Source organism: Podarcis pityusensis, assembly GCF_964106645.2.
Source record: "Podarcis pityusensis genome assembly, chromosome: 12".
NCBI lineage: Eukaryota > Metazoa > Chordata > Lepidosauria > Squamata > Lacertidae > Podarcis > Podarcis pityusensis.
In genome coordinates, this window is record NC_138037.1 from 19481314 (window position 1) to 19625492 (window position 144179).

The 144179-nt window shown below is 42.2% G+C and overlaps 1 protein-coding gene and 1 long non-coding RNA gene across 5 annotated transcripts; both read right to left on the reverse strand.

The window, feature by feature from the left end:
• Positions 1–201: 201 nt before the first annotated feature.
• On the reverse strand, positions 202–80182 carry ZEB1 (zinc finger E-box binding homeobox 1). Of its 2 annotated transcripts, none has more exons than XM_080975274.1 (9): positions 80062–80182; positions 25620–25820; positions 20605–20667; positions 18307–18468; positions 14877–15079; positions 8847–8952; positions 5693–7503; positions 3547–3727; positions 202–2746 (listed from the first exon to the last, which is right to left on the reverse strand). In XM_080975274.1, exons 1-9 carry the CDS (start codon positions 80117–80119, stop codon positions 2163–2165), a joined length of 3369 nt encoding a protein of 1122 aa, XP_080831400.1. In that variant the 5' UTR covers positions 80120–80182; the 3' UTR covers positions 202–2162. The 2 variants fall into 2 exon arrangements, with proteins under 2 accessions (XP_080831400.1, XP_080831401.1); XM_080975275.1 differs by lacking the exon at positions 80062–80182 and adding an exon at positions 77479–77699.
• A 30993-nt stretch (positions 80183–111175) lies between these two features.
• On the reverse strand, positions 111176–130207 carry LOC308459712. 3 transcript variants are annotated; one of them, XR_013978284.1, is made up of 4 exons: positions 127840–130207; positions 119852–119945; positions 118783–118919; positions 111176–113119 (listed from the first exon to the last, which is right to left on the reverse strand). It is a non-coding gene; the product is annotated as an uncharacterized lncRNA (long non-coding RNA). The 3 variants fall into 3 exon arrangements; XR_013978285.1 differs by lacking the exon at positions 111176–113119 and adding an exon at positions 117719–117947 and having other exon boundaries at positions 128347–130207; XR_013978286.1 differs by lacking the exon at positions 111176–113119 and adding an exon at positions 117719–117947.
• Positions 130208–144179: the final 13972 nt, after the last annotated feature.

Genomic DNA, 144179 nt, shown 5'->3' on the forward strand with positions numbered 1-144179 from the left:
TTTTTCACAATAAAAGTTCTTGCTTCCCTGTTTCTCCCATTACATTTGCACCTAACTATCAGTTCTACAACTGAGGGGGAAGTCATTTCAGTTGCTCTTGTGAAAGAAACAGGGCACATGCAGCCTCAGTGATGTCCCACGGGAATGTGCCAAACAACCCTCTCCTTGCTTTTATTTCTGCAATAATGACAGTAAATCAGGCTTGTTGACGCTTTTTATTGTGAGATGGGGAGTCTGGTAGAAAACTAGAAAATGACCATGATGTAACAAGGAACTTAAAAAAAAAAAGTTTCAGATTTGTAACTCACATACATGAATACAGGAACAAATTGGCACAGAAATGTTAAACATTGTTCCCAACACTGTTTAGAAGATTATTCTATCTTGGCTTAGCTAAGGAAATGAGTGTTTTATGGTTAGGCTAAACTCTTAATAAAACGGCAGAGCATCATGCTATTAGTCATACAGTGAATTTCAAAATTTAAGAGCTTTATATTAAAAACTGGGAAAAGGTAAAATGAATTGATTGCGATTGTAAAATTGATACATTCCCGTTTTAATTCTTCTCTTCTACAGTCCAAGGCAAGTATAAATGTTAACATAACACTGTTAAATCAAATCTCAATGCAAGAGAACCAATTGCATCTCTACTTTAAATCTTATCAACTTTCCAAATTTTCATACTAAAATATATTATTGTATTAATACAAACTACAGTATTATACACTACACTGTGTAATAAATAAAGAAATATAAAAATAAGACACATAAATATAAAAGTTTTCTAAAACTAAAAAGGTACATATGTCAGTAAGAAGGGTATTAATACTGCCAGGTTTGAAAACATACAGTACAAAATGTTGCACAGATCTAAAAACTAAAAGAAATAAAATAATACTGATAGGTTAAAATCAGCTAACATTGTCAATAAATGGGGTCCAGAATAACTAACATTTGGAAACATTTATGAGCCCAATAACATATGATGTATGCGTCTGAAATTAAGTGAACCAATAAAACAAATTAAAAATTTCCCTTCGTAATTACTATAGAGAAATTCTCCAAGTAGGTAATTAAAGAAAAAATGATACTGAAGAATTGCATTATGAAATGTACCAGTGCTTTTACTTTTCTGATGGCTAAGTGTTCTTCCCCCATGATTTTGTTTTATAGAAGTTCAATATAAACAAATGCTAGTTATTGTAGGCCACACATTGGAGAAAGGCCGGTCAGAGCCTTTAAAATACTGAGAAATGGCACTTACAGCACACAAGGTCTTGCATAAGGCCAAAGGAGATACAAAGCTTCATGTCATATCCTTCATATTTTAAACTACATACTCCAGACACAATTACAAACACTGATTTTGACAACTTGGCTGTCCTCACCAGTATTAACACTGTTAGTCCCTGCAATCAGAACCCCACCACAATCTTTTCAAACTACATTTTCAACCACATGAGTAAGAAACTTCAATTCTTCTATCAGCTGCTTCCTTAAGGCTAACAATACACTTTAAATGAGAACATGTTCTACTAACAACATCTAAATGTTTTAAACTGCTACCTTCTAAGCTGAATTTACAAAGGTAGTCAAGCACTGTTTGGAACTGCATCATACCTTTCTGCTTAAGGGAATCTTGTAGTGCAGAAGTTCTCACATTTAAAAAATATAATAAAATACTGAAGCGGAATTAGCAGAATTGTTTCACTGATAAAATCAAAACAACGACAACAACATAAATCTCTCCCAATTGTACAGTTGAAAAATTGAACCAACAAAAAGAAAAAAAAGGAAAAAAAATGATTTTTGTTTTAATACTGATAAAAACAAACTGATGTCCAACACATATCAAATAAAACATGTTTCCTACAACATGTTAAATATCTGCTTCCAAAGTCACCATGTTCTTCTAATCTGTTTCAGGTCACAAACTTGTTCCTAACTTTGAAAAGTGTGAAAAATTACTAGGTTTGAGGTTCAGGCACACCTGGATATATATATTTTTTATATTTTCTGTTTTTTTTTCTTTTTTGTTACACAGTAGTGAACAGGAATCACAGTGCACAAGCTACTGTGCTTCCATGAAAAGCATGTAGAGTACAGAACAACCTTCATTGCCAGCCGAGATTTCTCTGCCTTGTACAAAACCACACCATCAGTTAAGCTTTATTTGCTGCTGATTCTGACATTGGCTCCTCTTTCTGTATATCTTCTTGTTTAGCACTGCTTTCTTCATTTACAGCTTCCTTATCCTTCCTGCTACCTTCACTTATTTCTTCCTCCTCTTCGTCTTCCTCCTCCTCGTCGTCTTCTTCCTCCTCCTCCTCTTCTTCCTCCTCTTGTAATTTCCCACATTCTTTTCCTTTTGGCGGTTCCTCCTCCATCTCTTTGTCTTCCTCTTCCTCCTCCTCCTTTTCGCTGTCTTCCTCTTCCTCCCTCGTCAAGCTCTCTCTCTCATCGGAGTCGAGCTGCGAGGGGGAAGCCCCGGGCCCTGCGTGCTCATTACTTAGCCGCTCCTGTGCCGCCTCTTCCTGTTCTGTGCTGTCGCGTTCCTCAGCTTCCCTTTTGCAGTAGGAGTAGCGATGATTCATGTGCTGGGAGTAGGACCCCGAGTGTGAAAAACGTTTGCCACATTTGTCACATTGGTAGGGCTTTTCTCCAGAGTGCAGTCGCATGTGTTCGATCAAATGATGCTTGTGTTTAAATGCCTTTTTGCAGATCCCACACTCATGAGGCCGCTTACCTGAAAAAGGAAAAACAATATAACTTCCAGGCGTGTGTGCTGGGACTCAATCACTGCACACACAATCAGAGGTCCCATGATTTGTTTGGTCTTTTTGAACAATTTTGTTCACCGTTTCACTCAAAGACAAAACTAAACATGGCTAACACTTTGACCACTGATAAACCTCTTAAAGAGTGGAGGATGGGAGAGGCCTTTGGCATCTAGTGTTACCTATATCTAACTGATCACTTTCTTTCTTGTTTTATCACTACAGTGGTACCTCTGGTTACGTACTTAATTCGTTCTGGAGGTCCGTTCTTAACCTGAAACTGTTCTTAACCTGAAGCACCACTTTAGCCAATGGGCCTCCTGCTGCCGCTGCTGCACGATTTCTGTTCTCATCCTGAAGCAAAATTCTTAACCTGAGGTAATATTTCTGGGTTAGCGGAGTCTGTAACCTGAAGCATATGTAACCTGAAGCGTATGTAACCCGAGGTACCACTGTAGTCATATTCACTTTTTAAAAATTCGCCTGTATCTAAATGAATTAGATACAACTTGTTATGTTCTTGTCTTGATCCATCAAGGCAGCTATATTGTCAGCCTTCTGTATCTGCAGTCAATGGAAATGGACATCTGGATGGGCAACCTTATCTGCACAATCTTGCTCCTCTGAACCCAATTTGGACAGGCTGGAGATGCCATTTTACATGAATGGTGAGGCATATTCTCACCTGTGCCTGACTAGTTGCCAATGACCACATTTGGCTCTGGATGGATGTAATAAACTCAACCCGTGTACCTTCTTGTTCACATACCTGTGTGTTCATATTTATGTCTCAAGAGTGAGCTACTCTTCTGGAATATTTTGTCACACAAATCACAAGCATACATTCCATTTTCTGTCTTTCTCATCTTCTTCTTCGGTGGTGTGGAATCCGAATCATTCTGATCCTCTACATTTGATACACCTTCTGAGCTAGTGTCTTGTCTTTCATCCTGAGAAATCAAGGAACAACATTCTTACACCTGCTCAAATGCAGTGAACACAACAGGCAGTATCAAGTTATTTTTTTACATTTTGGTAAAATCATTTAAATATCAACCACATTTATGTAGCAACATCTCTCTCTTTTTATGAACCTACCATTCCAGTTTTGCTAATAATTGGGGGCCATGAAGATTTAGGTTAAATAATTGCCTGATGTTCAGGCTTTCAAGTAGAACAGAGAAAGCTATTCTATAGTTAAGAAGGGAGATATCAAAGGCAAGAATGTTATAGACTAAAAAATTGTAAGAAGGCACTTTGGCAATGTGCTCATTTAGCTTTCTCAAATGGTTTTAGCAGTAGTGTATAGGTGCTCCAGATTTCACTACTTTGATACCAGTTATGAAGAAGTAAAATGATTTTCCAATGTACTATATGCGTTTAAGTGTTGTTTAATTTCACTCTCAATTATCTGTATATATTTCTAATGCATTGCCAATGAACCTGTGCTAAAAGTTCATCCTCGACTGTTAAGGGGAAACCCCCCAAAAGTCATTTCAATTCCAGCATTAATGGTATCAACAAGCTAAAAAAAGGAGACTTTCTAGCAATGCATCTTAATAATAATGTGATCACTACATAATCAGTCACTTAGAAACTGATTTCCCTCAGTAATTTAATAGTTAGACCAGTGACACACATTAGTTGCATCCTACAACATATGGAGAACAAGGTACAAACAGCTGCTTGTGCATAAAAAGGAATATGGGGACTGGGTGTCTGGCCTGCCAGCATTTGCATCTAGCTCCCAGGATGTTAGGTGCATTACTGCATAGCAGACACTCATGTAGCAGTAGAAGCCTCCCACCTGTTGCCTCATAACTAGACATTTACGCCTAGGTTGGCTTTTCCTGCCTGGACTGTGTGAAGACTCCATGTTAGCAGCAGTCAGACAGTTTCCTGTAACCAAACTACAGCTGGGATGAGTCCTTGCTAGGGAGAGCAGCACTTGTTGAGGTGTCTGTAGCACACCTGACTAATCACCAGGCTAGAGTTTATATAACCCAGGCATAGGCAAACTCGGCCCTCCAGATGTTTTGGGACTATAACTCCCATCATCCCTAGCTAACAGGACCAGTGGTCAGGGATGATGGGAGTTGTACTTCCAAAACATCTGGAGGGCCGAGTTTGCCTATGCCTGATATAACCCAGTCACACTCTCTGCCTTTGACTTCATCTGCCCTTATTGCCATTTAATCTGACTGGCTCTGGCAACATCATCATGGAATAACATCTTAGACACCCGCAAACAGAATCATATGGCTTATTTGGCTGATTAAAAGGCTAAAAGGCATTGGGCTAAATGAGGATGATGGAGATGGAATATGGCACTATAATCAAGCAGTAACCAGAAAATTGTAACAATATAAAAAAGCCACGAAACAATGCAATTATTGGGCAGATCAGTATTTTGCAGTAGCATGCACATTTCTTTAGGAATGATCAAAATTAGAGAATATTCAGTAAAGGGCTAAGAATTTGGTTACATAATTAGAAAATGCAGGAATTGATTGTTAAAATACCCCCCAAAATATTTTGGAACGTGCCTCAGAATATAATGGACACAGGTCAAAGGTGTGTAACATTACCATTGTAGAGGCTATGATAAGTCACGTTGTGTAGGCATGGCCACATGGAAAAGGAAATTGCAATACCAGACTCAAATTCTTGTCGTCATCTGCATCTAGTCCACAGTAAAGCTAAATGGTGTCTGGCGTATGGAATGAAAGGCCTTGCTTACATTAAGTGTGAGGTATTTGCACAGAAAATTCATTCTAACTCGTATTAGCTAGATGCAGCTAGTCAGAATAATTTAATATTAGCAAAATGAACACTTCATTCCCCCAACCTTATTTTGTGACTTTATATGTTTGCCTCATTAATTAAAATACATAATCATATATTGGTTCAGGTACCTGACTTCCATTGGCCTGCATCTGTTTTGGTGTTTCTTGAACTGTAGGGTTAACGGTGGTTGAATACGTATAAGCTACCTGTGGGATAAGAATGGTTTGCTTATTGGCAGCAAGAGCTCGTAAGCATGGAACACTGTTCTGGTCAGCAATGGCAACAATTGTAGGTAACTGGGCAGTGACTGTAGGTATAGCAATATTAATGGGATTGGCACTTGGTGGGATTACATTTACAACTGGTTCAGAGTCTGTAATACTGCTGTCCTTTTGCGGTTCTTTTTTTGCACAAGTCAAGTTCAATGGTTCTTCTTGGACAGAATAAGCACTGTTCTGGTAAACACTAGTTATAGTAGATCGCTCTAATGTTTCTCCATGTTGCTTTGGTAGTGAAAGGTCAAGAGGTTCTATTTGTGGCTCTTCCTGGACACCTTCATTAAGGTACACGTAACCCTGTGAATTTCTAGATGAAGAGAGGTTAAGGGGTGATGGGGAAGCTGTGTTACTCCGCGAACCATTCTGAGCTGATCCTGTTGATACAGTCTGTGGTTTATCTACCTTGAGGGAGCTTTCAGAATTAGACGTGCCGTCCTGGTGTTCATTTGCCGTTTCCAGTCCTGCGCAGTCATCATTATCCACAGAATTTTTTAATTTGTCAGGTTCAGGGGAAGATGGTCCTGATGATGGTACAGAAATTTGGCCAGCTTGCATTTTTTCAAACCACTTTTTTACTACATCCAATGGCAAATTTACCGAGTCGGCAATTTTTGAGAGCTCTTCTGAGCTTGGTTGTGCATTTAATGCATAATAGGCTTTTAGAATGGATAAAAGATTTTTTAGAGGGGGTTGGCCAGGAGATAGATTAGCCTCCCCTGTTTCTGGTGAAACAGAGGGTTCGGACTTCTCAGCATCTGCACTGCTGAGCTGAGATGGCTGAGTGGGATTTCTGATATCATAGTGCTTTGATTCTTGAAGTGCATTGGATTCTCCTGGGCAGTCGTCACGAAGAAGGCAAGTGCTATCATTGGTCTCTCCATCAAAGCTTTTTTCTTTCTCCGATTTCACCCTAAGATCTTCTGGCAACTTTTCGATTTTGCAGCTGTTTGTTGGGGTGGGGTTTTCTTTTTTCAGATTCTGTGGCACAACCTGAAGTTGACTAGGTTGTTCCAAACTGTAGTTGATGATAATTTTGGTTGTCCCATCTTGATCAACCAAAGGAAGACTGATAGCTGAAATGAGGGAATGTCCAGCTTGCTGTATGGATGCAGTGTTGATTGTTTCTTGTTCTTTGGATGTAAGAAGATTGGCGTGACTGTTCTCCAACACTTGTTTTATTACATTGCCATCAACGGCAACTTTAAGTACATTTTGAATGTCACTTAAGTTGATACTTATTGGAGACACCAGACCAACGGTTGGCAAAACAACAGCTTGCACCACACCCTGAGGAGAACTGGTTGCCTGTAACGGGCCACCACCACTAAAAACCCCGTTTTGCAAAGGGGCTGAACAGTTGATTCCTGAAGCAACCACTATGGGCTTGAATTCATAATCCACAGGTTCAGTTTTAATTTGGTTAATGGGGAGCTGTTCTTGTAACGGCTTATTCTCTATCTTTTGTCGTACTTGTGGTCTTGCTGGGCTACCCGGCGATGCAGAAAGGGAAGGGGAAGAGCACTGAGATGTCTTGAGCCCTGATCGTGCCCGGCCATTCACAGGCACCAAACCAATACATTTCTTACTGCTTATGTGAGAGCTGTAGGAACCAGAATGGGAAAAACGTTTCTTGCAGTTTGGGCACTCATATGGCTTCTCTCCTATAGAGGTATAAAAAAAAGAAAGAAAAAAGCCATTATAATCTAGGAATCTGAACTAATAAATTATAGCGAGGATTGAAAGAGTCTGGAAGGATAATAGCTGCAAGCACAAGAGCTCAGACACTGCTACAAAAAAGTAGGCTCTACAGCAATCATGCTTCCATATGATATGGGACACTTTGTATGTAGCTTCACTTTATTTGCACAACACTCTAACTTGTATCAGCAGAAAGTGCTTTCCACATGTGGAAGGACACCTTGGATCCGGCGCAATTATCTGCTCAGCAGCTCCTCAAAATCTACAGATGCAAAACTAATGATAAGCCAGTTCATATGCACACATATACTACCCTTTCAAGTAACTTTGCACCAAAGCCTTCAAAAAACAATGCAAAAGGCACAATCCAGCGAATGTTAGCTATCGCTAAATCCCCTCGATGGTACTTAAACATTTAACTATGCATTTTCTCTCCAAAGGTAGGGATTTAATCACCACTATTTTTTTCTGGACTGTACTACATTTTCTATGGGGGAAAAAAATCAAGATTTCACACATTTATAAAATCTGCATATCATCTAAGTGTCCAACAGCTCATCTGTTCAGCTGAACCAATAAATGGCATTGTACACCCTGCCCCCGCTCCAGAAAAGGGCAAAAGAAGTTTTTTTAAAAGGCAAAATCCAAGAAATGGATGGCACATGACAGCTATAGCTGCATGAACCAAACATTTAACCAGCCAAAAGAAAATAGCTGCGCTTGCTGTTCCATAAATGCTTGCTCCAGAGGTAATACAGTACTTTATCTCAGGTAGGATCTGTAACAGTTTTTGTGGTTTTGCTTGCAGAAGCTGATGCACAGATTGAACATCATATTTGGATGTTATTTGTATTTTCTCGTGCAAGGTATAAAACAGAGTGGCTGGGGAAACCCAGCCAGGTGGGCGGGGTATAAATAATAAAATTATTATTATTATTATAACCCATGAATGGAAAATACCTTTGGATACAACCCAACAGCAATAAGTATAAACTTTAAAATCACCACTTCTCAGTACCAACACTGGATATCCAATGGCTGAAACAACTTAGTGCCACCTTACAATTTAGCCAGAACAAGGGTCATACAGTCGAAGAACAGCTTTGATAATGTACAGTAAACCTTCTTTATTGAGCCTCCTTAACATATTTTATGTGCTTTCACTATATCTTACCTAATTGCTGACAAATTATGTTCAACACACCAAAACACATAATTTATGCTGCAGGCTATAATTTGGTATAGTTTTGACATAGCAAGTGGTATGCAACACTTTATACTGACAAGCAGGACTTCAGATATTTACCACTGTGGATTCGTAGGTGTTCCTTTAAGTGATGTTTATATTTGAAAGCTTTTCCACATTCAGTGCACTTGAATTTTCGGTTACCACTAGATTGAGTTACATGTCTCTGTAAGACAGAATGTGGATATCAATCAGAAGATAAAGAGAAAACAGGTATAACGAAACACACAAGTGAGGAATCTCTCATTTGCAATAGAAAAAAAAAGATAAAATTTTAATAGAGTTAAAAAAAATCATCAGGTGATTGAAGATATTGCTTGTGAAATACAAACTAGCAAGAAAACGGGTGAGCAAAGTTAGAAAAATAAGCCACAAAATAATTTTGCCCTCTATCAAAATTTCAGGTAGAGACTGTATTGGCATTTTACATGTCTAGGAAATTCAACAAGGCATTCCCTTATTCTATTTGTAAAAGACATCCAAAGAATCTGGGTTATGAGACAAAGAAACATTAAAGCCTGTTTAAATTTTAATTATTTGACTTGATTTTTCCATTTACATGCTTCCGGCTCTTACTGTTGGCCTCGAATTCCTTTATGTAACGACATCACAGGGCTGCTCTAGGGAAGATGGTCCAGTAACAAATGCACTCAGTCACAAATCATTCTCCAAATAAATACACAGAAATCATATTTCAAAAGTTAGTAGAGCTCACATATAACTAATAATCAGCATTAATAAGTTATGTTGAAGCCATATAACTATCTTGTAAATAAAGAACCAGTCAACACATCCTAAAATATTTGCAATATGATTTAGCCCTTCAGGTTTACTTATTTTTTAGGACTCAACAGATAAGACATGGAATTGAGATATTAATGAAGAGTTGTCTTTGTAGTAGGTAATGTTTTTACTATTCAGGGGGAAATTTGTTCTTTCTTGCATTTAAAATGTTTTTATTAAGCACACACTAATTGGATTCAGCTAAGTTCAAAGTTACATAAGAGTTAAGATTCCAGAAATCCTTGTCTACCTTGATACTCGAGAAACTTTCTGGAAATAAAAAAAGATGTAGCAAGCAGCTTTCAACCTTTACACTGTATAATTCACTTTGATCTGAGCTGCTCAAGTCAAGGGTGCCCAGGGCTCCAGTCTGCATTTGGTAGAAGCTGCATATGCTCATTCATGACTACTCAAAATAGTATCCCACAAGGCTGGTAGGTATGAGAAAATACATGCAATTCTGCCAATGAAGTGGATACATTTTTGCCCCCCCATCTACTATAATTTGTTGCACCAACAAGGGATGCAGGGAAAACACTTCTATGGAATGGAACAAAACAATGGAGTCCCACACAAGAAAGGGCTGCCCAGCTCACTGCAATATTAGGAAAAACAGCCCATACCTGGCATTGAAGTGAATGTACAGGGCAATATGCAGAATTGTCTTGTTATTGGGGTGAATTTGCTTTAACAAAAAGAAATTCAGTTCACAGCAAACATGGTATCAGGAAACAAAACAAAACAAAAAATGTGCAAAGGTACTATTTTACTAGGTTATATACTAGTCCTAATTTATTGAATCACAAGCCAGTCTTTTAAAGCCCCATTAAAGTCTTTTAAAGTTGGGGACATAGATTTAAAGCTTGTGATTAATTTCCCCATTGAACTTAACAGTGCTTATTTATGGATTTTTGTATCCCTATAAATGTTCATCTGAATTAGGCATTTTGCTAAAGTTTTGCAGTGAAATCTCCCCCATTATCTTTAATGGAACAGGACTGGACCGGCAGTTTGCATGGCAGACTCTCCAGTGCAGCTTCCCAACAGAGAAGAAACAAGTGAAGGTTCCTGATTTGAAATCGTGACCCACAGCTATGGATCCCCTAACAGATACCAGGAGGCAGAGAAAATCCATGAAATATTGCAGGCAGTTATAAATACAGTGGTACCTCGGGTTAAGTACTTAATTCCTTCTGGAGGTCCGTTCTTAACCTGAAAGTGTTCTTAACCTGAAGCACCACTTTAGCTAATGGGGCCTCCTGCTGCCATCGCGCCACCGGAGCACGATTTCTGTTCTCATCCTGAAGCAAAGTTCTTAACCTGAGGTATTATTTCTGGGTTAGCAGTGTATGTAACCTGAAGCGTATGTAATCCGAGGTACCACTGTAATTAAAATAAATGACTGGCTGTTTGCTAAGTATGCACAACAGAGGGATCAACTTTGTGTTAAAGGCAGTAAGACATCAAAAGCATGAGTTACTATTCAGCCCTTTAATAAGTTAAGGTGCTGCTCTCATCACCATAATCGCAATAGCAAAGTGAAGTGAATCGTTATATATACGGCCTCGGCCCAGTATACCTGAAGGAGCGTCTCCAGCCCCATCATTCAGCCGGGACACTGAGGTCCAGCTCTGAGGGCCTTCTGGCGGTTCCCTCCTGCGAGAAGTGAGGTTACAGGGAACCAGGCAGAGGGCCTTCTTGGTAGTAGTGCCCGCCCTGTGGAACACCCTCCCATCCCATCAGATGTCAAGGAAATAAACAAATATCCGACTTTTAGAAGACATCTGAAGGCAGCCCTGTTTAGGGAAGTTTTTAATGTTTGATGATTTATTTTTAATATTTTGTCGGAAGCCGCCCAGAGTGGCTGGGGAAACCCAGCCAGATGGGCAGGGTATAAATAGTATATTATTATTATTTCCCCAGTTGTATAAATAACTGAGACTGGGATCTGAACTTGGCAAGGGCCATTGAACAAATTAATGGTTCAAATAGATAGTGCTCATCAATCAATCAATCAATCAATCAATCAATCAATCAGGCCTACAAATGTTCTATATGCTCTATAGGGCATTATGTGTATCTTACAAAGAGGCCTCTGCTGAGTCCAAAAGTTGTTTTAAAAGAAACCTTTCAGCCCAAAAGTGGGGGTTTGGGGTATGTGTGCAAGAAAACAACTCCATTGCCCCCCCCCTCAATTCACCACTCAATTCATGGTCCTGCCCATGATGACAATCACATTTTCAGCTGTTGCTGGGTGGCATTTTTCTGTATAAACTCATAAGACTGCAGAGTGAGGACAGGAAGTATAACTCTCACTCTGACATCATGTGGCTTCAGATGTCTTCCTTCTGGAGTACTGTGGGATGCCCAAGAGAACCAGGAATCACCAGCAGCAGTAAATCTGCCCCACCTCAACACATTGCCACTCCCAAATCCAGCCCAAGAACAAAATAGTGAAGTGTGTGTGTGAAAGGCATTTTGCCCAACACTAAATCAAACACTGCCGTGACTATGAAACTTAAATTCTTAAGGGCATGGAAGAGACATTCTGTCCTTATACTTTTTTTAAAACCACTCTTATACTTTTTAGACAGGGAAAACATGCACAATAAGAACTTGGAGCTAATGAGAAGCAGTGTTTCTGGTCTCTAGGTAGCTGTTCCATCTATGCACATTTCTTCCATGCTGAGGGCCACTTTATACATAGTGGTCCCCAGGTGATCACACCTGGAGCACATTGAAGCTGCCACTGAGTTAACAATATATAAGGCAGAGCACCCAGGGAGGCCTCTGCACCACGTGAACAACGTAGACATGGAAGACTTGTTTTCATGTCACAAGTCATTGTGACTCACACAAGTCACAATGGCTGCATATATATATCTGGTACTCAGTCCCCAAACAGGAGCACTTGGCAGGCCATGCAATGTAAATAAGCAATACAGTAATTCTGCAAATTGCAGATAAAATGCAAGCTGGCTTCTAGGCGATAAAGGCTCATAACTCACCATATTTTTCGCCCCATAGGACGCACCGCCCCATAGGACGCACCTAGTTTTTTTTGGGGGGGGGAATAAAGGAAAAAAAAATTATTTCCCTCCCAGGCATGGGGGAAGCTCGAGCTTCCCCCGACCCCAGCCCCCAGAAAAGGCTGCTGCCTGCAAGCCTTGCGCGCCCGGCGGGACCTCCTGCAGGGCGCACGAAGCTTGCCGACATCTGCCCGAAGCATGGGGCGGGCTCCGCAGCTCGCCCCGTGCTTCAGGCTGCCGGCCCAAGCCTTGTGCGCCCGGAGGGACCTCCTGCAGGGTGCGCGAAGCTTGCCGACATCTGCCCGAAGCACAGGGCGGGCTCCGGAGCTCACCCCGTGCTTCAGGCTGCCGCCCCAAGCCTTGCGCGCCCGGCGGGACCAGGCTTGCGGATAGCTTCCTGAAGCCTGGAGAGCGAGAGGGGTCGGTGCACACCGACGCCTCTCGCTCTCCAGGCTTCAGCGAAAGCCTGCATTCGCCCTATAGGACGCACACACATTTCCCCTTCATTTTTGGAGGGGAAAAAGTGCGTCCTATAGGGCGAAAAATACGGTATAAGTGATTTAGCAACTCAGTTGTATTTCATATATACATTCCAACTCTTACTGGGAATTGCTATAAATAAATGAGAAGGAATCATAATAAATAGCAAAGTCATTCTTGGCAAGTCACCCTTGTTAGAATGCCACGTTCTTGAAAAGGTTTCTTGGGATCCCTTTGTCAGAGATTCATGACAAGAAAGCATTTTGTCAGGTTTCCAACGTCAAGGATAATGGACTTGGAAGAAATTTTGGAACACCTACTTTATGAATCAGGAAAATGCAAGTGAAGCTATGTTACAAATGTGCAACCAATAAGAATCTATCTATCTATCTATCTATCTATCTATCTATCTATCTATCTATCTCTTTAGGAATATATAGAAATATTTATAGGAATATATGTATATTCTTGTTTATGTAAATATGATATTTGAAGCAGAAGTTACTAGCCACAAACTTGTCTAAGAAATATGCAAAGTTCACATATTTTGGTTGCTTCCAAACGTAGAACAAACCACACTGAACCAATAAAAATGAGTAGTTTATTTATTTATCTATTTAATTTACTAAATATTTACTGCCATTCATCTGAGGATCACAGGGCAGCTGACAGGTTTGAATTTTCTTGCCCACAAGTTACTGTTTTTCTCAAACATATTATGCGGTTGCCCTAAACCATTAGTCTTAAGAGGGGAAATGTCCAGTAGAAATGTTAGAATGCAGCATAGTAGCCTTGGGAGGGGGTGGGAGTTGCTCTGAAAACCAGATATTCATCTTTTAATAAATAAAAAATATTATCTGTTTTATGTTGACCAGTTGTTGGCGGCTGACCACATTATTTGCAAGACACTGTGTATTGTTTGTATATTGGCTGCCTGCCAGAACATCTCTGAGGTGTGATATCTATACAACAATCTGCAATCACTCGTGCAATTGCTGTAGCGGCATCTGCATGGTGTCAGGAGCAGCGATGGCCCCAGGTTACTCATCTCTCATGATTTTAGGTTTACAACGTGCTTCACTGCTCTACATCATGGGTGGTATCATTTCACAGCTTTATTAGTGGAGATATTTCTGTAAGTCTTTCCCTTCTGTAACTATCAACACCTTTCCCCTACAGAACTTGGTTTAACAAAAGTTATCACATCACCTGCCCTCTCTTGTTATCTGTGACTAGTATACCGATAATTCTCTATACGAAGCCCTGAGGCTTTTGTTCAGCAACAGAATCCAGAAATGAGCAAGAGAAAATAAACATAAGATATTAGTGTTATTTTCACCTAAGGATTCTAACAAAATCATCTTAGCCCAGTCATGCAGCCAATACAAAATGCCCTGGTAAAAATGCTTTGCTAAAAGCTGTTAGCGTCTGGATTCAGCTAAGTAGGTGTGTTAATGGGAGCCAGTGCAATGGGTCCTGCTATAGGGCAACAGGACTCCCTGCTTTCCTTCCTTTGCGTTGCTCCCCAGTTGGCTCTGGGGATATGGAGAAACACCACAACAGTGCATAAGGGCAGAAGAGGAGACCGTCCCATTGGGCAAGCTGAAATTTTTACATTGATAGAACTATCAGAAGAGCACATCACATTGCTCCTGTTATTCTAATAGCACATTGTTGAACATATATCAAGGCAAGTGTACTCTAAACACACTTATATATGCAAGTATACTCAAATGAACACAATACCAAAATCGTTTAAGTTTCAAACAGTGCATTGGATGTGAACTTTATCACTTACTTGATCTCTTCCTGATTTATGTGATGTCATATGGCGTTCAAGTTGTGTTCTATATGCAAACGTGTAACTGCATAAGGAGCAACTAAAGTTATCTTCATTTTTTTCATGGCGATATTTAATGTGTTCTTTCAGAGAGGTAAAGCGTTTGTACCCTCTGTCACAGTAAGGGCATGTAAGCAGCTGGGAAAATGCATCTGGCGTGCCTGAAGAAGAATAAGGAAACATTTTAGGGGACTAATTGTTGCAGCATAGTGAATCAGTACATTTAGGGCAACATCCAAAACCATCCACATGAAAATCCACTTGCACAATGGGACTCTTGGTTTTTCTCCCCTCCCTCCAGTTCAACATACACCTCAACCTGAAGAGCAGATTTGGGACTGCACGGGGGAAGGAAAAGCCCTGTTGTGTAGGTGGATGCCTGCTTGCACTGCCCTGACTCTTTCTTTAAGGATATAAATTGTAAATGGATATCTAACAAGTTCTGAATTTCTTAGGATAGCCTTGATGAATGGTGAAATGACCCAATAGCAATGGGAAAGGAAATTCTACACCCACACTGACGCATACCCTACTATACCACAAATGCTATTTTGTACATATCCAGTCAGAAGTCCTAATTACTTTAATGATGCTTACTCCCAGGTACATGGGTACAGGATCACTCTGAGTTCCTTTAAAAACTGACTAAAAGCTTCCAAGTCACTCACCATAGCTCTTCAACTGTTCATTTTCATATTTTGATCAGGGCTAACTCACTGGCTACTTTTCCCAGTAGTGATGTATGGAAGTGAGAGCTGGACCATAAAGAAGGCTGATCGCCGAAGAATTGATGCTTTTGAATTATGGTGCTGGAGGAGACCCTTGAGAGTCCCATGGACCGCAAGAAGATCAAACGCATCCATTCTTAAGGAAATTAGCCCTGAGTGCTCACTGGAAGGAAAGATCGTGAAGCTGAGGTTCCAATACTTTGGCCACCTCATGAGAAGAAAAGACTCCCTGGAAAAGACCCTAATGTTGGGAAAGATTGAGGGCACAAGGAGAAGGGGATGACAGAGGATGAGATGGTTGGACAGTGTTCTCGAAGCTACAAACATGAGTCTGACCAAACTGCGGGAGGTAGTGGAAGACAGAAGTGCCTGGCGTGCTCTGGTCCATGGGGTCACGAAGAGTCGGAGACGACTAAACAACAAGAACAACAACTCACAATAACTTTGTGGGGGTTTTACCGAACACTTATAATTTCTTTATAAAAGAATACAAACTGGCTACTAATACTAGTAAAGCTAGCCAACCCTTTAAAAAGTAGTTTTATTTTGAAGATATTTCACAGTGGTTAATACTAAGGTTTTTTTATGGAGTGCCATAAAAAGGCACTTCCTTTTAATTTGGAATTTACTGCTGTAAATTAACATCACATAAAATTTCAAAAGCATTTAATATATGGTTCATTCCATATCAAGTGATCCAACTTTTTTACCTCATGTCATCCAATTTTCTTAATATTGTGTACTTGTTGAATGATCAAAACCAAATTTAAATCTAAATTTTTAATTTTTCATCTCATCCCATTTTTGACTTATGAGGGTTTGAAATTTCAAAAAATTGAACTCAAAAACAGGATGAGATGAAAAATTAAAATTTTCCATTTAAACTTAGTTTTGATCATTCAACAAGTGTACAAAATATTGAGAAAATTGGATGACATGAGGTAAAAAAGTTGGATCACTTGATATGGAATGACCCATACAATAGACACCGTAAAGTATAGTTTGGCAGGGACCTTATCCAAAGGATTACAATGAGACATAGTGGAAATCTGAGATCAGATTACTTGACTTCCCCAGTCCCCAGCCCTTAAAAGAAGCCATGGGGACAGGGAGCTCTGATTTTGATCAGAACCGTGGCATTTGAGGAAGTATTTAGCCCTGGAGTACCCAGTACAGTAGCCTTGGGCATCACAATGCCTCCAGACATCATTCATGGTGGCTGAGCCCCTCCGCACCTTCCAATGTGCTAGACAGAGAAGAGCAGGCCTCCACCTGCCCAACGCTCTTCCCTTCCTTTCCCTCAAAATGCCCCAGAGCCCTAGGTAGGGCCAGACACATTTTCATAGAAAAGGAAGAGCCCATGCTGCAGCTTGCAGACACCAGCAAAAACGCTTTCAGGAAAGAAAAAGAAGGGGGACCCTACCGCTGACTTGTAAGTTTGGAAGATTCGATGTGTGTTTTGCTTTTTCCTTGGTGGATGTTTGGGATGGGTGGATTTGTGTGTGTGCGTGTTCAGTGGGGTGATTAGGGCTTGTCTTCTGCCTGCCCTTTTTAAATACAGGGGGTTACCTGCCCTCAGCCAGTGTGGTGTAGTGGTTAAGAGCAATAGACTCGTAATCTGGTGAACGGGGTTTGCGTCTCCGCTCCTCCACATGCAGTTGCTGCGTGACCTTGGGCCAGTCACACTTCTCTGAAGTCTCTCAGCCCCACTCACCTCACAGAGTGTTTGTTGTGGGGGAGGAAGGGAAAGGAGAATGTTAGCCGCTTTGAGACTCCTGAAGGGGAGTGATAAAGTGGGATATCAAATCCAAAACTCCTCTTCTTCTTCTTCTTCTCCTCCTCATTCTCCTCATAACTTTAACTCCCTGAAGCTGCTGCACTGTGTGAGTGTGTGTGTGTGTTTCCTTTCTTAAAAAATGAGCTCCACAGGAGCTAGTTCAGTCAAGAAAATGGTGTGGGGAAACACTCCCTTCCCAGTGCCACACTCCAATTAACTTTGGATGCCTTCCTGTGGCTGCGTTAAAAGAAAAAATTAAAGGTTCTCCGGTATTGCATATGATTTGGTCTTAAGGAGGACATGAAAAAGGGGGAAAGAGGAAGTGCAGATGGGAGAGGCTGTTCTATTTTCCACATTGGGCATTGCTCTTTGAATTCCTACTTTTCAGCAAAGATCCTTCTCACCAGCATCGGCTTGTAGGGCCACTTCCACCTTATTCTGCCCTATGCAACCGTTACTCTTTCCACCACTGCTTTTAAGTCCATGCTCCCTATTGAAACCCTGCAGTTTCTTACACCCTGCACAATCCTGGCACTAAACATTTCAACAATAATGCCTGAGAGGACCAGTCCTGCCCCTGTAAATATATGTCAGTTACAGTGGCATTTAGCTTAACCCTAATGACTAGTAAGTAAATCAGATTTGAATTATAACAGTATTAATATATGGAGAATATGAGAAACACACAGGATATCCTAATGATAAATAAAATTTTAACACAAAGGTTATATTTTGGATTTTGACTGCATTTTAAAGCCTATGGTTTTTTTCTGTAGAAATGCCATCATTCATACTTTTTATTTCAAAATGGAAGCCAACGTATACAGTGCTTGCTTCCAATAACACCATTTTACAAATTACAGAAAACAGAAGTAATATTAACCATTTTCATCCTGGCCACTGGCTTCTGGTGTTCCTTGTCTTTGATCCTCCTCAGGTGCTTCAGGGTAGATAACTGCTGTATCGTCTTGTTGCAGAAATTCTTCAACATTAGGGTCATGATTTTGTTCATTTTCTGCATCAGAATCACATTCATCTTCTTTTACTAGAAGTAAAAGACAATTTGTGAAGAATGAGAGAATTTCAATAACAGATATTAGAATTCAGCTTTCATTTTTAAAGGAGAGACATGTCACAGTCTTCATAACTATGGAGAGAAGCTTGAAAACATGCGGACAATGATATAAAAGTCTGGGCCAAAGTCTGCATGCTGGAACAAATAACTCTTTATTTCTCCCTTTTTGGTCACTCCATTTAAAATACTGCCAAGGCTTGAAGCAGCATCATGGTAGCTGCAGCAGCTCTTGAAGAGAACTACAATGCCATATAGGAGTTCTTGAAGGGAACTAGCCATGTTCCTAGCCATAGAATGCCTTAAGTCTGTGCGGCTGAAAATGATGGAGGGAGTCTGGGGGAAAAGGGCTCCCTTTTGCTTCCTGTGATGCCACTGCTTCCAAACCACTGCCAACGGCAAGGTAAGGGGAGAAAGCATGTTGCCGGGATGGCGGCAATAGCTTTGAAACTTGCAGGAACGTAGTAACTGGTGGTGGTTTGGTGACATCTTTCTGAACTCTTGGGATTTTTCATGAGAACACAGAAAAATCCTGACATGCCAGAGGAAAGCCCCTGGTCTTTCGCTCACCACTACATCCTTGGTATCTCATTCCCTGCTTACCTTCCCTTTAACGCAGGCCTCCAGCTCCTATACAAATCTTTGTAACTCAGTTATAGGAGAGAAGGCCTTAGCAGTGTAGAAATAGTTCATGCAACTCGCAAACTGGAGTTCATGATATTATTATGTTATTTGCATATAAAGCTCCACACTCTCTGCAACCTGAGCTAATTTGGCAAGTCTTACTCCATATGCCTCCTGATCTAAAAGAGGACTACCTCCTTCTCCATGGGCCCTCTCCACCCGAGATTAGGCCCATGGTTTTTTTTCTGTCCTGGCACACTGCTTATAAAACTCCCTTCTGAAAGAAAGCCTGCAAGATACAATCCATAAGGAATGTTAGAACAAAGGTAAATAGTTTTTTGTTCTGCCAGGCCTGTAGAATGTTGATTTTAATTCTGACTGCTGGGTGTATTGTTAATTTTAAATATTGCTGCTACTGGCTGGTTTATTTTTAAACTCTTCTTTGAAAAAGCAGGAAGAGAAACAAAACTGTAAAAAACAAACACACCCATGAAAGATGCTAAAAAGACATGTTGCATACACACCCCCCCCTTGCCTTTTCAAAAATGGCCAACCTCACTTTTTCAATGTTTGAAATCCTCAGTTTAGAGCACTGGAAGAAGAAACAGCAACAATCTAGCAGCTCCAATTACCTGTATAGAGTCTATTTAAAAGGCACTCTTTGGCATCACAGTACAAAATGTATATTCATGCATGCAGCACTTCCTTTTCATAGCTAAGTATGGGAAGTACAGCATGTGTAGGAGTTTGTACTGTGGTAGAGAAATTTCTGTTTCTTTTTGCTTACTTCCTTATTTTTTTTATCCTTTTAACACTTCAGTAATTGCATTTTCAAATACATCTCTATATCCCCAGAATATTAACAAGAGCTTGCAGTATGAATAATAATTATGGGAGACAACACGCCCTACAGAGGTGTACGTCGCTCACCCAGAGTTAGGATATAGTGCCAATTTAAAACTCCATGCGAAGAATCATTATTTTCCATACAATTAAAATAAGGCAACTACAGTAAATAAAACATCCTTGGCATATTGTGGCTCATTATATATAAGCTAATTTTACATACATTGTTAAGCATAAAATGTAATATTAAGGTTTTATGGCTAATAGTATTACCTCAGCTGGGACCCATCATAATGCTCTGTTGTGATCTTGCAACAGACCAGAAGTAAATTGTTCATCCATTGCTCTTGTTCCCTGAACCAAAAAGCAGCTAAGAGGCTGCAGAGGCACTGCAGTCAGTGGAAGGGATTGCTTTGCATAATTTACTAGCAACACCTCAAAACGGCTCTAATGGGAGTCTAAGCCAGTCATCTTCACTAGTCATACTTCAGGCTTCATGTGCAGACAGAAAGACCAAAAGGGTGAGGGGTGGCAGAGAAAGATGAATAATAGCCTTCCTCAAGAACACGCACTGTTATGTAAACCTCAATGATATGCTAAGTACCACAAACACAAATGAAGGAATTTGGTGACAAATACCTGTACATCCAGATTCATCTGCTTGAGCTTCAGGCCCCAGGATTTCCTTTGCTTCTTTACTAGCTAAAATAGGACAAGAAGAGAAGTGAAGTTTAGACTTTTACATAATCCAGAAACCCTCATTTGCTTAAAACAGCTTTTCGTCTCTTGCCATCAGAGAAATGCACACCCTTAGACACCAGCACCACGGTAAGCAGAAATTTTCAGTTACACAACAGAAAGCAAACAGACTACAGCAACGAGCTAGAATTCATAAGTCTTGGTTCACTTTCTAGCCACTCTCTCTCACCAGGCTATTGCAAAAGGTACCATTTCTGGTGCTTCCTGCAAAAGTCCAATTGGAAGGGACCCTTGCTCTGCAGATTTGGGAAGCCCAGACAATTATGTTATTTGAACATGGATAAGACATTCTGCTGCATATTTAATCATGGTTGCCTCTTTTGCATAAATAAGATGTATGTTGTGTAAAAATGCTCTGAGCATATTATTAACAACAGTACATGTTAGAAACTCTCTCCAATGTCCAAATTCAAGGAACAATATGTTTATTTACTATAGTAGTAAAAAAAACAATTAAAGGCAAATGTGGCATAATAGTATAAAATTAGAACATGTAATCAGAACGTTTATCAATAGATTTACTAGCCCTGATTAACGTTCTTGTAAGAGTTAAGTACAGTACAGAAATGAAAATACTATGCAATGTTGCTACTAAGCAAGAGCAGCAAACAGATGATGCATTTTCCAATCACTTATTCTGCTATATACCAGTCCTGTACTGACTGCTAAGCTGCATCCAACCAAGGCATACTCAGACATACAAGACTATTGGTTCAGTGGGTCTACTCTAAATATCACTTAGCTGGGTACAAACTGTATTTATTTATATCTCACTTTTCAAAGGTAATTTCTGGTGGAGTTCCCAATATAAATAAAACTGTATAGAGACAGATATATATATATATATATATATATATATATATATATATATATATATATAAATATAGATATAGATAAAAATCCAACAATCCAATATCAGCAAGCAAACTATCAGGTAAAAATCCGAACAAATTTTAGAAGAATTGTGGATCATTTTAAAAAACAGTTTCATATCTATTTTAAAAATATAAGCAGAAAATTTGAACCAGGGATATTAAACCCCATTAAAAGCCTGCACAAACCGCATTATGCTTTCCTGGCATCCAACTACAGTGCTGTTTCTGCCTACTGTTGATTAGGTTTAATTTATGGACTTGTAATGTTTATGTCTTACAAGGTTAGCTTGTTGTACTGAGCCATACGTAACTTGCCCTGGGACCACATGGTGTAGGGTGGGCTGCAAATGCAAAATCAATAAATATAGTGATATATTAATTCTCTTCTGTCAGTACTAATTAACAGGCTTGCTGCTATATTTTGAATAATCTTGAAAGGCAACCTTGGTGCACTGAAGTTATCCATCTAGATCAGGGGTCTGCAACCCGCGGCTCCAGAGCCGCATGTAGCTCTTTTACACCTTTGCCGCGGCTCTGGGGCGGATACTAGCGAGGGGAGGAGGCGCATTGTGCGCCCCGACACTCCCCACTGTGGCGGGCGCTGTACTGGCTGTGACGCCGCATGGGGGCGGTGCGTGCATTAGTCACGCACTGTCCCGACGTCACCTTCCCGCCCGCCCGCCCGCCCGCTACATTGTAAGGGGCATGTACGCTGGTCACTGCATTGAAAGGGGGCATGTATGCTGGTCACTGTTTTGAAGGGGAGTGAAGAACACACACACACAAAAAGGTAACTTGTTAATTTAACGTTTATTTCTATGAGGAGGAGTAATTCTGAGGGGTCAAACAAAGAAATAATAAAAAAGTGACAAAAAATTTATTTTTATAATGACGAGTTTTGCGGCTCCCAGTTTTTTTTCCCTTCGGAAACGGATCCAAGTGGCTCTTTTTGTCTTAAAGGGTGCAGATCCCTGATCTAGATGTTATCAGGGCCTTGATAACTTTGGCCAGCTTTCATTTCTGTAATTTTTCTTTCTTAAAATATTGATAGTGGATTTGGAAGTTGATGGCCAAAACAGAATCTACATACACAGGAGATTCCATGTGTGCTCTCAAAGCATGGCCTTCAATTACGTGAGACACTGCCCCACTATTTATACTTTGTGTATGAGTTTAGAAAGTATCTAGAAAACTGTGCTAGGATCTGTAGGAAAGACCTTGGGCTTGCAGCTGATGCCATTTAGAAGATTCCTCCTAAAGAATTCACAACATGCCTCTGTAAATAGCTCTAACTTAGCCCTGGAAATAAAATTAGGTTTAAATTCAAATGTGAACATGACCCTGGAGAATGTGAATTATTCCTGGGTATACTCTACTTCATTTAAGAAGTTCTACCTTCTTCATGGGAGGATGACCTAACAAGCACACACAACCTTTCAAGCAGCAGACTTTAGTTAAGTACTGCTTTATTCACACAAGTACAAATACAGAGATGTGCAGATAGGTCATCAGACTATTCCCAAGGGATAGATTTAAGCTAATTTATTATGTACAAACCAAATGTTTGCCTCCGATATCTATCTATCTATCTATCTATCTATCTATCTATCTATCTATCATCTATCTCATGCTTCCTCCTGTTACCCCTCCTGCCAATAAACCAGATTTCAAAAATTAAAACTAGAAATATGTAGTAGCAAAAGAAAAATTGCAATCCTTCAATCTAGCTGTCCATTTCTTAAAACTGAGAAACGTCATATAACAAGAGACTGGGTTGTTGCTTTATTCCACAGAAGGTGGTTCAAGGAACTTCAAAGCCTTGACCTATGGTACTCAGATCTAATGCATTTCCTGTTTCTTCAGAAGAGAGGTGAAACGTCTGTAACACCAAATATTTTAAGTATTTCAGATGATACAAAATTTATTCAACTGGGTTGATGATGTGAGAAGCTGAGAGAGTAAAGGCATGGGCTCAGAGAAGTGTATCACAAGAATAGAATTCTAGGAGTGTATTACTTTTTCTGATTGGCATTCTCTGGTAGTAAAGTTGGGAGATTGCAGTGAGATCTAACAGAAGTAACAGACTAGTTGAAACTAACAACATGTACTCTAGCTATCTTTTTGTAGTATCATCACAAAAAAGGTTACTTCATAGAGGCACGTGAGTGTCTTCCTGTTGCAAAGTAATTAAAAATTGCTCATTTCCTCTGCTGGAACAGAAAAAAGCATTTAGGAAAGGAATCTTAAGGAGTTTGTGGAAGTCAGAATTCAATACTGCTGAAGCAAACAAACAGAATGGTCAGCAGGCTTGCAGAGATTGATATCTAACTTTGCAAAAGTTAAATTGTTATAATAGGGATAAAAGATCTTGAACATAGTTGGCCTTCATGTTTCTTTAAGTACCAAAGAAGACCTCATTGTGCTGGGAGAAAAAATCAACAAGGTAGTCAAGATCTGAACAACATGAGCACGACTTAAATGCAGAAGAAAATGCATTTAGACCACCCCCCAACACTCCCAGCTTTGACAATCATTTGAGATTTCATAAACCAGAAAAGACACAGCATGCTACATGGCCATGGCAACTTGGCATCCCATTGAAAAAGAACTCCATGGCTGGTTGGGTGGGGAATAAAGGCAAAGAGCCTAGGAGCATAATAAGTTCTTATGTTTGATCATTACTGGTAGGTGTCAGAGTAAGAAGCTGAGGAAACAGAAAAAGTTGAGTCTCAAGATCTAGCAAAGCCCTATTGCAACATCCCAGTGAACTGGTAAGGACCAAGAAGCTTTTGAGCCCAAGTAAATAGTGATTAAGGCTACACACGTTTTCATGTGAGCAAAATTCCATGCAACCTGACAAATTAAACTCATGATAAGGGGCATATGAAAGCAAAAAATGTCTACAGAAAGACACATAGGGCTTTTAATGAAAGAAACTACAGAATGAAGTATGGTAATACTTAATTGAAAGCAACCAAAATTTGAACAGTGGACAGATTTTGCTCAGACACCTGTTTTCAAAACCAAGGAGGAAAGTGTTGGTGCAAGTAAAAAATAGGTATATAGAAAGGAGAATTCCCTAGATGCCAAAATCCAGATTTGGGGGCAAATACTCTTTGGTGAGATAAGCCCTGCAGAGATTTAAATTCACAAAACATGCAGCAAAGTAAAGTGTGGAGATAGACCTTTAAAATACGCTGTTGTGAGTTCCAAAACTTCCCTCTTCTCCCAGCAAAGCAAAAGACCAAAAGTCTAGTAAGTTAAACATTTGTTTACTTACAAACTCTTCAACATGTGCTTTTCCATACAGCATTCAAAAAAAGTTGCACAGGAAGTCAAACCTGACTTAATTACAATCGTGAAAATTCTTAAATTATTGGAACTGAAGGAGGAACTGAAGAGCGGCTTGTGAAAGCCATGTGGCTAAGCCAGAACAACCAGCTTAGACATCTTCACATGGTGAGTTCATCAGGTACACTGAGAGAACGATAAGCTTAATTGCCCATTTCCTCCTAAGGTAAGCAGCCGTGATGCTGCTAAGCCTGACAGGACAGCTTATTCTATGGTATTAAACCCTTTATGCATTAATTAGACCTAAAGCATGTTGGTCATATAAGGCTGGTTGTCCCACAGAAAAAAACCTGAAAACTTTACTAGTCCTGCTACTTCTGAACACAACTGGTACTATTAACCCAACCCCAGCTCACAAGTCAATGGGTGTGGGCACTTCATTTACATGGTAGAATGAGTGGCACAAGTCTCTTCTCTCTGCCATACAGGTAACTTCTTGTATGAAGCAGGAACTCTATCAGCACTAGGTCAAATAGGGTGGGGGAGATGATCTACCTGAAACAGGGCCAAAAATAACTGTTATTTGAGCTAGCAGTCAACAACTGTTCCCTTTTGTTTCATTTTTATGCAGAATACAGTCATTTCAGTACTGTGCAATTTTGTAAAAAGTTAATATATTGCTATGTTTGCAAGGTCTTTTTAGGTAGAGACACTGATGATGACACATACCTTCATCTTCCCAGCAACTGTTTGCACTTCCTTCTCTTTCACTGCGTTCTGGTAATACTGTATGGTCTTTTGGCAAGTCATCATCTGGCACGCTGTTATCACAATCTGCTGCATCTGGTATACTTTCCTCTTCAACAATGTGCAATTTGTCTTCGTCATCTGAATCAGAATTTGTTTCTACGACGTTATTGTAATTGGTAACTGCAGAGAAACAAAACGAAAGATCAGTGTAACTATGCTGTTTAGTAACTTTTGGTTTCCAATGTGTACTGACAATCTGCTCTATTTGCTGACTTAAGAGGGCAGGTCTCAATTCCAGACAGGCAGCAGAATACTATAGTAATCCATGGTAAAACACATTCTGCCCATGTTCAGAGGCAGCTCCCCCTTTGAGGTGACTCAGATCAAGACCTGTAACTATGGCAGTTCTATTAAAAAAATATGCAACGGCAAGGAATCTACAGCAGCTCCTACAGTATAATTCAGTATCATTCTAAGTGTATATTACTACAAAGCTAGTAATGTATAATACTATGGTTTGTTGTTGATGACCTGTGACCAGTCTCCATTGCTCTTAAACCTTGTTCCAGGATGGCAACAGCCATGAGTGGCACTGCCCAAGAGGCTTGGGGACGATGCAGGCAGCTCTCAGTGTGACTTCAGTTAGAATATTGTTGTTCCATGTCAGCTACATATTTGCACTAACAATCAGATTATGTTAATAATGGCTAAGAGCTTTTTAGAAATCAAGTAGCAGAGAGCTAGATATCTCAACACAAACTGCTGCATAGCAGTTGCATCGTATGCCTCCTCTAAATGTATGCTATTTTGGCTTCCATGATGGAAGAAAGAATTTAAAATTAGTGAATAAAGTTCTAAAAAGAATCAACCCGTTGGTCCCATTTCAAATTATTTTCAGCAAATTTCTTGTTGGCTTTTATTTTTCATATGCATATGACACGGCTACTTGCATTAACTAGGTAATTTTAATTTGATTATACCACCCATGGGCAATAGGGATGTATCTGAATGCTTGAGGGAACAAAAAACAAATTAGATAAACTTAGAACCCAGATCCCCCTAAGCGAACCCCCCCCCCCATAGTGAGCATGCTCAGAGGGTACGCAATGCTGACCAGGAAGGAAAGGAAAGAGAAGTGCTAAAAACCAGAGGGGATGGAGTATTGTGTAAAGACACTGCTGACTGGCCGGGACACTGAACAGGAGCACCCCACACGGCAATGTTTCCTTCAAAGTCAACTTGTAAAGGGTATTAGTCTAGTTTTGAACCATCAAGCTAATACTGTTACAGTTCTACCACACATTAACCTTTACAAGTATTTATTAAGGATTTCTGCTTCAATAACCAGAAGTAAAGCTGTTTACCATACCAATCTACAAAGCTAGAGGCTACCGCTTCCTTAAACATAGTACTGCATGTCCCCCCTCCATCCCTTTGGTAACACACGAGCACAAACAGCACTTTTGATCCATCAGACATAGCTCCTCCTTCAGCATATGAAACCATGTCTATGGTTTCACCTATAGCTAAGATTTTTTGATGGTTGCCTGCTTCTCAGAATGAAAGATTAATTATGTAGGAGATCCAGTTATATCTTCCGTCTTTTACCAACCAACCAACCAACCAACCAACCACACACACACACACACACACCCCTTTAGGGAAGCTGAACTGAATTGGCACACATTGGTACTGTATTTGATTTGAATAACGGTGCCAGAGGAAGGGTGCATAGTACTTTTTAGGGACGCAGGTGGCACTGTGGTCTAAACCTCTTGGGCTTGTATTGCTCTGTCCCTGCTCCTGCCAACCTCGCAGTTCGAAAGCACACCAGTGCAAGTAGATAAATAGGTACCGCTGTGGCAGGAAGGTAGACATTTCAGTGCGCTCTGGCTTCCATCACAGTGTTTCGTTGCGCCAGAAGCAGTTTAGTCATGCTGGGCACATAACCCTGAAAGCTGTCTGTGGACAAACACCAGTTTCCTCGGCCTAAAAGGTGAGATGAGTGCTGCAAACCCATAGTCGCCTTTGACTGGACTTAACTGTCCAGGGGTCCTTTATCTTTTTTTAAAAAAAACACACCTTTGCATTGTATTTTTCTTACAGTACCCATTTGTTCTTATCTAAAAGCATCTCTGAAACTGCTGTTAGCCGCGTAGAAATGATTTTGATTGGGAATGGTATACCGTACAGCATTAGAAGAAAGTGTGAGACACCCCCCCCCCCAAGTGCTACAGCTCTGAGCAAATTCAGAGCCCCCGTCCATGCTTTCTGAAGTGAAAATAAAAACATTGGGAGATCCAATCATGGTTCTCATGCAAAACATGCCTAGAGAGACCAGTCAAATCTCATCAGTTGGTTGGTGAGCAAATAAAAATTGTAAGTTATTTTTAGTCATTATTGAAGACTGTCAACGTACTGTCAGCAGATGGAATATTACATGTAGCATCACTGGATGTAGCTGGTTATAATAAAATATATGTTTATGATCATGTCTTTGTGGTGGTATAACTCCTACCACTCCTTCTCCCACCTCCCCTCCAAAAAATCCCTAAATTATATTTATCAAGCATAAGGGTGCCTTATTCATAGTCTTTCCCATATATAAATATGGGCACACCTTTTGAAAAAACAGGGGCTAAGAGACAATTGTGAGCCTGGCACATGAAGTCTGCCCTCTTAATCCTATCAATTTCCAAGAGTAAAGAAATATACAAGGGAGAGAAAATTGTACGGCTGAAAACGAGCAGCTCATCAACGCTCAAAAAATTATCTCACAGGCCCAGTGAGTCATCAGCAGAGACTAGGAGTTAAAGCAGGATGCAGAGCAAATGAATGCTGTCAGTTCTAACATGCAATGATACAAGTAAATACAAGGACCATAGGGGAAGCAAACATTCACCTTTGCCCCCAGAACACCAGTTATTTGACCTGGGTGGAAGTTATATCCTTCCCCCAAAATCGGACAAATACTCACAACCTGAGCATGTGGAGCTACAGTGAGGGGGAGGGAAGTATTTGATCCCATGCTAAATTTGCCTGTTTGCCCTCTGACGAAGAAATGACCAGTCCATAATTTTAATGGTAGGTTTACTGTAGCTGTGAAAGACAGAATAACAACAGGAAAACCCCCAGAAACCCAGAAGACAAAAGTCAGAGATTGATGTGCATTATAATGAGTAAAATAAGTATTTGATCCCTTTGCAAAAGATGACTTAGTACTTGCTGGCAAACCCCTTGTTGGCAATTACAGGGGTCAGACATTTCTTGTAGGTGGCCACCAGGTTTGCACACATCTCAGGAGGTATTTTGTCCCACTCCTCTTTGCAGATCCTTTCCAAGCCAGTAAGATTTCGAGGCTGACGTGTAGCTAATCGAACCTTCAGCTCCCTCCACAGATTTTTGATGGGATTAAGGTCTGGAGACTGGCTAGACCACTCCAGGACCTTAATGTGCTTCTTCTTGAGCCACTCCTTTGTTGCCTTGGCCGTGTGTTCTGGGTCATTGTCATGCTGTAATACCCATCCTCAACCCATTTACAATGCCCTGGCTGAGGGAAGGAGGTGCTCACTCAAGATTTGACAATACATGGTTCCGTCCATCATCCCTTCGATGTGGTGAAGGTGTCCTGTCCCCTTAGCAGAAAAACACCCCCAAAGCATACTATGCCCCCCTCCATGTTTGATGGTGGGGATGGTGTTCTTGGGGTTGTAGGCAGCATTCCTCCTCCTCCAAACATGGCGAGTTGAGTTGATGCCAAAGAGCTCGATTTTGGTCTCATCTGACCACAGCACTTTCACCCAGTTCTCCTCTGGGTCATTCAGATGTGCACTGGCAAACTGCAGATGAGCCTGTACATGTGCTAGCTTGAGCAAGGGGACCTTGCGGGCTCTGCAAGATCTCAGTCCTTCACAGCGTAGTGTGTTACCAACTGTTTTCATGGTGACTATGGTCCCAGCTTCCCTGAGATCACTGACGATTTCCCCCCTTGTAGTTCTCCTGATCATTGCAACTCCACGAGATGAGATCTTGCATGGAGCCCCAGACCGAGGGAGGTTGACAGTTATTTTGTGTTTCTTCCATTTGCGAATTATTGCACCAGCTGTTGTCACCTTCTCACCAAGCTGCTTGGCAATAGTCTTGTAGCCCAGTCCAGCCTTGTGCAGGTCTACAATCTTGCCCCTGACATCCTTGGACAGCTCTTTGGTCTTGGTCATGGTGGCTGCTTTGGAATCTGCTGGACTGATTGCTTCTGTCGACAGGGGTCTTTTGTACAGGTACTGTAACGAGCTAGGATTACAGGTAAGACCTCTCCCTTACAGCAGCTGCTTCTAATCTCATCTCGTTACATACAGTGAAGATACCAGGTAGCCTGGCATCTGGCTGGTTGATAGGGGATCAAATACTTATTTCACTCCTTATAATGCATATCAATCTCTGACTTTTGTCTTCCGGGTTTCTGGGGTTTTTCCTGTTGTTATTCTGTCTCTCACAGCTACAATAAACCTACCATTAAAATTATGGACTGGTCATTTCTTCGTCATGGGATCAAATACTTTCCCCCCCTCATTGTATCTGCTGTGTCTTCCATAGTAAATACTGAATTGGGACACATCTTCATACTATTTATCATCCAAATTCAAGTTAAGACAATCCTAATGCCCCTTTACAAGAAAGAAGATTCCACCTAAACATTAGGAAGAACTTCCTGACAGTAAGAGCTGTTCGACAGTGGAATTTGCTGCCAAGGAGTGTGGTGGAGTCTCCTTCTTTGGAGGTCTTTAAGCAGAGGCTTGACAACCATATGTCAGGAATGCTCTGATGGTGTTTCCTGCTTGGCAGGGGGTTGGACTCGATGGCCCTTGTGGTCTCTTCCAACTCTATGATTCTAAGTATCCACACCACTCATTCAATGATAACAGTGACAATAAACCCAGTGGGATTTAAAAAAATGCACCAAGAGATGGAGAAACAGCATATCCCTTTAATATATGTGCAGCTTTTGAGAAACTGGTGTTAGCAGAAAAACAGGCAAAAGCAGTAAACTGGGAAGAAACATAAAGCAGGGGAAACTGAAATCCAACAGCTATAAGGGGAGAAATAATCAACACTGGGAGTGAAAGGCGAGACATGTACTACATACAGTCCCTTGATGTGCTATCCAGAGAAAATGCACCAGCCTTAATTATAACTGGAATTGTTATAATTTCAGTTAAGTGAATAGTTAATTCAATTTGATTCAATTATTTGATTCAGACTACTGTAAGGGCAACTGAAATGTTGGAAATAGAAGATCAAATACTTCAGCGAAAACTTTATGTACCAACTACAGTCAAAGCATTGCAGGAGATTCTTAATCTCTCTGAATTAAGTTATCCCTGGAAAAAGAGCTCTCAAGAATGCGAAATGTGTTTGGCTTTAAGTAAATGCATATTTTTACCCTTATTGAATCAATTCCTTTTTGAGCTTTGGCTGGATAATTTGCACCTGAACTGCAGTGTGGGTAGAAAGAGTTAATGCCCTCCTGCACCTACGCCAATTTCTTCTCCTGGCTGACCCCCCATGGCACTTATTTAAAAACACAGGCAAATGTGAGGATTTATTTAAGATACAGTTCAGCCCTAATAAGCAAATCCAGTCACAAACTGACCATAAGAGCGCATGCTATAGAGAATGGTATCTCTAATCATGGCTGAATTATCTAACATACATCATTTTGTTTCTTTAGGTACAACACTAGGGTTTGGTATCACAGAGTTCAATAATGTCCAAGAAGTCAATCATGGAGAAGGAACTTTGGCACTGAATCAGCTGGTTTTCAAAACAGGGGTTAAATATTTTATCACAGCTCAGTGCTGTTTCCCCAGCTGAAAATACAGTACTGTACAATGCTATCTGAGGTCCTTCCTGTGCCCATTAAAGCTAGGAGATAACACATGTGTAGCATTTACGCATTGCACTGCAATGTCCCTGTTTGTAAAGATCAGACCAAGGCTGCCTGCCTTTGCTGCTGAATTCTCATTTTATGGACTTCATGGCTTGACTCAATGCAGATTAGCCCACTCATGGATATTTTCTATGGCAATGACACACACTATTAGAAGCAACTGCCACAAAAAAACCCCCTCTGCATACAACTGGACCAATCCATCCAGTAATAGATTTTCAATCATCAGCCATGACACAACCTTTTGAGAAATGTTCTCTGTTGCAGCTCTAAGAGAAGGGGCCCTGAATTTCCCAGCTCTCAACGTTAACTTTCAGCTGTTTAGAACCACATGGTTATTCATGTGATCACTGATTTGCTCTGTTGATTGCTGTATGCATTATGAAAAAATAACATTAATCACTGAGTACTTTCTGTTGACAGTGGAATAGTGGCTTGTTTCTCTTCACATCTTTCTTGTGCATTGTCTGTTTTAGGAATACACATGGCTTCTGGAGTCTATTTAGAAATCCAAGTAACTGTTTTCACACACATCCCCAAAACAAAATGGGGAGGGGAGAGGTGAGTTTCCTCATACATGAGCAGCTCAGTCATGTTTGTGTATAAAGTTGGTGTAAACTGGGCCATATACTTAGCTGCAGCTAGGAGTCATTTTTCTAATGGATGCCAATACCTTTCCTAGTCGTCACAATTACTGGCTGGATCACTTTACACCTCCTTATTATGAAGACCATATAGATAGCTTTAGGGCCACAGCAGTCCAGCACCCAAGGAGTGAATGCAGAGGTCCGGGCAGAAGACATACACAACATTTTCCAAACACTACAGCTGCACTGGAAATATTCTCAACATGTTCAACAGTATTTATTAATATCCAGGATTTAGCTTGGTGTGTGTGGGTCTTCAAGCAGGAGTTGAATGAGCATGGCAGTATCTGGCTGGTTTCCCTGTTGTTGTTTTTTAACTGTACTCCCAAACCAGTTTTACAAATACACCACATTGATGGACAAATGTGTGAATGTTAACACAGCACTTTTAAACATAAAGCAAGGGGGAAAGAACGAAAATAATGGCACATATTCACTTGAAATATCGATCATTCTACATGCAAAGCCGGAGAAGGCAAAGCACACCTTGTTTGAGAATTTGCTAGGTGTTTTGTTGTCAGATGTGTACAAAATATACTGAGAAACACTTTCTGAATGGTACTTCTTTCTTAACGGTGCAGTAACTGAAATGGAGCAATATCTGAAATATTCTCTTTTTTTAAATCTGTTTGAATAATTATGATCCATACTTTCATAATATATCAAGGTGGCTTACAAAAAAAGGACATTTGTTAATGCACAGATGCAACACAAATTATTCAGTCCTAAGATAACAAAACACTGCAGGTACATTTTTACCACTTTATTATCTGATAGTATAGTACAGTGGTGCCCCACAAGACGAATGCCTCGCAAGACGAAAAACTCGCTAGACGAAAGAGTTTTCCGTTTTTTGAGTCGTTCCGCAAGATGAATTTCCCTATGGGCTTGCTTCGCAAGACAAAACGTCTTGCGAGTTCTTGCGAGGTTGTTTCCTTTTTCTTAAAGCCGCTAAGCCGTTAATAGCCGCTAAGCCGTTAATAGCTACTAAGCCGCTAATAGCCGTGCTTCGCAAGACGAAAAAACCGCAAGACGAAGAGACTCGCAGAACGGATTAATTTCGTCTTGCGAGGCACCACTGTACAGGGTAAAGGGCCACATGCCTTAGTGGGCGGGACCAGAGGGAAATGTGGGCAGGCCTTTTTTTGCAATGGGCTAGTTTATACACACACCTCTTTCTCTCCCCCATCTAGGCAAGCAACAGGGATTATTAGAGTTCAAAGACACATTCCAGCCAGCCAAAAACACTGGAGGGCTAAAAGTAGGACTCGTGAGGGGTAGGGCCTGGGAAAGTCTTAAGGGCCAGATCATGGAGGGCCACATTCAACCTCTGTGCCTGAAACTCCCACCTCTGGTACAGACACACCAAGTATGAATTTACAATGTTCAGGTATAGTCAGGGGTGCCAACTTTAATAAAACACTGGGGGGGGGGCAGGTAAGCCTCACCCTGCAGCACACACACTATTTGAATGGCAATGCACATCAACTTGGGGGAGAATGCCCTCAAATATTTTATTAGGGGTGGACAAAGTTGGCTCCTATGGGTGTAGTCAAAGAACACATGTACGAAACAGCTAAGAACACTGGTTATACAGTGGTGCCTCGCAAGACGAAATTAATTCGTTCCGCGAATTTTTTCGTCTAGCAAATTTTTTGTCTTGCGAAACACGAAATCCCATAGGAATGCATTGAAAATCAATTAATGCGTTCCTATGGTCAAAAAAAGTCCAAACAAAGCCAAATTTGGTACAACAAGAGTTTATTAAGTGCTCTTTAAAGTCACACATACTGTAAAGAGCATTTCAAAATTCAAACCCAGAATTTTTTTTAAAAAACAGCAGAGTTGCCCAATGGTCACAGAAAATCATAAAAATGCATAAAAAAACAAGCTTCCAGATTCTTGCAAACCCCTCCCCAACTGTTCCCCCAGCCACCCAGCACACAGAAATTCAAATCCAGAATTTTTTTAAAAAAACAGCAGAGTGGCCCAATGGTCACAGAAAATCATAAAAATGCAGAAAAAAACCCCACAAGCTTCCAGATTCTTGCAAACCCCTCCCCAACACCAAGTCCTTGAATTCCAAACACCCCAACCCAAAATCCAAACCCCCCCAAAAAAGTTTTAAAAGCTTAACTTACCAAATGGCTGCAAAAGAAGTTTTGGAAAAGCTTCAAAAATCACCAAAGTCTTTAAAAACCTCAAAAAAGGCTACTATGTACACTGCGTTCTATGAGTTGCTCCTCGAAGTCAAGTCGCAACTGTATTAACAGTGTTAAGAAAAAGGAAACAAACTTGCAAGACGTTTTCGTCTTGCGAAGCAAGCCCATAGGGAAAATCGTCTTGCGAAGCAGCTCAAAAAACGGAAAACCCTTTCGTCTAGTGAGTTTTCCGTCTTGCGAGGCATTCGTCTTGCGGGGCACCACTGTATATAAAACCAATCTGTATTTATTTATGTTTTGTTGATGTTACATTGCATGTTGTACTCTGCCTTGCTATATTTTTATGTCACTGTGGATTATAAATTTGTAAAGAAAATAATCCTCGCTTCCCAGGACCTTCACATGGCACAAACAGTAATGCCACACAGATATTTTATTGCATGTTACACATTGGGGGTATAATGTTCTCTTCTTTCTCACACACCTTTCAGATTTTATAGGTGAGTTGCAACCTGCCAGTTTCCATCAGAATTTTATGAGTTGCTGTTTCATCCTTTTTTATGACATTTCATTCCTTAAAAAAAAGGGAATAATGCATCTGGCTTGGTATTGTGGTGTGAATATTAATAGCTGTTCAGACACTAGCATAAAAATTTACACTTACAATTGGAAGATGAGAAAAGGAAGATGAACTAATTTCAAGACTTTTGGCTAGAAACTTTTTTAAAAAAATAAACCACCCATTATTCAAAAATGTTGCGGTGGTGTACAAAAAACAAAAACAAACCAGGGCATTTATGACATCTTGTCTCATGCTTGTCTGTCTTTCCACAAAAGGTATAGTTTCACATACTATTATATGCCAGCACTAAACCATGCATTTCCCTCAGATTGCATTATGGACTTCTGAGGGGGGTTGAATGAGTCTAGCTGCCTATCTAATAATCCATTTTAAAAGACCACATATTAAGGGACCCCACCCCTTAAAAATGCATTTAAATAAACAAATAATGAGCAATTGAGCAGAAATGCAGTGTTCAACATGTCTTCTTTAAAGACACCACTGATGGGGGAAAAATCCAGTTTAAGAGTTCTTTCACTTTTGAGATTCTAGCACAAGAGAAGTATTGCCTAGAATTCTCATATTTCTTTCAAAGCTTCCTCCCTTCATGACTAGATCTGCAATGAAAATTGCATTTTACGCTTTGTTTGTTTGTTCTAAAAAACCTCCCTCTTCATTGTTTTGGAAACTGGATAAAGATTTTCATTTTGATCAGAGTTAAAGAGAACCAAAGAAACAGATTCATATAAAACTATTTAGATACCAAAATACCGACTACACATTTAGAGATTGTCAGGGAACTGCCATCAGTGCCGGAGGGAGAGAGCAAGATCCAGAGGGATTCCAGAGAGCGTCCTGGGATTGGGAGAGGCAGCCCATCTTCTGGGGAAGAGAATCAGCGTAGCACCAGTGGAGAAGGGGGGCAGATGGGGGAAGCGGCGAGGCGGTCCCATGACTCCTTGCCGGGGACCAGCGGGGAGAGTAGGGGTCCTCTGCTGCCTACGCCCTCCTTGCGCAGAAGGCTTTCGCGCAGAGAGAGTAGGAGGAGACTAGGCGTCAAAGAGCTTCTTTGCTGGAAGAAGTTTAAGAAACGCCCATTGACGGATTCTGCCAGCGATTGAGACAGCCACGAGTGAGTGGCTGTCCGGACAGAAAAGGTTCACTCAGGCAACCCAGCCAGGTGTTTGCACCGGTTTACGCACGAGCAACCCCTAGAACCATTACGGAGATCCTGATCAAGTACAATTGGAGGGCAACTTCAAATTTACACTCAACTAACTAAATAGCTGATAAGGGCATAATTATAATAAATATGTACAACACAGCATCATTAGACACATAAATGTAAACCGACACTGAAATGCCCATGTTAATTTAAAAAGATATATTAGTAATTCACTAACCCAAAACTCACCCCCTCCCAAGAATACATAAACTTACTATGCACATGTCAAAATGCAGATATCAGCTTAGAATAAATGAGGTAAGACTGAGCAGCATAAATGTTCTAACAGCAGTCTAGCAAACAAGGAGCTGTCAACGTCCAATAACCTATTATTCACACCTCTTTAATCACTGCCATGGAGTCAATTATAAATAGCCTCATACATTTTTAAATAAGGTCATTCTGAAATGAAACAAAGGCAGTAAATATTCCAGAACATAAAGCAATTCAAGTTCTAAAATGTGTCAAAACTGAACCTTTTTAAAGTGTTCAGTCTGAAGACAGAACCAAATGTTGTTATTAAATGACATGAGTTAAAGTTTCACAAATACTGTACAACAGAATAGTCAAATCATCATCAAACAATGTGAATAACAGGAAATAGCAATTTATTTATTTCACAAAATTTATAAACTGCTTGATTGTTAAAACAACAACAAACCCTCATAGTGGTTTACAAAAATATAATACAATAAAATCAAGATATAATTAGAATTTGCCTTTTTCACAGCAGCTATACACTGGGTCAACATCTTTACTGGACTATTCATTATGACCCCAAGGTCTCATTTCTGGTCATTTGCTGCCAGTTCAGACCCCATGTCTGTATAACTAAAATTATTTTTTTGCCTCTACATGCATTACTTCATACTTGTTTACAATGAAGGGCATTTGCTGTTTTACTACCCATTCACTAGTTTGGAGAGGTCCTTTTGGAGCTCTTCACAATCTTTTTTTTGTTAGCGACCGTTAACACTTTACTGTCATCAGCAAACTTGGGACATTTCTTGGGACAGGTGATAAGCTAACTCTTGATCGCTTTTTAAAAATTGGCCATTTTTCAGCCCTCTTGTATGAAGGCTGATCTTAGGGACAAGTTACATCTTTTTCTTAGGTGATCAGCAATTCCACATTTGAGTTCTTCAAGAACTTTTGGGTGGATGCTATCTGGCTGTGGCAATTTGTCAGTTTTGATTTTGCCTAGTTAACTCTTGTCATCGCTATTTGCCCCAATTTCTCAGACTCCCTTCCTGAAAGTTAGTTCAAGCACAGGGATCTGCCCGATATCTTCTGCTATGAAGACAGGTGCAAAATGTTCATTCAGCTTCTTTGCAATCTCCTTCTCCTCCTTTAGCACACCTTCGGATGCCTTGTCACCCAAATTGCCTACCTAGCCAGTCATGTACTACTAATGGGTTTAAATATTTTGTTGGCCTTTATATTTTTAGCAATATGCTCCTCAATTTCTTCTTTAGCACCCCTTACTCTGCCTGCACTTTTTTTTTTGCCAGAGTTTAGGTCCTTTTTGTTCTCCTCATTTGGACAAGACTTCCATTTTCTAAAGGAAGTCTTCTTGCGTCTAATAGCTTCTTTGACTCTGCTCATTAACCATGCTGGCATCCTCTTGGCCTTGGTGGTACCTTTCCTATATAAAAGGAACTGAAAAGGAGAAGAACAGTTACTCAAGTTTTTTCCTCTGATACATCCCAGTATTTTCATGTTTACTTTAGTTTCTTCCTTGAAAATGTTACAAGCATTTTTAGCTGTTTATTAAAAAATGTTGTTAACCTGACCTTACCCTGAATATAAACTCAAATGGCCAATTTCTGGACCTGACTTCATAGTACATGTAACAAGGTGTTTCTATTAAAGTACAGATTCAGAACCTATAGCTTGATCCTGTTATTAGTCACAAACAACTTTCCAAGTTCAATGGAACTTGTTCCCCATTAAATGTGGATAGGATTATGGTTTGAGACACTGCAAGATATACACCTCTAGAACCACTTCCAGACCTTTGCTTTGTAAACAGAAAACCCTGCTAAGAGCTATTTGGAATAAATATATTGAGCTGGTATAGTCAACAACCAGTTGAGACCCTTGACAAAACAGAAACATTTCTTTAAAATACTACCCAGAAGTTGTGCCTTGCACAACAAATTCATTTACAAGGAAAGTGAGAGAGTACACATTCGGCCAAAATCTTTTCAAAACACGACAGTTAGACAAAGGTTTTCAAGTTGAAAGAACGGTTGGGGGCAGTATAGATATTTCTATGATCACTGAGAGCATATGGAAATCTTAAAAATATTTTTAGAAGCTACTTCCTGCTGTGCAAAAGTAGTGAGGATTAAAATCACCCAGCAGTATTAGAGAGGAACTATGACAACTTCTACAAGCAGAAAATGGCTAAGCCAAGCTAAGCAAGTGCTTGCTTTGTAGATTCAAACTATCAACCTTAATAGTCTGTTTCCTGTCTATTATGTCTAATCCTGAAACCCCAGTGGTGGAATAGGAATAAAGGATAGCATAACAGCAGTGGGATATATATATGTTTTGTACCTTTTGGTATGCATACCTAATTTTTGCAACAAGCATCACTTGCTGGGCAGAAACAGTAAGCAGGCCAGAAATGTGGGCTGGAGCAATGGGTGTGTGCAGGGGCACACTAAGCAGGCCCAGTTAAGAGAGCAGGGACAGCTAGTATCAAAACAGTGGCCTGTCAACATGCCCTGCCCCCAGGACTTTAAAAATACTTTGTAAATTAGAAGCAAGAATGCTTTTCCAACAACACTATACTGTATAAGTAACCGAACAATCAGCAAGAATCCAAACCTAGAGGAGGGGATTAGACACACCATTCATAAAGCTTAAAACAGGCTGGGATGTTACTACAGATCCAAAAGTCTAAAAATAAATCCTAAAAATGCACTATGAAAGCTAAAGAGGAAGCCATCTGCACTCCACGAGCCATTTACTAGTAGTGGAACCAACTCGTTTTCTCCTGCTCTGGAGGGTAGGACCCATACCAATGGATTCAAGTTACAAGAAAGGAGATTCCGAATAAACATCAGTAAGAACTTTCAACAGTGGAACGGACTCCCTTGGAAGGTGGTGGACTCTCCTTCCTTGGAGGTTTTTAAGCAGAGGTTGGATGGCCATCTGTCATGGATGCTTTAGTTGAGATTTCTGCATTTTGGGGGGTTGGACTAAATGGCCCTCAGGGTCCCTTCCAATTCTACAATTCTATCAATAAATGTAAGGCCCAGGCCTACTGTCCTCAGTTAATGTCAGGGACAGCCTCTCTACAGACTATAATGGAGGTAGGAGGAGGAGGGGAAAAGCTGGAGCAGCACTTCTATCCAGTTCGTGCATCTTCCAAGTGTAATGGCTGCAAGGATAACTTGTGATTCCCCTCCCCCAAATGCACCCACCCACTCCCCTTTTAACAAGAAATCCTTGCTCAGGTTTTTATTCCATCCCAATATATCTCTGTCAACATCAACAACCAGTTTTGCAAGTAGAGCACAGAACACATCTGATTTGTGTTACTGACTACAGTGGTACCTTGGGTTAAGAACTTAATTAGTTCTGGAGGTCCGTTCTTAATCTGAAACTGTTCTTAACCTGAAGCACCACTTTAGCTAATGGGGCCTCTGACTGCCGCGTGATTTCTGTTCTCATCCTGAAGCAAAGTTCTTAACCCAAGGTACTATTTCTGGGTTAGCGGAGTGTGTAACCTGAAGCGCCTGTAACCCAAGGTACCACTGTACAGTCTAAGCCAGGGGTAGTCAACCTTTTTATAGCTACCACCCACTAATGCATCTTTCTTGATGGTAAAATTTCCCTACCGCCCACCAGTGCTTGATGGAAGGAGGATTCAGCTTGTGCCGTAGAACCCCCTACCGCCCACCTAGAATCCTGAAACACCCACTAGTGGGCGGTAGGGACCAGGTTGACAAGCCCTGGTCTAAGCAATGAGATGTCGTATGGGGTGCCATGGGACACAGTAATATGTGAAGCAGCAACTAGCAGATGTTTCAGATGTCCTGTAAAGACTTCTGTTTCTGGCTCAGGCCTTCCATGACCCATAAGACTGGACCCTGTTTTATGTGTTTGAATCCTTTGAATTTATGTACTATTTGGTTTTATGTGTTTTTATAGGGATGTCTTATTGGTTTTAGCTTGTGCTTTGGGTCGACGTCTATACAGCACATGGACAACTGGTGACATGCAGCCCTGAACTACTTTCCCTGCATCCCAGCCTCTTCCTCCCTGCTGCCCAATTCAATAAAGCCAAAAATCACTGAGGAGCAAGCTGGTCAGTGCACTCCTCAGCTGTTCCTATTGCCAATCAGACGGGCAGCAGGGCAGGCCAGATGGGGCCTCAGTTTGCGGGGACAGGGAAGTAAATACCTCCATATCCCCATGCACCTATCCCTATAAATCATACCACTGAGATCTGGGGATGGGAAATAAGGATGTGCACACATGCATGCATTATAGTTGTTTAAATTCTGGATTTAAGAGAGTAGAAATTGCAGGTGCAGTCAGAACCATACCCTGGTGGGGGTTTTTTTGTTTGTTATTATCCAGACATGGTACACTAGGGGGGACGGATGTTTGGGCTAGCCTACGGGAAGAAGCCTATCTAAGTTACAGGAGCAGATTCCCTTATGACAGATCTGTCTCTTTCGTATTTGTCATGGTTTAGTAGGAAATATGCCTATTCAGGCACACAGTTTTGAACACAACCACACACAGTAAGATATACCTGCAGAGATTCTGTATCAGTATGCATTAAAATATACTATATGAGCATATCACAAACATCTAGGGTGGACAAGAATGAATACAGATTGTGAAAATTAGTAGGTAAAACCTTAATCACATTTATTACAAGCATTTAAAAAAATCTTCCTGCATCAATTAAATATTGCTCCAATGTGTAGTGTCAGAAGGACAAATAGTTTATCTTAAAATTTAATTAATTTAAAAGTTTTATACTCCGCTTTTTGAAGCTATCCACCACAAGGTGGCTTACAATATTTTAATACACAGTATTTTTACTTGAAATGAGAACCAAATCTACTTAGAAGAGCAGTTTCAACTCTCATCCCACCCCTCTCAATTAGGATAGCTTCACTATCTGAAACAGTCACTGCACTAAGGCACGGCAAGTCTGGGTTAGTTATCTGTCAGATGCATAACTGATCTGCACATGACCAGACATGTCCTGCTGATGCTTGCATTGTGGCAAGAATAGTTCCTAATTGTTGTGGGACTGTTCATCCCAGAATGGGATCAAACACGAAGCAAACCTATTATTGTTCCAAAAAAACAGTCTGAGGGTTTAAATTAAAAGAAGTGCAACTGGGTATTGGAATATTTTGTTTGTTTGTTAATTCTGATAACTGAGGTTTGGATGTCAGCAGGTTCTATCAGATAATAAATTGTTTTCATGGGCCTCTTTAGAAGTTTGAGATTATGACTTGAAAAAGCTTTGAAGATACAATCTAAAAGAATAAATAGTACTTTTGGGTGCAACAGAGAGGAGAATACCAATAGTACCCAGAATGTGTGACTTGCTTTGAGCCCTGCCAACAAGCGACTTGCTTTCAGCCCTGCAGGTGCTTACTTAAGGGCCTATTCCTAGTATAATAATAATAATAATAATAATAATATTCTTGTATCCTGCCCATCTGACTGGGTTGCCCCAGCCACTCTTAGCGGCTTCCAACAGAATATAAAAGAACATGACAAAACACCAGACATTAAAAAGTACATTATAGATCCCTGTGTATGTTCCATTTTCTTTCTGAAAACTAGCCTGCAGCATTTCAAAGATGAACAAATTCATTAAGTGGCCTTTGGGGCCGCAATTTCAGGTGGAACAGAAGCAGACTGCCTATGCAAGCATCTTGGAATAGCTATTCCAGGTTGTCCCAGGGAAAGTGTTAGGTGGACACCTGCTTGTTCAAAAGCTTTCAAGACCCTGTCCAGAGACATATCACTTTAAATGGGACTGACAAGCATCAACCTTGCCAAGATCACACTGCTGCCATTCCACCCATTTCTTGCCTGGAATGCTTGCTACCTTCATTTTCACCAGCCTTGCCAACACCGGTAGCTATTTTATTGAAAATTAACAGGATTTGGGAGATATCCCCCCCCCCCCCCCGCAACAGGAAATCTGACAGAAGAGGTGCAAAACCTATTTCTCTGCCCTTGGTCGCACTGGTCTATATGAAAGTAAAGAAAATGTTAAACAGCTACAAAATGACTGCAAAGGGAGATTACTAAAATTCTGGTGTTACTCTTCACCTAAGGAAGCACACCAGTTTTTTGGGGGGGGGTGAGGGGAAGAGGATTAGAGGAAATAGAGATGGTATCAGAGAGACTCACATACTCCCGTTTTCACAGAGGATGATATTTTTGCACTTGAGAGCCTGTGTGGAACAGAGACAAAGCTGGAAAAGGGAGGCCAATGAGAGTGGATGAGCATCTGCAGCAAATTATGTTTTGCAATGTCTTCCTTTCAGCAATTTATATACCACTTAACCTGTAGTTTCTAAGATAAAATCAGTTAAAATCAATCAGAAAACTTACTTAAAATGCCTGCTGAAACAGAAGTTCAACAGCAACGGGGCCTGTCTGATGTCATCCTGAAAGAGTTCCACCAAACTGAGCCTACCATGCTGAACACACAGTCTCCACCAGGTTGAGGAAGACTGCTACGGGGCCTAGCTGATAAGGGTGGCAATCATGTCCTTAGGTTCACATTGCTCCAAGAGACATCACAGGTTCATAAAACTGTGGCCTGCGAGTTCCTTTCGGTGGTCTGCAGAAAGGCTGTGGATCTGCTAAAGCTGACAAATGTTACACTCTACTTAACAGAGCTTGGCCACAAAAACAGGCACACCCACCACTTCAGAAATACGAGTTGTGTGCTTTGATGTGCAAATCTAAACTTTTTTTATTAACAAGTCCGTCAAGACCCCGGAAACTTTCAAGTGATCCATTTTTAAAAGTTTGGGTATGTAAAACCCCGAAAGCAAGGGTGCTTAGGGATTATAAACCTTCTCAGAAGTTATGAAAGAAGCAGGCTGGGATCAGAGTGAGAAAGACTAGATGACCCTTCCAGCTCTACAATTCTATGATTCTATGAAGAATTGAAGAATCTCATCCTGTCTTCATATTTCAGACTTCTCTATACTACCACGTCCTGCCAAAATTATGAGAGAGAGGAGATACTCCATTACCATTCTGAAGGATATACTGCTTCACCTACTGTTATTGCTTTCCATGCACTGTGAAAAGAACTTTATCTGGTCAAAGCATGGCTGAAGAGAAATTGGGAAGATGTGCATTGTTTCATATTGACATAAACAATGGCAGTCCATGAACAGGGGCCAGCAAACGTATCTGAGCATTATTATGCTGCTCAGACTGTTTAATTCATCTAGCCTGGTATTGCCTACTTCAGGCGATTCTTTCCAACCTTTCTATAAGGCGTCTTTTAAACTGGAAGTGCCACAGATCGTATCTCAGACTTTGTGCATGTGAAGCAGGTACTAAAGCCAAGCTACAACTGTTGGCCACATCACTGTTGTCCAGGTAACTGGAATATCCCTAGGCGGAGTCAGAGTGTACGTAACTTGCCCTGAGCAATCCACCAAGGTCCGTGCCAAAATTTGAAGGCAGGAGAACTGAGATACAGCTAAGAAGTATCCGGCACTCAACTATGGCTCAACAACATTTTTCAGCCAGTTAAGCATCCTTAGCTTGAATTTCATTAAACTGTTTCACGAGTGTTCACAATTAACCTCTTGGCATGTCTACAAAAAGGACATCAGATAAAGGCATCCAAGTTCTAAAAATAGTTGAGCTACAAAGTAGTTGTACATTTTAATCAACTGGTCCCTTAAGACCAATTAGGAAAACGTTCTCTTTCTGCTCTGTACTAATCTGTTCAAATATTTCAGAGATGGTACAATTAGAATCCAGACAATTCTATTTGGGAATAGTTTTACATTGCAAAGGAAAAATTAGACGTGGCTCATGTTAGAGGAGCAACCTATTTGTATCAATTCAATTAATAAAAGCCTTAGGTTAATCCAATGCGCAGCCAACACTTTGATATGTTGAATCATCACATCTGTTTAAAGTCTCACATTTTTGTGTCACTTTGTTATATTCCACGCTAACCAATAAGTGATTTTGTATAAAATCCTAACAATATTTTTTTTTACTATTAGCTTGCTAGTAGACCAAAATAATACTCTTTAATTTTCCTGCTTTATTTAACAGCAATTTTGTGTATTCTGATTAGGCATATTCTGAGATTGTCAGCCTTAAGGTAACAGAAAGGACTATTAATGTTTACAAAAATCACTGCTAGCTGCTCTAACCCTATGGCATAGGATAGGATAGGATAAGACAAATAAATTTATGTAGATTTATAGAATTTTTGATGAACTAAGGGAAGAGAAGAAGTATTAACTGCTTAAAAAGGCATCCCCTTTAGCAATTTTTAGCACACCTCTGCAAAATGGAACAAGAATATCTGCCTACTTAGAAGCTTTGTTTGCCCTCGATGATGTCATCTTATTCCCAAGGACCAACTCAAGAAGCATTGCCTTACTGTGAATGAAATTTATTTACTTTCAGCTACATCAGTACATAGCCAGATCTAACTGACTGGAATAACTTATGAAGATGGTAGTCCTAACTTTGGACAGTGAGTGACTCTGGTTAACACAGGATGCTAAACTTCGGTTTGTTTTGCTTAATCATGGCTTGTTTGATTGTATGAAGCAGTCCAACAGCTTAACTATGATTTGTCTGTTTCTAGCAGACACATCTAATGATGGTTTGTCATTATTTGGAAACATAGTATGTTTTATTAATCATGGTTTGTTTGCCCATTCCAGATGCATGCAAACTATAGAGCTATGCAGCAACAGCAGCATAAAAATACTGACCTCATGGTTAAACACCCTTCATTGGTGCTTTTTTCTAAGGAATTCCCACTCCTCCACGACAACCCCCCTCAAAAGGCAGCCCACCTCACGGCTGCTGCCCTACAGAGGGAAATTTAGGGTGACCACAATACAGTACTACCTACTAACATCTAATCTGAGATATATAGGAAAGCATATGTAATGATACACAAATCTACCTTATTAAATTGCAAGTCACTTATATGTGAAATCTTTTTGAAAAACTACAGGGATAAAACAGTAGATGCTAAAGAAGATAAAAAGTGAATGTGCATATAGGTAAAACTGAAAAGGCTAAGAAGTTCAAACTCCTTACCGTACAGAACTATAACCCTTGGAGGGAGGAAACACTCAGCAAACTTTCAATCAACTCACTATTGCCCACATGCCCAGCAAGAGTCCAGTGCACATTCTGGCTTTTCTTCAGTGGTGCCAAGTGGAGAGAAGCAGCTTGGAATAACTGCACATAGGTATCACAAGATTCCAAAATCCATCACCACCGAGGTGCAAGAAGCAGTAACAGAAAACAGTGCATGTGCATTCCAAATGCCACCATCAAGGCAATAGCAGTCTCAAGGTTCATTTCTTCTAACCAAGAGGAAGACTAAGCTGAGGAGGTGACTCAAGAAAAACACCAGCATTTCCTGCTGGACCCAGACGATCACACTACATAGTGTGAGAAAGAGATCCTTTCAAAGTTGAACATCAGTCCTACAATGAGTTGGTGGGCAACTGAACAGTGTTCAGTACCTATCCAGCAGGACTTTGAGGATAGCTTTGAGTGCTATATAAATTTGATGCAATACATAAAATAAAATAATCCTACTTTCACAGCTTCAAGAGACATCCCTGTCCCAAAATGTACCTGGTACATTCCTATCCCACAACAAAACTTTCTATTTCCTCCCCTGAGAGAACTTTAGACATATACATAGAAATTAGTTCTAACATGTCCTGTCTCACCTTTCTTCCACATGCTTTAAGGCAGTGAACAGCAACTTGAGGAAGCTGAATTCTGGGCTTCCCCTCAACTGTAGAGAGATGTGGCACTAACAAAGGTGCAAAGGGTAGCAAGACTAAGGAACAAGGACTGCATATAGCTCACAAAGGACCTGGTGGGGGAGACTTGAGGGAGGAAGTAAGGGAGGTGGATGTAGATGCTGTAGTAAGACTTACATGTATCATGTAACCCATTGGCTGTTATATCTGCTGTGGTGAGAGGAATGGGTTGGACTAGATGACCCTGGGGTCCCTTCCCAATTCTCAAATTTTATGATTCTACGAGCATTACTGGTGAGTAATATGTGTCAGCAGTTGCTTAAAGGTAGCACCTGACTCCTTCATAGCTGGCAGGGCCATGCGTTCACTACTCTTTATAATGCTCGTTTTGACATTTCTTGCGCACCAAGTGGAAACTTTTCTATCCCAAGATCTGCTTTCTGCTCATCCAACTCATAAATAACGGCATCCTTCCATTTCCCAAAGATCCACGTGGCCATAAGGGGAACCAAGGGAAGGTGCAAAAGGGAGGCGAAAATTCCTAGTAAGCTTTGCAACAAGAAACTTTTATTTGGACGTTGAATATCTTAAAGAGTTTTACGTTTACATGCCTCAAAGCTGCTTCTTTTAAGTTAAGAAAAGGTGAAGTACTCAAAGTATGCACAGAAATGGCTACAGTGTTTATTAATTAAAATGTTTACTTATTAAAATGAGCACTTTTTGCATGAAAAAGTTAAAAAATATTTTTAAAATGTCAACGTGTCTAGAAGACTGTTGTGTGCAGTGATCTTAACATTATTGTTAGAATGTTAAGATGCTGGTGATATGCAGGTAGTACATTCACCTATTAAAAATCTGCAAATAACTAGGTAAACAAACAAACATAAATAATTTTGTTCAAAACCCACAAAGTTACCTGGGTCTTTGTATTAGCATTAGGTTTCCTATGGAGATAGAAGCCAAATAGCTAAAGGTTTACTCACTACTCTGAAGTCTGCCCAGTCACGATCAGGCCTTACTTTGACATAAGTCACAGAGATTTCAGTTTTGTTTGCTGCTCTTTGTTGTTGTGAGAAGCAACACAGGAAAGAAAACAGTACAAAATTTGTTCAGGACTCAGTTTCCTATATTCCCACACTTAATGTCACGAACTATTATGGCAACTTTGGTCTTTATTAATAAGCTCATATGAAAGGATATTTTTAAGACATTTCTTCTAAAGGTAAACAAGGAAAGTAGGCAGGATGTATAAAGGGCAACAAGATTGAAATGCAAGACCTTGCTGTAAAAAGGAAACAATATAAATAATACTCTTTTTAGTTCTGAATTAACATGTTTAATGAACTAATTTGCAGAGTTTAGGAAATATTATTTAAAGCAATGGGAACCTTGATTTAAATCAATCCACTCTTTGCACAGAAAGTTTAGATTTGAAGTTCTGTATGTGGTATATAGAAGCTGTGCTGCAGCAATCTGTTCATTCAGGATTCAATGCTCAAAAAGGGGAAAAAAATATGAGAGCCCTCCAGTGGCCAAAGTATCATCCATGTTTGTACATAGTTCTAGTTTATGAACACACAGACATTTCCAGCCATTTAAAAAGACAATTCATATGGAGTACAGATGACTCTCTCTGTTGCCCTACACATATGTTTCAAAAGTTATTATTGAGCGTTAGTAAGAAAAATGCATGGGAGTTTATAGAATAGATGGAAGAGTATAAATTTTAAACTAAGCCTCCAGGAATTATAATAACTGTCCTCCTGAATGATGTGCTTTACTGCCAACGTTTAGTTTGGTCTTATGAAATGCAATGCAGTGAATACAACACAGGGCAAAATATATTCTGCTATGAAGGTTTATATTTACCTACAAACTGCCACCGTCCTAGAAGTTGCAAATGCACTATCATTAGAATTTAATTTGATCCATTCCCTCAAATCTGAAAATCAGCAATCCTGATTTTTTTTGTCCAATCTCTATTGTTTATTGAACACTTACTAATTTCTGCAGCTTGAATCTCACTTTTTATTCATTTACCTGGTATCCTAAGCGAGTTTCCTTTATGCCAATTCAGGGAGACGTGGCAGAACGTGTTTTGCATATGCTACAGTGAAAAAAGTTTATTAAACATCATCTGTTCCGTTGTCCTAAACAACTCAATGCTGCTTCTATTTATTTATAGCTCCATCAACGCCAAAAAGCTCTTCGTTACTTGCACAGTAATGATTGCTACTTAATTCTTCAGCTGTTCCAAGTTTTCTTCCCATTCCACCCTCTCTAAAAACACCAGAAAAACCTGCTCTTGTTAATATCAACATTCAAAACAATCCAATGCATTTCCAACTGTTACACAAATGGAATAATCCAGACTCCAAAAGTCTAAGCCCTCACCTGACAGTGAGTCTGTGGGGATTAGGTTCAAAGCTTTAGATGAAATATTGCAGGGTATGCTTACTTTTTTAAAGTATCACTCATCTTGGAGAAGCTGGGCCTGAGCTGTCTATCTGGATAAATACCTCAAAATAGCAAGGAAAGCAAAAATGTTACATCACTTCAGCTTCCATGAGAAACAGCTGATGCCAAAGTCGTATGATACACATTTATAAGGCTTGTAAATAGCCAGCTGACTAGTCACCTGTGGCAAGTAAGAATCCCACTGAGACAAGTGGACAGTCGAGGGTAAAGCAGTTTTTAAGGCCACATATAATATGCTTAAGTGTGGGCTAGTTAAATTGTAAAAAGGTAAAGGTACCCCTGCCCGTACGGGCCAGTCTTGACAGACTCTAGGGTTGTGCGCTCATCTCACTCTATAGGCCGGGAGCCAGCGCTGTCCACAGACACTTCCGGGTCACGTGGCCAGCGTGACAAGCTGCATCTGGCGAGCCAGCGCAGCACACGGAACGCCGTTTACCTTCCCGCTAGTAAGCGGTCCCTATTTATCTACTTGCACCCGGGGGTGCTTTCGAACTGCTAGGTTGGCAGGCGCTGGGACCGAACGACGGGAGCGCACCCCGCCGCGGGGATTCGAACTGCCGACCATGCAATCAGCAAGTCCTAAGCACTGAGGTTTTACCCACAGCACCACCCGCGTCCTATAGTTAAATTGTATATGCTAGTAAATATTGCAGACTTATTTGCAAGGCAGCATTAAACATTCAATTGGGAAAAATAGCTACATGTGTATTTTACAGTAAACTTTCAAATTTGCTTTCAACTGCGCAGCTACCACTGAGAGGCTCCCTCAATATTCACAAGTTAGCTCCAGTAAAGCATAACAGGTTAATTAGTTTTTAAAAGGTCTTTCAAGTCATGGTTCACACATAAAGCAATCAAAAGTACTCATTCAAGCTCTATTCAACAGGAAATGAAGCAGAAAGTCTAGCAGACATCTACCAGAGACAAATGGCAGATTCTTCATGTGCTCACGTTATCTGCTGACCTTCATTATGAAGACAGAGGATCAATTTAGACCCCCAAATTAGCATTCACCTATCATTTCCCAACTTGACCCTGGATTAGAAAAAATGTGTTCACCCACTTTTGCATATTGAGACACACTTGAAAAAAAGATCTAGATTCACAGTGCTACTAATTTAATATGCCCTTTTCAGTGTACATAAATAGCAGCTATCATTTAAGACAGGTGTTTTGCTTTCCAGAGCAATTATAATTTCCCTCAAATCAGTGAACTACTACTGCTTTTTGAGAATATTTTGGTCACACAGGTGTACACTTCATCATTTTCCTGCCCTAGTCCTGCAACACTTGTGCCTGATTTTCCACTGTTTGCAATATCGTTTGCTATAAGGAACCTCGCTTGCATAAACTTCCACCTTGGCCCTTTTGCACATATGAGTTCCCATTTATGAACATACAAGCAGCCCTGCTGGGTCACACCAAAGGCCTATCAAGCACAGCATCCTGTTTCACACAGTGGAAACACAGATGCCTATGAGATGCCCATAAGCGCAGCAACAATCTCCTGCTATAGCAATTTATCCATTGGCCAGTGTAAAAAATGCATGCTTGACTCTTACGGTTAAGAACCAGAAAGGTGTTTATTCTAGGCTGCCCTAGCACATTATGCTGCAAACTCTTCTATATCTGGAAAGCTTATGTAATTTTACTGTTTTTTATGCTTTTGGTTGTATCTGTACTTATATTTTTCTCTCATTTGCAAGCTGCCCCACAAACTAATTTTGAAGGGCAGTAGAGAAATTTAATAAAATAAAAGATGCTTAGAACAAGCTGCATTCCCATTGCTGGGCTCTTGTTAGGTCTCCACCCAGCTTGGAATAGGATCATTGTAGTACTGTCCATGCTTATCAGAGGAAATGAAAAGGTATTACCGTATTTTTTGCTCTATAAGACTCACCTTTTCCCTCCTAAAAAGGGGAAATGTGTGTGCGTCTTATGGAGTGAATGCAGGCTGCGCAGCTATTACAGAAGCCAGAACAGCAAGAGGGATTGCTGCTTTCACCGCGCAGCGATCCCTCTTGCTGTTTTGGCTTCTGAGATTCAGAATATTTTTTTTCTTGTTTTCCTCCTCCAAAAACTAGGTGCGTCTTATAGAGCGAAAAATACGGTATTTTTGGTATCGTTTCCTTTCCCTCCCACCAAGTCTTGCCTTGCTGTGCGAAATAGTGCCAAGGGGAGTTGCCACTCAAGAATGGAAGTGGCAAAGGAAGATACTTTCCCCTCTCCTTTCTCCTGAAACATTCCTGAATAATACATGAAGGGGAATTGCATTTCATGGCACATATGCCTCCCCTAACCCCAACTCCTCCTTCCAAGATCCTGTAAGCTGTTTGAGAAGGTCAAGTCTCTTCCTATCCCTTTCCACTATCCTCCAGGTAACATCCAACTGCCTGTATCTAAGCTGACTGCATGAATTTCTATCAAAAGTAAGAGCAACTAAATTCTGCATAAATAATTTATGCATATTAAATATATAGGCAAGTGGAATCAAACATTCTGCTTGCACATTTTGAAGCATTTCTGCCTGAAAAGAGGGGGTGGCTCTCTCATCTGCAGCTTGTTTTCACCTCGAAAGAACACTCAGTCTAAGAGGACATTCTGGAGCAGTAGGAAACACGGCAAAGAGCAATGCTATATATTGAAATTAGCGTGGGGAAGAAATGATCTCCTTGTGCATGAGCAAAAGAGCTTATTTTTCCACTGGTGGATCTCTAGATTCAAGCCAAAAGTAACGCTAGCCAGGTCCCCTATGGTAATAGTTAAAAAGTATCAACCCGGCAAAGCCACAAAAATCATTTATCCTTGGGTTGACAAAGTCACATTATTCCAGTTTAGAATCATACAATCGGACTCATAGAATTGTAGAGTCCCAAGGTATCTAGTCCAACCCCCTAAAGTGCAGGAATCTCAACTAGAGCATTCATGCTAGATGACCATCTGTCCTCTGCTTAAATACCTCCAATGTGGTTTAGTTTATTAAATAGTTTTATATAGCACTTTTAACTGCACAAAATCCCATTTACAGAAAAGAAAACTGGGAGAATGCATAAAAACATAAAGTCCTGCTGGATCAGAACAAATGGGTATCTAGTTCAGCATCCTGTTCTTACTCCGGCCAAGCAAGTCCTTCAGAACAAGGACCTGATTGCAACAAGATACAGACACTACTTAATGACCTTACTAAATGGCTGCCTTTATCACACACACTATTAGTGAAATCATTAAGTTTTAATACCCTGATACAGTACAGTATCAGGTACAGTACTGATGTACAGGTACATACAACAGTATAGTGGTTGCATGATACCATAAGTTAATAATTTCCAGTCAAACATAATTTGTTAATATAAGCAACTGCTACTGTGAATCACTATTAAGATGGTTACCTTCTGAGCACTAGAAGGCTATGAAGCAGGCATCCCCAAACTCGGCCCTCCAGCTGTTTTGGGACTACAATTCCCATCATCCCTGACCACTGGTCCTGTTAGCTAGGGATGATGGGAGCTGTAGTCCCAAAACATCTGGAGGGCCGAGTTTGGGGGTGCCTGCTATATAGCAACATGCAAGTAGCCAAGTCAAAGGGGAATACCTGCTCAGAGCAGTTTTACATTATGGGCATTAAAAAAAATTAACAATTCTTATCCAGGTGCCTGGTGAGATTCTTTTACTTTTTTAATACAACACAGCTCTGGGACATTGGGTGGATGGGAGGGCAGCAGATTAGTTAAGAATTGTAAGACCGCATTGAAGAATGCTGGAGGCCATAAAAAGTCACTTTATAGAAAGGTCTAACTGGCTGTTATCTGTCAAGTGAGTTCCAGGCAATGTTCCATGTTTTCACTCACTTGCCAAGACTCCTGGTGAGCATGATTAGCCCAAGCATTCCTCCCAACCTTGGTGCTGCAGAGGTGGGTGAAATCATCTCAATAAATGCACAGCGATAGCTGCCCTCCCCCTCAGCTCCATGTTTTGGAGGAAGGGTTGGAGTTGTTTAGCCACAACACTGTGGCAGTGACCTGAGAAACTCTACCAAGCAGGGACACAGCAAACACCTCCCATAATTTGCTGTTCTTGATTGCTCTACATTTGAAGCTCCCAGAGCAGCCCAACAACTGCGCCAGGAAGAGGAGCGGCGGCCAATCAAGGCCAGCAAAAAACCCTGAACCTCTACTTCCATGCCATCCATGAAATGGCCTTGAATCCAGTGCTGATCCAAGCATGTTTGCTGCTTAAAAAAGAAAAGGGGGTGGATGGGTGGGAGAAACAATGCCAGGCACCAGAAGAAACATTCGTGTTTTTCTTTATTTAAAAAGACAAACCATGTTTTCTTCCTATTTGAAAAACAGGACAGGGGAACAAGAAGTTGCTTTGTGATTTGCACGAAGGCCAGCCAATTATCACCGAAGCCAGCTCTTGCTGGAAACTGGTTGCCCACCATCTTCAACCCCAAGAAGGAGGCAACCAAGGAGCCAGAAAAGGCTTAAAGCTGTGTTCTTATTTACGCACCCTTAGACACCTTGGCACACTAGTACTACTGCTTATTTGTGGGATTTTAACACTCTCAATCCAGTGGTTCAATGTGGTCGTAAATAACTCATCACAGTAAAAGTCATAAAACCAATATAAACAGTGTAAAAAGGTGGAGGCAGGTAGTCTACATTCCACCATCACTGGCCAACAAAAGCAGAAACCTAACAAGCTCTCTTAGTCTTAAACATACAAAACATGGTGTGATGGGACGATGAGCTGCTTGTGTGTAAAATCCTAGTCCCTCAGAGTTTGGTCAAGTTTGCAAACCTCTGTCTGTAACGGAGCCCCTTAAACATGGCTCCGTCAGTCGCTGGCAGATTCCGACAGTGGTTGCTTTCGGAATCGCTTCCAACATAAAAGCTCCTTAACGGAAACACGTCTTCTGGACTCTCTGCGTGACAGTTTCCGGCGAGGAGTGGGTGTCCCTACAGGAGGTCCTGAAACCTCCCCACTGTTTTCGCTGGAAGTGTCTCTGAGCCATCCCTCCAGCTCCCTTTCCCTCAGCCCAGCTCCTCTCCCCCTACTGGTTCCCTCTTCAGCTGCTGAGTCTCTCCCAACCTGTGTGAGCCCTTTCACTTCCCTTCCTTCCGATGGCAGTTCCCTGACATCCACCTCCCCTCCAGGGCCCCCTTCATCCCCTCTCGCCCCCTCCTCTACGGGCGGTGAGGAGGCAAAACCCCGGAATGAACTTCCTTCATCTTCCGATGTCCCGAACACTTCTCTCCACCTGTTGCGGTTCCTGGTCTCGAAGTACTCCTCCTCCTCAGAGTCCATCTCCCCTTCCCCTTCCGATTCCGAGAATCCTTCCAACTCCTCCTCCTCATCGGTGGTCCCAAAGTATTCCCTCCGGAACCTCTCCACAGGCTGAGGTTTCCTTGGGAACCTTTGATGGAACGTTTCTATCAATACCTCGTCATTGATATCTTCTGCCATTACCCAAGTGTTTTCTGACTCCGGTTCTCCTTCCCACGCTACCAAATACTCCACCTGATCCCCCTTCCATCTGGCGTCGAGGATTTCTGCCACATGGCTGCTGCATTCCCTTTCTTCTATGACCGGTCCCCGAGTGGCCATCCCTTCTCGTCCCCCCTCATACGGTGACAGTAACGACCTGTGAAATACTGGGTGCAGTTTCATGTGGTTGGGTAACCGGAGCCTGAAAGCCACTGGGTTGACCTGTTGAATGACCTCAAAGGGACCCAATCTCCTGGGTCTTAATTTCTTACAACCTCCTTTGAACGGCAACCCTTGGGTTGACAGCCACACCCTATCTCCCACCCTTATGGTTTCACCTTCCCTTCGGTTCTTGTCTGCCTGCCTCTTGTATTCTTCCTTCGCCCTTTCTAAGTTGAGTTGGAGCTGACGATGGATTGCTTCCATTTCTTCTACAAAATGCTCGGCTGCCGGGACACCCCATCTCTCCCCTTCTCCCCCTGGGAAAGCCCTGGGATGACACCCATAATTAGCCAAGAAGGGGCTCATCCCTGTGGACACATTCTCGGCATTGTTGTAGGCAAATTCCGCCAGCGCCAACTTTTCTACCCAGTCATTCTCTCTGTCATTGACATAACACCTCAGGTATTGCTGGAGGACCCCGTTTGCTCTTTCCGCCTGCCCGTTGGTTTCAGGGTGCCGGGCAGTCGAAAAGTTGACCTCCACCTGCAGTAAGCTCATGAGCTTCCTCCAGAACCTGGACGTAAATTGTTTTCCTCGGTCTGAGACCACCCTCAATGGCACTCCGTGCAACCTAAAAATGTGTTCTACAAATAACTTCGCTGTCTCTTCCGCCGTGACTGCATGCGAGCAGGCTACAAAGTGGCACATCTTTGTTAGTAGGTCTACCACCACCATGATGGCTGTTTTCCCCTTGGACTTCGGCAGATCAGTCATAAAATCTATCGACACTGCCTCCCAAGGTCGTTCTGGGGTTGGTAAGGGTTCTAATAGCCCCGCCGGTGCCCGCCTCTCCCCTTTGGCTCGCTGGCATTGCTCACACCCTCTTACATACTCCCGTACATCTTCCCTCACCTTAGGCCACCAAAATTCCCTGGTGACCAACCACATGGTTTTGTGTTGTCCAAAATGCCCCGCCGTGGGGCTGTCGTGCAACTGCTTGAGTACCCTCCCCCTTAAGTCTCCTTCAGGGATATACAGTGCCCCTTTGTAATACAAAGCTCCATTTCTTTCCTCGAAACCCCCTGGTTCCTCTCCCTCACCCCTAAGACCTCTGAGCTTATTCTGGGCGTATTCATCATTCTCTGTTTCCTCTACCAGTTCTCTTTGTCCCACCAATGCCGCCCCACACACCCAGCGGTCCTCTGGAATGACATGTCTCTCTTCGGGTGCTCCCTCCTCCTCCAAATATTCAGGTTTGCGTGAGAGAGCGTCCGCCCTAATGTTCTCTGGGCCTGGCACGTAACAAATCTCAAAGTTAAATTTGGAGAACTCCTGGGCCCATCTCACTTGCCGTTGGTTGAGCACTCGTGCCGTCCTCCAATACTCTAGGTTCTTGTGGTCAGTGCACACTTGCACCTTATGTTGTGCGCCAATTAGCAGGTGCCTCCATCTCCGGAACGCCTCATGAATGGCTAGTAGTTCTCGGTCATACACCGTGTAGTTCCTCTCGGATTTGTTCAGCTTTCGCGAAAAAAAGGCACACGGTCTCCACTCTGACTCCTCCTTCCCTGGCTGCAGAAGCACCGCCCCAATCGCTCTGTCTGATGCGTCAGTTTCCACTCTCATCGGTTTTTGTAAATCCACATGCAGGAGTTGTTGTTCCGAGGCGAAGGCCCTTTTTAGTTCCTCAAATGCTCGCTCCGCCTCCTCAGTCCAAACGAACTTCTTCTTACTGCTGAGACAGTCCGTAATGGGCGCCGTCAGGTGGGCAAAGTTTCGGATGAACTTACGATAGAAGTTCCCAAATCCTAGGAACCTCTGCACATCCTTCCTTGTTTTGGGTGTTTTCCATTCCAGCACCGCCTGGACCTTGCCGGGATCCATGGCCAATCCCTTGTCTGACAGGCGATACCCCAGGAATTCCACCTCCTTGGTATGAAACTGACACTTCTCCAGTTTCACCCACAGCTGGTTGGCTTGCAGCCTGCTCAACACTTCTCTGACGTCTCTCACATGCTGCTCCTCATTCTCAGAATACACCAACACGTCGTCTAAGAAGGCCACACAATTCTTGTAAAGCAAAGGCCCCAGGACGTGGTTCATAAACGATTGAAAGCACGCGGAGCCTCCTTGTAGGCCGAAGGGCATAACTAAATATTCAAATGCCCCCAAAGGGGTGAACATGGTGGTTTTCCATTCATCCCCCTTCCTTATTCGTATCAGGTTGTACGCCCCCCTTAGGTCCAGTTTAGTAAAAATCTTTCCCTTCCTGACCCTTGTCAAAATGTCGTCAATCCTGGGCATAGGGAAAGCCACTGGTTCTGACACTGCATTTAAGGCCCTGAAGTCACACACAAGCCTCGGCTTGTTCGTGTTTTTTTTATCCACAAAAAACACTGGGCTGCCCCCCACCGCCCTGGACTCTCTGATGAACCCTCTCTTCAGGTTCTTGTCAATGAACTCTCTTAGCTCCTGCATCTCTCTGTCTGACATGGCGTACAGCTTGCCTACAGGGAGCTGTGCCCCAGGGAGTAAATTGATTTGACAGTCAAAGGGTCTATGCGGGGGTAATTGGTCAGCTTCCCTTTCGCTGAAGACGTCGCGGAGATCTGCGTATTGTCGTGGTACCTTCACGTTCTCCGTTACTTCAGTCCCTGCTAGGGTGGCTTGGGCCCCTGCCAAACCCTTTCCCTCTTTGCAGTGTTCTAAGCAATGTGCTGAACCAAAAGAAACCACTCTCTGATGCCAGCCCACCAGCGGATCATGTAACGCTAGCCAGCTCATCCCCAATATAATGGGAGCTCCTCCCAAGGTGGCCACATTAAACGCTATCAGTTCGGTGTGCCTTGCCACCTTCATTATCATTGGGACGGTCTGCAAGCTGACTTCTCCTCCCAACAGCTCCCTGCCATCGATCGTGGTCACCTGCAGGGGGTTGCTTAAAGGGATCGTCTGTATCTGGTGTTCAGCTGCAAACTCTTTGCTCATGAAATTGCAGGAGCTGCCTGAGTCCAACAGCGCCTTTATCTTTAGAGGGTGTCCGTTTGGCAGCTCTAGCGCCACTTCTATCACTAGGGCGGGTTTAGGAGGTTCTGGCGTGGGCACTTTCACTGCTCTTTGGCCTGACTGCTGTGCCCCGACGGTGGCAGCCAGGCGTTGGCTTTTACTTGCTTCGGTATTTCTTCCTCTCTTCCCTCCACAGCTCCTACCATCCCTTGCCATTCCTTCCTCTGGGGGCAGACTCTGGCAAAGTGACCTGGCTGTTGGCAGAGATAGCATTTCCGGGCGCCTTTTCCCTCCTTCTTTCCCCCCTCACTGGGCTTTGAAACTGCGCGCGCGCGCGCTGTTCCGATTTCCATCGGCTCTGCCGGCGGGAAAGTTGGCTCTGGAATGTCTGGAATGCGGAACTCCTTCCAACGTTCCCCCTTCCCTTCCCGCCTCTCCAATGCTCTCGCCTCCTGGCGCGCTCCTATGGTCAGCGCTGATTTGGTCAGCTGGTCCATAGACTCCGCCCTGGGCGCCCGGGAAAGTTCGTCTTTCACAGCCGAAGAAAGCCCTTCTTCAAAAAGCATTTGAATGGGTTCCGCCGATAGATCCCACCCCAATTTATGGATCAACATGGTGAATTCAGTCCAGTACTCACGGACAGATCGGCTCCCCTGTTTGCAAGCCATTAACTGTCTGCGGACCACTCCCTGTTCAATATCGCTGGAAAACATCAGATCCATGGCGCGAAAGAACTTCATCGTGTCCTTTAGGACGTCACTATTCGCTGCCATCAGGGGTCTAACCCAGTCTCTCGCCCCCTTTTCAAGATGCCCAATCACGAAAGCCACTCTTGATTCCTCGTCAGGGAATTCATCAAACTGCAGATTGAGGGCATATTGCATCTCTGTCCGAAAGCCATGATAGTCTTTGGGCTCCCCCCCAAACTTCTGCACCAATCCTGGTACCTTTCTGACGAGCTGGGTGTCTTTCCCCTTTTTGTCTGCATCCTGAGCCCTCCTCTCCTCAAGCCTCGCCGTCTGCAGCGCTAGCTGGACCTCCAACACCCGGTACCTTTCTTCCAGGCTTGGACCCGCTCCAGCTCCTGCTTCTCCGGTTCCGGCTGGGTTGCTCATGATGCCTTCTCCTGCACAAGCTGCTCACGAAGACTGTCGGAATGCTGTGATGGGACGATGAGCTGCTTGTGTGTAAAATCCTAGTCCCTCAGAGTTTGGTCAAGTTTGCAAACCTCTGTCTGTAACGGAGCCCCTTAAACATGGCTCCGTCAGTCGCTGGCAGATTCCGACAGTGGTTGCTTTCGGAATCGCTTCCAACATAAAAGCTCCTTAACGGAAACACGTCTTCTGGACTCTCTGCGTGACAGTTTCCGGCGAGGAGTGGGTGTCCCTACAGGAGGTCCTGAAACCTCCCCACTGTTTTCGCTGGAAGTGTCTCTGAGCCATCCCTCCAGCTCCCTTTCCCTCAGCCCAGCTCCTCTCCCCCTACTGGTTCCCTCTTCAGCTGCTGAGTCTCTCCCAACCTGTGTGAGCCCTTTCACTTCCCTTCCTTCCGATGGCAGTTCCCTGACACATGGGTTCAAATATATTTCTATGGGAAGGCATGTTTTTATACTACTCTGTTTAAAAAGATCCTTTGACGTTCAAATGAGCAAAATTAAAGAAATAGAGTAATACCTCTGGTTACGAACCGTCCTCCTTGAGAACGCTTCGGGTTACGAGCTCCGCAAACCCGGAAGCAGGTGCTCCTGGTTGCGAACTTTGCCCCAAGATGCGAACAGAAATCGCACATCAGAGGCGCACACGCAGCGCGAGTCCCCATTAGCGAAAGTGCGCCTCAGGTTAAGAATGGTTTCGAGTTGAGAACGGACCTCCAGAACGAATTAAGTTCGTAACCAGAGGTACCACTGTAAGGCACAACAGGATCATGTGTGGAATACACATGGATATATAGCCATATCCAAAGAGCAATGATGTCAAGGCACTCAACACTCTTCTGATGAAGCAGTGGCCATGGGATGTTTGAGAAGGTAACAAACAGTTTTGTTGAAATCTGCCTGGTTGCCTCTGTTAGACACCTGGACAAAAGAGAAATCTAATATACTCAAGTTTGCAAAAGAAACAAAAGAGGGAGTATTGGAAAAGTCAATGCATTCATGCAGGAAGTAGCTTTTGACTGTTTTAAGCCACAAGCTGGTTTAAAAGACACACACAACAAAACTGGCACAAAGTTTGAGATATGAAAACAGATACTCAAAATCCTTCCAAATCATCCTTAATACATTGCATACCAGCTCTAGAAAGCAACATGATATGCAGTTTCAGCAGTTATAAAGCAAAGTGTGCTACCCAGGTGCTAAAACATCATTCCAACCCCAAACCAAGCCTTAAGAATTACAATTGTCAATGAATTTGAAACAAACTATGCGTTAAAACCAGTTGAATATTATATTGTAATGTCTATTCCAAGGCATTTATTTTACGTTGTCTTAACACTCCTAGGGCAGACCTGTACTGCTATTAAACACCTTCACAGGTGGTAAGGCAATTTTTAAAAAACAAATGAACAGAAGAGCAACTTCCAGCAGAAACTCACTGTGAAATATGAGGTACCGAACAACAAAAAGTCAGAAAGGCAGTTCCAGGGCATGGTGGAATTAGCTGGATGCTATTAAGTATTCACATTACCCAGGGGCGGAGAAAGGAGAGTGCGGTGGGTGCGGACCGCCCCAGGCGTCACCACTGAGGGGATGACAAAATGCTGGGCGGCACTCGCCCCGGGGCCTGCAGCACGCCTGAGCCACGCGTCTCTCCTGGGAGAGACGTGGTGGCTTGGGCGGGTGCAGGCTCCACGCTGCCCAAACGGTCCGCCTGCTGCCTCCCCCCCCCCCCAGCTATAGGAAGGCTGAGTGGGAGGAGGCTGGCAGACTCCGGAGGCCCTGCGGTGCCCCCCACCCCTATGAGCGGCTCGCCCCGCCCCTGGGTACGTCGCCCCAGGCGCCCAAGCAGTGTCCTCCTCCGCTGACATTACCTCACGATACTGTGAAACAGGTAGTCAAATAAACCCCTGTATTTGTTTTCTTGCAACCCAGTTCCAGCAGAAATTGAGCGTAAGACTGAAGCGGCAGACTATGTTCTTGCAAACAGCAACAATCTAGCCAGGCTCAGAAATAAGGATTAAGTGGTCAATTAAGCAATGTAAAATGCTACTTGAATATACCATACACCAAGAATGTACCTGTGCACTGACTGATATTTAGCTGCCTATATTTAATTGCACTGTGGCATTATTCAATAGCTAAGGCTTGAATGTGAGCTCTTTGCTTCCCAATGTTGTTGTCAGCATCTGTTTGTTTCAAGAGACAATGTAGTGTGCCTCTGGGGACGAGGTCAAACCACTGCTTTAGCAGCACCAAAGTGACCTCCCTGGGGTTCAAGCCTGGGCAGTGTGTACGGACGTCATGGTCTGCCCTGACGAGATCCCTCTCTCAGTCTCACTGATTTGGTCCAAAGGAAAATGGATGGTGCAAATCCCCCCAATTTAGCCTGCTATCAGAAACGATGCAACTATCAAAGGAATGCATTTAGGGGGTGTGATTGCTAGGGAAAACATCACTTGCCCTACTTGGCTACCTGTGGAACATTAGCAATACTATACTGTTGTTATGCATGGAAAGTTTTTCACTCCATGTAAAGTAGTTGGACAGTCAACGCACAGACATTTTGGAATCATTTAAGAATAAGAACTGCATATTTTTTTCATTAAAAAAATCACACACACCCTTATTTGGCAGCATTCACCAAAGTTTGCATATGTAAAGCTAATGAAACCCAAAATTAATATGTCTAACTGTCTTGACAGGTATCAAACCTTTCCCCATGGGAACAAATTACCCAGAAAAATACTAGCCTTGCAATGTTTATAATTGTTTACATTTTAAGTTTCAGCTTATGTTTTAATACATATTTTCCAAGAGAAAAATCTATTTTAAATTTATGTTTCCAAATCACAACACCTATTCAAAGTCACTATCGTCAGAAACACCTTCAATCCAAACTGCTGGATTAGGAAACTTTTATTCATTGGTACAATTCTGACACATCTATCAATCAGTGCAAGGTAGCTGAAGACATGAGAGGAGCATCTTCTTCCTTGGAATGTCATGCGGTTGAAACTATACTGCACTGCCTGCAGAATATTACCTGTCACCCAGATGATGGCAAGCACCTTGTCTTCTAAATACAGTGGTTCCTCGGTTTAAGAACAGTCCTGTTTACGAACGATTTGGTTTATGAACTCCACAAAACTGGAAGTATGTCCCGGTTTGAGAACTTTACCTCGGTCTAAGAACGGAAGCCGAACAGTGGAAGGGCACCGGCGGTGGGAGGCCTCTTTAGGGAAAGCGCACCTTGTTTTAAGAATGGTTTTGATTTAAGAACGGACTTCCGGAACGGATTAAGTTCATAAACCAAGGTACCACTATAGTTTAGCTGTTGAAGAATAATTTAATTGATCTTCAGTTGGCAGGTTGGTCAAAGTCTAAGGTGTGTTACAGTAACCACCATACACATATATGGTAAAAATTAAGAGTTGTGCCCCTAAATGCATGTTTGGGTTAAATATGGTTCCTGAGTTTGAAAAGGTTGAGGACTATATTCTGAGTGCTATAGCCAACTGTAGGGAAGCAGTCATCATGTGAAATGGAAGGAAATTAGCCACAACTTGGAATAATACAGCAAATGGAATCTCCGTTCCATACACAAGTTACCAGAGCCAGCCAGCCAGCCAGCACACTCCTCCCTATATTTGTATGAAAATTGCGCTACCAATGATGGATGGGCATTAGTGCCACAGAAATGCTAAATAGCAAAATTGTTCCTGTTGTACTAAATATTATCTGTTCACAATCCTTGGGGAAAATGCTATCCAATAATGTCATTTCCAGCTGTATTACCTCGTTCACATGAAAAGTACTCATTAGCAATCCTAGCAGAAAAGGAGGAATTTTTTTTTTAAGCCTTCATACTATTCTGTTAGGACACATTTGCTTGAGTATACTGGATCTGATATTATTGGACAGTCTATAATGCACCTTGACAGTCTTCCTCTTGCCCCTCCCTTGTGTGAACAATTGTACATGAATGCTATGAGATGCATTAGCTTAAATAAAATGAGAGGGAGCACTGCATACCTATGCATATTCATGAAAGAAAATAGACAGGATTCTGTTCTCAAAGCTTCTTTATATATGGGAGACCATGAGCTTGTTTGCATGGTCCATTCTGTGTAGAACTTATCTAGCAGGACCTAGTGTGAATTAGTCATCTTTGCTGTACACAAAAAAAAGTGTTCTGTTTTCTATGGCATGTTTAATGTAGCACATTAAACACACTTATGTAGGCATGAAAATAAATGTCACTGTTTACAGTCAGATCTCAGATTCTGTATGACAATTCCTAGGCAACAACTATTCCCCGAAGCAAAATTGCATATAATCAGGATATTTAATTTAAAGGGTTTAAAAAAGAGTAATTGACCATTATTTTTTGTAAATGAAACTAATAACCATATCACTGTTTCCTACATATGCTTAGAATCCAATCTGTTTTACACAGAACCATCAGGTTTGAACTGCTGAGCCTATGGAGAATCATCCATAGCGATCATCCTCCTGAAATTTTCCCCAACTGATGTTGCTATAGTGCAGTGAGAACATAGATCAAAACAGCTAAACATATCAACTAGCTCAATACATAGTGTTTAAAACTAGCTGTGAACAGAGTTTAGCAGAAGACCAGTAGCTGGTGTGTTTGACTTGTATTTTCAAACTGCTAGAGAACAGTTAACCCATCCCCCATAAGCCACTACAATAGTGTTATGATAAATGTGGGATTACTACAAGTTGACCCTGTGTGCTTTGTTCTTCCTCTCCTGGGCACACCAAGTGAAAAGATTTAAATACACATCTGATTTCACAAGCATTCAGGCTCAAAGAATGTGGTGAAAGTGAAGTCATACACAGGGCATTTGCAAGCTCTCCTGTGTCAAAGGTTGTTAGTTTTTCAGCTGCCAAGTAAAGTTTGATATGGGTCTGTCAAGTCTCTGTACGCTACATATTTTGGCAAAATCTTGATTTGGCAACCAAAACTTGCTGTATTTTTCTCTGTAACAAAATTAAGATGCCACCAGCTTGTGCAAGTACTAGCAATTAGCCTTCAAACTAGTTTTAGATCATTTATAAAATGTGAAATATTATTTAGTAAACAGACCTTTCTGAATTTGGGCTTTCAAAAAATTAATATATTATTGGAATTCCAAGAAACAAAAGTTTGTTTCAGGATCAAGTGGGTAAATGTTTAAAATTCTAATAACCAATTAGAAATGGTCTTTCTTATGCAATGGCAGCCAAAGATTTTATGTGATACTGCAGCAAGAGGGGAAAAAAACTTCCATAAAATGTTAAATGCATGGTATCTCACTCCTTGTAGGCTACTATTTTTAAAAATAAACTTTCTACTGCATTATGCTGGCAATGTGTCAGACCAGGCAGATTTTAAGTATATTCGGTGTGACTTCAAAGAAGTGAATATTTCAGACTGAAGTTATAAAGATGAATGAAATTACAGCACACAAATGAAAACTAAACTGTGTGGTTACATTGTTGGAGAAACTGAAATGATAAATTGAAAAAAATAAAATAAAGATGGTGGGAAATATTAGCTGCAGCTGGAATATTGATTGCTAATTAATAGAAAACCCAACAGTTACCATCAATCAATATGTGGGAACAAGCAACTTGGCACAGAAGATTAGCGTATAAAACATACAAGAAATCCCCCCCCCCTGCCAAAATAGTAGCAGAGCATTTTGAAAGATCTTTAGAGAGTCAGAACTATGCATCTTTAAATTTACTGAATGTCCAACACAGAAATATCAGAAAGGCCATATTGGAAATATGTTATATATGCATGATAAATATTAAATAGCAGCAAAACAAAAAGTTATTAAACAAAAGATTATGACTTCTGGTGAGGATTTTATTTTTTGCAATTAGTCCCTTCTATTTTTGTTATGACTGTAAAAGTCTCTTTGGCAGTACTGTATGTTAAATATTATGATGGAATCTGAAATATAAAAATTGCAGTAGCTGTCAAAAAACTGCACTGGTCTCATGCCAGAATAAAATGTCCAATTGCCTCCGTTGATGAGTTCTGTAAAATAGTGCAATATACAAAATGAAGATACCTTTCAAGTGCTTAAAATTGTTTTTCATAAGAAATCTGTTATGATCCAGTCGAGCGGCATCACTCAGCTCAGTCCTGTTATTACTAAGTTTACAAAAATGCCAGAGATTCTTCCTTTTAATGATATAACTACTAATGCTTTAGAGTCTAAAAAGAGGAAGTGGATACATCTTAGTAGGTAATGCTAGAAATAATGATCTCGAACTATGCACAGAAACCAAAGCTGACTCTCAAGAATGATTGAAGCAAACCCCTGAGGTGTTGAACTGGAAATAAGTTTTTTTTGCTCTTCAAATAAGTCCAGAAATGAAAGAAAATATAGAATTTGTTCAGTTCACACAACAGACTGTAGTTCAATCCAGAGTTCCAAGAGGATGCCCTGCGACCAGAGGTTTTCATATTCACTTCAGAGGGGATGTGCGCATGGAGGGGTGCTCAAAGTGAATGTAAAATAAAAGGAGGATTCCACTAATGCAGGAACTTCACATATTAATCACAGCTTTCAGATCAGGGAGTTGCTGTACTGCAGCCTGACTGCAATTGGAATTGTTCCCAAATGCTGCAATTGATCATTCCTGACAGTCTAAAGACAAAACAAAACAAAAACCCTCTTTTGGGTTGGCACTTTACAAATGCAGATCTTAACTATTCATATTGGCATAGATGCAAACATGTGTAATAACTAATTGTTTTAACATAAGCTGTTTTTAAAGAGTCTTCAGTGGCCTCTCATTTGTAATTCCTCTCCTCCCTTTCATTACCTTGGTAATTAATAAGTCAGAGTGTTTCAAATTCTCAACTAGTTAATCTAAGGCCACTAAAGGTCATGGACACTAGTTGTGCTAGAAATGCCAGATTTTTTAAAAAGGTGTTTTAAGTAAACCAACATTGACAAGCAATTTGTTCTGATAAAGTAGTTTTTTGAGAGATCTTAGTGTATACAGGCAGTGCAGAGTTTATTATGTGCTCAATGACTTAATATTCATCCTTTTCTGGCAGAACAGTACGAGTTTTATTGAGCAAACATTCCTGAAGCCACCCAATTCCAGCTGCTACCTTTTGTATAGCTTCCTATTAATGACTTTCAGGAATCTGACTCCACCATCCATCAGTCTAAATGGATACATTTGGAATAAATAATTCTAACCTTGATGCTTGCCTGTTTCAAATATGTTCTGGTCATCTAGCAAGGAATACCAGATTCAAAATTTTATTCCCATAGCATCCTTAGAGTACATCTGATGACTAGGTTAGGTCATCTACTTAATATATGATTATGATTGATTGGATTACCCATATGGTCTCAGGACGGGTCGCAACAATTTAAAACACAACATTAAAAACAGTTTAAAACAAATTACAATCACAATAATATGATAGATTCTAAATACACACACACACAAACATACAGTGTCAAAAAGAGACTTAATTCAGCATATGACAATATAACTGTCAGATCCAATTCAAGGTGCTTGTACTATTACACCCAGCTCAATAGCTTAGGATACAAGTAGCTGAAAGAGCATCTTCCCAGTACCAGCCAAGCCATGGTTTGTGATCTGTAGGGAAGGCCCTGCCTGTGAAATTTTGTTCACAAGCGACAGCAATTCCTCAGTTGGGTGCACCCTGTTCTGTAGAGATCAGATTGTCCCTTGCACAGTGGCACCTTAAGACTAATTTGTTCTAGTAGGTCTCTGGAGCAAAATGAAGTGACACCATTTGTATAAGGTAACATTATTATTAATGTTAAGTTTTGCACTGTGCTTCTACTTTTCTTGAATGCTGGACTATTATAGTTAGCCACACTGGGCTCCCGGGAAAAGGTGGGGTGCATGAATTGAATAATATACACAAAATAATTTACACTAAAATATTCTTCTGCCCCAAAGATGGTTCAGAGGCTGACCATCAGTAATTCACAATTCCACTTTCCACAGAGCATTTTAATTGCTTTTGGGGGAGAGCGATTAGGGGTCCCAAGCTTCCAGTTTGAAACCAGGCAGGGGAGGGACACTGTCCTCTCAGTTGTGCAGTGCTCAAAAGCACAGTTCAGCTACAGGGAAGACTAGGGCTGCCATATTTCAAAAAAGTAAAAACCAGGGCACACTGAAAGTTGTTGGCACCGCCTTTCCGAAATCCCTCCTGTATTTGAAATCCTGGTAATGTCCAGAAAAATCCAGACAAATGGCAGCCCTAGGGAAGAGCCCTAGGGCTGGAGGTCAAGTTGGAGAATCCTGTGCCAAAATCACAATTCCAAGACACTGCCAAATGCCACTGCAGAAAAATGCAAAACCATGGCCACCTCAGCTCCATGTTTGGAGCTGGCAAGTGGATGGAGACTATACCAGCAGCTGCACTAGGCTTCTGTAACTGCAGGGACACCCAATCTATTTATCCAGTTGTGAAAGCTTATCATGGAATGTAGGCTTTCAAGAGGTGCAAACAGGCCTGGGAGGAAAATCCTAACAGTGATCTCTTTACACCACTTCACATACCTGATACGCTGTGGTGGCACCATATATTTATAGTTTCCAGTTACATTATTATTTGTTATATATGTACACCCTTCCATCATATAGCCGGATTTGGCTATGTGGTGAATTTCTGATGGAAAGTGAGCTTCTCCCATTGCTCTTACTCTGAATTGGGATGAGGGGAAAATAAGAGGGGATGCGATTCCACTGCACAGCCAACAGGGCAAGGAATCCTGTCTAGGGAGCTATTTTATTTCATTGCCTGCCAGGGCTCAGTGCAATACTTTCACCCTAGTTTGATTCTCATTATGTAAAACTCCATGTGGATAGCTGGGACAGAAAGGAGATGAGCAACTGAAAGCATATCACATTGGAAGTACAGTGGTACCTCGGGTTACATACGCTTCAGGTTACAGACGCTTCAGGTTACAGACTCCGCTAACCCAGAAATAGTACCTTGGGTTAAGAACTTTGCTTCAGGATGAGAACAGAAATCGTGCTCCAGTGGCGCGGCGGCAGCAGGAGGTCCCATTAGCTAAAGTGGTGCTTCAGGTTAAGAACAGTTTCAGGTTAAGAACGGACCTCCGGAACGAATTAAATACTTAACCCGAGGTACCACTGTAATGCAGTGCGCTTCTCTGTCAACATTCAATCCCCCCTAACTAGTAGGGAGTAGATCATGGGGGGAAATGTCAATCTGGGGCTTGCTTGGCAACACGGATCTCTTCTCTTTTCTCTCCAACTACCGCCTTACAAATATATTTCACGCCTTTCCACAAAGGAGCAATGAAATGTACCGTAACTTGGAGAGGGGTGTTTTGCTAGATACAAAACTGTTTAGCACCACCACCATTTTGTTTTCCAGCAAGTTTACACATATTTTAAAGTAACAGTATTAAGAGTCACCAACATGGCACCTGTGGCAATAGATGAACCCACCCGCGAAAGGCCTCAGAAAATAATAATACATAAGAAATGGTTAGTTCTTCTTCCTGCTCAGTTTGCGTTTGCACTTGGCTCAGCTTCTTGTACACTGAACATGTCCCATCAAACATGTCCACATTTCACTGGATGCTAGGACTGGACCAATCCTTCCATTCAAAACAGAAGTGTTATACCCACTGCAGCTATTTTGTAATTGGCGCCAACAGCACTTTCTCAAAATTCAAAATGTGCCAGCTGGCTCAGAAAGGTTGATGAACCCTGGTATTGACTATATTTCTGATAGTCTATGATACTTAACATCCTATTTTCATGCAAGATAGAATGTATGTAGGATATTTAAATAACTTCCCCACCTGTTGCAACTGGTCATAGATCTTGAAGTTATGGAAACAGGAAGTTATGAGTAGTGGTTTAATAATACAGCAGCCCAGCCATACTCCAAACACTGGAATATGTTTTAAGGAGCTATCTATTCACTCCTCCACTCCGTTTCATGTTCAAATTTCAGTGGATGTAAACAGTCATCCCATGTGACATTGCTTTTCCATTTGAGAAGAGAAGATTCTGTATAGCAGAACAATCTTCTATTAAACCCAAAGACAACAGAGCAGCACACACTGCACAATATTTCTGTTGGTCTGCTGGATCCAGCTGCCACTCAGACATGGTCCACTTGCAGCCAGCCAACACGCAGCTACCAAGAGAGAAAGACAGCTAGGCCCTTGCACTGGCAAGTTGACCTATTGTATTTTACAGTGCTTTTATTAAACACCTGAGATTTTTTTTTGGAAATTTTAAACTGAATTGTAAGTATGAATAAATCTTTGGCCATTTTCAAAGAGCAGAAATAAAGTGACTCAGCATAACTGAAATTTCTGCAAGAAAAGTTTCTCCCCATAGAAGCAAGATTTTTTTTTTTAATGTTAACTTTACTCCTTATCATTCTTCATTTTGTGTAGTCTTAAGCCCAGGCAACCAGACCAGAAGCACATTTCCTTAGTTACCATCCTTAGCTAAGCATGGGCCCAATAAGCAGTAGCTGTTCTGCAGAGAGCATAGTAGTTAGTCCAAATAGGCCTGTTTCAAACCTCTTCATAGAATGGTTAGTACTGGTGCAAAGTGTATAAAAATCCCCATTCATTTTTTGCTGATTAGTGTGTGTGTTCAGCAGTGCTGTCTGAGAGGTAATTCTGTCTGGTAATCCTTACATGTACAAACTTCCTTGGAAATATCCTAGACAACAGTTTGAAAGCAAACAGTGAACAACAAAAAAAGAAAGGGTAGAGAGGAAACACAATGAGATTATTCAACCCATCCACTTCCTCCTGTGACAGTAATAATAACAACAATAATTTTATTATTTATATGCCACCCATCTGACTAGGTTGCCCCAGCTACTCTGGGCAGTTGGAATACCAGTTATATACCCCTTTCCTCCCCAAGGAAGAACAGGTACCACACATTTCTGTCCCGTTCACTTGCCAAAAATACCAGTACTAGATTTGATCTGCCATAATGGGCAAACTCAATCAATATAGGGATTTAAACAGTGAACTCCCTGCCCCTCAAATACAGAAGCTAATTATGGGGAGGGGGTTGTCAAAAGAGGTAAGAGCATATCTGTCAACCTTCCCTTTTTTTTGCAGGAAATTCCCTTATTAGAGCGCAGTTTCCCGCTGCTTTCCCAGACTGTTAGATATCCCGTAGACGGTCCCCGGGACAGGTGAGGCTGCTGATCCCTTATTTTCAAATCTGAAAATTGACAGCTATGGGTAAGAGGTACCAGCCTCATGGACAAAGATACATTAATACAGTAGCTGCTTTTTGGCTAAACAAACTCTCAAAGCAACTTACAAAAGATACAGTACATGATAAATAATAATAATAATAATAATAATAATAATAATAATAAAGATTACAGTACATGCATTACTCAGCATTCCACTTCATCAAGCTCAGAAGGATTTGCTCCCTGTTAAGCAGTGGGAGAGGCCTAGCTCCTCCTGCCCAGCAAAGGAACATGGTAGATCTCAGGGGAGCAGTTTCTTTGGCAACCTTAGCTTAAAACTAGTGACGTAACAGACCCATAACAGACCCCACCTGTTTTTGCATAACCTGATGCAGATGAGTTATTACCGGACAAGCGGCAGCTGTACCCACCATGCTGCAGACAAAGTTTCCACTTCTTGGTTGTCTTTTACAGTTCTCCTTCCCCAAGTCCCAAAGCAGGCAAGTGGTCTACACAAATGTCCCAAAAATATCCTGTGACACAAAACCAAGGTGTTTTGGCTTCCTCCATAGGATCTATGCACTAGCAGTATTTTAAAGAGCAGTATTTTAAAGAGTTTTTATTTTAATAAAAACATGTTTGATGTTTTTATTATGTTTTTAGATATGCTGCAAGCCACCCAGAGTGGCTGGGGAAACCCAGCCAGATGGGGTATAAATATAACAACAACAACCTCTGATTCAGCTGCCACACTTAACTTTTCAATTGCATCACTTGGAGTGAATATGGGTAACTAATAACAGAATAGGAGGAGAGAGAGCATAAAGCCATCTTCATACTCCTAGTCCTTCTTACAATCCTAACAGAGAGTGATACAACCAGAACACAACATTGAACTATCACAACCTACAAATGCACTATTGAAAGAGACATTCAATTAAGCAGCCTGGAAAAATATTCACAGAACATATGTAATCATCACATATTTTTTAATACTGTAAAATTAACTTAATTACAATAAGGTCATTTGAATTATCACTATAAAAGTTCTGAGTTCTGTCTCACAGAGATTATTTCACAATCTTAAAAAGAATGGCAATGCCAGAGTTGTGGAACAAAGAACTTTCAGGAAAAATTGTTTAGTATACAGGTCTTCGCAATATGTATGGCCAGGGCTTTTTTTCCAGCTCTGGCACCTCTCAGGTAGGAGCCATTGCCATTCTAAGAGAAGTTTATAGTGAGCTCCAGCACCTCCTTTTCTAGAAAAATAGCACTGTATATGGCTGCTAAATATTGAATAATTCTAGCCAAGTGACCTTAAAAAAATATCAACCTAAGAAGTCATCTTCACCAATCACGTGATGGCAGCAAAGTAGAGTGTGCTTTCGCTTACTGGCACAACCAGCTTTTCCTTATTCGAAGCCTTCCAATAGCTTACCATAGATGAGTTTGTGTGCCTTAACAGATTGCATAGAATTAGAATATTGACCTGTGCATTTGCACCTGCCTGATCCAGTGACAGCTGGATGTTTGAAGATGCCAGAGAGAGCCAGCGTGGTGTAGTGGTTAAGAGCGGTAGTCTTGTAATCTGGGAAACCGGGTTCGCGTCTCCGCTCCTCCACATGCAGCTGCTGGGTGACCTTGGGCTAGTCACACTTCTCTGAAGTCTCTCAGCCCCACTCACCTCACAGAGTGTTTGTTGTGGGGGAGGAAGGGAAAGGAGAATGTTAGCCGCTTTGAGACTCCTGAAAGGGAGTGAAAGGCGGGATATCAAATCCAAACTCTTCTTCTTCTTCTTCAGAGAACAATGGCCCCATTATCAATATGTCACTTGGTATGTTATCATGTTTTATCTTGGTGTACACCAAGTTTCAAAAGTTTCTTACAATGAAGTAGGGTACTAATTTGTACAATAACCAATTTTAAAAATCATGATTGTGTCACATGGCACTGTGGTCGGCACACTAGACAACCAAAACAGCAGAGACTGATCATTTCCTCTTGCTAGGACTCAACTTCCTGTGCATCACTTCACCACTCGTACTATTTTGCAAAAAGGGTGCTGTGTTTTACTGATGCTGTCCAGAATGATATTGTCTTAAACATGTTTCTTCCTATTAAGTTCTTAGAATGGTTATTTTGAGACTGAAACCTTATCTTCACAGAACATCACTGAAGTCATTGACAAGAGTTTTGCCTTGTTGAGCACTTTAAGACTAATGACCTAAATTTGTATCTTGCCCTTTCCCCAACATACTTCCAATAAGCTCTATACTGGCATACATAGGGTTTGCTGTGGATACCCATGGGTGTAGTGGTATTCTTAAAGCTACTCTATCAGACACAAAGTACAAATAACCAACTTAAATCAAAAACCTTAATTGCAAAACACAGTGTTTCATCACGATCTAAAACTTTAGGATAGTATTTCCATGGAAACTGTTGACTAGCTTGCTATGTGGATATCTTTACTATGCTAGAGATTTTCAAGTTACCACAGGTATCATGTTTTTCACAACATTTATGAAAAAAGAAGCACAAGAAAATAACAAAAATGGATGTCAAGCGGCACTAACACCTGCCAACAAGCAATTATTTGCTTAATGCATTTATTAAGAGTATTTTTACAGCTGGCTATATATAAACTTGGCTATCTACTAAATTGCGGCATTATTTACTAGTCATGAGCGTACATCAATGTTGAATGTATGACGCTGTGTAACATTTAAATATTTGCATTCTGCAGAGCGCTAATGCATTACAGTAGTGCAATTTTCTTTTTAAAAACAATCATTACCCAGAGGAGTCACCTGTTGGCGATACAGTTCAAACCCTAGGGGAATAGTAATTTATGATTCAGAGGATAACTATAGCAACTTTTATGTCGCGAGCAGGGGTGGGGAACCTGCAGCTCAAGTGCATGTACATGGGGGGGGGGGGCAGATGAAGCTGACGGAAGGATGTGGCAGGGGGGGAGTCATCCCCAAAGCAAAAGTTTAGACTTTTGGCCAGAGTGAGCCATCCTTCTCTTATTCAACAGTTGATTATTACTACAGGATACCAATACACAAACACATTATGCACATTTACTTGGGATTCAATTAGTTATGGTTTCTCCCTTTTAGGTCCTAATTGTTTGAGACCAGAGTATCTGAAGGATGCATTTGCCTGTATGAGCTCACCCATACATTAAGCTCCACGGTTGGGGCTCTGCTCCATTGGCAGCGCTGCAGATGGTGATGCTGGAGACGGCCTACCAGAGCTTTGAAACAGGCTGCCTTGGCAGGATTGCTTGTCACCCACCCTTTCTGTTTTTAGGTACAGGGCAAGACATCAGTTTCAGTGAGCATTTATGGCTGCCATGTGGCATATTTGCTGCTGCTGAAATCATAGTTGCTCTGTTGGGTGGCTTACAGGTTTGTTTGTTTGTTTGTTTTAATAAATCAGCAGAGTGCTATGGGCTAGGCTATTAATATATTCTTGTTATCTCATTTCTGTTACTAGCTGCAGAAAGGTCAGATAAAAAAACTTTGGCAAATAAGGGATTTGCACTACACATGGCATTTGCCCTAGTCATCTTACTTTCATATAGGGAATCAAGGTTGTGATAATTTGCCCAAGGCCAGTGAGAAAATGCAGCATAAAATATTTTAACACATACAACTAAGACCCCCTACATAGCACCCCTGGACACCAAGACGCCCATGGATGTCTGCTTGATGCCCACCAAGGCCCCTTTCCCTCAAATTTATAAGGTTTTTTCCCCCATCTGGGGCTTGGCTGCTTTGGGAGAGAGCTGCCTGCTTTTCTACGTGTTTTGTTTGTTCTGGAGCACATGTAGATTTTTACCTGTTTGGGAGGCAGGGTGGTTCTGAACACTGCCAGCTTTTCTTCAGTGAAATGGGTATTTAGATTTTCAAATATCTCCTGGCTATGCTTGCTAAAGCTGATGAGAACTAGAGTTCAACAACATCTGGAAGTTAGCAGCCCTGCCCTAAATAATATTTAGCATTTTGTTGCTGAGCTACCCTTGGGTTCGCACTGTCCCCAACACACTACAGTCACAAGTCCAGAAGCTTTTGCTTTTGGTTTAAATTGTTCATATGTTGCCATGTTATCCATACCTGGAGAAGCTGTGGTTAATCTTAACTATGGTTAAGTGAAACAAGACAGCTTCATAAACTATGGTTTGAAGTTGACTTGTGTCAATTAGCTATAGTTAAGAGTAACCACACTCTATGTTTCGGATAGTGCATTACACTGCAATATGCAAGTTTTTGCTTTCACTCTCTAGAGAGGGGAGAAGGAAGCATGAAAGCCTAAGGTTTGTTCTCATAATGTTAAATCATGGTTCAGGGTTATCTCGGAATGCAGCCAAGTTGTATGTGACCAAACAAAAGCCTATAATGACAGTTTTACTGCTGACACTCTCTGAACACTCTGGAAAAAATGCCAGTATCATCGTACGGGTTCATATAGTGTAGCAACTAGAAGTGTGCAGCAGGAAGTCCAAATCTCACCATAGCCATTAGCTTACTAGGTAGCACTAGAACACAAGAGCAGGTCTGCTGGATGAGATCAGAGGCCTACCTAGTCCCGTATCCCATTTTCCATAGTGGCAGACAATATGGCTATGGGAAGCCTACAAGCAACACAGCAGGACAATGGCCTTCTCCCGTCACTGGTACTCAGCTGGAGGTAGTACATAGCCATCACGACAAGTAGCCACTGGTAGCCTTATCGTACACAGTAGGGAATTTCATTATTTAACTACATTGGAACCTCGACTTACATATGGTTCTACTTACGTATGATTCCAGTTACGACCTTCAGTAGGTGCTTTGACTTATGAACTTTCCTCTAGATAAGAACAGAGGCCTTCCTGGCAGCCCAGAGCTGAGGCTTCTGCTGCCCAGGAGAGGGCCCTCATCCCACCCCTGAAGCTGTGGAAGAGGTGCTGCCTGCAAGAAGCACAGCAGGGTTCACTGCAGCCCCAAACCCCACTGAGGAACTAACCTGAGGAAGTCCAGAGGAGAACCTGGCCGGGCAAGAAAAAAAAGTGACCCTGGCTGAAGTGAATCAGCTCTTTACTGACCCTTGCCCCACCCCCAGCTTGTAGCCAGGTAAGCCTACCCACCCTCAGTGCACGTAAGAAAAAAAAAAGTTAGTTTTTTTCATCTACAATGCTGTCTTATTTATTTTATAGTAAAGTACATTGATTATTTGGGACGCGGGTGGCGCTGTGGGTTAAACCAGAGCCTAGGACTTGCCGATCAGAAGGTTGGCGGTTCGAATCCCCATGATGGAGTGAGCTCCCGTTGCTCGGTCCCTGTTCCTGCCAACCTAGCAGTTTGAAAGCATGTCAAAGTGCAAGTAGATAAACAGGTACCGCTCCGGCGGGAAGGTAAACGCCATTTTCATGCACTGCTCTGGTTCGCCAGAAGCAGCTTAGTCATGCTGGCCACATGACCCGGAAGCTGTTTGCCGGCTCCCTTGGCCAATAAAGCGAGATGAGCGCCACAACCCCAGAGTCGGTCACGACTGGACCTAATGGTCAGGGGTCCCTTTACCTTTACCTACATTGATTACTGCCTTCATTTTATAGATGTATGGTCTCGTTGGACAGTAAAATCTGTGTTAAATTGCTGTTTTAGGGGGTATTTTTCATAGTCTAGAACAGATCAATTCACTTTTCCCTTACTTTCTATGGAAAAGTGTGCCTCTAGTTATGTATGTTTCTAGTTATGACTGGACCTCCAGAACAGATTATGGTTGTAAGTAGAGGTTCCACTGTATGTGTTGTGTGAACTGGTACATCCTTTTCATTTAAACTGATTCTCCCACCATTCAGCTTCACTGGACGATTCTAGATTCTAATATTACGAGACATTGAGAAAAACTTATCTTCTCCTCACCAGGTATATCTTTATACACTTCCATGTCTCACTCCTTAATGTTTTCCCCCAAAACATAACATCTGAGCTGTTACTCTCAGCCCCAACCCAACTTGCAAAATGGAGATAGTATCTTACACAGGTGTTATAGATGAGAGAATGGAAATAAAGTACTTTGAACAATCCAGAAGGACCATATATTGTGGGAAAGTATTTAGGAATGTTACAAATAAAAGGTATATATATTCAGACAAAGCCAGCCATGGCCATGAAGAACTCTGTGGCAAACCACAATTGACCTAGCCATTGTTACATCATATGCTCCTAGATTTGGTTGGGGAGGTAGGTTCATCTGGAAATTGATTGCTCTTTGCCTTTAACGCCAAGGCAGCCAGAACCTGAGTAGACATCAGGCAGTTCTTAGGACAGCCCAGTCCTACTGACACAGTAAACAACTTTATTCAAACATGTACTAAATCCACCTTGAGGACCTAAGACATAGAAAGCTGAGAAATAAATACCTGAAATAAGCAAGTGCTATAATCAGTCCAAAGTAAGCTGTACCATTTAAATGTAACAACCAGTAGCCATTTTAGATTAATGAAGTAATTTGCATAGATCTCTTTATTTGCAAACTTCAAGAACACAACAGAGAGCAGAAGCAAAACTATACAGTGTAATACTGACCACTAAATAGTTCAGGACACTTTTATATGAAATTAATAGATTTATTTGTATTAGCTCAGATGACGTTTCTGTATTTGCCTAGACTAGACATGACAGCTCCTGTGCAAAAAAAACAAAAAAAAAACAAAAAAAAAAAACGCTGCTCCATTTGAGCAGATTTTCTGACTCAAGTTCAGATTTCTAGCGGCAAATATTCATGTTTAAGTCCACACATCTTGGAATTCAAATACTGCAACTGTCAAATGAGAGGGCAGTGCAGTGATTACATTTAGAGATTAAAAATGGCACATACCTCAGGTATACCTACATTGGCGCACAAAGATAATACACCTTTATACTGTTAAGGGGGGAGGGGAAAAAGAAAAGGTAGTTGATCAATGTATAGTTTAATAAGAGCCAAAGGCAGTGGAATCAAAAAGTAAGTCCTTTAAAAAAATTATACCATTTTAAAAAGGTGTACACTACTCCATTAAGACAGCAGCGGTACTTAATCTGGTGTTACAACTAAGTAAAAAATCACATTGCTGGAAATCAGTTTATCATAGTCTGTCCTCCTTAAGACTGGAGACAGGAAAAATATTACACAGGATTAGCAGGAAGACATGGTACCTATCTTTGAAAGGCATGAAATCAACACCATCTTCATGGAAGAGATTTGATATAGAAATAATTTCAATTGTCCATTTGTGGGAAAGGTTTAAGGGTTAACTTTCCCTGGCAATTCTGATCGGTAAACATTTGCAAGTCAAACAGGAACCTACTGCTGAGAAATCTCTATTATCCGGCATCTATTATCTCGCCTACCCAGTGATGGTTAATGTAGAGCAGTTCAAGTTATTCTTTATGTGTTAAAAGATTATAGTATAATCAGAACCACTCAATAATAAATCAAAGGCTTTCCTTCAGAACCTGAAAACACTGGGGTGACGATTTTAACCGAAATAATGAAAAATGAAAAGATACCTGGAATAGCATTATATCCCACGCACCTTTTGTTTTCTACGAGTCATGCATGCTGCAGACGAAATGGTTTGTGCTAAACAGCCTCAAATCTATTTTTCTAATATTAAGCACAAAGGAACAACACTGACAGCAAGCATGGTAAATAAATATCTCCCTTGAGAACAAGAGCAGCAGTCAGGAGCGCTGACATGCATGCTAGAGAAACCTCACACACCATTTTTTCCCTACCTGCACAAGTTGCCATTTGCTGCAGCCGTCAAAATCCCTCTTCCCCCTCTTCCCTGGTTGATTTCAAAAGGAAGGTTTTCAGGCAGTCTCTCAAGGCATCTACTAATATGCTTTACAAGTATAATATTCCAATTAAGCGTATCTTTAAGAGAAAATCCATTTTCTTCCTTGCTCAGGTAAACATGTTTACAGCTCCTGCCCGGAGACTGGGTGGTTCAGACTCCCATGTCACACACATGTCGTCAGCAACAAGAAAAGCCCCCTTTCTCTATCATTAACATTTTAAATAAGGTAAGGAGAGAGGAGCACTTTGCAAACTTACCTTTAATATTGCTTCAACATTAAACAGACAACACAAATGCGTGCTCTAAAACAGGAAATTAGCATTACAATATCCCGTATATATCCTGATACTTGCTATAAATAAACCCACCCCATACAGAGCAGGGAGCTACTAGTTCAGAACCACCCGATCAACTAGTTAGTCGATTAGAAGGCCAATGTTTATGTGCGTGTTTCACGTTAAGTATCAGAAGTCGTAGCGCCCTCTCACCCGGGGAAACCATAATTCCTTCTCGGAGATATTAAAAAAAAAAAAAAAAAATCCTGTCCAAAACGTCATGATCTCGGACCAACCACTAGAACCCTTCCAATCCATAACCGTATACAGGAAATGCCAAACGAAAGCTTTAAAAAAAACTGCCAAGAAAGGTTACAAAACCTCCCGTTTTACATCCTAAGAAGTCATCAGTTTTCCCGTTATTATTATTTTTAATAGAATACATAAGAAGAAAAATCCAACAACGTAAGTTTAGAGTATTTATTCCCCCACTTTTCAACGCAGGTTTCAACTCATTTCAAAGTAATACGTATGCATAAAAGGGGGGGGGGGAGACAGCCCTTAAATCTGAAAAGTAAGCGTCATTCCTTATATAGGCTGTAGCAGTTGTTCCTAGCCAGCGAAGAAAGGCGGGGAGGGGGCTCAGCGGACAAACCGTTACCACCCATTATTATGATTATGATACAAACAGGTACCTCGAAATCCAAGAAGAGGGCGAGAAAGAGAAACTTAGCTGATTCACGTCCCTTCCCCAACCCACACAGAAAGAAAGCCTTCCTTTTGCTCTGTCTTTCTCTCCCCCCCACTTCACCCCAATCACGTTGATAAAGGAGGGGAGAAGGGGGAAAAAAACCACCCACCCAACCTCACAGAAACACTTCCAACACTTCTGCCAAGATCTGGAGGTTGGTGGGGGTGTGGGAGGAGAAACAATATGTTCAATGGCTACGGAGATAAATCAACATGCACTGCAGGCACTAAAAGAGGCGGAGGCGAAAGTAGCGGGGGGGGGAGAGAGAGAGAGAAGAGGGGGGAGCAATACATAGAAGGCAGGGGAGGAGGGGCAGAGAAAAGGAGGGGGTCCCTTTCCAGGGCAATCTCAGGGGTGCGCATGTGGTGCGTTTCCCTTGTAAAAAAAGGGGAAAAAAGAAAATCAATACACACTGCAGCAAGCAACAGTGCTTCCCCTCGCCGCCCGCTTTCCCCCCGCTTCTTCCCCAGCCGGGGCCAAAACACGCCACACGCCAGAGAACGAAGTCCCCATTACAGTCATCCTGCCCTCGACGTTTTTGTTGCGTGTCTGGCAAGCAGGTAGTTCGGGAGTTACACGCAGTTTCCTCTGGATCTCTCTCCTCCCCCACTCCAAACTATGAGCCTTAGCGCACCATCCACCCCCCCCACCATCCCAAAACAACAACAACAAACTATGGGGGGATCGCGAAGACTGGAGGTGGGAGGCTGCGGGAGGGAAAAGCGCCGCGCTTCCCTCGGGGACTTTCCCCAGCGCGAGGGGAGGAGAGAGAGGAGGGGAAGTGACCCCCTCTCCCTCCGCAATAGCAAAGTCCCCCCCCCCCGAAACAAAAAGTTTGGGGAGCGGGGTCGGAGGGGGCGCCCCTTCTCCTCGGAGGCCGGCGAGACCCGCCTCAGCTCAGGTAATAAGTTTCCAAGTTGAGGTGAGGGGGGGCCCGTTATAAGGTCGAAGGCGCGGCCTTCCTCTCTCTCCCCCCCCCCCAAAGAGAAGGGACCGGAGTGACTAGGAAAATAAGAAAGAAAGCCGCCCCCCCCCGGCTCCGCTTCGCCCTCTCGCTCCTGAGGGAAAGAAGCCGGGGACGGGCGGCGGCCGGGCAAAATGAAGGGTGGGACACGGGGGAAGAGAAAGAGGAGGCAGCGGGCGGCGTGTAACGGTCCCCGGGCAGGGCTGATCCTCGCCGGCGAAGGAGGCTCGAGTGGAGGAGGCACCGCTAGGCGGAGAAGGAGGCAGCCCGGCGGCGGCGGCGGGGAGGGAGAGCGCGAGGCGGGGAGGGAGGCAGGCAGGCAGGTAGCGGATCTAACGGTGCAGGGCGAGCCGGGCTCCCGGCGGGGAGCGCCCGGGAAATTACTTTCTACTTCTCGGATCTGCTTCTGTCTGTCTTCTTTCTTCTTTTTCCTCCCCCCCCCCCGTTTTACTCCGCCCGACCCCCGGCCCGGTCCCCCCTGAGCGTCCCCGGCGCGGCGCGGGCCGTTGCCCGGCGGAGCTGACTGACCGTTATTGCGCCTCGGGTTCGCCTGCTTCCTGCGCTTACACCTGGGGCCATCCGCCATGATCCTCTCGCTTGTGTCTAAATGCTCCAGTCACCTCCTCCCCCCTCCCTTCCCCCCTCCCCCTCGCCGCTCTCCCCCCCCCCTCAACCCCCGCCCGGACCTGGTTTACGACACTGGGTGGTTGGGTGTATGTGTGTGTCTGTGTATGTGTGTGCGCGCGTGTGTGTATATGTCCTTTTCTTTTTTTTTACTTTTTTACATCACCTTCCTACACCTAGTGCTCGGCCGCCGGAACCTTGTTGCCAGGGGAGACGGCCGCTTTACGGCAGCACGTTTGAACCGGCAGGAGGGAAAAGTTTCTTCTTCGCCCCGCTTGGGCGCGACGCAGGTACCCGTGTGTGGCGCACGGGGTGCGCAGGGGGCGCCAGGAGGAGGGCCGGGGAATGGGATCGCGAGAGGGAGGAGGAGGATTGGGGGTGAGAGAGAGAGGGAAAGTGCCTCTGGATGTGGGGTGTCTAAGGGGAGGGCCCAGAGGACGACACGGATAGAGAGCGAGAGCGGTGCCCTCCGGCGCAATGGAGCCGAGCGAGCGCGCGTGAGCCCCTAGTGCTGGAGCCGGGCGAGGAGGCGCCGCTAGCCGCGCTGTTATTATTATTATTATCCTCATTATCACGGATTGCAATTTGTTGTCGCTTTATATCAGTACACGACACAAGCACACGCGCATCCGTATCAGCCCAAAGCGAACTAAAGGGAAGTAACGAAAAGGCTTGCAGAGAGATAGAGACGAGGGAGGTGAAGTGTGGATTTGTTGTTTACACGGTGTTCTTGTGCGTGTGAAGTTTTCGTGTGTGTGTGATAAGTTGTTGTGTCCTGGCTTTACCAGTAGAGCTTGGTAAAGCATCTTAAGTTCAGGAGTGTGGGATATGCAGCTTGTTCATGTGTACACTTGCTGGTGGGTTGCTGTATTGTGGGGACACGCACGGTCGGCTTTACTGTCGACACACGCCTTCCCAGGGCTTCTGTTTGAACTGTTAGCTCGCTTAATGTAGGTTATTTACTTATTTATTTAGAGTTTTAGACAATTCATCATGCCCTCCCCTTCTGGGGGAAAAAGTGACAACAAGGTGGTTTACAACAAAGTGAGAAGTAAGATGAAAAGAATACAGAAGGTTATAAAATAATGCAATCTTTAAAATTCACAACTCATAAAAATGCACGGAATGGCCATTTATTAAGAGCTGCAGTAGCAGCCGATTGATTGATTGATTGATTGATTGATTGCATTTGTAAAGCCCACCTTTTTTCTTCAAAGTACTGAAGGTCGTGTATGTAGTTTACCCTCTCATTTAATTCCCACAACAACCTCATAAGGCGGGTTAGGTTGAGAGGCAGTGACTGGCCCGAGGTCACCCAGTGACCTTCATGGCTGAGTGGGAATTTGAATCCTGGTCTCCTAGGTCCTAGTCTGACACCCTCTCATCTGATCAGGTCTCTCTTCCAAATACCTGCAGAAAAAACGTGTTTCTTTGCCAGCTGCCTAAACTGGGGCCAGATGCAGTTCAGTAGAAGAGAGGAACTTGTGCATGCAAGGAGCCACCACTGAAAAGGCTCTTCCCCTTAAAAAAAAGTTAGTGGAAATGAGGAGGAACCGGAGCTGCTTTGAAGAAAAGGAAGGAGAAATCAGACACAGGGGAACATCACAGGTTCTGAATGGCCAACCTGACTTGTGATTTGGTACAATTAGTTGACAACGAACAGGAAAATAATCATGAATTGCAATAGTGCTCAGTCGACCCATCAGATGATTGCCTCCTAACATGACTTGTCAAGTATCTTCAAATACTGGGTGGACATCTCCAAATGTTCTATGGCCATTTATTTGGGAGCAAGTCCCATTGATGTAAGTGCAGCTTACTTCTGAGTAAGCATGCATAGGCACAGGTTGCAAAATGGTTTTAGCCTACGGTTTTGAATAATTTCTTTATATATTTAAAATATTTATATACCACCCTTAAGCCAGCCTTGCATTACAGAACAGTTAAATGCAAAAAATAAGAAACAATTGCTGTATGTTTAAAAAGTGCATTATGGTGATAGTTGTGAGGGGCTGTTCTGCATGCCTCCTTTCCACCTCACAGTGCAGCCTGTGCCATCTCACACCCAGTCATTAGTGGAATACAGAATCTTGAGTTGAATATGAGAATAGCATTAATGTTAGGAAATATGCAACATGCACCTGTCTATGCAGTGTACTTTTTTGTAATTAATCTTTCATCAGAAACATACAAATGCTCTTCATACAAACAATGTCAAAAGAGAAAACAAAATACAGTGGTACCTCGGGTTAAGTACTTAATTTGTTCCGGAGGTCCGTTCTTAACCTGAAACTGTTCTTAACCTGAAGCACCACTTTAGCTAATGGGGCTTCCTGCTGCTGCTGCGCTGCCGGAGCACGATTTCTGTTCTCATCCTGAAGCAAAGTTCTTTAACCTGAAGCACTATTTCTGGGTTAGCGGAGTCTGTAACCTGAAGTGTATGTAACCCAAGATACCACTGTACTAGATGCTTGTTCAATATGCACACTGTCTGTGAGGAAGAGACAACTCCAAGCCATGTGTGCATCACACAACCTTACTCAAAATGACAAAGATACCTTGGTAACAAGTTCTTCTCAAAGAGTTTTTTGGTGGGTAGGGGCTGTTATTGGTCCCCCATGACAACTCGCAACCCTTTCAGCTTGGCATAACACTAGTGATGTGTAATCTTTAAATTGGCTGCTACCAGCAAAAAAAAATAATCTGATTTGATTTCTACAAAATAGTCTACACACAGCTTCCAGAAAAATGAAAAGCAGCACCATCCCAGGTCCCAGATTATTAACTGCTTGACTACTGCTGACATCTGCTGAAGGCTTCTGACCCAACAAGCATTCACAATAGGACAACTTTATCACACATGATTTGAAGCCCCTTGGAGTATATTTCTGAACATGAGATGAAGGGACTGGTTGTTGCCTTCATGCCTGATTGCTGCAGGAAACTAAGCATTGGACTTCTGGCCTAGAATAACAAGTGTCTTAAACAGATTGCTGCAATTGAACACATGCTTATGAGTTGAAGTGAATTGTCCCATTGAAGTAAAAAAAGAAGAAGACTTATTTCTGAGTAAGCCTGCATTGAACTGGGCTACAGGAGAATGAGGTTCAGTTCCTCAGGTGGATTATAACAGAGGAGTTGTACTGCTTAGAAAGCTGTGCATTAGAGCGCCGTTCCTCCTCCAGTTCTACAATACAGTTTCACCTGCTTGTCTAATTGCTACCTCCGCCTCCTCCCTAGATTACTGGCAGGGATTTACTTGTCATGTACTTAAGCCTAGGTGTTACCATAGGATGATTTGCATAATTATTACCTTACGGGACTTTTTAAAAAGGCTAGAAGGTAGATGCCAAGCATCAAGCAGCACCCGAGCATAAGAGCATTTCTGTGATTTCCAGCAACTGGTATTCAGAAGCATACTGCTTCCCAGGGCCGGCTCATTCATGAGGCAAGGGGAGTCAAGCACCTCAGGCGGCAGCAACCACCAAAACAACAGATCCTGGTGTAGATCTTTATTCTCCCTCCTTGTTCCTGATATAGATCTTCACTCACTTCTTCCCTGGCAGAGGACGCCATTATGTGGTTTGCCTCAGGTGTCAAATGTGGAGGCTGAGCACAGCCATCGTGGCTAGCAGCCCCCGGCAACCATGTCCTCCGTGAATTTATCTAATCTTTTAAAGCCAACCACATTGATGGAGGGATGCGGGTGGCGCTGTGGGTTAAATAACAGCGCCTAGGACTTGCCAATCAGAAGGTCGGCGGTTCGAATCCCCACGACGGGGTGAGCTCCCGTTGCTCGGTCCCAGCTCCTGCCAACCTAGCAGTTCGAAAGCACGTTAAAGTGCAAGTAGATAAATAGGTACCACTCCAGCGGGAAGGTAAATGGCATTTCTGTGCACTGCTCTGGTTTGCCAGAAGCGGCTTAGTCATGCTGGCCACATGACCCGGAAGCTGTTTGCCGGCTCCCTCGGCAACCCCAGAGTCGGCCACGACTGGACCTAATGGTCAGGTGTCCCTTTACCTTTACATTGATGGAAGATTTGGGGTTGTCTGTATAAAAATGCGTAAGTGATGATAAATATATAAAAATACATTATATTAAGGGAAACTGCTCTGCAAAAATGCATATGTTAGGGAAAACTACATAGAGAAATGTGTATATTTGGATTAATTTGCACTAAATTGCTGATAAATTTTTATGGGATTTTTTAAAAATAAAAACCAACAAAAAGCTTGCAAACTGAAATGTGGAGAACTGAACTTGATTGGAAAAATGAGAAACTGAGAGAAACCAGAATTGGCAGAATCGCCCATAACTACTCAAGAACATGTATTGGAACTGGTGCTTTTTAACTTGTTCAGAAATAGAGTAGCCAAGTTTTCTGATGTTACCATATTATTCAGGGTGCTAAAAAGAAAAAAAGGAAGAACAAAAGGATTATGAAGAGCTGCAAAATAATCTCTCCAGACTGGGTGAATGAGCAATAAAATTCCAAATGTGGTTCAATGTACACATGTGTAAAGTGATGCACATTGGAGCAAAAAAGAAATTCACATTATATAGTGATGGGGTCTGATCTGGCAGTGAATGATCCAGGAAAGTTATCTTGGGGTCATGGTGAATAGCTCAGTGAAGACATTGACTAGTGTGCAACAGTTGTGAAAAATGAGGATTTTATTTTGGCAATCATTAGGAAAGGGAATGAAAACAAAACTTACATGATTATCATAATACAAATAATAATACAAATGTACAGTTCTGGTTGCTTTTGCATATTCTTTTTTTTTAATTATCTACAGAATTTGGTTCATCTGGAGCAAAAGATCGGCTAATCTTACATAGTCAATTCAACACTGACAAGGAGGTACCATATAATCTGGAATCTTGAAAGTGCTTGATAAGACAAATGTAAGCCTTGATAGCAGAAGCACAGAAGTAATCTCATCTGAGATGCAGCACTGGCAAAATATTTTGGAAAGAGCCACTGAAGTTGTAAAAATATTTACTACTTAAAACAGCACTGCATCGGAACACAGATATCCTGTTCACGTTCAGCAAGAGCAATTCCTTAAAATGGTAAAGTTAATACTGATAGTTGAAGCCACGGCTTTGAAATAATCCATTAACAAGCTATGCATAATCATTATCTAGGCAAATAATCAAAGTGAGATAATTCAGTTCTTTGCAGCGCAAGTAAAACAAAAGATTTTGGCTCTAATCAAGGCAGCAAATTATTCTGCACAGTCAATGGTAGTCACTAATAAATGGCTTTTGTTGCAGGGTGTGTGCCAGAGTGTCACAGAACATTCCACCGACAGGAATATGCTCTGGCAAAGTCAACCTGGGAGCATTACGTGAGGCTTGAAAATTGTGGAGTCATCCTTTGCACTAGCGGCATTTAGACTTTTTCCTAATCTGGCCCTCCAGGTTTTCAGTAAGGAAAAAACAAAAGTACAAGGGTGCAATTTTTCTCCTTTGCTCCAGGGATCCAGAAGCAAAATGACAAAAATTTACTGCAAGGATGCATCCGGCCAAACCTTTTGTCCAGGTGTTGTCTCTTCTGTCATTTTAAGGAAGACACATTTTTGTCCCATGCAGCTTACCATATATGGATTGGAAAGCATTTATTTTAAAGCTCATCAGGCACAGACCTGATCAGTAATTAGAAGACCAGTGTAATGCTCATGTAAGAGCAGGGTCTACATGTTTTCACACACACATGTATTGCTCCTACCCCAACTGTGAAACTACCCAAACCACTCACCTGTGAGAGCAGGTGGGAAAGAAACTGTTGTGGTCAATTTTCCTTTCGCCTCCATGTACCTGGAGTTTTTCATTTTGCTGAGCCTGGACAGCTCAGTTGGGTAGAGCGTGGTGCTGATAATGCCAAGCTTGCAGGTTTGATCCCTGTATGGGACAAATGCATATTCCTGCATTGCAGGGGGTTGGACTAAATGATCCTCAGGGTCCCTTCCAACTCCATGATTCTATGCTGAACGTTTTCCACTCTCCTGGACAGGCAAGAGTCAGAGGTTTCTACATACAAATATACCTCTTTTTTCATTCTTCATCCAACAGGTTCAAGAAGACAGTCTGGCAAATATACTCAAGAAGAGTTGTGAGGCAGGGTCAGTGAGGGGTGGGGCCATTTTTATCGCTGAGATTCTCCCCATTAATGATAATTGCCTTCTGCCCCATATATCTAAATCTTTTTTTAAAAAAATTCTTTCCAAGCTCTCACGTAGTTGTCTTTGTAGATATTATGATTGTTTGTTAATAGCCACACTCCTAAATACTTCACTTTTTTCTCTATTTTCCAGCCGGCAATTTCCCTTAATTTCTTTTTAGCTTGGTTATCCATGTTCTTAACTAACATTTTGGTTTTATCTTTGTTTATTTTGAGACCTGCCAATTTTCCAAATTCAGTTATCTCCTTTAATAACTCTAGTGTACCTTCTCGAGGTTGTTCCAAAGTTAAGACAATAACATCTGCAAAAGCTTTTGTTTTGTAACTTTGCTCGCCCACTGTCATTCCTCTAATTTTATCATTATTCCTAATACTTTGCAATAGATTTTCTAAGGTAAGAATAATAACAGAGAGAGTGGGCACCCTTGTCTTGTTCCTTTCATCATATTGCATTTTTCTGACCCGATGTTATTTCTTATAATGTTTGCCCATTGTTCCTTATATATAGCCTTGATACCTCCCAAAAATACTATTCTTATTTAAAACAATCCCAATACTTAATGACACACAATGTCTAAAAGATTGGCAAAAGGATCTGTCCAAGTTTATCTGGAGAGGGAAGAAACCTAGGATCAAAAAAATAAGATTCTTGTTGATATAAAAGAGCAGGTTTTGCACTCCCAGATTTGGAATTGTATTTTGAAGCTGCTTGCCTGTATTGGATAAAAGACTGGATATTGCTAGAAAATACACAGTTGCTAGATTTGGAGGGTCATGATGTCAAACACGGCTGGCATGCCTGTATCTGGTATGGTAAAGCAGGAATACGTAAAACCTTCACCAATCATGTCATTAGAAAAAACTTAATTAGGGTATGGGAAAAATACAAAAGCCTACTAGAAAACAAAACACCAAGGTGGTTATCCCCAATAGAAGCTGAGACATGGAAAAAAATAATAACATGAATGATAACAGGGGTACCTATAATGAATTGTTAGATTTTTCAGAATGAGAGCCCAAAATGAGGAAAATTGAAGAGATCAAAGAATTTGTATCGGACTAGTTAAATTATCATCAAATCAATTCAAAATTTAAGGTAGATAAGCAGTTGGAGCATGCTCTGGTCCATGGGGTCACGAAGAGACGGACATGACTAAACAACAACAAGCAATTGGAATTTGTAGAAAACCATCAGTTTGAAAAAACAACAACCCTAAGATCCAGAGCTAAAAATTTATCTAAAATGTATAGGGTCTTGATTGGGAAACGAAAGAAGAATTTGCAAAATCATCTATGATCAAATGGGCACAGGCTGTGGGTCATAATACTGATTTAAACCTGTAGGAACATTTGTGGAAAACAAATTTAAAATTCACCAGTAGTTTCACACTAAACGAGAACTGTTTTAAAATGATCCACAGATGGTACTTGACTCCAAATAAACTAGCTAAAATGTTTAGATCTAAACGTGACTTATGCTGGAAATGTAAGGAAACAACGAACATTTTATTATTCATGGTGGTCTTGCAGATTAATAAAAGAATTCTGGGAGATGATTTATAACGAACTTAAGAAAATGTTTAAAAGAACATTTTCTAAAAACCCAGGAGCTTTACTTCCGGGAATAATGACAACAGAAATACCAAAAAAATCACACTACGTTATGGATGTATGCGACTACATCTGCCTGAACTTTGGTAGCAGAAAAGTGGAGAACAGATGCAGTACCATCACAAGAAGAATGGCACCTTAAAATAATAGGTTATATAGAACTTGCCAGCATGACAAACAGATTAAGAAATAAAGACAATAAAAAAAATTAAAGAGGGCTGGGCATTATATACAGATTTTGTGGAAAAATACCATAACAAGAAAATAAGTGTAACATTGAAAAAATGCTCAGCAGTAGACGTGACAAAATGGGACAGTATGGTAATAAAAATAATTTAGTAGAGTAAGAAAATGCAGTTTGAAAAGATAGGAGATAGGAAACCAGGAAAAGAGGAACGGGAGTTGAAATTAAGGTTTATAAGAGTTAAAGTGGAGGAATAAGTTATATTGTGATCGTTGCTTATATACATGTGTGTTATATTTAAGTTACGTTTTTCTTTTTTTTCTTTCTTACTACCTTGTACTTGACTGTAACACAGTGTGCATTGATGATATGATTAAATAAAAAAGCAAAAAATAAAAATAAAAAATCAAATCCTGAGGGCCAGCTAGAGGCATGGAGGGGCATATCAGGATCTGCAAGATCCAAAGCTGCTTCTTTCCCCATTACACCTGAAAAACAACCTAACATGGTATGAGGTTTGACAAAGGGTCACAGCTCATTGATTGCTAGGCAGAATGTTCCTGGTTCCTCCAGTGTCTCTAATATGGGCTGGTAATGTCTGCTGCCTGAAACTAGAAAGTCACTCCCAGTCAGTGTGGACAATATTGAGCTAGGTAGGCCAAAAATCTGACTTGGTATAAGGCAGCATCCCAGGTTCTTGTCAGCCCTGGGAGACTGGAATAGTTAATTCCCTCCCTTTGCAGCCCATGAAAGAAGAAATGAAAGCGGCTTTTCCTGTGCAACTGCAGTACTCTGCCAGATGATTTCTCTCTCTCTCTCTCTCATACACACACATACAACCCATAAATAAACCCATAGAATTGCTCAGCCTGCATGATAACGGCTGTCAATACCTGGTTTTTCCCTTAAAGCGTAAACTCTATAAGGAAAAGTGTTTACAACTGAGTTGCGAAAATATTTACAAGTTTTCAGATAAAAATAATTTCCAAATACAGCTTTGAATTTGTCAGAATGTGAGATAACAGTCCATTGCTAAATCTGGCCACTTTCCCCCTTTATAACATTTACAGGAATTCGCCTTTTTCTTCTCTGTCCTCGGTCGTATCTCACCTTAACTACTGCAGTCTTCTCTCCAAACTTTTGTTGTCTCACCTTTGTCCACGTCCATCCATCCTGCACTTTGCTGCCAAAATTACTCACCCCTCATCACTCTGACCGTGTGACTTCCTTAAACCCCTTCCCTGACTTCCTGTACACATAGATCTTGCACAAGCTTCTTGCCATCCCCTTTAAAAACCTCGTGGCCTTGCCCCTCCTTATCTCTCTGTACTTATTTCCCAACAGGTTCCTTCCTGTGAGTTTTCCTCATCAGGCTCTGCCACCCAGCAATGCCTAAAGGTTTCCTGCTCCCTGAAATGACTTCATCCATTTTCCCTTCCTGCCCCTTATGCACAGAACTGCTTGTTGCATGACCACCTTAATCCCTTTTAAATTGCACCTCAAAACTCAAGTTCTGCGGGGAAATTTTGCCACATCTCGCCAATCCTAATTTAACTAAGCCAGAGAATATGTAATTGAAGGAATCACGTCTCTCTCTCTCTCTTGCTTATCCATGCCTCAATCTCTCTCTCTCTCTCCCCCCGCCCCAAATCTCTGTTGCTTCCCTGTGTCTATATTGTAATAATAATAATAATAATAATAATTTTTATTTATACCCCGCCCTCCCCAGCCATGGCCGGGCTCAGGGCGGCTAACAAGCAATAATAAAAACAAGTTGAATGAATACAACTTAAAAACAAGATTAAAATACAACAATTAAAATATTGAAACATTAAAATATTAAAATGCAGCCTCATCACAGGAGGAGAAAGGAAAAAGAAAAAAGAAAGAGGGGGAGGGAATCAAATTGGCTCCAAGCCAAAGCTCTTTGGGGCAGGGCCCTGTCATTCTTGTTCTTTGTAAAGTGCCATGTACATAGATGGTGCTATAAGTAAATAATTTGCTGTGCTTTTTAATATCCCAAGGCTTGGTGGTGAGTGGGAAAGGACTATGGCATTGGCTTTAACTTGGCATTTCTCAGAGGGGCTAAGGATGCCACTGTTAGCCGTCAGGTGGCCAGAGAGATCGGGGCCTCTTCCCTAGCTGTGCCTGTGTTTGGAACGTGCAATTAAATGGTGGCATCTTTTCATCTAGTCATTCCCCCCCCCCCTATATTTCCACTACCCTTCAACAATCCCTGTGTTATTTTCTTACACCATCTCCACTGTGTTAAAAGCTTTCCATTCATGTTGCTGCCTTTTTTGCCTTGCATGTCTAGCCATTGTGCTCTGTACTATAATGATATCAATAAACCTATCCATGCAGATCAGCATCAGAGTGTGAATGACATTTACATTTCCCCACGCAACTGGAAACGCACTCATTTAGATGCACCAAATATATTGCCGAACCTATTGCTGGCTGGAAGAAGGATAAACTTGAGCGGCTTTCGTCGCCCAGATGGATGGTTGGATGCAGAAGTCGGGAACCTCAGGTCCGGGGACAGAATCCAGTCCTCTGGTCCTCTCTATCTGGTACTTGGGACTCTCCCCAGGCCAAACCCCCACCAGCCCTGTCCTATATTGCTTCCTTGTGGATAGCTCAACTGGTTAGAGCATGGTGCTGATAACGCCAAAGTTGCAGGTTCAATCCCCGTATGGGACAGCTGCATATTCCTGCATTGTGGGGGGTTGGGCTAGATGATCCTTAAGAGTCCCTTCCAACTCCATGATTCTATTATTTTTCCTTGGCTGGATTGTGTCCTTGAGCTATGCTAATGCCTCTTGCTTGCCTGGATGGAGAGATGTATACGTGGTGCTATAGAAGCCTTGTTCGTGTGCGTGTGGTTGGAATGTAGCCTGCTATGAAAAGGTAGGAGTTGCCTCCATTGCTCTGCCCAATTTAGCCTCTGTTCCCATCAGCCACAGGTAAGCAGTACCTCCGAAGCATATCTGCAAGGGACTATGGCCCTTAGGCAGAAAGATCTTTCCTACCCTAGCTTTAAGGGTGTGACTGCCTGGTCTATCTGTCAATCAGATCCTTATTGTAACCCTCCCCAACTTTGCCGTCCTCTTAAATAGCTCTTTTCCTAGGAAAACGTACAACACTTTTAAAATGACTACCCTTCAGCGCATCGCAGCGTGTTGTAATTACTGCCTTGTTTCAAAAACTCTTGGGTTCATTCTTCACAGTGCCACAGAAACTAATTCCCATAATGCCCCATACTTCGGTGTGAGTAGTCTCTTGTCAAATATGGTAGCAGCAAGTTATGTAATATGCCATAGATAAATTATTTTATTTCAGATTTCACATCAGGTTGCAAACAAACTGGTTTCCTGACAAGTAACAAATGTTTTCTTTGTTCTTTGTTTGCTGTGATTACCATTGCCTTGTTATTAAACACTAAGGCGTCAAGAATATTGACCCCCCTTTCCATATGGTGTGTTTTTGTTGCCTTCTGCAATGTATGTGCTGTTTCTGGCTTCACTCTTTTACACACAGCAATCCTTGCTATTTGCTTTCTCAAAATATTATGCCATTGCTCATTTGGCTTTCATTTGGAGCAGTTCTCTTAGTTACAGTCTCTATACAGCTGGCTCACTCAGTACTCTAAATCTTAACAAGACTTCTTTAATTATTTCACCAAATAGGGTTTCATTTATTCTTTCTTTCATGTTCATGCTTTTATTGCAAGCACATGTCGGGGATGCCGTTCATCTGTTATGTCCTCTCATTTCTTGTTTTAAATTTCAAAATGCTCTGCATTTCGATGGCATACACTGGCTGCCAACTAGCTTCTAGGTCCAGCTTCAAGATATTAACATTGGAATATAAAACCTTTAATGGCTCAAGAATCAATACTTGATGGAACACTTCTCTGAAGCTCTGCCTACCCAGGCTTTAAGATCTGGTCCAATGTACAACTGTGCTTCAGAGTGTGCAGGCACAAGACGGGACCTTCACTGTTGTGGTGCCCCAAATGCAGAACTGCCACTGAAAATACACTTAGTCCCTGTCTTGTAGCCTTCCGGCATTCATCTTTTATTCTTATTCTTTTAAATTACATTCATTGGGCATAGCTGAGCCTTTAAGTTATGTGTCTTCTTCACAGATGTATACACTGCTTGATTATTATTATTATTAAGTTTATGGTTTAATTTTACATAGAATAAATTTCATTGGATTAGATGTATACCATTTTGAGAACTTTCAGGGAGAAGGGAGCTGTAGAAATGTGATAAATAAAAATTACACAGTGCTTCTTAGCAATATATGCTCCCCCAACCCCTACTCACACACATATACCTTGTGTCCAGCTAAGACTGTCATCCTATGAAAAGTTAGGCATTTCTAAGTTGCCAATGAAAGAAAAATCTTCCTTTCAAGTAGCCAGGAGCTACTTCCAGCTGGATTCTTGTAGTTCACTTTGCATGGAGTTGCCCTTGCAGACTATCCAGATGCTACAATTATTAGAGCAGAATGCAGCGGCCAGAACGTCAACTAGTCACATGATTCCCACTAGCTGGAATCATGTGACACCTATACAGGATTCTAAAATATCAACATTGGCTGACGGTGATGTTGACGTACACAACTTAGCACCCAAATATCCAAAGGAGCGCCTTTCTTTGTACCAACCTGTCAATGACCTTAGATTTTGGGGAGGGCCTTCTCATTGTTCCACCTCTGGGAGTGGCGCATTATGTGATGATGTAGGATAGGGCCTTCTCCGTACCCCGCAGTAGTCAAATGAGCTTATTTGATTCTGTTTTCCAAATCGTGTCCTCTTACATTTCTCAACAGTAATTTTATACATTTTGTGCTCTATTCCTGGCCAGTCCTTCAACATTTTGGCACACTGAGTAACAATTAAAATGCCACCCCTGTTTCCTCCCTGGCACATGACTGGCATTGCTGTCACCCACCCTTGTCAAGCTCGACAAGGGTCGTATCCTCTGGGGCACACGCCACCTGCTTCTGCTATGCTGCTTCCCAACTGTTTGTCAGGCAGCCAGCCCTGTGCTGGGGAGCTTCCAGGGTTGCCTCTCTGCACTTGTGACTGTGGCTCAAGTCATGCCTGAGGACAGTGCCGGCCATCGCCAAATAGCTGTGAGGCAGATAATGAATTGCACTGTGGAAAGAGAATGTGCCCAGTCAACTTGAAAGGGGTGTGTATGACAGTGTATGCTTAGCAGTGGGGGAGGGAGAGCATAGCTGTCAAGCGTCCCTTATTTGGCGGGACAGTCCCTTATCCCAGCGCCATGTCCCGCTGCTGTCCCTTATTGATGATGTCCCTTAAATAAGCTGCTGAAGGTAATGGGGCCCTTTCTATGTCCAGCTGTCCTTTGTCAATAACAAATTGTTGCTGTTTTTTTGTTGTTGAATATATGCTATATGGTAATTTATGGTAATCTAAAGCCATTTGCACGCAGCAAAATATGTATTTTATCAAAGTAATTGTCGATCCCTTATTTTGGCTGCTGATCCCTTATTTTCAAGGCTGCTGGTCCCTTATTTTCAAATCTGTAAGTTGACAGCTATGGGGGGGGGGGGAGAGAAAGGAAGTGTCCCTACTATAGGCAATTGCCTTGTGTCACCTGTGGAAAAACTGGCTGTACCATGACCTTCCTTAGCTAATTTATTTCCTATAAAACCAGAGCAGCTCCTTTCCTATCAGTTAGGAGTGTGTAGCAGCCAGAAGGTTTGGTTTAGATCAGATCCCATTTGGGGGTTTCAGAGAACAGTCAGATTTAATGTAAAGTATTTTGGATGGTGCCCAGTCCAGTTTGGGTCCAAATCACAATCCTAAAAATTTAGCTTTTTACTTGTCCTTCTGCCCCAACAGCTTTCTACTATTAATGTTGTGATTGCACTAATTAAACACCTAGGGATTATTACTGGAATGCCCAGTAATATTATTGTTAGGATGTAGTTAGGATCGAAGCCACTGTTATTCCTGTGCCACCCAGAGTTTTCCTTGGGCAGATAATGCTTGTATTAGGGTTTTGTTTCCCTAGGCACAGGTGGTTAAAAAAAAGCTGAGGGGGAATGACAATTTTCAGGAATGGAAGGGGTGGGTTGTGTTTTTTTTAAGCTGACGTGACAGAGATCTTGTCAGTTACTATTTCAATTTTCCATCGCCGCACTGAAAATTGCATTGTGTCATCATCATATAGATTATTCCAAGGGGAATTAGAGAGAGTCAGAGTGGGCACCATGATGGGAAATTAAAATGGCATTTCTGACAGGAATGAAGAAAAAGGAAGTGAGGACATCCCTTCGGCCTCTGACTTGACCCCCTTCCAAATTCAGAAAGTTCACATTGGTAAACCTGTGGCTCATTCTTAGTTTCTGTCATTTGCCCAAGGAGGAAACCTGAATTCTGTGTTTGTGTGTGAGAGTGTGCAGAGTTCATGTGAAAAGAATTGTTCCTTGTAAAAAAAAAAAAAAATCCAAAATGTGTTTGGCATTTATAACTACAGTACAAGAGAGAGAGAGAGTTGAGAACTCTTCCCTCTTTTGTTTTCTTCTGCTAGTTTAGGACCTTTTCTCTGTCAATTATAAAAATGACCATATCAGAAGACATGGTTCTTATTCACTACCTGTCTCCAAGTACAAAATCTCTATAAAAGAGAACCAAAGAGGAGGAATGTCTCAATGGGAAGATAGGTGTAAACTCTCCCAGTAAAAATCTGCTGGCCACATTAGGTTTTAGTTAAAAACCTAATGTAACTTGCAGAATCCGCTGCTGAAAGTTCTCAGTATCTTTTCTGAAATAGATTTCTCCTTAAGAAATGGTATGATGGTAGTCCCACCAAATCTTGCAGCCTTGTGGAAGTTGCTGCTTGTTGAGCATAACAAAAACCTAAGGGAAGGATGGAGACCCTTCACAAAAACGGAAACCAAAACGAGGAAGTTGGTGCTAATCAGTGACTGCTGAGAGGCAGGATGCCCAGAGCTAGTGGGCCAGGAAACCTCCATCCAGAAAAAATACTTTCAGTGGCGGGTCATGAACTCTTTGTAGACTTGATTGCATGAGCAGGATGGTATTTTGTGACCGAACAATTTGCAAAGGTCCTGTTTGTACAGAGAGAACATTTTTAGATGTTCAGTTGCTCCTTAATATTTTTATATCCTGCCTCAAAGCTTTTTCACTGTAGCTTTATTTATTTTAAACGTTTATATCCCACTTTAACAAGAAATGTCAATGTAGCTTACAGCAGCACATAGCCATAAAAACATCATAAAAAGTCAAGAATAAAATTATACAAAAGCAGCAGCCTGCAAACCCCAGTATTGGCAGTAGTTTTTAAAAAATCCCAGAGTAGTCAGCCAGCACAAAAACTTCCCCCCAAAGTCATGTGCTCACTCAGTGGTGAAATGCAAATAGTGATGGGGCTAGCTGGGCCTTCCTGTGAACATTATTCGAGGGTGTTGACATCATCAGTGAAAACGCCGTGCTCTTTGCGCTCAGTTGTTCATTGGAGCAGTACAAGTTCTTCCACTTAAAGCAGTGAAAGCAAGTGTAGTATAAAAACTCTGTTCTTTTAATTCCCTTAGGGGAGGAAAATGTTGAAGGGATTTGTGAAATCCTACATACAAACAGTGAACTCAGTTCTCAGCGTGGTTTCTTACATAGCCCAAACAGTTCAGGAGGTGGGTACTCCAATGTTTACAGAAGTAGAAAACTACTTTTTTGGCCAGGGACAACGACCCCTTAGTGAGGGATGGGGAGAAGCTCTGAAATTGCTCAGTGGGAGCTGAGCATTGCCAGTGAACATGGAATACCAACTGACTATAGTGGGGAATGGAATGTAGTACCCTAGGAAAAGGTCATGGCTGATTGGCTGGAATCCAACCACTTAAAAGTCTCCATTATCCAGAAGGAAATACATACAGTGATATGGAAAGATGACATCTACTCTTACAGATCATGATGCCTTACAGAGGAAGAGTACTATGTTCAGTACATTGACTCTCCCTGCTTTAGAGTCTGTCTGTAAATCCTAAGGGATACTGTGTCTTATTAATGCTGTGTTGAAATTCAATCAACATTGTTAAATAAATGCTACATTACAGTACATCTAGCTTTTATTTCCCCCAACATGTGTTGACTCCTACAGTCACCGTGTGCGGGGAATCAAGTTGAGGTAGTTCGTCTCGAGGGATGCACAGCACTAGGGACCAGTTGCCAACAGATGTTGAATGGATGAAACCAGGATGCAACAAACAAATATATGCTGCTGCTTAGATAACAATAAAAGACAACTGGCTTGATCCAGGATAAGGATCCTTACACCTGGAAATATGCCCCATTAAATTCCACAGGGTTTACTTCTGAGTTGTTGTTGTTTTTAAAAAAAAAACTTTAAAGCCCTATAAGGCCTAGGACCCTTGGACCCTTGTACCTACGGAACCGCCTCTCCTGGTATGCCCCACGGAGGACCTTACGGTCTGCAAATAATAACATCTTGGAGGTCCCGGGCCTCAAGGAGATTAGACTGGCCTTGACCAGAATGCTCTGTCACAAGAGACCAGGGCCCTGTCGGATCTGACATCTTTCTGCAGGGCCTGCAAGACAGAACTGTTCTGCCAGGCCTTTGACCAGAGTCCAGTCTGACCCCTCTCTCCTTATAAGAACTTGCATGAAAGTGGCCCCCCAACTTTTTTCACAGGCTCATATAAGATCAGTATAAAGCATTTAAGGTCTCCATCCCTAATTTGTGGGTTGCCATCTGATTAGATTTCACTTTGATTCTGATTTGATTTTAGGATGTATTTTAATTGATTGCTTGATTTTATAGTAGTATGTTGTATATTTGATATTAGCCACTCTGAGCCCGGTTTTGGCCGGGGAGGGTGGGGTATAAATAAAATTTATTATTATTATTATTATTATTATTAGTAGTAGTAGTAGTAGTAGACATGGCTGGGATTCTGCTGTAAGTTGCACTGAGGTCCCATTTAATCAGTGGGATAAATGACTTAAGTGTCATTGATTTCAATGGAAACTAAGAGGGTTGAAAAAAATAGCTTGGGAGAATTAAAAATGGTTTCTATTGATGCAAGGAAGAGAGCAATGTAGGTGCTAATCGAACCTCCTTAGGGAAGGCATTCCAGAGGCAGGGAATGATGAACTTGAAGATTTTCTCTGTTGCTGCTTCCTGTCTGTCTCAGCTCATGGTGGGGCCAAACGGAGGAGAGCCGATTATCTCAGCACACAGGAAAAAGAGTTTCATTAGAAGTTATGCGGCTATGTGAACACATCTCCTTTAACCCATTCTGCTGTGCTCTGCGGTCAACTATCTAAGCACTGCTTTTCACATTACTTTTGAAGGTCAACTCTTGGGAGTTGTGTGCGTCTCTAAAGTTCTGTGGGAAAAGAAGGATCAGACTAAAATAATGCATCTAATCTCTGAGAGAAGCAGCATGTAGGGCAAAACTCCAGAATCCAGAGGCAATGCTTTATGTAGATGCAAATATTATAGTCTTAATGTTGCATGCATCTTCTGACACTGAACAGTCTTCTAAAGTAATGGGCAAGTAGCCCTAAACCCTATTAAAATCTAAAAGGACTTATGTCCATTTAATATTTGCAGCATTTCAGGCCATGACATTACTCTAGCATGGGTTTTTACTGATTCAAAGCTGCAGTACAATGCAGTGAAAGGAATGGAGTTGTGACTAACTTCCTGGATTCTGCCCTAGATCCCTCTTCTTTTTCTTGTTTAAACTATCCCAAGTGTCTAATTCTGACTTGCTCTTCTAGATCCCCACCATGTCTTGGAACAATTTGTCTTTGTGCTATGGCCTGCAACAGAACAATTCATTAAAGCTTTATTTTCTGTGGGGAAAATGTTGGCAGTAGTTACTCATCCACCTGTCTGCCTTAATAAAACGCTAATACATAAACTGAAATATGTTTCTTTTGGAGCTAACTTTTAGATGAGCGAGCACAATGCCTGGCTGAAGAGCCAAGGCCCTGATCTAAAGCCAACTGAAACCAATTATTATTCCCGTTAGTTTCAGTGATCTATGGTTTGGGCCTCAAGTACATCTGCTCTCTCCTTTTAAACAAGCACAAAGGGTAAACCAGTATGTGGTATTGCTATAGTCAAATGGAGAAACAGTTCGAGGCAAGGAAACGCTCAACTACATGGATTTTATTATAACAAATGAATGTGTGGCATATGGAAATATACGGTTTCAGATATTTGCAAAGAACACAGTATGTAGGCATATTGTGAGCTGTTGCCATGTTCCTTAGGTTTCATTGCAAAGAAAAACGGTGTCTGACATTTTCTGTGTGGACACACAGAAGTAGAGTGCCAAATATCTCCGACATGTGATTGGCCTGAGATTTTCTCTGAGCAATTGAGCCGCCACACTTCTCGTGGTATACCAATAAAATTCCCCCCATTCCAAAATTTTAGTGTGGTGGAGCGGCTGAGGTGAACTAGCCAATTTGGGCTCACAGAATTGTGATCAGTTCCATTTGGCTTGGCTGACTTCTAACTGGGACATAAAACCTGAATCAAGCCATTTTTATTTTACTAGTAAAATTTGCTCTTGCTTTCAAAAAGGCTTTTGATAAAAGCCCCTCACCAAGGACTCCTGCATGAATTTAGAAGGCACGGGTGCTTTTGTGAATCAGTAAATGCCTAGGAAACTGGAGGCAGAGAGTAGGGATAAATCGACAGTTTTCCCAATGGAGGGATGTAGAGAGTGGAAGATTAAGGGCAGGCACAAGAAAATAATTCTTTACACAGCGCATAGTTAAACTATGGAATTCCGTCCCAGAAGTGGCAGTGATAGCCTTCCCCTCCATGAATTTGTCTAATCCTCTTTTTAAAGCAAAAGAAAAAGCTTCAGGTCCAAAGGGGAGAGTGGCAATGTTTAATAGAGGCCTCTCAAAGGAGATACTCAGTCACCTTTTGTAAAATAGTGAACTAGTTTCAGGGCAAACCAGTCAACTTTAGACCAAGGCCTAGTACTCCAACATCTTGCGGAAAAATATACCTCAAGAAAAGGAGGATCTCTCTACACAGCTTTCATAGACTTTAAATCTGCCTTTGATTTAATATCACGAGACAGGCTTTGGGAAAAACTAAGCACCTCAAACATAGACAGGTGTCTACTGCGTCTCATCCGCAGTTTATACGAAAACATTTGGGTCCGGGTTAGGTGTGACCAACAGAGCCATTTATCCGAGGAAATCCTACCATGGTGTTAAACTAGGCTGCGTCCTTGCGCCTACTTTATTCAACTTCTAGATTAACTCCTTAGTAGAAAACATGGAGAAAGAAAATGCCCAACCCCCTAAATTGGCTGGTAGACCCCTCCCGGTTCTCTTATATGCGGATGACGCAGTTCTAATTTCCTTCTCCTGTGTAGGCCTAAGAAAACTTCTAAGATCTCTCACAGTCTATTGTAATGCTGAACAATTAACAATTAACTATAGCAAATTCAAAGTTATGGTGTTCTCTAAAAAAATAATGAGACACAAATGGAGAATTGACAATCGACCTATTGAACAGGTATCGTCTTTTAAATACCGGGATATAACCTTCCAGGAAAAGGGCTTGTGGCATTACCAGGTTAAAAATACTATTGAAAATGCCCAAAGATCTACCAAAGCTATTTTAAGGTTTTTCTATAGAAAAGGGGCCAATATATTCCAGCAGCCTCCCAGGTCTTTGCTGCAAAAATATTAACACAACTGACATATGGCTCTCAGATCTGCAGCTTCTCAAACCTCACTCCCTTAGAATCATTCCAAACTAAGTTCCATTGCTGCCTGCTAGGGATTCCTTTTTGTGTGTCTAACATAGCTGTCCGCCCGGAGGTCAGGCAAATCCCTGTTAGTGCTCGGAAATGGATTCTGAAGATCCATTTTTGCTTAAAACTTATCTTTTTCCCTGTTGGGTTGGCACCCTTAACCCTACTGGATTCCTACCAATCCAAATGGAAAGCTACACTGCATGAAAAGGTAAGAGGCTTGGGGTTTTCCCCACAGGCCCTGATAGCTGTAGGTTATGAGAAAGCTAGAGCAATAATCCACCGACGAATCTGGGATGTGGAACTGCAATGCCACGTGAGCGAGTTGAATAAACACCCAGCAATAACATAAGATAATGGGAGAGGATTTACCCCAGCAAATTATTTGGCAAAATTACAAATACCTAAATACAGACCGTCATTTACCCTTGCTAGATTCAACATGCTGCCACCCGCCTTCTTGCAGGGCAGATTCGAGGGTAAACCATATGCGGAACGAGTCTGCCCCTGCGGCTTGATGGAGGTAGAAACTGTCTCTCATGCCTTGTTACTCTGCTGTTTCTACGGGGATATACGCTTGGTATTTATTACCCCTGCTATGCAAAAATCTCCAAATGAATCTGAACTTCAATGTCTAAAATCCCTGGTAGAGGACAAGGATCCAATTTCTGTGTGATTGCCATAAAACTTAGGGAACAAGCTGTGCTATGATAATGATTAAGGCCTTAAATGATAATTTTAGGTTATATGTTAGTGACTAAATTTTAATTTATATATTTTTTAACTGTTGCTATGTCTGTATTGTCCCTGTTACACCTAGTTGCAAATTCAAATTTATCCCTATCATGTGTTATGACTTCCTTGATATTGTATGTGGGCTGGAACTGGTCTGTGACAGAAATAATAAATTCTTCTCTAAAAAGCCATCCAAGTTTGGGGCTATCGGTGGCTGCTGGCCACAATGGCTATTTTATCCATCCATTGCTGGAGGCAGCAAGCCTTCAAATATCCGTTGATGGGAATCACAAGAGGGAAGAGTGCTGCTTACTTGGGTCCTATTTATGGGCTGCCCACAAGTACACCGGGAAAAACAGGATGCTGGACAATGATAGGCCTTTGTCCTGATCTTTACATTTACAGGTCTCCTAACAACTCTCAGCACCTTTAACAAACCACAGTTCCCAGGACTCTTTGGGGGGAAACCATGACCATTTAAAGTGGTGTGATACTGTATTGTTCCGGCAGGACCCTAATCACCTGGGTGATTCCACCAATCCGGGCTCACGCAGTGCAAGGGAAGATATAACCGTGTGACTGCTGCCTATGAAAAGTGAAAATAGGAACAGCCTATTGCGAAATGTCCAAGCAGCTCGGCCAGAAATGTGGAAAAGGGAGATGGTTTTTGACACTTATGAAAAGGATTTTGAAAAGCTGTGCTGAGTTTTCTTTTCAGCCTTATGTAAGAATATAATAAGCAGGTTTGCGGTGACTTTCCAAAATATAATAGGCACCTAAGCTTTCCAAATATATAACCAGCCAGTGAACGCTGTAAAATATTTGTATAGCTGATTAGCACTAAGTAGAAGAGACACCTACTTGAAAGTATCGCCCTGTAAGTGAACAAAGGAGATTGGGGGCGGACAGAGAGAGAGAGAGTCCTTTTGTATTTTTCCTCCTGCTCTCCCACCCTTGATAGTAAACTTCCAAGGCATTAAAGGTAGACTAAACAAGAGGCAGTAACAATAGGTTTGCTTCTCCTGGTTTTTAACATGCAAATGCTTAAATTGCAAATCCCTGAACACCATTCTAATTAATAAACAAACTCAATGTGGAATCTATCTTCTTTCATCTGAATCAATAAACAGAGAAGTCATGAGAAAGGGACCTTTTCCCTTCAGGGAGCCTTTTCTTGTTAATGTTGACTCAGATTGTTAGTGCTTACACTTGTCCTTGTCCTTGTGTCATTCTGCTTCCTTTTTAACCACCCAACTTCATCTCTGAAGATCTTTGCAAAGTGGTTCTTCATGCATGACTTTCATATTTATTTATACCAGTAATGAATATTAGCTGCCAAAGTAAGCTTTCTAAATTGAAGTAACATTTAATTGCTACACCAGACATTGAAAGATGGATGTCAAATGTCACCTTAATTCATGTCAAAGCATTTGTTGCAATGTGCATTTGAAAGATACGCTTTGAAGAGACAGCCGAATCTCATCATTTCTGAAAATGTGAGTACAGTACTACCTGCTGTCATGAGCAACGACCAAACTTGGCCATAGATGAGTTTGGCCTTTGGTTCTCAAACAGCAACCCCTTATGCTATGTAGCAAAGCATGAGGGGTGGGGGATTTCAAAAGATGTTTACGATTTAAAAATAAAATAATGTATTTTCTCATTTTTACCCTGCTTTTTACAAAAACAAAAAATCACCAGGCTGCTTATAAGTGCCATATTTTTCCGTCTATAAGATGCCCCCTATTTTTGAGGACTCTAATTTAAGAAAATGGGGGAGATCTATCCATGTATAAGACGCTCCCAAATTTTGGACATTATTTTTTAGGAAAAAGCCTAGTCTTATACATGGAAAAATACAGTAATTGCCACAAGAAACCTAACGTCAAGAATAAAATAGAAGCAATAAAAAAGGAATAAAACAGTTCAGCTTTAAAGACAACAGGCACAGAAATCAATTCTTAAAAGGCTTCTGGGGTAGAAGAAAAAACATTTTCAAAACACCCTTAAAAGCAGACCATAAGGAGGCTTGGCAGGTTTTCCCTGGAAGGGAATTCTACAATCCTGGTTATGTTTAAAAAAGTGGGGCATAACTTTGATGCTTACCCAATGAGTCTAGAGTTTAAAAAGAAACCAGAGGCTGAGATGATGAACTTACAACCTGGGTAGATTTTAGGCAACAGGTTCAGATAGAATCATAGAATTGTAGAGGTGGAAGGGACAACGAGGGCCATCAAGTCCAATTCCTTGTAATCCAGGAATCAACTAAATCATGTGGTGTGCAAGTATGAGATACAGAGAGAGTAGATAGATAAACACACTCAAGACCACTGCACATCTCAACTAGGCCGTTTAAATCCCTGAGCATTGCTTAAATTTTAAAGCAATCAGCAGGTGATAAGCTGTATGTTTGTGTATTTTTGAAAGGAATCTCATGTCTTCTATTTCCCATGCTAATTTTGATTCAGCTTGTCTACCAAAACCAAGTATATTCAGTTTCCCCCCAGTTGACATCAATGCAAAACAATTCCAGTTTTAAATGAGATTTGAGTTCATTATACCATGGACAGGAGCTCAGGCAGTAATGGAAACCTGTGGTTTGTTTAAAATAAAAAAGGTAGCTTGACATTTTTGCTTTTAATGAGAGGTCATGCAGATTCTTTTTTCACCTATTTGTGTGTCCCCTAAAACCATTTCCAATGACAGCATGAATCTAGAAACTCTGGAATTTTGCAGAGGGCCAGAATTCTTTTTGCTAAGGAAATACAATTCCCTTCACACAGTTGATTTTGTAAAAACCAGCCAGGTCAAACCTGCAAACGTTTCTTCATTGAAACGAACCCCCTGACATGCCTGCGTTTGCATGGGTGCAAGCAATCGGGGGATCTGCTCTGAATGTTGTAGACAGAGCTGCAGCCTATATTAAAACACCAATGAGCTAGGTCACCGTTAACTTTCTTCTGCATCTCACCTATGTAGCTATTTGTCCTTAGATTATGTAGAATAACGTGGAGGGAAAGGCTGAGGATTGCACAGCTCTTCCATATTTGTCTTCCAGAAGCTCGCCCTAAATGAAAAAGCGAGACACTATGGTTGGATATTGTGTTTACATATAACAGAACTCATCAATATCCACAAAATTGCCATCTGGCGCTGTATTCGGCTTAAGGTATCCATTGATATACTGAGGAGAGAATCCACTGGAGGACTGAAGAAAGCCACAACATACAATGTTCTTCTACAACGTCCGTGATGTTCTTTTATGCTCCTCAGGAAGGCAGATTCAACATGTCCAAAGAAGGGTTTGCAGGGACAAGGTAATGGGACGGCTAAAGAGAAACATGGTTGAAAGTGCGAATGAAGGTTCATAAACTAGGAAAGCAGCACATGCATGCTGCACATGGGGAGCAGAGATCAAATGTGGAAATGAGCTAAAGGGTGCAGAATATATTGCCTTTTTTTGGCTCTTGAAAGCTTAGGACTCCGAAGGTCTTCTATATTCCGTGTCTACCTGCCCAAACCTGATGATATCACCAGATACATTCCTTCAAGTCGTTCCGCTTTGTGAAGTCAGATGGGCAATAACTAGAGGGAGAGGCACAGTGTACGTGGAACGCCTTCCCCAGGGGAGTTGTGGTTGATGCCAAACCTGATGTCTTCTCAGCACCAGGCAAAGAGCTTTTTATTTGACTGGGCTTTCCATGACGCACCCTGACGCATACTTAAAATGGTGCTTTTTCTGATTCTATGGAATTTATTTCTCTGCTATGTTTCTGTTATTCAACTGGTTTCTCTTATAGTTGACAGTGTTTTTATTGCTTTCATGCCAAGCTCTTATGCTGAGAGTTCTGTAAACTAAAGAGCGGCATGTAAATGTTTAAAATGAATTTAATAAATACTTATTATCGGTGTCCTTACTCTTAAGAAGGGCTGTTTTGCAGCTTACTGGAAAGTCCTGAGCAGTAAAGGCACAAATGAGTCACACATCTCTTGCTTGTGCTTCCAGGTTAATACGGGAAGAAATCGTGCATCGTATTTGCAGGCAGATTCACTGGAGAGTGATCCCAGGCGCCATTTCAGATTTCATTGAGTGACAGGTAAAAGGCTTATTAAAGATTAAAGATCTGCTGTTAGATCTATTCAAATAAAAATGGGCAGAGCACTCTTACCGGATCAGGGAAGCTGCTGGGGCAGATGAACTACTAAATCCAAAGCCCTTCTAGACTCAAAACTGGAGGGAGCAGTTCCCACCCCCATTTCCCTGTTTTGGGACATAACACAATTCCCCTTCCACTTTGGTCACAACAGGATGGAAAATCAACATGCCAGGGCTAGTACTACCCCTGCCCCCAAGTGTGTGGTTGTGTCAGGATCCTGATCTGTACCACCCTGGCATGGCACCCACTTTTTTCATTGGCAGGGGTAACCCAGAAGTGTGTCCCCCCCCCGCCCCGTGCTGGCTGGGAAAGGGATTCCAAGGGCAGATTTCCCTCCTTGAGGCCAGACTTTTTCTCCTGCAGCCTCTGAGACAATAGGCTTGTGCCCTAAATTGCAAAAGGAAGAGAATGCCAGTGCGAGGGATCAAATGCTGTGGCTAGTGCCATCATGCCTTATGAGCAACAGTGTACATTTCAATGAAACACAACGAGAAAAAATAAAATAGAATAGAATACAATTTAAGAGAATGGTGGCAGGGGTGTTTTAAAATACCTCGGTAAGAATGATCGCAAACAACCTGTGCCTTTGATAGGAATATCTGGCATGAGGACTACATAACTCAGTGGTTGCCAGTGTGGTGCCTTCTGAACGTTGTTGCCCCAACTCCCATCTTCCCTGACTGGCTGCGGCTGATGGGAGTCGGAGTCCAGTATGTTGCAGAACCAGTGAAATGGCTAGAAACAGAGGCGCTTCCGAAGAATGGAAGGCAGAACATAGGAAGGTGCCTTACACTGAGTGCCTCTCCAGCATTTCAGACAGGGGCCTCTCCCATCCCTACCTGGAGATACTGGCGATTGAACTTAGAAATTTCTGCATGCATTTCAAGGGGACATGAAGGGTTTCAGACAGGGGACATTGCCAGTCCTACCCAAAGAGGCTGGATATTGAACCTGGGACTCTCTGCATATATATCAGGAGTTCTGCCCCTACACTTTGGTCCTTCTCTTCTCCTCCAGAGGAGACTGACAACAGTAACAGGGACGTGCTGAGGAGGGCAATGGGAAGCCCCCTTTGCCAGCCTCCCTGGTTAGTGCTGTTCCTACTGGTCTGGACGACACTGCAGAAATCTGTATGTGCTGACACAGAGAGAAGCAAACGTTGGTACTTTCCATGGTAAATTCCTTCTCTGTGTAACTAGAAATATACAGCAAATTAATTGTCACAAAGAGCATCAGAGAATATTCAAAATCACACCACATAGTTTATCAGCACCCAAATAGCTATCATTAGAGTGTCTTTTCAGGGCATTGATCTGCATGTGATCGAATGTTATATGAAAGCAAAAAACGGGAACACACAGAGCGCATTGTAAAAAAGCAAGCTTTGCTGAAGAAAGGAAGGAGGGGGAAGGAAATGTTATGTAATTCAGGCCTCAAGCTACAAACCATAGCAAAAATCAGGCAAGGAACTGACTTGCGTGCATAATAATACTCTAGCAGCGTACCGACCGGAGAAATTATGATCATTCGTGAAGGAAATGTAGAGCACTGCATCAAGGCATTATATGTGAATACAAAGGATCAATCACTTTTAAAAGCTTATTCCTTTAGGCATGGTGTGCTTCTTATTTAAATGCTGCTGTATAAAGCATTTCTACATATGTGCTTCAAAACTCTATTAGATAAAACCCACCCATCCAGCTGCTGATGGTCTAGCTTTCCAGTAGGTGCACCTAAGGGCTTCCTGGAAAAGTCCCCTTCTCCCCTCCCCTCCCCAATGGAACACATCTTTTCCTCACTATTAAATGCACTGTTGTTTTGTTTTTAAAAAACGTTGCTCAATTTAATCTCATTTCAGATAACCACATTCAGATTCCTTGACTTGGGAAGCTGTTCTTAGTGATAGCTAGTTCACACTCTAGAAGGTATCTGACATCTATAGCATTTAGTGGCAGAAATTAAATGCTGGGAAGTCTGAAACACGGATGTATTCTTGCAAACATGCAGTGGTCACACATCAGAGAACTGTAGCCAAACTGAACTCCCCAACACATGTGCATCTCATGTCCCTATGTGTTTACCAAAACATACCATATTCACACAATATGATGCTCACAGCTGCAACCACCCCTATGTACAGGGCAAACGCGCCTGCAATATAAAACGTGAATTTAAGAGGCAGCATCTATGATTCTGCGATGTGCATTACAGACATAAACTGCTACAGGAACCCCTGTTAGGATGCTCAGAGCTTTATCTCTCAGCATACAAGGCTGTTTTAAGGATGAAAGAGACGGCTATAGACGTTTACTGAAGCTTTATCCTCACTCCATGCATTTAATTGATAGTTGTGTTTTTACCGTTGCAATTATTAGCAGGGCTGTAAAAATCTGGGCACCCAGACACTACTGGCACCCCAAAATGCCAGTCCTGCTGACTGAGCTGCTGAAGAGGGCAGGACATGAGTTGTTCTACCTTCTGTGTGACCTGGTCACTTTTTTATTTTACTTCCTTAGCTCCTCCCCAAAATCAGCTGTCATTTGCTGGAGGGAGGACCATGGTCCTAGGTAGGCTTTAGCCTCTGGAAGAAAGGAAAGGGATGGGATGGAGACCAGAACGGGATTTGTCCTCTCGCTGGTGACCTCACTTCTGCTCCTCCAGTCTCCTGTCCAAATTCTATTATTATTATTATTATTATTATTATTATTATTATTAATCAGTTCCTAGGTTTTGCAGTTGCTATTGTTTCACTCCAACTCCCATCAGCCCCCGTGAGCTTTGTCAATGGGCAGGGACAACGGGCGTTGAAGTGCAGCAACATCTGGAGGGCCACGAGTTCCCTGTCCCTGTTTCAGAGATTTCGGCCAAATATTTTTAGTCACTCAAGAAACATCCCAACCCTCCTAGCAGTCAGTCTGATCGTGTAATGGGAAACTTTGTATAATAAATGCTTTGTGACCTGGCTTATTTTCCCAAGTTCACCGTGATCCCAATGCTAATGCTCCTCTGAGCTCGTTCTAAGGACATTGTACTGTAAATATTTTGAAGCGCGATGTATTAATTTGATGCTGGCTGTGAGATCTTGGGACTAGCAGAACAGGAATGAATGTTCTTGCCGAAGGAGGGCAGGAATGGCAACTGTTTTGCAGACAGAAATCTCACTGGGTGATTTATTAATTCCTCTTCGCTCAGTCAGGCCGTAATCCTTGCACTGTGCTGGCCTTTCCCAGTATAGTTGAAGTGGCATGGGATGCTGGTTTACAGCAGCCTCTCCCCGAGGGAAGGAAAAGCCTGAGCATTTTGCAAATGTTCCAAGTGACTATTTGCTATTTGCTAAGTCCCTGCTACCTCCTTCCCTTGCCCCAAGCCCTGCTCCTAGAAGGCAGCATTCCCCAGCCTGCTGGGGGCTAGAGTGGGACTAGTATCCCCAGCAACCTGGACAGGAAAAATTATGCACTATGTGCAATTTCTGCTGAGCTGGCCCTTGGGGTCCTTCCATGAGAATCACACAGAGCATCATTTTCCCACCTGAGGTACTAGGATTTGTTAGTCCAGTTCAGTGTTCAGCATGAAAAATGATCATCTGCTACAGTGAGTTACCACCACAACCTCTTCTGCCTTCCTTCTGGCACATGGCAAACCTCTGGGATGCCTTGGAGAAGGAGGAGGTTGAAGCCACGGTGACTTGCAGGGTTGGAGTGAGCACAGCCTGATCCTGTTCATAAGTACAGGATTGTTCACAACAACCCTAGTTTTTGTGTGTTTGTTGGGGGTCTATGTGTTGAAAATTGCACCCCCAACCTGTAATCTGCATGGTCCATACAGTGGTACCTCAGGTAACATACGCTTCAGGTTACATATGCTTCAGGTTAAAGACTCCGCTAACCCAGAAATAGTGCTTCAGGTTAAGAACTTTGCTTCAGGATCAGTGACGTAGCATGGGGGGTGCAGGGGGGGCCGGCCGCACTGGGTGCAGCATCTGGGGGTTAGGGTTAGGGGGCGCAAATCCACGGGTTGGGGGCGCAAATTACTTGCCTTGCCCCGGGTGCTGACAACCCATGCTACGCCACTGTTCAGGATGAGAACAGAAATCGGGCTCCGGCGGTGCGGCAGCAGCAGGAGACCCCATTGGCTAAAGTGGTGCTTCATGTTAAGAACAGTTTCAGGTTAAGTATGGACCTCCGGAACGAATTAAGTACTTAACCTGAGGTACCACTGTATTACCATTCCAGAATTCTGCCCCTTCATTCCACTGTGTGTGTAGACCAGGCCTATATGGGAATGTAAGAATCTTGCTAGATTAGATCAAAGGCCTTTCTAGTTCAACGTCTAGTATAAAATCATGCATGGTGTGCAGATGGGTTTCTTCATCTCTCATAATATTAGAACTCAGGGCGCTCTTCCCATGAAGGTGAATGTTGGAAGATTCAGGACAGACAAAGGAAAGTATTTCACCCAGAAGTCTCTTTCTACAAGAGGCATTGGTGGCCATCAATGTGGACAGAAGACAAAGAGACAAATTCATGGAGGATATGCTGGGTGGAGCTAATGGGACTTGTAGTCCAATGTCTGGAGCGCATAATGTTGACTTTCCCTGCAGTGCGCAAATATTATGGAAATTCATGTCCTTTTGTGGGGGGCAGGGAATGTGTGTGGGGTTTTTTTTTGGTAATGTGTAAGCAGCCCCCCTACCTGAGGCCCTGTCTTTCTGCATGTTGATGAAATCAAACACTCAGGAGATTGGCTCGGAACATTTACCTTTGTGCAAAGAAAGACCACGAACCATCTCACTTTACAAATTTCTTTTCAACAAGTGACGTTTTCCAACACAAATGGGGAGGGAGGCATCTGAGAAGAACGAATGCTGTTCCTAGCAAAGTTGAACTAAGTCCAGAAGAAAACAAACATTTCTGCTCCAATATCAGGACTTAGTTTGTGTGTATTTTTAAAAGGATTTAGGATTCGGTCTGCTTCTCACTGAAGGTATTGGGAAAATGCCCAATTGATCTTAATGGAGATGGATTACATCCTTGGACCCCGATCCAACGGCGCACATGCAACCAGTGCCAGCTTAGGGCATTTTTCTGCATGAGGCGGAGCCCAAATGGTGCCGCCCTGCTATGATGATAAAAGTCTTGCTGCACCATTCAGACACTTAATTCCTGCCTTCATTCATCTCCCCTTCATGGTACTGTCTAAAGCTGGTCACTTCACCCTCCTGTATAGCAGTGCCAACCCTGGCTCCTCACCTTTTAAGAGCCCATGGGCACATTCAAAAGCCTGTAGAAAAAACCATTGAGGGCATTTCCCGGAAGTAAAACTGGCAGTGCTTAGACACCCACCCCCCAACAGGCAAAACACATGCACACACCCCAACAACTAAGCGCAAAGATAAGAATAGGAGGCAACCCCCCCTTATATAAAAAAAGGCAACCCCCCACCTGGGCAAACTCTGCCTTTCAAAACATTAAAAACAGGGACGGGGGGCTTTGGATGCCATGGTGTCTATGAGCACCATGTTGGAGACCGCAGGCATACACAGTCCCCATGGCTGGATTGGACCTGGCAGTTGTGTGTACAGCATCTGTCTTAATCCAGTTAGGTATACATGCATAGAAGCAAGAAAGAAGCACTCCCTTGCTGGTGCGAGGAAGTATCTTCTAAGGTTGTTCCACTATTTTCAGAATACAGTAAATGCAGAAGAATGGGTGACCTCACAGAGTAAATATTCTTTAGTATAAGTTAAGAATGCTGAAGTCCTGGCTGAGCAGCTGGCAGTGACCTCCATCAGCAAGTTCCCCCTTTTTTTGGCAGCAGTTCCTTCCTTTTGCTGCAGAAGCGCTTAAAAGTTTCCTTGGATTCCTCAGTGACATGCAGGCAAATCCAGCAGCGGAGAACAGCTGCAAAACAGGCAGCAAATTCAGAAGAAGCTGAAAATTGATTTAAGGGGGAGCATTAAGGACAAAGCAAGAGCTTATCATGACTCCCCCCCCTCCCCAATTCTTTGTTAACACATTGCTTTCTCGAAAGATAAAGCATAAAGCTATTTTCTTCCTTCGGACTGACCAAAATGCAGTTAATTTTAGGACTGCGTAGGGTTTTCATCGCTGATTTTTGACATAACAGAATGGGCAGATAAGTACAATTGGTAAAGAAGTGGATCATTAGAATGCTTGCTGTTTTGCATCTCAACTGAAAATAAAGACCGGTTTTCCTATTTGGAGTATCTTGTAAGGTGTTCTGAAGGTGTTCTCCACTTCTTCTTGAGGACAATAGACATTTTACACAACCGTTTTAATCGTTTAGTCCTTTTCATAGTACCTACAGGTGTGTTTGGTGCTTTTGACAAATGATGCAATATGCCCGTTCCTGTCCATGGTAGCTTGCAAAAAGAGATGGAACAGGGATGGGGGGATAGGACAGGTGGGAGGGAAGGAACAGAGCAAATAATTATAGTTCCAAATTTACATTTGAAATGGAAGCACAATAGTAAGTTGCAGGATATATTATTGAGTTATATGTTAAACTATAAGAAATCTCTGAAGAGTGGATGAAGAGGGAGAAGATTTAGGTGGAAAAGGGAAGCAAAAAGATGCACATTTTTTTCTACGCTTCTTAAGAGAGGAAGAATGACAAATGTATCCAGGAAGACCATTCCAGACGTAGGGAAAAGGAAGAGATAACGGACAGCAAATCAAAGGAGAATGGTCAAGAGGAGACAAACTGTTGAACGCCTGAAAAACTAAAACTAAAACTAAAAGCAGAATATGAAGGGGGAAATTAAAGATCCAGTTAAGAGGTCAAAAGAGAAAAGTAATATGATCATAATGAATTCCAGAGGGGTAGCTGTGTTAAGCTGTTGGTAGCAAATAAATAAATAAAAGCCCCACAACACTGTTTTTTATATTGTGGCATAAGCTTTTGTGGACTGAAGAGTGGGGCCATGAAATGCACAGGAAATCAGCAAGTCTGTCAGAGCCCAATGTGTGACATAAGTTTTTCTTGCAAGGCTAATTTAGCACCTAAGGCGAGGCAATACTTTCAAAGTGCTTATGTAGTGTTCTAGTCTTGACTGGAAACAAATTTGTTGATTAAATTTTAGTCCAGTGTGAAATTGCAGCACCACTGTATGCAATACATTTCCTCTCCCCCCATGCCCCCCCTCGTGTGTGTATAATATACCTGCCAACAGAGATGTCTATGAAAGCCTATTCCAAAATAAATATGATCCAGCATAGTCCTGTGGGTGTTTGCTCAAAAGTAAGTCCCACTGCATAGGATTGTTCCCTTCATGTGTAAGGTAGAATGTTAGTTTGATCAGAACCATTGGTGAGCTGGACCAAGGTGGCAGAATTTTGGAATGAGAACAAAGGTTTAAGGCAAGGCAACAGCATGCCTCAAACATGGCAATAAGATAAAAAATGATTAAGGACTGAGCCAATATCTTTGGACTAGAAGCAGAAAGAAAAAGGTAAATAGTAGGCTTTCTGAAAGCTACAACAACCTTGTCCTGGAAAAGGTAAGAAGAAAGGAGGACGCTGAGTTTGAGAAATACATTATCTATGTTTCCCAGACACCAGGTTGTCCAGTTCCTGCATCTGCAAGTTGCTGCAAATTTGTTAAAGTGATAACGCTGAATGCGGACACACCTCCTGCCTCAACTGACACAGTTACACAGAGCTGTATGTTATCTGCTGTCCATTAGATTGCCCCACCCACTGTTGCCGTTGGTGTATTTTGAGCAATAAGGAAAGTCTACAACACCACTTTGTTTTTGGTTTTAGCAATGCAGTTTACAAAGCAGGAGTGGGAAGCTATGGCCCTCCAGATCTTGTTGGAATCCGATTCCTATCATGCCCAAGCCATTGGCCCCACTGCCTGGTGCTGATGGCAATTGCAGTTCAACACCTGGTGAGCCACAGGTTTCTCCCCACCACTGTCAACCTGCTATAAAGCGTCCCACTGTTTTCAGTTCTTGGCTGCATGGACCAATGGACCTGGCAGTATTAGCATTGTATACAGTCAGACCATGGGTCCATCTTCTGATCTTCTGTGTTGCTGCTTCTGTCCAGCAGCAGCTCTTCAAACATAGACAGGGATCCTTCCAGCCTCACTACCTTAGAAGGAGATGTGAGGAACTAAACCTGGAACTTGGTGCATGTAAAGCATGTCCTCTACTGCTGAGCTGCAGGTCCTTCCCCAATAAAACAATCCCGGCCTCTCTGCTCTTCACGTCCCAACTTTGCAAGGCTGGTTTCGTGTTTACAGAGCTATATGGACAAGACAAGGGAAAGAACATGATGCTTATACACATCTCTCTTCGCAGGCTGCCTTTTATCTGCATTTGCCTACCTTAAATATCAACATTGTGACTTTGGAATTTTGTTATGAAGTTAAAAGCTTAAACGAAAAACTTGCTTCCCAGAGCAGCCAGAAATATTTGAACACTTAAAGGCTTTCTGTCTGTGATTCAGAGATTTATTTATAAGACTGCTGATTTTGGGACATCAAACGTATACATTCAAACTGCAGGAATGAGTCACATTTGTAGGAGGTAATTACTACCAGAAAGTACATTCTAACTTTTGTCGGTTCCTCTTTAAAGTGTCCACTTAAGAGTGCCATGTTCTAAAAATAGCATTCTTTGTTATGTGCTCAGTAAAATCCTGCCTTACTGTATGGTGTGGTAATCTATGGAGGTTTAGCCCTGTGGTTAAGGGCATGTGTAGGCTTTACAGGAGGGCAAGTCCTGGACCATTTCTGGAGCGGTGGCCTGGTTAAAAATCACAAAAGCTAGTGCACTGATGCTGGTCTTTGTGGGCGCAGCTAACATTTGCAAACATGATACATCTGCAGCACAAACCCTGGAAATGTTTTGCAATGCTCTTTGGCAGTTAGGGAATCCAAAAATTGTACGTGAGAGGGATTTCACAGTTGGAGGACATTCCAGGCATGCATGGTAACTTATCCTATAGCAAGGGTGGGGAACCTGTGGCCCTCCAGATTTATTATTGGACTCCATCTCCCAGGCAGCATGGCCGTCTGCCAGGAACGATGGGAGGTGTGGGCCAGCAACATCTGGTGGGACACGAGTTTCCCATCCCTGACTTATGGTGCATGGCTTTGGGATCACCCTCTATTGAAAGGCTGTGGCCTTCCAGATGCTGTTGGACTCCCGTCAGATGTAGCCAGCATTGCCAGTGGTCAGGGATGATGGGGGTTGTGGTCCAGCAACATCTGCTGCAGTTCTTGACACAGTACTTGGAGGATGCATTGGTTCCAGTCCCTGGCTTGGAGCTATTTTTGGCTCTTTTGTCCAGTCCTTTTCCTGCTCCAGAACTTCAGCTGTCTCAAATCCCCACCCTCCCAAGATTTATTCTTCATCTCCCATGTGTTCAGCTGCCCTTGCAAATACTGTTCCAAATGCCCAATAGAACATTGTACTCCCAATGCGCTACTTTGCCCTTATCCTTTCTTAGTTCACTGGTGGCAAACTTGCCCTTCCAGCCTGGTTCTGCAGCATGAAGCCTCTTTGTTCAGTTTGTTGAAGCCCTGGCCAAGGCCCTGCCCTCTGTCTGAAGTCTGTCTCACCCAGACTGGAAAGGGGGCGATCTGTCAGCAATGCAGGATCACAGTCTTCCGCTGCCTTGGAGTCTTCTGAGTTACTGATGACTTCCTTGGATCTTTGAAGTCTTCTTCTGGCAGATCAGGGCTACTCTTCTCTCCTAACAGCAGGAAAGGTGAGAATCAGCCAGCTCAGGAAAGGTGAGAATCAGCCAGCTCAGGAAAGGTGAGAATTGAGGTAGGAGAGGCGAACCGGACAGCTAGTTGTGCCAAAAGAAGACACTGGCTGGAAAGGTCCAATGAGTGTGTGCATGTGTTTTGCTCCTTCAGTTATCTGTGTGCATGCCACCTCTGGGTGTCACCTCTCTCTGCAATTTCCCCATTAGCTGAGCAGCAGGAAAGAGAACTACCCTCCAAAAACACAGCACATGATGTGTAATAATGCTGATGCAAACTCCTCTTCCTTTAGAGGAGTTTGTATCAGCATTACTACACATCATGTGTTGTGTTTTGGGCATCTGTGGTCTGCATGTGTGCAAGGGGGAATGTGGGGTGGCGATGCCCATTTTTGCTTAGGCCACACTTGTATGCACACCTCTGAGGGTTGGCTAAAAGGGAATGCAACCCTCTGGCCAAAAAAAGAGAGGTTAGTCCCCAGTCACCTGCTTTAGTTGTGCTATTGTTGCAAGAATTTCATTTACAGCATAAACCTAGGCATCTCTACTCAGAAGAGTAGGCCTTACTCACTGATAAGTGGATATTGGATTGCAGCCTTGGTTTAGCAATTATCATTGCTGCCTTACTAGCCAGGAGAATTCTTCCATTTGCTTCTGCGGTTGTTTGTTACAGTTATTTTGCATTTGCAAGAATGATAGCATGGTACAGTTCTGCATAAATGAATACAGGTTATGAATCAGCGTGGAATTGAGCCCAGTGCTGTCCTCTGCCTGTCACAACCTTATAAATTTATCTCCCCATGCAGGGGATTATGCCTATTCCAAAATGCTGCCATCGTTCTTCCCGCAGTAATCTCTTTCAGTATGTTCTGAGGGTGGTTGTTCCTATCGTTTGGTCCACCCTACAAACAAACAAACAAACAAACTCACACGCTTCATAGCAGGGATTTAATTACTCTCATTAGGGGCATGTAGTGTGCTGTCATACCACAACGCTATGGTTCAAAAACCCAAAATAAATAGATGCAACTGTGATCAGCAAGACAGACCAGACACGTTTTGAGTGGTTACTGCACTGTGGTTACAAATGGAATGCAGAGACTCTCCATTCAGTTCTGTGGGCTATGGAGCTATTCCAATAAGACGTCTGATCATGCATCAGAAGATATGTGTCCACCACATATTTTGAGCCAGTCATTTTTAGGTCACCATCCCTCCTTCAAAGAAGGTTTGATAGAACAATGGCCCATGTAGACAGTTTTCACAGAAGTCCATCAAGCTAGCTAGTAACCATACCATGTGGTATAACTGAGTCCAGGGCCTCCTCAACTGCCTTCCATGCTGCTAATCAGGATTATCGTTGCTTGCAATTTTGCTGGCAGCAAAGCTGCAGCCCCCCAGTAAGAAAGATCAGGAATGGGCAGATCTAATAAAAACAGAACAAGTCAAACAACAACCTGGACCTTGAAACTGGTTCCTTTCCAGGTTTGCTTTGTAACAAGCTGCAGGTTCTCATTTCTGCTTTCCCCAATAGAGATCAAAGCCAATATTCCTTCTAGTTCTGTTGCTCCAGTTCCTTCATTTCTCGACTCCCACATTATATCCAGTCAAGTGATCATGCAATATGCATAGCTATATAATGAATGCCAAGAGTTCATCACTGCTTTCACCCAGTTGTTTATAACAATGGGAATGCTGTTTATTTAGAGATCTAACCTCTTGTCTGTGGAGTGAGAAAACCATTTTCCATTTCCATTTATTATATTTTTATGCCGCTTTTGACTCACACGAATCACAAAGCGGCTTACAAATAATAAATAAGAAAACAGAATGGAACGTCACAAATATAACACAAATCATATAGAATAGTTAACAAATCACTAAAGCCACCACGTTCTAGAAAACACTATGAATAAAACAATTTTAAAAAAGAAGCTTAACAGCACAAACACAAGCAGCATCATATAACCATTTTCCACTGTCTGAAATGTCTTACTATATCACCTCCACCGTGGTTCATATATGGTGCCTTTCAACTAAAACTTCTGCTCCTCACATGGTATATTCCCTTGGCTCTTTCAGTTTGGACTCTTGATAATGCCTCTTTCCATGTCGTCTTATTGGAATGTGTTTAGGTGAGAGGTGGGGTTACTGTGGCCCTATTGTTGGACATACCAACTCCCCTCAGCCCCAGCCAGCATGCCCAACTGTGAGGCATGATGGGAGTTGTAGGCCAGCAACATCTGGAGGACCACAGGCTCCCATCACTCATTTAGATCCTGTGCAATTTTGTTACAGGATCCGAACCTGTCCTGTTTCTCACCATACTCTTCTAACCACCACCCACAGCACAGTTTTGTTGTTTCGTCTTACAAACATCACAGCTATGAGAGTTTATGAGAGTTCGACTTTTGTTCTGGTTCTTAAACCCTGATTCTTCAAAGCCATTTTTGCACAGCAGGCATGAGGAACGTTTGGGCTTGTGCAAGACATCCTTCTCTCTTCCATTCTCTCCATCATCCATTCTTTCCCTCTCTGACACACACGTACATACTTTTTCTCCCCTTCATCCATCATTCATTCATCCTCTGGTTAGTGTGTGTCAGCATCAGTCATGCACATTTCAGGAAGAATAAAACCTTCATCACACCAGGCCAGCAATGAAATGAAAGATTTAGAGAGTCAGAGGCTCAGACGACTTCCAGGTTTGGGGACACACAGCCATAATAAGAGTAAGAATCTTCAAAATATTGAGGAACATACTGACGGGAAGGACAAGGGTGGGGAAATCTTACTGTTGCACAACCATGCGTTTTAATTATTGTATTGTTTATGCATGTTATGCCTTAGAATTAGCTGTGTTTGTTGTTAAATAAAATAGCTTTGCGTGTTCTCCCATATGGTTTGGATTTGGAAGTAAGAAGTGAGGTCCTCTTGTGAGAGAAGGGTTATTGGTTTGCTCTGCTTTTGTTTTTGTTCATTATGTCTTTTGTGACTTCTTTTTGTGTTTTTATGTTGTGAACCGCCCTGTGATCTTCAGATGAAGGGCAATATACAAATAAAATAAAATAAAACGAGTCAAAACTGTGATGTGTTGACTCTTTATATTTTAGAATAGCTAATGTTCTTCTAGGCTTCGTCAACAGAAGTATAGTTTCCTGATCAAGGGAAGTAATCCTTCTGCTCTATTCTGCCTTGGCCAGACCACACCTGGAGTGCTGTGTCCAGTTCTGGGCGCCACAATTTAATAAGGGTATTGAGAAACTGAAAGGTGTGCAAAGGAAGGTGACCAAGTTGATCAGGGGTTTGGAAACCAAGCCTAATGAAGAACAGTTGACAGAAGTGGGGAATGTTTAGCCTGGAAAAGAGAAGAGTGAGAAGAGATATGATAGCCATCTTCAAATATCTAAAAGGCTGTCACATGAAAGATGGCGCAGGCTTGTTTTGTCGTAGCCCTGAATAACTTGTGCTCAGGATACCTTAAGGACTGCCTTACCTTGTCCTTCCCAAGTCAATAACTCAGATAATCTGGCAGGCACTATTAGGGGGGCCTAAACACTGGAGGCTCAACTTCTCATTGATGTGACTCATGCTTCAGGTCCATGGAGGGCCACTAATCGTGCTCCTCCATGGAGCAGAAGCATGAGTCACGTCAATGAGATGTCAAGCCTTCAGTGTTGTGGGCCCAACTCCCTCCTACTAGATATCAGACAGGCACCATCCCTGCTGCGTTTCAGGTGCCTGGATAAAGCAGTATTATTTCAGGAGGTCTTTGCATCATGAATGCTTCTCCCGTTTTCTTTTCTTTTATTAAAAAAACTAATGTTCTTCCATGTCTTTAAATTTCTGCAGTTGACTTTATGTTTTAAATTTTGCATACTGTGTATTTTTATTTGTAAGCCACTTTGAGACTTCGGTGGTGAAAAGTTTTTTTAAAAAAACAAACAAATAAAATTAGATGTGAAATGGGACATATTCAAGAGAGCTACTGTATGCTCTAGCCACACACTTCAGTAAGATCAAATAAATAAATAAATAAATAAATAAATAAATAAAATTAAATAAATAAATAAATAAATAAATAACTATTGAGAGTTTCTCCTACCTAATAAATTCTGTTGAGGCTACAGCTTGGATAGTTAAAACATCTTTAACAAGACCTAAATCACATTATTTGTAGCTCTAGCACTTACATGATGTGTTTTTTGTCAGAAGTGGTCCTCCCTCTCCCAAGCTTGTTCCTTTTCAAATGAATCACCTTCGCTGTAGGGGTTCTCCCGGGAATTGGGATTGAAAGGGGATTACCAGGAGAAAACTCATCATGGTTTGCCTGTAAAAAGAAACCCTTTATTGAAACAACTTGCAGCCCAACCTTACAGTTTCCTTGCCAGGCTTTAACTCACTGAAGCTCTAAAAAATGCCCAGATATTTAAACATCAGTAAGTAGTTTTAATGGAAAATATTTGTTTTTTAAAAAACCCAAATCTTGGAGGGAAAACAAACCAAGAACCCAAAGGAATAAATGAAAACTAATGTGGGAAATTCCAGTTGGATCAAAGTAATTGAGCAAACCACAGTTCTGGATGGCTAGACATGAATGTAGGATGCATGAAAGGGACTCTCTCACATCCAGTGTATTATGTGGGGATGTTGGCTGTGGAAGGAGACAATGATAAAGAAGCTTATAAATGCGGACAATTTGTTCAAAACCACTGCTCTATTTAATCATGTCTTGGTGCCAGAACTGGACTGTGCAGCAGGTCTTGCACCACCACCTATCTATGGCCAATGGAGACCAGCCTTACCAGCCAAGGATGGCTTTTGCACCAATAGGCCAGGCCATGGCGGCTAAAAGACCCTGCCTGCTAGAAGAAACTCTGGACTGGGCTTGCTCTTTGGCTTGAGCAGCAAGGGAAGGGGCCAGAACTCAGTGATAGACAGGAGTGGGGCAGAAATTTGATTCAGTTCACATTTAAAGGTGAACGTCTCTAATTCACAATTTCTGAAACAATATGCGAGCTGAAAATCAGCCACCCTTCAAAATTTGCAGTCCTCCAGCCAAGTAGCGTGTACAGAAATGCATGTGCTAGGATAAATTGTGCATAAGAATGCATGTGTTAGTGAGAAAATATACAAGAAGGCGTTATAGACTTCTCTGTGCCACAGGCTCCCCGCCCCCACTCACAAAGCCCTGTTACCGCTTCAGCTCCCAACATCTCCTCCTCCCAGTCTTCTCCCTCTGACCACTCATTGTCATCTCACCACCAATCCCTGGCTCTGAGCCTTCTTCCCCTGGGAGTTCTCCAGCTGGTTCCTCCAATCCTTCCGACTGCATCCAACATTTTGTATAGGTGCTCTAAAATTATATGTAAGGACAATGACATTATTAATACATGGCAATTCATTGGAGGTTGAGAGATGAGGAAGGCAAGGGGCATTTGGGAATCTCCAGATCTACCACTTTGCAAGAGCAGCTGTAGAAATCTGCTTCCTAGTGGCCACTTTTTAAGAAGTAGCCGCATCCAATCATCGTTTGAAATGCTATGTGAAGTCAGCACTGTGTCTGACGGGTTTGGTTTTCTGCAGGAACTGGTGGAAACCATGAGAGGAATACCAACTGCCAGGCCATGATCAAATTGCAGCACCAGGATAAAAAAAAAAATCCGCACAGCATCATACAAGTGATAAAACACATTTCATAGGAGGCAATGGGTAAAACATATTACTTGAAAAACTCTGGTAGCCTTTGACAATCTGCAGTTTGAATCTGATATCCGAATCGATGCCTGCTCTGTTATGGAGTTATTTGTTTGCCGTTATGGAGACAAGATGTTTTTCTCCGTAGAGACATCCCTAAACCAGCTGGCAGAAGTCAAGGAATGAGAATATAAGTCTCAGCTGACAAAGTGCAAAAAGAATGTTCACAAGCATTCTTGGAAATCTTGCTCTTAAATAAATAAATGGAATAAAATACCACGAAGAAGACAGTGGGATAGGATTAATATTTCATGACCTAGTAAATTTCAGTAGTGAATATTGCACTCGTGCCAAGTTTCTTAGACGCTTTAAGAAACTGAGCATTTTCTATCGGCTCACCCAGCAGCAAAAATGAGGGTGCTCAGACACAATGCCTTGGGATGGATCAGTCTGTCAATTTTGGTTTCTCTCAGTTTCTCATTTTTCCAGCCGTAAATTCTTTTCACCCCATTCCTGCATCAGTTTGTGAAATTTTCTTGTTAAATCTTCATATTAAAAACTGAATACATTTTCATATGCATTTCTCATACTATCCACACGTTGGATGTGATTTTGTCCAGTGCATGCATTTGCCCTAGAAAATTCCCAAACTATAATGTTATTTTGCACATTATTTTCCACTAATATATGCACTTTTGTGCTCTCTTTTTGGGTTGGAGAACTGTGTCAGAGGGGGGCTTATTCTGAAGGATAGCAGTGTTTCAGTTCATTTATTGATTTGGGCAGGGAGAATTAAGCGGGTTTGCATGAAAATACTCCCCCATCTGTAACAGTGCCCCTATCTTTGAGGAGCTTCGGGCTTATTGAATGTGGCATAAAAAGAATGTCCAAGTGTCTCACCTCTCCATATAACTGAATATAGAACTAACAATTCCAAGTTTGGGGCAGGGGTGACGAACCTTTTTGAATCCAAGGGCTGTAGCCCCTTTTGAGTGACCTTCCAGAGGTTACAAACAAGTGGTGGTGTAATTTAATGAATGTAATTTTTTACCTTTGCACAGTGGGTTAGTCTAGACACACACACTCCCACACCCCTCTCTATCCTCCATTCAGGCTAGCAAGAGCCATTATTAGACTCCAAAGACACATTCCAGGCAGGCAAAAACACTCAAGGAAGGGCGTGAAGCAAGTGAGGTCAGCATGCTGCCACATTCCCGCTCCACACATGGCCGCTAGGGATGTTTAGGGAATATGATATTTGTGAATCCGATACAAATCAACCATCAATATCTTCTGAGCTAATGCCCTGATCAGAATGTCTATTTCCTTCGGATTTCACACAACTGCACCTTTTGCAATGTGGTTTTCATCTCCAAAAATGCATCACCAGGCACTTAGGAATGCATATTTTCAGATAAAGTACACTTAGAAATGTGTACAGTACTTTCATAAATTCAAATATACATTTTTGTGCATTTAAAAAATGAACAAACAGTTAAATGCAGAGACAGGATGGAATAGATTTATGAAAGGCTATCCTTAATAACCACCTATCCAGATTGTAAATGTTGCTGGACATTTTTAAAGGGGTGTAAAAAGTTCTCAGGAGCATCTCTGTTTTTGTCTTTGAAAATGCTAGGAGGATATAAAGATGCATGAGAAGTCTGGTGAATTAGACACAGTCTCCTTGCACCAACTGCACCTTCTGATCTGATGAGAGCAATGCAGGCAATTGTAGCTGGATCACTCTCAGCATTTCACAGGTGACGCCAGCCAGCTGGCTCCCAGGTTGGCTGGTGCCTTCTCACAGTCTAGATAACATATCACTTTGGGCCTGACCTAGGCTGGTCACTTACGCCTCATGAAAAAAAGAGGAAACACATCACCAAAAAGCATGGCGAAAGAAGACACAGATTCACATTACATTTGCATAAGCATGTACACATGCAAATTTAAAAATAATTACTGTAATTTAAACAGGAACACATCTCAGCAAGGTGAGGAAGGTGGTGGCCAAGTGCCCTGTGTGTCTGCTCAACCTGCTGACCAAGTGTTGACTGAACCCCTATTCTTCCTTCCTAGAGTTTGCTCGCTACCATCTATCTAATTATCTATCCATCTATCATCTATCTATCTATCATCTATCTATCTATCATCTATCTATCTATATCTATCATCTATCTATCTATCTATCTATCTATCTATATTTATCATCTATCATCTATCATCTATCATCTATCATCTGTAAACCACACTTTCATACGAAATATTGCATGGCGGTATATGCAATACAGTGGTGCCCCGCAAGACAAATGCCTCGCAAGACGAAAAACTCGCTAGACGAAAGGGTTTTCCGTTTTTCGATGCGCTTCGCAGGACGAATTTCCCTATGGGCTTGCTTCGCAAGACGAAAACGTCTTGCAAGTTTGTTTCCTTTTTCTTAAAACCGTTACAGTAATACAGGGTGCATTGCTTGAAGAGGTGCAGTTGCGACTTGACTTCGAGGAGCAACTCATAGCATGCGGTGTGGTAGCCTTTTTTGAGGTTTTTGAAGACTTTGGTGATTTTTGAAGCTTTTCCAAAACTTCTTTTGCAGCCATTTGGTAAGTTAAACTTTTAAAACTTTTTGGGGGGGTTTTGGATTTTGGGTTGGGGTGTTTGGAATTCAAGGACTTGGTGTTGGGGAGGGGTTTGCAAGAATCTGGAAGCTTGTATGTTTTTTTTCTGCATTTTTATGATTTTTTGTGACCATTGGGCCACTCTGCTGTTTTTTTAAAAAAATTCTGGATTTGAATTTCTGTGTGGTGGGTGGCTGGGGGAACAGTTGAGGAGGGGTTTGCAAGAATCTGGAAGCTTGTGTGGTTTTTTTCTGAATTTTTCTGATTTTTATTGTTCCTTCAATTTTTGAATTTATTGTTCCTTCAATTTTTGAAATGCTCTTTATAATAATAATAATAAATTTTATTTATATCCCGCCCTCCCCAGCCGAAGCCGGGCTCAGGGCGGCTAACAACAATCAAATAATCAAAAAATCAAATAATCACACAATCTAAAAATATTTCATTATAAAAATTAATTAAATCAAATTGATGGCAACCAGTTAAGCAAAGTTCTGTGCAGGTTGCCAGAGGAGGGAGTCAGGCTGCGCCCTGATCAAAGGCCTGGCGGAACAACTCTGTCTTGCAGGCCCTGCGGAAAGATGTCAAGTCCCGCAGGGCCCTAGTCTCTTGTGACAGAGCATTCCACCAGATTGGAGCCGCAGCCGAGAAGGCCCTGGCTCTAGTTGAGGCCAGCCTAACCTCTCTGAGGCCTGGGACTTTGAGGATGTTATTATTTGCAGACCGTAGGTTTCTCTGTGGGGCATACCAGGAGAGGCGGTCCCGTAGGTACGAGGGTCCTAGGCCGTATAGGGCTTTAAAGGTTAAAACCAGCACCTTAAACCTGATCCTGTACTCCACCGGGAGCCAGTGCAGCTGGTATAGTACCGGATGAATGTGATCTCGCAGCGAAGACCCCATAAGGAGTCTCGCCGCGGCATTCTGCACCCGCTGGAGTTTCTGGGTCAGTCTCAAGGGCAGCCCCACGTAGAGCGAGTTACAATAATCCAGTCTGGAGGTGACCGTCGCATGGATCACAGTGGCTAGGTCAGGGCGAGAGAGATAAGGGGCCAACTGCTTAGCTTGGTGGAGATGAAAAAATGCCGCCTTTGTTATAGCTGTAATCTGCGCCTCCATAGAAAGGGAGGTATCGAAGATTACACCCAAACTCTTAACGGACGGTTTACAGTATGTGTGACTTTAAAGAGCACTTAATAAACTCTTGTTGTACCAAATTTGGCTTTGTTTGGACTTTTTTTTACCATAGGAACGCATTAATTGAATTTCAATGCTTTCCTATGGGATTTCGTGCTTCGCAAGACGAAAAATTCGCTAGACGAAAAAACTCACGGAACGAATTAATTTCGTCTTGCGAGGCACCACTGTACTGTATTAAGAACATAAAGAATAAGATATTTACACTGGACATGAGCTGGACCACCATTCAAACAGTGGACAGCTTCAAATAGAAAGGAGGCCACCCTCAATCTGATAGGTTCCCAAACTGTCTTCTGTGGTCCTCCAGTGGCCCACGAACTTCATCTAAGGGGTCCATGGCATCTGTGGATCTGTGGCTGTGAAATATTCGTGTTAACTCTTAATTGTGCTTTTAGTGGTTATGCATGCAATTTGAATGGTAAGGCAATGAAATGTAGTCGACAAGAAATAAAACCAGCAAGAAGAATGCAATTAAAAATAATACAGCACCTAGCACAGCACATTACAATTGCTACAGGTTGTACAATGACAATAAAGGTATTATTGTTATTACAAGAGGGAGGAAAATCAACAAGTGGTTGCATGAAGACTCACAGCAATTTTCAAGTGGTCCATGGGGGGGATATTTGGGAGCCACTGCTCTAGCTTCCAGGACTACATTGAATACATTCTGCCTCACACAGCATTACTTATTCTGTTTGCCCTCTAACTGGTTGCTCATTTCATCCCCCCGCCTGCCATCTGCCATGGGAGGCCTCGCTCAAAATTCACTAAGATGTCCGGAGTTAATTTCGCCCAGCGTGTCTAGGGCTGATTGAAGAAATCTGCTATTGGCACAAATACAAAGCTTTTCACTATTTCCATATTTAAGTTGGATCAAGCGTGCTGGGAAGGTTGCTCTTCCAAATTAATATAACACAGCTTTATTGAAAATGTGCCGTTGCCAGAAGTGGCTCGCGATGATGAGATAGGTAAGGCACGCAGGAGGGCAGCAGCCTCCCCATGTTTGAAGTCATGTAACTTTTGGGACCTCAAAACGGCAAAAGTTCCTCCCGCTTTTGTTCCTGACCTCCAGCAGTAACTCTCCCATTTGCTGAGCGGGGGAAACAGCATTTGAGTCTGTGGGAATTCGAGCCTGTAAAAACATTTTTCCCCCTTTTGAGTACTGTAGATTGCAACTATCCACAAGCTTTGGGGAAAAACAGTAGACTTTACCTCATGATCCAATCACCATTACTTGCAAAACCTTCAAAAACCGGGACGAGGAGAGAAAACATAATATAAATATTGCTTCAAGCCTCCTTGTCTGTGTTCTCAGGGTGGTTGTTTTTTTAGTGTCACAAAGACCCTTAATACACATTTAAAACTTTGTCTGTCAAGAGGAACCTTTTTGACGCTGCCCTCATTGTTATTTCAGGGTCTTGCAGATGAAATATAATGTTTATGGGACTCTGAGATTTGCACTTGTTCGTGAGCTATATATACATTGGGTTTATAAGAGGGAATGACCTAAACCACCTTGTTTTCAGGCAGTGATTCCCAAGGGTGGCAAAACAGTCTTAAAAACCAAGCTGGGGGAAAGGAGGCTTATAAATGTGTTAAATTGCTGGGGGTTAAGGGGTGGGTTGATTCCCTATGTGAATTTCTTCGACGTTTCTCATTTTGGAAAATATGTTTAGGATTAGAAATAAATTTAAAAACAAGCAGACACCTCAACCTTCAGTCACAAGTGTGTTCATATTTCATGCGCAGCTTATTCGTTTCAAGGTTTTTCCCTGTAATAACGTGCCTGTAGAACACACAAGTTCTGCAAATCATCAGCTTCAATGTGCAAATTTCTTCAGTCAAAATAGAGGGGGGATGCTTTTAAATGCCAAGGTTTCAACAAGAACTGGACTTATTTAACCTTGTTCTGTTTATTGGCCATACTCGTAGTGCTGCATCAAAAAATTTCCTTCTGTTTTTGACTACCATCCTCTGCCAAATAATGCCAAAAGAAATTGCGTTTGAAAATTACCAAATAAGAGAAAACTTTCAGTTAAATCCTCATGGGCGAGATGTGGGATTTACTTTACTTTCATGGTAGCCAATGTCTGTATTCTTCAGCCATCCTGACTTCCTGCATTTCCTGGAAATCCCACAACATCATTGGCTGGGATTTCCTGGGCCCACTGCATTGGCTCTGCTGAGAGGGGCTCTGTTTCCATACAAGTGGGTCATTAGATGAACTTTGTAAATTTTAAGAACTGTTTCCTGAATTTGCTTTTTCTCCTCCCCCCTTCCCATTCCCCTTTCCTTTCGTGTCATGCCTTTTAGATTGTAAGCTTGCAGGCGCAGAATGGTGTGTACCACCCTGAGATCTACGGATGAAGGGCAGTATACAAATTTAATAAATAATAATCATCATCATCATTATTTGTTACTGGTGATTTTCTGTAAGCCACTCTGAGAACTCTTTTTGGTTCAAGAGCATGGTAAAAGTGCTATAAGTAAACAGACACGAGCCCCTGTGACAGGCAGGCAATAAAAGGCCTCTGAATTGGTGAGGCTGATCCTGCCATGGCTTTTTCAACCTGCCTTGCCCCACCCTCCAGCCATAGCTGTCAGCTTTTCCCTTTTCTTGCGAGGAATCCTATTCAGAATAAGGGAATTTTCCTTTAAAAAAGGGGAAAGTTGACAGCTATGCCTCCAGCCCTAGGAACCTTCATGAGGGAACTGTTAACCAGAGGAAGGACTGTGAGGGGAGAGAGACTCTTGTTTGCCATCAGGGGGTGCTTGGTTTGACCTTTGCTGCTCCAGCTCAAGTCCAAGGAACCTTTAGAAGGGAGTTGCTGCCACAGGTAATATGTACAGTGGTACCTCGGGTTACATACCCTTCAGGTTACACACTCCGCTAACCCAGAAATAGTGCTTCAGGTTAAGAACTTTGCTTCAGGATGAGAACAGAAATCGTGCTCCGGCGGCAGGGCGGCAGTGGGAGGCCCCATTAGCTAAAGTGGTGCTTCAGGTTAAGAACAATTTCAGGTTAAGAACGGACCTCCGGAACGAATTAAGTACTTAACCCGAGGTACCACTGTATATGTGTATTTGAATGAGCCGACTAGAGTGAAAGATTATGACTCATGGGTTGGTGGAGTGTGTGAACTTAACAGTTCTTCGTTGATCTTTCAGTTGCTGTTTTGTTAAAGTTGTTAATACAGCTTTATAGATGAATGCCGTATTGATTTGTTAATCATATAATATGACTTTTGCTTTAATTGTGATGCTTCAGCTGATTTTTTTAGTTGCTGCTTGTTAACAGCGTTTCATAGATTGCAATTGTTTCCCTGATGGCTTGTTAATCATTCTATAAGATTTATGCAGTATTTGTGATGTTCTGTTACGTTCTATCACTGTATTTATTTTTGTAAACTGCTTTGGGATTCATTTGAATGAAAAGTGGCATAGAATCATAGAATCGTGGAGTTGGAAGGGACCACGAGGGTCATCTAGTCCAACCCACCCCCTGTGACACAGGAATCTTTTTGCCCAATGTGGGCTCAAACCCACAACCCTGAGATGACTGAGCTCTCCCTCTCCACAGAAATGCAATAAATCAAAATCAAGGAGACCTTTTCATTCCTACCCAACAGTTCAGTTATTCTGTGATCCTCAATTTCATGGATGGCTTTCAATATCTTCATATTCATCTTTACCACCCCAGTCAGATATTTAAAAAACAACAACAACAGCATAAACCTTTTTCCTAAAGTTGCCAGACTTTTATGCGAAATTCAGATTAGAAAGCAGCCACTCCCAATGTTCCGAAGGCTTAATAACTTTTACTGATGTAGCAGAAGTGTTTCCTTCTGTCGTGCGGTATCCGTGTTCACAACAAAAACGAGCAGGAAGTCGCCTAGGGGCACAGGAGCCAACTCCTAGGGGCTGAGGGGTCTTCACCCCACAAATAAAATATTTGTGGGGCCCGCCAGTAAGGGGGTCAAGGTACGAGGTATACAAGATTAAGCACAGAGTGGGGAAAGACAAGTTCATCTGCCTCTCTCATAATGCCAGAATACTTATAAAACTGAGCACTGGGAAATTCAGGAAAGACAAAAAGAAGTATTTCTTCACACATGGATTTTTATTTTTTTTTACTACCAGATGTAGGGATGGCTGCCAACCTGTTTTGAAGGGGGATTAGGCAAATGCCTGCTTAATGGACAAGACTATCAGTGGCTAGTAGTCCTAAGGACTGTATTTTACCTCCAGTATCTGTGGAAGTCTGCCTCTGAATGCCGTTTCCTGGGTACCACAAGTAGAAGAGAGCTGTTGTGTTCATGGGCTGCATGAACTTGGGGCTTCCCTCAGGCACCTGGGCTGGATCTAGACACATCAAAAAAACATTTCAGGAAAACGTGTTGTAAACCTCATAATAGGAAATCATGTTGCTGAAAGACAGGACTCCACAGCACCATCTGTTGTCACAGGTTATAATGCACTTAAAACGCCTTTTCTTTACTAATGTAGCTGAGTCCCTGGTTGGCCACTGTGAGAACAGAGTGCTAGGCTAAAACGGGCCTTTGATCCGACCCAGTAGGGGTCTCCTTATGGCTGATGATTGGTTTCTGTAATATTTCTCAAAAAATAGGTGTTTCTTTTCCAAACAAGTTCCTTTGTAGCAGAACAGTCTGAGGGGGCAGAGCTTGTTTTCTATACCATAGTCTTACTTTGTTTGGAGGAGCTGCAAAAATGACTTATGTGTTTGTTAAAGGTTTAGTCAGAAGAGGAAAGAGTAACAAGGCACTGGCAGGGCTCGTAGATATTTTCTCCCTCTTTCCTTAAAATGACTTTTCCAGGGAAATCTAGAGCGAAAGAACAACTGTGAGCCATCCCTGATCTCTGGAAATTGATCGGTGTTCTGTTTTTATTAAAAGCAGTGCCACCTTCCACCTGCCTTGTAACCAGAGAGCACCACTCCGGCACTTCTTGTTCCCGTAGATTCCTCTCTCCTCCTGGACGTGCCAGGAATTTGGCTTTCGATGGGAGCCAGCATGGGTTAGATGTGGGAAATGGAAGAACTTTTGCAGCTGCTCCTCCTGAGTCAGGGAACAAAGTTTGATGTGAGTTGAGTCAGTTAGCTGAATTTCATTTCTGAAGAATGAAAACAGAACAAAAAGAATAGAGGGGAAAGAGGGGGGGGGGGGGAATCACAAAGCAGATTTCCAGAGGCTGGTTTGTGGACAAAATTTAAGATCACAAATTGTCACTGAGTTAGATTCTTACAAAGGCCACTATATACTACAGTAAGAGAGAACTAAGCATCCCCCCTGCATTTTTGAGCCTTATTTTGTCTCTCACACAGACAAAATTCAAGGGGGCTGTACTGGAATATATGAGATCAGGCCAGAGTCAGCTTCTAACAATTGCTTGCTTTTAAATCTGAAATAATTTTACAATACTTTCACATGCCATTAGCTTAAATTGATTCCATATCTGATGAACCTGTTCCTGTGTGAGTGTGCCCACTGGGGGGCAAAATAATGATTTGTGGATACAGCATATGTCAGGAAAAACTTATTAGGTGTTTAGCAAGGGACTAAATTAAAGCAAAGTCATTTAATTTGCAGCAAGGGCTGTAATTAAGTGTGTGCCTGCTTGGAAGTTTCAAAGGGGATAGAGGTTTATCCCATGCCACACTGCATCAGGGGTCTGCATCCTTGAACATCTATTGAGATCTGAGCATCCTGGGAGAGTCCGTCAGCAAAACCTGGCATGCAGATGCAGCCATTGCTGCCTGCTCCCTCTCTCCAGGCAATGAGCGTTGTCTCTCCACACACAAAAACACCGAATCCCTTGGGAAGATTCCTCCCTCTCACGAGACCTTCCCTGGTACCACAGATTTCAGAGGCGGTATGGTGGGCATTTGGGACCAAATGGGCCTCTGGCCTGATCTTGCAGGGCTCTTCTGACCTGTTACCTCTTCGAATCTCAAGAGTGCTGACATGCAGAGTTCACCATTTACATCTTCACAACAACCCTGTGAGGTAGGTTAGGCCGGCCCAAGGTTACTCAGTGAGCTTCATGGAAGAAAGGGGGACTTTAACCCAATTCAAGCCCACTTAAAATAAATAAATATTTCGCACGTATACCAATTATACAAAGTTATATTCATTCATATAAAATAAACAGAGCAGCAACTTACAAACACTACACTTCAAGCAGATATCCTTATACTTCCCAGTTACTTAGATAACCAGCAATACTAGTCCTTTCTCAGTCTCTCTCCTGCACTACACTGACTCTGAAAGATTGCCAAACAAAATTGTAATGACTTTTTGAGGAAGTGACTTGAGGGTTGCATCCGAAACAGACAACGACAACACAATAATTCTTTCAGGGTACAGGTACTAGGCCAGCAGCTAGATGACAGAGCACAAGAGTGTAATACCCTCCAGATATTATCTGTATCAGAAGAAAACTATGAGCCCTGGTCTCCTCCCAGTTCCTCATTATGACTCAGCAACTACTCCACTGAGTCATCATAGTTATACTGAACCCCAAGCCAATATTTGAGGAGAAGCAGAACTCTAGGATCCGTTCCAGAATTTCATTATTTTATTATAAAATTTATTATTATCAGTCTCTGTCTCTCTTTCGCTCAGGTGTCTTCATAAGTAATGTGGATTTTCTTGATCTGAAACAAGACTAAGATTCCCAGTTTAGAACACACACACACACACAAACAAACAAACAAACAAACACACACACACACACACACACACTTTAACTCTTCAACAGTTTTATTCAAGCTAACATGTGAAACACTTTCAAGGCTTTGGGAAACTGGCCCTCACCAATACATTTCAGAACAATGTATTAACTCTTGACTAGTTGTAATTATACCCTTCCTGTCTGTTTACAACATTAGCAGCATACTATTATTCAGGGCAACAAAGCACATATCTAGCTTACAAAGAAATACCTATAGTAGAACTTTATGCTATACTCTAAGAGTCTCACTCTCTTCCAATAAATGCTGAGATTGAAAGACTCAGCAGTGGAGAACCTATTCTACTCTGCATACAGAAGGTCCAAGGTTCTATACACTGGAATCTCCTGGCAGGGTTGGGAAAGACTCAGAGAGAGCCATGGCCAGTCAGTATAGACCAGTGGTGGCCAAACTTGGCCCTCCAAATGTTTTTGGACTACAACTCCCATCATCCCTAGCTAACAGGACCAGTGGTCAGGGATGATGGGAACTGTAGTCCCAAAACAGCTTGAGGGCCAAGTTTGGCCACCACTGGTATAGACAGTACAGAGATAGGTAGACCAATGGTCTGGCTCCTTGTAAGGCAGCTTTCAATGTCCCTAACCTGTGAGTGACACCAGAATTATACCTGAAGTTCATTGTGGACAAGCATCTACTGGGACTATTTTGAGTATCTGCTTTCCAGGCAGAGCATTGGAGTACATAGTTTCAAAGGGCACTTCTGACCCTTAAGAAGTCACTGGGTCGGACTTGGTGGTACTTAGGTCCCCCTGAAATCACTGTGAAAAGATTGTCTAAGTCACATTGATTCAATGGGAACCAAGCGTGACTAACATAAACTAGGTTTGGCAATTACAACTGCCTGATAGCTCAGTTGGTAAAGAATGAGACTCTTCATCACGGGGTAGTGGGTTTGAGCCCCATGTTGGCCAAAAGACCCCTGCAATGCAGGAGGATGACCCTGGTGGTCCCTTCCAACTCTTTTATTCTACGTGTATAGGATTGAGCTGTCAGAGCCTAGTGCAACAACAAATGGGCTTGACTCTGTGTTGGATTGCAATCTATGACTTCAGGCCTACCATCTTTTTAGAGAGCATTTTGCAAGAAGGTGAAATTAACGTGCATACTATCAGCCTGCGTTCCCAGGAGACTGCCAATGTCTTATTATCAAGAAATGTTTTTGTATAGTTCCTTCCAGCTAGCTCCAACCTAGACAAAGTACCCCTGTCTTGCCATCACTTGTGCTGAGTAGTGGCAAAATGTTTCTCCCACAGAGTACTGCAGCATTGTCAATAAAAGTGAATGGTGCTCACTCTTCATAATTTAAGAACCTACAAGCAATTTATCTCTTTTAGGCAGCCAGAGAGGGAGGGGGAATCTTTCTTTTACTCGTATTCTTACATAGAAACACAGGAAGCTGCCTTACATGGAGTCCATCTATCTCAGTATTGTCTCTACTGACTGAAGTAACTCTCCAGAGCTTCAGGCAAGGAATCTTCCCTAGTCCTCCCTGAAGATGTTGGGAAATGAACCTGGGTCCTTCTGAATGCAAAGCAGGTGCTCTACCACTGAGTTACATTCATTCCATTAAAGAATATCTAATGTAATGAATGCTATCCAAGTGCTTTGCTAATATCTGGGTACCTTTGTGCAGATATTAGCAGTCTAAGAAACAAGTCCTCTTTTTCCACCTTGCTGGAATTTAGAGAATATGCTTCCTGGCCTTTCATCCTGTGCTACAGGAGCAGGCACAGAGAATCATATAATTATAGATTTGGAAGGGAGCCTGAGGATCATTTAGTCCAACCCCCTGCCATACAGAAATATGCAACTGACCAAACAGGGATCGTACCTGAATCCTTGGTGTTATCAGCACAGTGTTCTAACCAACTGAGCTACCCTGCTCCATCTCACTGCAGCTACCGTGACCTCAAAGTTCCAGCTGACGTGGAACTTTTAGGGGGCCTGGCCCCTTCACTGAATTTTTTTGGGGGACCTACCCCCATTCCCCCTACCTGGCGCCCCTGTGCAGGTGGGGTAGCATGAGGAGAGGAGAGAAAGGGGGTGGAATTGCACAGCATTAGAAACAACCTTTAGTTTCATGTTGGTGTGAAAGGAGAAGTAGGTATTACCAAGTCAAACTGGTGTGAATGGAGATCCAATCCCAGTCTCTCATGCCCATGAAATATTGCTCTGTGCAGCATATTTTAGAGAGCCAACATCATTTCACCCTGTCATAGAATGAATGGCTATTAATATGCATCGATTGATCACTTAGCAGTAATTGCATCTGCTTCATTACGTGGGGAGGTAAATGTTCCTGTTCGAAACTTTTACTTAGAACTGGCTGTTGAAGGTAAAACCTGCAAGCCAGTAGCTCAGGCAATAAAAATTTGGGTAGCTGCAGAGTCTGTAGTGGCTTTCTCAGTAGGATTCGGGAAACCATTTCTCCCTGTTGATATGGAAGAAATATGGAAGCCAATTTGCCTCAATAGCTGAATAATAAAATCTCTTTCGCACAGACATTTCACCACACTGCAGTTTGTGCGGGGTGTGAATACCAGAAGCATGGTGGGTGAGGCCAGTTGCCTGGCTGTTTTCCACCTGGGTGCTGACTTCTTTCTCAGCCCAGTGAGGACCGGATGGGTAAAATCCAACCAAATGGCCCCACCACCATTGTCCTGGCACTTGAACACACACCACAGTGTTGTTGGATTTCGCAACAGGGAAGAGCTTAGAAACAGGTGTGAACAAGGCTTAACTCATTCCTGCTTTACTTGATGTTCACCTGTGGTTTATTCTGCACCCCAGGGGGGTTCAGAAATGCCTCAGTTTGGTCTAATAGCTTTGGCTGTTTGAGTCAAAGCTATTCAGACCATCGGGGGGGGGGGGGGATTATGAAATTGCTCACCACGACAGGCAAATTTTTCTCCCCCTAAAGAGAAATAGATCTTGAGCTTTCCCAGAAGAATGGAACGAGGCAGTAATTTTGAAAGTAATACCAGCTCTCTCCACCCCCACCCTGCCCCACTTCCACCCATGCTCATGTCCTGCACGCTATAGACTTCTTTGCATTCGTTTTTCTTCTTTCAGACGCCGTTACGCTTCAGCAGTCTTTGTGCACCTTTTTTGCATGAATACCAAAAATACAGTTTCTGAAACAGGATGCTGTCTCGTACAAACCTGGACCACTGTCTGCACTGACTGGGATTTCCAGGTTTTCAGACATGTGTCTTTCCCAACACTACTTGGGGAAGCCAGGGATGGGACATGAGTTTGGGTTTGGGGGTTTTGTTTGTTTGCATGCAGTGCATGTGGTCTTCCACTGAGTCCTGATGACCCATCAGCACTTGAAGCTGATAGGGTGCAAAGTGCAAGCCATAGATGTGCAAGTCAGGTGGCTTTTAAGTTTTCGCTTCTAGAGATGAATTCAAACGTTGAACAGAGTTTGCATGAAGAGTACAAATCAGGTGTTATTACTAGTGTTCTTTCACCACCTCCACTGCACCCTCTCTTTGCTGCCCAGCAGAACTCTTCTGGGTGATATCTTCAGATATCTATTGAGCTAGATATCTAAAGGACTAGCCGCCTGAGAAACAGTTTCTATTCAAATGCGATTTTGGCTTTAAACGCAGTGTAAGGTAGTCTCTATGGGAGTTTATTGTATTAATTATGGGATATCAGAGTTTTTAGGGGGCTAACCAGGATGGGATAGCTGGGATAGCAGGCTTGTTGGTTTCTGAATGTCTGGTGTAGATTTTCAGTTTCGTTGTTCTGTATGGGACAATGACAATAAAGATTATCGCATCGTGTCGTAAAGAGCTGTCACATGCAGGATGGAGCAAGCTTGTTTTCTCCTGCTCTGGAGGTTAAGACCTGAATCAATGGATTCAAGTTACAAGAAAGGAGATTCTGACTAAACATCAGGAAGAACTTACTGAGAGTAAGAGCTGTTCAACAGTGGAACAGACTCTCATAAGAAGTGGTGGACTCTCCTTCCGTGGAGGTTTTTAATCAGAGGTTGGATGGTCCTCTGTTGTGTATGATCGAGTTGAGATTCCTGCATTGCAAGGGGTTGGACTAGATGATTCTCGGGCCCCTTCCAAAGCTCTACGATACTGTGATTCTATGATATAAAGCAGCTTCCGGTTCATGGAAGGCTGGCAAACTAGTTCAGAAAATAAACCCAGTTATTTCTGACTTTTCCAGAAACAGCCTGGTTTATTTCAACTCGAGGCAAGTGGGGGCAAGCTTATCCATCTCTAGCCTGAGTTCCACTGCTGTGGTGCTAATGCCTTTTTCTAAAAGGTTCAACAAGAATCTGTAACATTTCTCTGCTTGTGAAATTTAATAAAGAAGGCAATTATATTGTTTGCCATCAGTAGTTGGCCCATTTATGGCCGAACTCAGCAGAAATATATCCAGCTCCCAGTGAGAGCCAAGCACCTTGCAAAGCACATAGGATACTTTTTTTACTTTAAAAGCTGAGTGTAGCTTTATGGAAATTTCTAATTAGGAAAGAGCCATTTATTGGACACACGCTGAAAAATATACTTACTTCTTCTTCTTTTTTTTTTTTTTTGAAGGGCTGAAGTGCATGATAAGTTCCCGACCCTGTCCTATACATTTCATATTTTATCTATAACTTTCAACAAAGGCATATTTCTGTAGTTTTGCTTGAGTGTGTAAATGAACACATTGGGATCAGTTTACCTGTGGGATCACCTCAACCCACTCAACCACTTTGGTGTGTGAAACCGGTGCTTTTATAGGCGACAGATAATATTCATTCCACACTTCGGGGGGGGGGGAACTGATTTTTTTGGTGTGACAGCACCTAAACTTTGGAACGCCCCGCCTATTGACACCAAGCAGGTGGCCTAACTTTACTCCTTTCACTTGCTTGAAACATTTGTGTTAAGACAAGCTCTCCGGACAAATACCGTATTTTTCGCTCCATAGGACGCACTTTTTCCCCTCCAGAAATTAAGGGGAAATGTGTGTGCGTCCTATAGAGCGAATGCAGGCTGCACGGCTAAGCCCAAAGCCAGAACAGGGAGACGGAGCGCTGCCCCTCTTGCCGCCTTCGCGCTGCTCCCTGACCTGGTCTTTGAGGCTGGCGGTGGGAGAAAGCAGTGCTTCCCCCCACCGCCAGCCCCACAAGCTCAGGGGGCAGCGGATCTTTGAGGCTGGCTTCCCCCCACTGCCAGCCCCAAAGAGCAGGTCAAAAGGAACCTGAAGCCTCCAGAGCCCAGAGGGAACTACCGCCGAGCTCCAGAAGCTTCGGGTTGCCTTCACTGAAGCCTGGAGAGCGAGAGGAGTCAGTGCGCACCGACCCCTCTTGCTCTCCAGGCTTCCAAGGTAGCCACCTGAAGCCTCCCGCTGCGCTCTGGAGGCTTTGGGTGAATGCACCTTGAACACACCTTGTTTTACAGGGGGAGAACAAGAAAAAAAAAATTCCTGTTCTCCCCCTCCTATGGTCCGGTGCGTCCTATGGTCCGGTGCGTCCTATAGAGCAAAAAATACGGTAGATGTTGATGTGTTTTAATCTCTTTTTAGTTCACTGTTATTTTTATTACCTTTTAAATGCTTCTAATTACTTGTTTTTAGTGATAATTGCAAGTCTATTTTGCCGAGGCTATTCTAGAATAGCACCAAGAGCACGTTTTTCAACAATGTGACGTCTGACAACTTCTTCTTCTAGTCAACTTTTTCTTGGCATTTTTCAGGGACAACAGCTGGCGTCTTAGTCCTCCTACCTCCTGCAAAGGGATCTGTGGCTGTAATTTCAAAAGCTTCGAAATGTGGAGGTTGGATGGCACCGTCATGACCTTTACCTTCAAAGCAGAAGACTATCCATTCTGTTTATTTTTCCTGATCCCAGAGATTTCCCTGTTCCATATGCTTATCCCTTAATAGGCCATTCATGTATAGAACTGGTCCTTGCCGCATTTGTTCTTGGCCTTGATATTTTCGGCATTTGCCTTTTCTAATCCCTCACAAATCTTCTATCCTCTAATCAGTAGGCAAATGGGCATCAACAAATTGTACAGTAAATACATCCTTAGGCAATCATAAGCCGTTGGTTATGTAGGATGCAAAAAGAAGACGTTGGCTTGTCCCCCCCCCCCCTTTACCCCCTGTTTTTCCTTTAATGTCTACAAATTTCTTTGAAAAGTCCTGGGCCTGCAGGAATCACAGCAGATTGCACTGTTCCAAAGCAGCCTTGATAATCAGAAGTCTTTCCAATTCTTAGAGCAGTTTAGAGTTGTTGGAAGAATTAGCAAAATGTGAAAGAATCTCCGGCCTTAGAATATGTTGAATAAATACCTGCCAGGACTGTTTTTTTTTTTTTTAAATAATGTTTATTAAAATTTTCAAAAATACAGAAAGTAAAAAGTTAAAATACATTCAAAACCTTATTTTCATATATCCACTTTCTGGGACTCCCCCCTTCCCCCACCCCTATCATATTCCTGTTTCATATTGTTGGCTCCACAAGCTCTCAATTCTGATTAAAAACTTAATTTGTTTAGACCATTGTTCGAATTTAAATTTTCTACACTCCTCATCAATACCCTTAATAAAAAGCCAAAAATTTCTTTCCCAGGGCCCACCCCATTTTTATTCCACAATTTCCCTTTTTTTTTAATAATAAAGACACCCCACATAATAGAAATATCAGAAATAAGAAATAAAAGATATAATAGATGAAACAAAACCAGTTCAAAAAAAGAAATTGACAAGCCTTTGGATTTTAGTTCTCCCCCTCTGTCCCCGGTTTAATTTCCCCCTGACCACCAAACCATGTTATCCGCCTGGAATTCTTACAATCCATAAATCGCCTATTTTCCCCCAACTCCTTGCTGGTTTTTTTTTTTGTTTTTTTCCTTTCATAATTATTTTTTTAAAACACTTAGCTTCAGATCTTTAATAAAACTCCCCCCATTGTTCTTTCCAAATTGTAGTCCAGTTTCCTCTTGTTCCGCTGCTGAAACGTTCTAATTCAGAAGCTTAGTAAGTCTGCAGGGATTATTGTTATTCAGGAACAAAAACTTGCGTTCAGTCCCTTCCTTTCTTCAATAGAAAATTCTATCGTCTCCTTTAGCTGTACACCCTGTAGACAAAATATTATTTCCGTTTTGCAGCTTTCCCAGAAGATAACCAGTTCTATAAAATTCCAATGGTATTTTTCCACTTACGACCATCTTTGTAATGTCCCGAAACTCCTCTAGGGGGATTGTTGTAACTTTGTTTTCTCTAGTCCAAAAGTCCGATTGTTATCCATGTTTTCGCCATTTTGTATCCAAGTTTTAAAAAGTTGTAGCAAATTGTAACAAATTTAGCCAGCAAAGTTCTCATAATAAAATCCTCTCTGCTTTCCGACTTTGACAGCTACTTTGACAGCTGTCAAAATCTCCGACTCTTTTCACCAGGCTCTCTCTTCAATCACCCCGGTTCCCAGGGGGGGGGGGTTACGTTTCTTCTCCCTCAATTCGTCCTCCAGCACAGTTCTTATAATTTCCCATCGTGGAATTCTTAGTTTTTATCAACAATACAAATCTTTTTGGACCTTGGTTTCCCCGTCCTCGTCTTAGAAGGTTTACAATAGGGGGGGGGGACTGACTTCCTTTTTGGATCCCCCCCCGCTCGTGTCCAAATCGAAAGGAAATTCTTTTTTTTCCCTCCTTTTAAACCCAGTTTCCAAATTACTCACGGGTTGTTGTTAAAAAGTCCGAATTTTCAATGGAAGAAGTCAGCGCTCTCCGCCGGATGGCATGCGGCTGCGCTCGGCAGGGATAGCAGAGGACTCAAAGCACCACGCTTCTCCCCGGCACCCGATCCGTAGCCTTTAAAAAGGCTCCTTCACGAGTCGGGAGGGCGCTAACGGTGCCAGCCGAGTCTCCATGTCCACGGCCCTCGTGGCCGTGGTTTTTAAGGGTCCCCGCATCGCCGGTGCGGTAGGACCCAGCCCCTGCCGAGCAGGCTCCCTCCGGAGCTCGGAGGGAGTCCGCCATTCGGCGATGGCGCCAACCCGGAAGTCCCTGCCAGGACTGTTTGAACTATAGTAGACCTGCACAATTTGTGATCTGCAAAGCCTACTGAAGGATACGGTAAGTTGATACCTTCCTCATTCGCCTGTATCTTTTCTCAAAAAGTGGGGGAAAGCCCAGGGCTCAGTGGTTATGCTTTGCTTGTCCCCAAGTTCAGTCTTTGGCAGCTATTAATGAAGTGGATGGGACGCGGGTGGCGCTGTGGGTTAAACCACAGAGCCTAGGACTTGCCGATCAGAAGGTCGGCGGTTCAAATCCCCGCGATGGGGTGAGCTCCCATTGCTTGGTCCCAGCTCCTGCCAACATAGCAATTCGAAAGCACGTCACAGTGCAAGTAGATAAAGTGAGGAAAGTCTTCTGGGCTGAGTCCCTGGACAGCCACAGTCATACCTGCCCCAGAAAAAACAGGACATCCCATTTTGGTTGCTGTGCTCTCACCCCCAAAAGTACTTTTTTGGGAGAGTGAGGCGTGGGTCACATGACTCACCCAGGAGTACATCCCGGAAGAAGCGCGTCACAGTTTTGGGTTTCCAAAAGTTGGACAGCATGCACTGCCAGCCTGTGTAGACCAGCATAGGTGAGATAGGCTGGAATCAAGACCCTGACTGCACAGGACCATAGGCAGGGAGCTATAACCCATGAGATTTCAAGCAGTTACCATGTGTTTCATAGTCATGTGCTTGGCCCCAACCCTGAATGCGATGGAGACACTTCATACCTTTGCAGACCAGTGACTCCATAGCAATACCAAGAGCACACATGCAAGCTTGGAGCAAAAAGGCTTATTTGTTGAAGGCAAAACCTAGATCCATTGAATTCAATGGAAACTTTGCTGTTGATCTTAATAAGATATAGATTGCATTTGAAGCTGTTTTTATAGTTGTATTTCCCAACTTATATAGCTTATAGCATCTGCTCAATACTGGTTCATTTAAAGTGTTTTTAAGAGCTGTGTCCAGTGTTAATCATGCTCAGAACAGATCCATTGGAATTAATGGGCATGATTAACCAGCTGGAAGCTTGAGTTCTTCTGGGGCTGTCCTTACAATACTGCAAATAAATACCTAAGCCAGCACAAAATGCCTGTCAGGCACAGACTTATATGATACCTGGTGGTAAGAGTCAGCATGGCACAGTGGTTAGAGTGTTGGACTAGGACCTTGGAGACCAGAGTTCAAATCCCCACTCAGCCATGAAGTTCGCCTTGGACCAGTCACCATCTATCAGTCTAACCTACCTTACAGGGTTGTTGTGAGAGTAAAACAGAGAGCGGGGCAAACCATGTATGTCACATTGAGCTCCTTGGAGGAAAGGTGGGATAGAAATGTAATAATAAAAAACTTATGTCCATTAATTTCAGTGGGTCTACCCTGAGTAGAACTTAGCTAGATACAAGCCATAGTCTGTACTTATACTTTGCTGATTAGTCATGTAATTTATTGTCATTATTAATCATTATTATCAGGACTAATTGTGGGCCTAATAAGGGGTAATTATCCCCAACTTTAAAGACTGAAGAGTCAAAGTTAACTTAACTAGGAGAATATAAAACTAAATAATGAGACAAAATCTTTTACTACAAGAATTCAAAGCAAAGGATTTTATTCTTTTTTTAATGTCTACCTAGTTATAGTTCAAGGGACGCGGGTGGCGCTGTGGTCTAAACCACTGAGCCTTGGGCTTGCCGATCAGAAGGTTGGCGGTTCGCGACAGAGTGAGCTCCTGTTGCTCGGTCCCAGCTCCTGCCAACCTAGCAGTTCGAAAGCACGTCAAAGTGCAAGTAGATAAATAGATACCGCTTCAACGGTAAGGTAAACAGCGCTTCTGTGTGCTGCTCTGGTTTGCCAGAAGTGGCTTAGTCATGCTGGCCACATGACTGAGAAGCTGTCTGCGGACAAACACCAGCTCCCTTGGCCAGTAAAGCGAGATGAGCGTCGCAACCCCAGAGTCGTCAGGGATACCTTTACCTTTACCTTTATTTATAGTTCTTTTTTGGGGGAGGGGGGACCTCTGCTATTATCCTCTGCAAACAAGAAAAGTGGCAAAGTATTAAGATTGCATTGCTATTAGTCAGCAGTTTTTAGAAGTTCTGGAGCTATATGACATAAATATACATTTCCTCCTTACAGGTTTTCATTTTTGTCTGGAAATTGATGTGCCATCTTCAGAGTTCTACGATTTTACTTCTCCTTGTTATCCTCATTGTGAAATCATCCTGTCTGAATATGTAACTATTTTGGTTAGGAAAAGAAGAACTCTGAAACAAAAATGTCATTTCTATACACTGACTTCAAAGAGCTGCGTTAATTAAGAAGGTGGGAATGGTAAGATTTTAAAGGCTGATGGGAAGGTGACTGGGCAAGGAACATTCTCTCACACAGGATAGTGTGGAACGATGGTAAAATATTTCATTTCTTACCTTCCCCAGCAAAACCAGAGGTAGTTTCCTGTGTTGAGAAACATTTCTGCCTGATACCCCAGAAAGCCACTGCTGGTCAGAGGAGACAGTACTGAGCTCAATAGAGCAGTGGTCTGACTTGGTAAATAGAGCATTAAAATTAATACTACAAATAATAAGTATATAGAGCCCTACTCCGCCTTTTTCCAATTTGGATATAGATGAGTTTATACTCTTGGCAGTACTGATCCAGAGTTTTCAACTCAGCTTACCAATGGCTCTTATTTAGTGATCCAAATCAAAGTTGATAAAACCCTCACATATATTTTGAACAGCAGATTTTCTTCAAAGACAGTATTTTAAAGAGATAAGCAGCTACTACATTCCTTTGTCTCTTACAAAGGGGGCTCTTAAAAATACTTCCATACATTTCGTGTCCTTGGGATTCTCCAGATGAATACCTGGATTAACCTGATGATTTTATTATTTTTTTAAAAACTAAAGTGGAATGCTTTGATTACAGATGTTCATGTTGTGGTTTAAAAGGAAATGATTCCTAAAAAAGGAAAGCATTGTATCAGTCTTTGGTTTGCTTTTGATTATGGCATATTTTTGTGACTTCTAGGTAATTTTATTGCCCTGTTTAAGCAACTTCTGCCATTGTCAGGGTTGACCATATATATTGCACTTTCTATCGCCTACAATCATGAACAGTTTATAATTTACCATTATCCCCGAAGATGTTCTTGAAATGAGATGTTTCATCTCAGTGGTCCTACTTGAACTGCATTTTCCAAACAAATAAATTAGCAGTCCTGTGGTATTGTTTTCAGGGTTTACAGGCTATTTGCATAGAAAGCTTTGTTTCTGGAAGAACCGCTTAAAACTTAATAGTCCTGCGAGCTACAGAAATATTGTTTTGGGGTTGATGCTTGGTGGAATGTATTTTGCATTATGGTAGGAAAGAAGCCTGAATAGGTTTCAGCCTCTAGCAAAATATTAATGACACCATTGCGTAGAATGACTGCAGTGTAAAATTAATCCCATTCTTACTATAAGTGACATTGTTTAAAAATCATAGGGAAGTCTTTTCTAGGAGAAGAGAAGGGAAACTGTCAGGTAAAAAAGGTAAAGGTAAAGGACCTCTGACAGCAGTGGCGAAGCTGCATGCTCTGCTACCGGGGGCGGAGAGCAGGTGGGGGCGTGACAGGTCCCTGTGGGGGCGTCCGGCGTGCGTGGGGGTGTACAGCGCGCGTCGGGGGGGGCTGCCACGATGGCACCCTACCAGAATAATGGTGCTGGGGATGGTCCGCTCCCTCCACACTCCCGTTCCTCTGCCAGTGCCTGACAGCCGTGAATGACTCTGGGATTGCGGCGCTCATCTCGCTTTACTGGCCAAGGGAGCCAATGTTTGTCCACAGACAGTTTTTCCGGGTCATGTGGCCAGCATGACTAAGCCGCTTCTGGCGAAATCAGGGCAGCGCACGGAAACGCCATTTACCTTCCCGCCGGAGTGGTACCTATTTATCTACTTGCACTTTGACGTGCTTTCTGACTGCTAGGTTGGCAGGAGCAGGGACTGAACAACAGGAGCTCACTCCGTCACGGGGATTCAAACCGCCGACCTTCTGATCGGCAAACCCAAGAGATTCAGTGGTTCACACAACAGCACCACCCAAATAATTTGCAGAAAAGGCAGAAGATCCAAAAGTATGAGGTTCTGCCAATGGCATTCAATTTCTCTTTAATCCAAAAAGACTCTGATTTTAATCCATACTTTCAAATGGCTTTAACTTTTTTGGGGGGAGAGGACCTTTCACGTGAACGATAACCATGATAATGAGTCAACCAGGAACAATTCTGGGCCTTTTATATATGTTGGTCTCAGTTCTGCATCTGAACTCTTCACTGAAATGTGAGCTTGATGGGAAAGCTCAAGTCAGCCATGAGGCCTTAAGTATTTCTATGCAAATTACCTGAAAACCTTGAAAAACGTGGCCTGAAAAGCCAGCCTAGGAATATCCAAGGGGAAAATATGAAAAATGAAAGAACAAGCTAAAGAACCAAATGTTACTGATTAACTTTAACTTACCAACTCTCATGATGGATGCTGAATGTGGATAGCCACCACAGTGATCATATAACCGTTGATCTGGCTATACATTGAGGAGAACTGCACAATTATTTACTTCCTAGGATTTCTGACTGGATGTAGTTGTGGGGTAGAAATTCAACTGACAACATGGGAACCCTACAAATGACCGCCGGGGTGGGTTGGGGAGCATCTAATGAGGTGGAATGTTGAAAGTTTTAGGATAGAAGAAAGGAAATACTTTTTACACACACCATTTTGTTAAAATATGGAGTTTATTACTGTGATATGTGGTGATGGCCACCAGCTCTGATGGCCTTAAGAGGGATTAGATAAATTTGTGGAGAATAAGGCTCTCAGCTGTTACCAGTTGCAATGACTAATGCCCACTACCTGCTGTAGTAAATTGGAAAAATATTATGATACAGCCATCAGAACATGAGAATAAGCTGTAGCTTTGACCCAAATTACGTGTTACAGGGAAACACATAAGAGCCCATGATCCACATTCTCCTCCATATCTCCCTGGTGACGTATCATTGAAAGAATGTCCCGTGTGATGTCACTTTGCTAGCATTTTCCTTGCAGGAAGTGAAGAAACATAAGTGTAAATTATTCTCCCTAGCTTTTTATGATATCTGCTCTTGTCGTTGGTTTACTGCCAACCAATTCTGTTCCAGTGGTTTATTGTTTCACTTGTTTTCTGATTTCAACGTGTTTGTTGCTTTAAAAATCCCGCGAGCTGCCCCTGACAGCCCTTGACTGAAGGACAGGATGGAAAGA

Excerpts from the sequence above, each read along its gene's own strand:
- ZEB1 (XM_080975274.1), bottom strand. The coding sequence starts at position 80,119 with ATGGCGGATGGCCCCAGGTGTAAGCGCAGGAAGCAGGCGAACCCGAGG. Across the intron at positions 15,080-18,306 it reads CAGTGGCCAGGATGAAAATG|GCACGCCAGATGCATTTTCC; the intron begins GTTAATATTACT and ends ATTCTTCTTCAG. Across the intron at positions 7,504-8,846 it reads ACACCTACGAATCCACAGTG|GAGAGAAGCCATATGAGTGC; the intron begins GTAAATATCTGA and ends ATACCTCTATAG.